General features: G+C 46.5%; 1 protein-coding gene across 1 annotated transcript; it reads left to right on the top strand.

Moving 5' to 3' along the window:
• The first annotated feature begins 100,685 nt into the window (after nucleotides 1-100,685).
• Nucleotides 100,686-143,365, top strand: SYT13 (synaptotagmin 13). The gene is made up of 6 exons (XM_036859271.1): nucleotides 100,686-100,916; nucleotides 128,742-128,967; nucleotides 131,610-131,744; nucleotides 133,214-133,515; nucleotides 137,731-137,860; nucleotides 139,696-143,365. Exons 1-6 carry the CDS (start codon nucleotides 100,737-100,739, stop codon nucleotides 139,998-140,000), a joined length of 1,278 nt encoding a protein of 425 aa, XP_036715166.1. The 5' UTR covers nucleotides 100,686-100,736; the 3' UTR covers nucleotides 140,001-143,365.
• Nucleotides 143,366-144,179: the final 814 nt, after the last annotated feature.

Genomic DNA, 144,179 nt, shown 5'->3' with positions numbered 1-144,179 from the left:
AACATACAACTCAATAGAAAAATGGGTAATAGACCAGAACTGTGCTTTACAGAAAGGAAACCTGGATGGCCAATAAATATACAAAAAGTGCTCACTCTTACTGATCATTGAAGAAATACAAATTAAATAACATTACCAATACACACACACACACACACACACACACACACACACACACACACACCAGATTGGCAAAAATCAAAATGCCTGACGATAAGGACAACAGTGAGATGTGGAGGAAACGGAACTCTCATCCACTGCTGAGGGGAATGTAAATTGGAAAAACACTCTGGAAAAGAATCTGGCACAGTCTGCTAAAGCTGAATGTGCATACACCCCATGACCCAACAATCCCTTCCCAGTTACTTTCCTTACACAAACTCCTGCATGCGTGTAAGACAATGTCCACAGAACATTATTCATAAAAGTCAAATCCTGGAACTCTCCCTCTTTTCCAGAAACCAGTGAGCTGTGGCTGAGTTACGCAATGCAAGACAACAGAGCAAGGGAGCAAACGTCCAGGTTCACACACGACCTCAAGGATCGCAAAAACAATGTCATGTGGCCCTCGGGATGCAAGTCCGAATATTCACCTTCAAAGTTCAAAGACAGGCAAGACCGAACAAGATGTTGTTTAGGAATAGGTTCATAGGTGGGAAAACTATAGAGAAAGCCAGGGAATGATAATTTTTTTAAAAAATCAGGAGAGTCGTTACCTCTTGGGGGAGGAAGGTGGTAGAGTTAAAGCAGGGCTCACTGGGGCGTCTAGGATACTGACAGTGTTTCTGAAAAGAGAGAATTGGTACACAACAGTTGTTCCATTGTTCTTTCCATTATAGAGTACACTTTGTATATTCCTCTTTGTGTATATTTCATCACCAAATAAACATAAAAATCAATCTTCCTTCTTTCTGCCATTTTAAAAAAAAGATCTGATGAAATGTAGGGATCCTTTTTCCAGAACTATGAAAAACCATCCAAGTGTTCCATCTCAGTGCAGAGGGCTCAGAGAGCCCTTCGAGGTCCTCTGTAGGAAGAGCTCACATATGCTGCTACAGCTGATTCACACAACCGTCATCCCGGGAGGTGGGTAGCCATCCTTATTCCACCAGCGCAGTGATGCAGCTCAGGCTGTAGCATGGAAGGGAATGTTCCAGTGCTGGCAGAGCCAAGCCGGCACCCCTAAAGAGGAACTCTCCACATCTGCACGGCCTCCCACCACCAGCCTCAGGACCCTTCCCTCCCTTCCTGGAGCATTTCCAGCTCCCAGATCCTAGCAACCCCGTTGCCCCCTCAGGGCAGCAGCTTCGGCCGGCATCCCTACTTGCTGGGTCTTCTGCAACCCCCCAAATCTCAATCCTTTGGGGGAGAGAGAAGTATGGAAACACCAGAAGGTAGCTAATTGCTCGTGTTACAAAGAGTAATCTTGCTTTTTAAACCTTAGGAGGATAGTGATCTGTTTTTGGTGTATTAAAGTTTAATTGTTTAAGTGGGGGAATAAAAATCAACTTCTAAACAGGGGAGCCTAGAAGGAGAACAGACTTCCTAGAGAAGCAACACTGCGAGGCAGAGGAAGAAGACTCGCCATGTGGCTTGGGGAAGCCACTTATTGTCTGTGGGCCTCAGTTGCTCACCTGTTCAGTGGAGAAGTTGGGCTTCTAGAAGATGCCTGAGAAATTTCCAGCCCTGACATCCCAGGGTTCTAACCACCGGCTTCATCTGCTCCCTTCTGGAATTATATGAGACAAGAACGGTCTTCCTCATCACAGCCCGGTGCCTGGCACGTGGTAGATGCCGACTAATAAAGTTGTTGACCTGTACTCTACGTGCTCCCTATTCCTCGCAGGGCTTATCACAGACACAGGCCTTCAGCCGGCCCTTGACGTTGCTTTCCTCATCTATAAAATGGAGAGAATATCTATAAAATGGGGATAGGGCCCATGTGAGTTATAAAGAATGTGAAAGCCCTTCCCCAGTGCCTAGGACATATTACGTTCCGTCTGGTTCGTTCCTATCTTTCCTTGTCCTTCTTCCTTGGCCTCCTGAAATAGTGCCTCTGTTCTGGCTGAGCTCACATTCCCCCAGCACACACAGAGAAGCTGCTCCATCCCTGAGTCCCACCACCATCCCACTGGATGGCCCAGGCCGTGGGGAGGCAGGTCCCCATGCTGTACTACAGGTATGAATGGAATGCTAAGCCTCTCCACCCCCAAGAGGTCCTAGGAGCCTCTGTTTGTTAGACATGGTTCCCAGAGCTTGTGGGGCCCCAGTACAGTACCAACTGCACACCTCCCTCCCTTGGGGCCAAAGCCCACAGATGCTGAGTTAAAAGTGCAGGCAAGGGACTTCCCTGGTGGCTCAGTGGTTAAGAATCTGCCTGCCAATGCAGGGGACACAGGTTCGATCCCTGGTCCGGGAAGACCCCACATGTCACAGAGCAATTAAGCCCGTGCGCCACAGCTACTGAGCCTGCGCTCTACAGCCTGCGAGCCACAACTACTGAGCCCACGTGACACAACTACTGAAGCCTGCACGCCTAGAGCCCGTGCTCCGCAACAAGAGAAGCCACTGCGATGAGAAGCCCATGCACCACAACAAAGAGTAGCCCCTGCTCGCCGCAACTAGAGAAAGCCCACGCGCAGCAACGAAGACCCAATGCAGCCAAAAATAAATAAATGAATTTATTAAAAAAAAAAAAAGCAAGGGCAATAAATCCATCTAGTAAATGAAACACTCTGTAATACATCTATCAAGTTCCTTGAAATGTAAAGAAAAATGAAATAATGAAACAAAGAAACGAACAAAAAAGCAAGAGCAATTCTGACTGGAGAGTGGTTCTTTTAAGGTGTTGGCTATTAGGGGAGGTCAAAAGAGGAGGTCTGGGGGAGAAGGGCAGAGAGAGGAGAGAGCAGGACAAAAGAGGAGGAAGAAGAAGGGCGGGAGGCAAAAAGGTGGAGGGAAGAAAAGGGGGTAGAGGGAGACAGAACGTAGGAAGAGAAAAGGTAATTTCGGGTCCTGATGCTAAGAGCTTTGAATAAATTGGATTTGGCATCAGCAGCTTGCCTTGGCTTCTCTGTCTGATTTGGTCTGGGTGAGGAGGCAGGGGTCAAGACTGTGAATCCACACTGACCTTCAGATAAGCTGATTGTTGGCTAGAGCTGCCCACCGCGTCACTCACACTCAAGAGGAGACACACACGCAATCTCTTGGGGGCGCAGACTGCCGAATGGGGAAGGGGGGTGCGGCTGCATTCCTAGACTGAAGGTCACAGCTCCTGCCAGGTGGTCCTCCCCACACAGACCTGGGGGTGGTAACCGGAACCACTGTCACCCAGGGCACTGAACTGTCCCTTGAGATTTCCCTGCATCCCACCCAGATCTTCGTGAACAGTCCCTTTATTAAAGTCTCCTCCAGTTACCCAATTTGAGTGAGAGCCCTGTCTCCTGCTGGGACCCACCTGAAATAAGCACACAGTTAGTGATCCTCAAGTCAGCCCTGCCTCCAGGTTTTCCCATTTCCAGATAAGGAAACTGAGCCCAGAAGCTCAGAGAGGGGAAGTGACTCATCTGGGGTTGCAGAGCTGCTAACGGAGAAGCTGGAGTTGGAACCTGCATCTACTGGTCCCCAACCTGGCATCTTTATATAATTCTGGTTTCCTAACCAGAGACAGACACAGACACAGAGACAGAGGTTCAGCGATGGAGGACCAGGCCAGAGGTCAGGAAGCTCAAAAGCTAACACTGTCACCACCCACCTGGGTCCTCTCTAAGCTGGAACCTCAGAGGCAGCTGGAAACCTACCTTCCTCACCTCCCAAAGTCCTGTCAATTCATTCCATCAATATGTCTCTGTGAAATCTTCCATCTCCACTGCCAGTGTCCTATTAGCCTCTTCCTCATTCCCTCCTGCTTGGACACAGCCAAAGCCTCCTGCCACCATCAGCCTCACTACAGTGGGACAGATCTTTCTAGAATGCCTACCTCACTTTGACATTTCTTCCTAGAATCTGTCTCTGCTTCTTCACTGCCTATGGGATAAAGTCCAGACTCCTTGGAATCAAAACCCTTCCCAGCCTGGCCTCTGCCGACCTCCCCCAGCGGCTCCTGACTACCCCACAGGGCAGTCACCAGAACATCTGCAGTTATGCACGTGCCCTGCTTTCCCACCTCCGGGCCTGTGCACAGACTGTCTCCTCTACCGGGAGCGCCCTTCCAAGTTCTCTGTTCCGGGTAAACTCCCATTTCTCTTTCAAGATCAAGCTGAAGCATGATTAAGAGGAGGGTCTCCTTAGTTCCCGCTCCACCACCACTTCCCTCGCCTCACCCTAACAGCCCCACCCACCAGACCATCTCCCCCACTATTGTCCCCAGAATCTTTCTTCCTGCCTCTGATACCGCATTTTTTTCTGCTATGTCAAAAATCCCTCCGGGAGTGAACCCTGGCAATAAATCTAAAATTAACCATGGATTTCTTTATGCCACATAATAATTGCTATTGTGCCTTTCCCCCTTGCTGTTCCATGAACTTCTGAGGGCAGGGATGTATCTCTATGTCCTCAGATCAAGGCCTGAACCCTAGCAGTGCTCAGTACATCTTGCTGACTAAGCCACTAAGATGAATGATCCCCGACTGTATGAATAAGGAGTCTTTGGACCTGAGGCTGCTGTGTGGCCTGGGGCAAGTCCCTGAACCTCTCTGCTCCCATTTCCTCTTCCGGAAGTCTGAGTAGTAAGACCTGCCACTTGCTCATAAACATATAACTACCCTTTTCCTCCCCTTCCTCAGAGCTCAAGCCTTCTCCCAAGTGCTACAGCACTTTATGTTTTATGTTTATCCAGAGCCTTCTTTTAAATTCTCCTCTTTGAGTTTCCCTAAGTCCTCCTGCAGTTGATTTATTTATGCTCAGAGGAGAGCTTGTTGGATCACAGAGGTGCCGCTGGCAGAGCCTGGGAGCCCCCATGCATGCCCATAAGAGTTCTCTCATCCATAAAGGATTCTGGCTCCTAAGCAAGCATGATGGGCCATGAGAACACACAGGCCTTCTTGGTACCCACAGGCATATGACGGCATCCCGGACTAAGACCCCGAGCTCTGTGGAAACCCAGCCCGGGGGGGATCCTGGACAGCACCCCACCTCTTCATAGAATCATCAGGCAGCGTTTGGGGTGACAAACATCATTCTCCTCTTGTGATACACTTTTCCCTGTTTCCACCCCTGCCCCCCACCTCCCCCAGTCTTCCAATAAAGGTGCTGCCCCTCCCTGAGGCAGAAGTCATCCAGAAGCAAGGCTGTGTGAAATATCAGGCTGGTGGCGGACACCCCCTGGGAAGACCTGTCCTCCCCTGCTGCCTCATTATAGCAAGCTTTCTCACACACTGCCTCCGATTCACAGATCCCAGGAAGCCATCCACTTACAGTAACGTGACTTATGATTTATGGTTATGATTATGATTCCCTTCTCCCCCCTCCCTTTTTTTTTGGCAAAACATCTGATTTAATGGGGAAAACGCTATTCAGAGGAGCTGTGGGCTGTAAAAATGCAATAGCAGGGAAAAAATGCTGCTAATGGTCTCTCCTACTAACAGCTACAGAGATCAGCTCTCAGGGCTGAAACAGAGGCTTCTCAGGAACTGGCCTGTGACATTCCTGCCAGTGGCTGAGAGAGACCCAGGCTCAGCCCCAGCCTGGTATGGTGGCCCAGGAGTTTGGGACTCCCGCTAAGGCCTGTCTCTGCCTCCTAGCCAGCCCATGTCTTTCATCACCTCCTGGCCCCCACTGTCAGTGATGGGAGGGGGCAGGGACCCTAGACTCTGGGGCCAATAGCCTCTTGCCAGGGTCCTTGGCTAAAGGAGACAGCCAGCAACTGCTGCCAGGGCTTTCAAGCCTACCTCTTTCCTCCAATTACAAGATGAACAATCCTGACCTAGAGGTGCTTTTACCTACTTTAACTCCTCTGAGCAGCCTGGGGTGATGGGAGCCCTGCTGGGTAGCACCCAGGATGCCTGGGTTCTGGGACTTGCTATATGACCCTGGGCAAGTCCCTTCCCCTTCTGGGTTTGCTTCTCTGTAACATGAGGCAGCTGGACAAGATCTCAGGTGCTTCTGGGTAAGCGGGATAAGCAGTATGATGCCTATGCTCTCTTCATTGGAATATGAGCTCCACGAGGGCAGGATTCTCTTACCTGCTGTGTGTCCAGCACATAAAGTATAACACCTGTCACCTGGAAGTCATTCAAAAAATATTTGATGTATGAATTCTGCAGAGCAGCAAACTGACGGCCTGAAGGCTCAGGGGCAGAGGTTTCGGAAGGAACTCAGAGCAACTCAGAGGCCTCAGCTGAGGTAAGAGCTTTTCCAGGGTTCCCCGGCTCCCCGGCCTACCCCCTCCTCGCCCATAGGAATCTCCTTTATTTTGCTTGAAAGAAAGTCACATTCCTGGGGCTGATGCTCCCAGCCTCAGGTCCGCCAGTGGGGTTGAGTCCCCATGATTCCTGCTTCCCACATCCTATCGAGAGGCAGGCCTGGCGCGTGGGCCAGTGGCTCACGTTCCGGGGGCTGCTGCGTCCCTTCTAAGAGGCTCAGTCCTGACTTCAGGAGTCAGTTGCTCCGAGCCCATGTCTGGATGGGCCTCTTGAAGCTCTGGCTGCCTCGGCAAGCAGAGAGCAAATGGGCAGTTTCCAAAATCCAAATCTTTGGCCTTTGATGGTTGAAGGTCAGGATGGATAAATGGACTAAGGAGACCTCAGGACAAGGGAGGTTATGAGGCCAGGGGCCTTGACTGGATGGGCCTTCAGTGTCCTGCTGCCCCTTGTGTGCCAGCTCGAGGGAGCTGCAGTGACCTGAAGGGCCTAAAGGAGAGCGCAGAGGACCTAACAGCCTTCTCCAGACCCAGCTAGTCTTCTCCCCTCCCCACGCTTACAAGCTCCACCCCCCAGTGCCCAGGCATCACTTGGCAGAGGCGGGTCAGGCTCTCCCTTCATCCAGGCCTCTCCCCTGAGCTCTGGTAATTGGAGACTTGCCTCTTCTGCTCCTCCCTGTAATGTGTCAGAAATCAAACTCAACATCTCCCCCAAACCTGGTCCTCCAGGGGCTCAAGACGAGGCTGTGGGGGATCTTCATAGGCTCCTCCCTCACCTTCATTTCCTGCCTCCAATGCCCCGTGAAGCCCTGTGGATTCTGTCTCTTATTCACTCTCAGTGTGCCCCTCCTCTCCATCACACTGCTATTGCGCCTCTGCTGGCTCTATCCCCCCTCCTGCCTCCATCCCTCCTCTCCTGGTTCCGTCCCCCCTCTCCTGGTTCCGTCCCCCCTCTCCTGGTTCCGTCACCCCTCTCCTGGTTCCATCCCCCCTCTCTTGGTTCCATCACCCCTCTCCTGGTTCCATCCCCCCTCTCTTGGTTCCATCACCCCTCTGCTGGTTCCATCCCCCTTCTGCTGGTTCCGTCCCCCCTCTGCTGGTTCCGTCACCCCTCTCCTGGTTCCATCGCCCCTCTCCTGGTTCCATCACCCTTCTCCTGGTTCCGTCTCCCCTCTGCTGGTTCCATCACCCCTCTCCTGGTTCCATCCCCCCTCTCTTGGTTCCATCACCCCTCTGCTGGTTCCGTCCCCCCTCTCCTGGTTCCATCACCCCTCTCCTGGTTCCATCACCCTTCTCCTGGTTCCGTTCCCCCTCTGCTGGTTCCATCCCCCCTCTCCTGGTTCCATCCCCCCTCTCTTGGTTCCATCACCCCTCTCCTGGTTCCATCCCCCCTCTCTTGGTTCCATCCCCCCTCTCCTGGTTCCATCCCCCCTCTTTTGGTTCCATCCCCCCTCTCCTGGTTCCATCCCCCCTCTCCTGGTTCCATCCCCCCTCTCCTGGTTCCATCCCCCCTCTCTTGGTTCCATCCCCCCTCTCTTGGTTCCATCCCCCCTCTCTTGGTTCCATCCCCCCTCTCCTGGTTCCATCCCCCCTCTCCTGGTTCCATCCCCCCTCTCCTGGTTCCATCCCCCCTCTCTTGGTTCCATCCCCCCTCTCTTGGTTCCATCACCCCTCTCTTGGTTCCATCCCCCCTCTCCTGGTTCCATCCCCCCTCTCCTGGTTCCATCCCCCCTCTCTTGGTTCCATCCCCCCTCTCTTGGTTCCATCCCCCCTCTCCTGGTTCCATCCCCCCTCTCCTGGTTCCATCCCCCCTCTCTTGGTTCCATCCCCCCTCTCTTGGTTCCATCCCCCCTCTCTTGGTTCCATCCCCCCTCTCCTGGTTCCATCCCCCCTCTCCTGGTTCCATCCCCCCTTTCCTGGTTCCATCCCCCCTCTCCTGGTTCCATCCCCCCTCTCTTGGTTCCATCCCCCCTCTCTTGGTTCCATCCCCCCTCTCTTGGTTCCATCCCCCCTCTCTTGGTTCCATCCCCCCTCTCTTGGTTCCATCCCCCCTTCTCTTGGTTCCATCCCCCCTCTCCTGGTTCCATCCCCCCTCTGCTGGTTCCATCACCCCTCTCTTGGTTCCATCACCCCTCTCCTGGTTCCATCCCCCCTCTGCTGGTTCCGTCCCCCCTCTCTTGGTTCCATCACCCCTCTCTTGGTTCCATCACCCCTCTCCTGGTTCCGTCCCCCCTCTGCTGGTTCCGTCACCCCTCTCTTGGTTCCATCCCCCCTCTCTTGGTTCCATCCCCCCTCTCTTGGTTCCATCCCCCCTCTCTTGGTTCCATCCCCCCTCTCTTGGTTCCATCCCCCCTCTCCTGGTTCCATCACCCCTCTCTTGGTTCCATCACCCCTCTCCTGGTTCCATCCCCCCTCTCTTGGTTCCATCCCCCCTCTCTTGGTTCCATCCCCCCTCTCCTGGTTCCATCACCCCTCTCTTGGTTCCATCCCCCCTCTCCTGGTTCCATCCCCCCTCTCTTGGTTCCATCCCCCCTCTCCTGGTTCCATCCCCCCTCTCCTGGTTCCATCACCCCTCTCTTGGTTCCATCACCCCTCTCCTGGTTCCATCCCCCCTCTCTTGGTTCCATCCCCCTCTCTTGGTTCCATCCCCCCTCTCCTGGTTCCATCCCCCCTCTCTTGGTTCCATCCCCCCTCTCCTGGTTCCATCCCCCCTCTCTTGGTTCCATCCCCCCTCTCCTGGTTCCATCCCCCCTCTCCTGGTTCCATCCCCCCTCTCCTGGTTCCATCACCCCTCTGCTAGATAACTTCCTGTCAAGCCCTTCCCAGTGGCCTCTGCCGCTCCAGTCTGGCTCTTTCACCAATGAGGGGCCTGAGGGCAGTCCTCCAGCTGAGATCCTTTTCTGAGGGGGATGAGAGTGTGGGTGGGGAGGCTGCTGAGGCAGGGACAGTACTCAGAGGCGGGTGTGAGGCACGAAGGTCGTCTTGTTCTCCACAGCCAAGGTAGGAGTGGATTGGAGAGAAGGGAGGAAATGGAGGATGAGGGAGGGACCTCAGAGGCCCGCCCTAGACCACCTGGCCAGCCCAGCTTGAGAGGATCTGCACCTTCCTCTGCCCTCACACAGGGAGCTCCAGGGGCCCTGTGAGGCCTGGGCGCCAGTTTGCAAAGCCCAGAGGGAGAAAGGTTGCTGCCTCATCCCTGCATTCGGAGAAACAATCGGGTCTTTGTAGCAATCACTTGTTCACGACTGTCTCAAATTCTACTGGTGGAAACACCGTAATTGAACGGGCTGCAACAGGAGAATGCTTATGACAGGACAGCGAGGGAAGAGAACAGATGGCAAAGTGGCACATTCATTCCTGCTATAGCCACTTAATAGGCTCCCCCAGCCCCGCTCCCCCAGCCCCACCCGTGGAAGGGGTTTGGCCAACAAACATGCTGTTTCTGGGCAGCCTTTTCCTGCAGGGTTCTTTAATATTCTTGCTGCACTGTGCTTTTGTTTTTGTTTTTAAATGGTGTTTGGACCTTCCTGAAGCCGTGACAACCTTCCAGCCTCTTTTGCAAACTCTAAAAGTGACTTTGGGGGAAGAAGAGGTGGAAAGAGGGCAGAGTTGGGTTTCAGTAGAGAAGCGGCTGCGGCCCAGAGTGAGTAAATACATGAGTTGGTGAGAGCTCCTCCACCTCCTGTTTGCACCGGGGTGCAAGTTGGCGCTGAGTTAGGATTCCCGAAGGGGAGAGTTGGGGAGATGGTGGTTACATCCTTAACCTAACTCCAGGGGCCTCATGGTGCCGGGCTGCCAGGGCAGGGGCCTCCTCGGGGACAGCCTCGTGACAGATGATCGCTTTCTTATGTCAGGGGTGACAGCCAGTGGGAAGGGAGGACCCTGCCTAATTGCTTTTAATTTTAAAATCCTGATTTTACTAAAGGAATCTCCCGCCATAGTTCCCTAACTATCCCAGGGGCTCAGGGAGAGGAAGAGACGCCTTCCCCTCCAGGAATAAAATCATATTCCCACAGAGGTGCCGTCAGGACTCTGAAGGGAAGGGTGTAGCCGCTCACCCAGGGATCCCAGAGCTCTGACTAGCATCTCCGAGAATGAGACTTGCCCCTGGGGGACACGTGGAGCCACCCAGGACAGGAGGCAGGTCCCCTCTGTGACCAGATAACCTGGGGCCAAATCCTGGCTCCTGGAAGCCAGGGAACCTCTCTGAGCAAAGTGTCCTCATCTGTAAAATGGGGCTGCTAGTTCCTGGCCTGACCACCTTCCAGGAGCCTTGTGAGGCTATCGAATATGAGCATGGATGTGACAGTGCTTTGGCGGTGGTTAAAACTTGTGTGCTGTCAGCAGCGTTTGTTCCTCTGCAACTGGCAGGCTCTGCTTGCCAAAAATTGCAGTGTTTGTGAAATTTGCACCAGTCAGGTGCACGTGGCCTCAGATTCTAGTTTGTTTCCCTCTGCCGGGGTAGGGGTAGGGGACGTGGGGGTGTCCTGGCAAAGGCTGCAGACAATCTGGGCTTTGGGGGGGGGAGGATTGATCACCAACCACCACAAATAAACGACAAAAAATGTCATTTTGATCATTTCTTCTGTGCCATGCACTTTACATCCAATATCTTTTCTAATCCTCACCACAACCCTATGGCAAAGAAACTATGCTTTTTCAAATGGGGACATTGAGTCACAGAGTGACTCAGTAACTACCTGCAGGTCACACAGCTGGGATGGGATCCCAGGACTGTCTGAGTTTGGAGGTCACACCCTCCACCACTAGGCAAACTGCCTCTCTGATTGGACAGTGGCCCTGGTGACCCACAGGGAAGAGGACACCAGGTGCTGCTCTATCTCTTCAAGGAGAGTGCAAAGATCAAAGAGGCTGTGCGGCAGATATAATCACTGTATCAGTTAGCTGCTGCCGCGTAACAAACCATCCCCCAAATTAGTGGCTTAAAGCAATAGCCATTTGTTACTGCTCACAATCTACAGTTTGGCTGGGCGACTCTTCTGTTCTCTGTGGTGAGGCACAGGTTGGGAGAGGACCCTGCTGTCCTTGGCTGTAGGTTGATCTGGGATGCCTTGATGCTTCTCCACAGGTCTCTCAAATCCTTCCAGCAAGCTAGCCGAGCACATTCTTATGACAAAGGCAGAGGAGCAAGAGGGACATGGAAATACAAGTGCTTTTTCAAACCCTGCTTGCGTCAGGGTTGCTGCTGTTTCATTGGCCAAAACAAGTCACAGCCATGCCAGAGTCAGTGTGGGAGGACGCTACCCAAGGGCAAATGAAGAAACCAAGGCCAGGGGAGGCCAAGGCCACCCACTCGTAAATATCAGAGCTGTCAGGATTCTGAGGCCAGGATCCTTAACTTGGGGTCTGTGAACTTGGGTGGGAAAGAAATACAACTTTATGTTCACTCACCTCTAACTGAAATTTAGCATTTCCTTCAAGTGTGAATGTTAAGTAACATACCAGTTATATTAACAGCACCTTTGACTTTGTCACCAGTCAAAATCACAGATATTTTCATGTCACGCTACACTTGTGGCAGGTATCCTGAAATATCGTCCGTGCTCATTACTGCTTTGAAAGTACAGTGGTTATGACACCTGATGTTAGGTCTCGTCATGTAATGCGTTAATAAAGAAGCACATACATTGCTATCGCCCAATTTAAAATTGTTTGATAACTTCTTTTTTTTAAACGAATAAAATTGGCTTGTTTTGTAATCGTGAATATTTTATGCATTTAAAAACACTGATCTGAGACAGAGCCCATAGCCCTGACCAAACAGTCACAGGGATTATGGCACAGAAAAGGGTAAGACACCCTGCACCCAGCCTGGGCTCCTTAACCCCTGGCTCATCCTTCCTTTTCCTCCTGAGCTCAGCAGAGTGAGAAGCTTGGACTAGCCTGGAGGCTTGGCACACTCGGGCGAGGCCTGCCTCTCTCTTTCTCTTCCTGTCCAACTGTCCCCCACCCTTTCCCATCCCTCGGCCATGCAGGAGTTAAACGGCCAGTTCTCTGGAGAACCCACTCTTCCCTTTTACAACCAAGTCAGGTTTGTGCCGATTTCCAGGCACCAATTATGGGCCAGCTCTCTCAGACCAATTAAAATGTGCAGGTGCAATAATGTCGACATCAACAGTCTGAGGTTATCTCAGCAGATATTTTTCATGAAAGATTTATAAGAGACTCTGGGGATGTTAACCCCTTCCGTGGCCATGCCTCCCCTCTCAGGCAGGGCCCTCACCAGTGGAGTGAGAGCCTGTGGAGAATGAGGGCAGAGAGGTGCCCAGACTCCTGCAGTGATGGGGGGAGCGGGCGCTGAGAATGCCCGGGAGGGTGGGCGGGGAAAAAGACTTCTCTGAAGGTCTTTAAAAGAAACAGAATCTGTAGAATTAGACTAATCAAGTGGCTGGTGTTCTGGAGAGCGCCCATGTGGGTTCCAGAAGACCCAGGTTTTAGTCCGGACTCTGCCATGCACTTGCTGTGTGACCCCAGGCAAGCAAGTCACTTGGCCTCTCTGGGCCTCCGTGTCGTCATCTGTAAATGGAAGGAAACAGCCCCACCCGGTACACCTCACATAGCCGCGGTGGAAAGTACACAGCAGAGCAAATGGGAGAGGCTTTGGAAAGAGTTCCTGCCTGCAGGAGCTTCTCTCAAGGGGCTCCGGCTCCCGAAGCAGGTGACCTGGGCTCTTCAGCTACCAGGAGTGGGACGTCGATGGCACCAAGTGAGCGTTGATGAAATGTTTGTGGAATGAATGCGTGACCAGACTTGACCACTTTCTAGCTCAGTGACTGGCTGTTAAGGCCTGTCAGCTTCAGTCCCCTTGCCTGTAGTAGGGGCTCCTGGTCCCAATCCCTCAGGGTCGTCCTGGGGACGAGTAAAGACACTGGCTCTTTGTGAAGCGGAAAGACTTCCCCCCGCTTATAAGGGTATTGTCCGTGAGACTGGACAAGCTTCCTCAGGACCCTCCAAGGAGGGTCTCATGATCCAGCAGAGACAGAGCTGCCAGATGGGGATGACGGTAACACTGGCCCCGTTTTGCCTGCCTCCCTGTCTCCTTGAAGGAAATGCTAAATTTCAGTTAGAGGTGAGTGAACATAAAGTTGTATTTCTTTCCCACCCAAGTTCACAGACCCCAAGTTAGGGATCCTGGCTTCAGAGCCTGACAGCTCTGATATTTACTAGTTGGTGGCCTTGGCCTCCCCTGGCCTTGGTTTCTTCACTTGTAAAGTGGGTTTGGGAGGTGGGCTGAGCGGGCTTTAAAAACTGCTCTGCCACTTGGGTGTGCCCTGGGGAAGTGGCCGGGCCTCACTAAGCCTCACTGGCTGCAGAGTGGGGCTCCTGGCAGTACTGTCCTCAGGCTGCTCTGGGGCTGGCCGAGATAGTGCAGGCAAAGTGCCCTGCAGAGGAGCTCAGTACGTGGTAACAACCCCAGGGTGAACCTGGTGCTTTGACGTTCAACCCAGGCTGCCCAGAGGCAGATGGGAAGCCCGTGTCTCCCCCACCAGACCTCGAATGCTCAATATGCTCAATCTACTGTCCCGTGTGCATCTACTGTCCTGGCCTCTGTTGCTTCCTGCCATCGCCCAAAGAGGGTCCTGAACTCTGGAACACATCATCTCCAGAGTAGGGCTGCTCTGGGACATTTTCAAGTCAGTACCCACCAGGCAGCTGTGATGGAGAAGCCGGACAGGCCCGTGTGGTGACTGGCACGTCCCTGCCTTGGGTGGAAGTGCCACCTTTAGGATTGTAAATAAGTCCCCAGCTCTCCCACGGCATGTGCAGTGATGTCACCTCCCCTCTCGCTCCCCGTGCCTGCTGTGGGGCCTCCTGTTCGAGCAGCAGGCCTCACCCCGACTCTGTGCTAGTAATGGGGAGGCCGGACCGTCCTCCAAACAGACAACCCCTTTAGGTCAGTAAGGTGGGAGCAGTGGCTGACCTCGGCCCCCTGGCCCTCTCTGGGCCTCTGCCTAGACACAGAAGGTAGAGGGGCATCTCCTGTTTTGGAGTGTCAGGGAAGGTTGCCATGGCTACCTGCCTGTTCTGAATCCCATCCAGCCCAAGCCCCACCCCCTTCCTTGACTGGCAGCTGCAGAGCTGAACAACAGCCCCTCCGCGTCCTCCTCTGCTCTTAGGTGCAAAGGCGTCCAGAGCCCTCTGGAAGGGAACCCCCCCATCCCCGATCCTGGGGGAACCCTCCATTCCCCAGGAGACCCCTCTTCCTCTGGGACTTGCTGTGGGCCCTGCGGCGGAAGCCATCCTCTCATTTTGGAGGCACGTAGGGCCTATTAGTGCCAAAGTGAGCAGAAAGAGGGTGCCTTGGGGGAGCTGTGGTTGTGGGGCTGAGATGGGGGGGTGGAAACATCCGTGGGGAGTGCATCCTGCAGGTCCAGGCTGGGTAACCGTGGGGGGACAGGAGGGAACGGATGGGCAGGGGGCAGAGGGCCAATGGCCCCTCTTCTGCCTGACCGAGTGGCCCTGCCCCAGCCCCAGGCCCCTGCTCCCCGGCTCCCCTCAGTCCCTCTGGAAGAAGTTAAAGGGGAGCCAGCGGGCCTGAACGCCTGCTCTGTGCCAGTTACTGTGCCTTGCTTTATGGACACAGCCCCATGCCATGTCACAGTGACTCTCTGAGGTGGCAGGAGTGCTGTCTGAGCCCCATTTTACAAACAGGAAACTGAGGCTCAGAGAGGTTAAGTGATTTGCTTAAGGTCACGGAGCTAGGAAGTGGCAGCAGCAGAATTCAAACCCAGGCCTCCCTGATATATGAGGCCTCCGTGAACTTCCCACTCCGAACCTGACCCTCAGAAGCCTGCCTACCAGTAACTGAGATGTGTCTGTGTGCCAGGCAGCGTTCCGGGCTCCGCAGGCCTCACAACTCCTTAGATCCCCATGGATGCTCTACTTTAGAGCCCAGCGTCACACAGCCTGGAGTGGGAATTGAACCTGATTTGTCCACCTCCAAAAACAATGATCTTAGTTCAATTCAACCAATGCTAATTAAGCATCTACTATGTGCCCAGCCTAGACCTAGTGGGGCTATGGCAGTAAACAAAAACAAGACACCCCAGCCCACCCCACCCTCGCCCTGGGGAGCTTACTTTCTAAGTGGGAGAACAGACAAAAACAATAGAAAAAGGTAAATCACCTAATATATTAGAAGGTGGTAAGTGCTGGGGAGAAAGTCGAGCAGAGTAACGGCGGGTGGGTGAGCCCGGAGTGGGGTAGGAGGGGGACAGTATTAAAGACAGCAGACAGAGGAGACCCCAGTGAGAAGGTGACATGTTAGCAAAGGCTTGAAAGAGTTGAGGAAGTGAGCCAGGTGTATAGCAGCACCTGGTACATAATAGGTGCTTAGTAAATATTTGCTGAAAGAAGGAACAAATCCCAGGATCCACAGGTGGAGGGGTAGTTGCAAGCTATTCATAAATAGTAACAGTTACGACACATCAGCTAACATGCTGCTCCCCTCGGCATTCTGCAGACTTTATTTATGGCGTGTGTGGACGCGGCATGGCATTCTATGCTCACTAACTGTTTGTGGACTTAAAGATGAAAGGCGTGCAGGCCCGGAGGGAATACCTAGTGCATCGCCTGGGACCAGCTCTGGTGTGAGCTCCTCCCCCAAGACGGCTCAATCCTGCGCTCTCTGCGACTCCTGACTTCTCTGTAAGGGGGAAAACTGCCAACCACAGACATACGTGCTGGGCAGAGACCTGTGGGCAGGCCAGACAGGCTGGGGTGGCGGAGTAGGTGATTGTGGCTTTGTGGTTGGGAGCTGATCAAGGGGCCAGGCCCCTGGCTCTGAAATGGGACCCGGGTTCCTCTCAAGCCTGCTCAGGACATTTCAGCACCGCGTGGCTCACTGTTTGCTGAGAGGCGAGCCGAGATGGTATTTCTGAGGCTAATGCCCAGCGAGATGTGGGCAGCGGCATGGGGGTTGGAACATTATCTGCAGACTCGGCTCGCAGGGGAAACCTGATAGTGCTGCAAAAGTAAACTCTGCTTTCCTATAATTAGATACATATTTATTTTAAAAGGTTATAATTTCCTACCGGTTTGCTGCTTGGTAAATACAGAGTTTATTTTATTTTTTCCTTAACTGCAGCTCAGGAAAAACAAATCCAGGTTTGGACTTGAATAGGGATGTCATGATGATCCTGGGCAGCAGTTTTCTTCCAAACCCCAGCAAAGCCAAGAGCGAGATGGGATGGAGCTGGAGTTAGTTTGGGGTAAACAAGATGTGGGGGGCAGGCAGAAGGGTCAGAAAGAGGCCTGGGTGTAACTGGAGTGACATCATTACTGCCCTGCAATTCCCTCCTCTGTGCTTTCACTCCTGCATCCCCCTCTGCCTGGAATGCCTTTCTTTCTCCATAGCTGCATGTCTAAATCCTACCGATCAGGACTTCCCTGGTGGCGCAGTGGTTAAGAATCTGCCTGCCAATGCAGGGGACACGGGTTCCAGCCCTGGTTGGGGAAGATCCCACATGCCGCGGAGCAACTAAGCCCGTGCGCCACAACCACTGAGCCTGAGCTCTAGAGCCCACAAGCCACAACTACTGAGCTCACGTGCCACAACTACTGAAGCCCGCATGCCCTAGAGCCCGTGCGCCACAACAAGAGAAGCCACCGCAATGAGAAGCCCGCGCACCGCAACAAAGAATAGCCCCCGCTCGCCACAACTAGAGAATGCCCGCACGCAGCAACGAAGACCCAATGAAGACAAAAAAAAAAAAATTCCTACCTATCAATACATGGATGAAAGGCTGCCTCCTCTGGGAAGCCATCCTTGATTCCCCTGCTTGCTGAGAGCTGTCTTTAGCCTGATTTCCCACAGCCCGTCCTCAACTCATCTAAGGCAGCTGTCACAGTACATTGTGGTTACTTGGTGCTGTGGGTTGAACTGTGTCCCCTCTCAAAAAGATGCATATTGAAGTCCTAACCCCTGGTTCCTGTAAATGTGACCTTATTTGGAAATTGGGTCTTGGCAGATGGAGCTAGTTAAGAAGAGGTCATATTCAGTTTGGGGGGAGGGCCTAATCTAGTATGACTGGCATCTTTATAAGAAAAAGAGGAGAGACACAGAGACAGACTCACACGGAGAGCACCATGTGACAACAGACGCAGAGACTGGACCGATGCAGCTGCAAGCCAAGGATTTCACAGCCTCCACCGGAAGCTGGGAAGAGGCAGGGTAGGATTCTACCCAGAGTCTCGGAGGGATCATGGCTCTGCTGACACCTTGATTTGATTTGATTTGATTTTATATTATTTTTAATTGAATTATGGTTGATTTACAAGGACTCCAGTGTACACGTTGATTTTAGATTTCCAGCCTCGTGCACAGTGAGAGGATAAATTTATGTTGTTTTAATCCATTCAGTTCATGTTACTTTCTTATAGTAGTCCTAGAAAACTAATACCCTGGGGTACAGGCCTTTTCTTTCTCCTGGAAAGTTCCCTACTGTAACACAGCGTGGCACAGTATTCGTGCTCAATTAACACTGACTGATGAGTGAATGGTTGGATGGATGTCTCTCTGGAGAGGAGGATCCACATCTGGCTGGTCTTTGTGTTCCCAAATGCCTCGTATGGACCAAGGTACTGGCCTACTTCATGTCCCCGTGGCCTCCAGTCTGGGTCACCACAGTAGACTCCCAACTGGCCTCCCTGCCTCCACTCTTGTCATCCAGCCACTTCCTCCAGCTTTGCTGAACTCTTAGGTCATTCCAAACTGATTGGTCTTTCCAGTCTCTGGGCCTTTGCCCATGCCGTGCCCTTGGCCTAGAGTGGCTGCCCCCTCCCCCCACAACCCGCCATCCACCAGGAAAAGCCCCACCCGTCTTTCAAGCTCCCCTGCACTTTCTGTGTGTTCTGTCTCTAGGATAGCTCCTTTCAACCTGGGTTACAGTTACCTGTTTCCTTGTCTGTCCATCCTGCTGGCCTGTTAGTATTTTGAGGTGAAAGATCCTTTATTTCCCATCTCTGTGTCCCTGTGCCTTCCCACAGGGGATGGGCTGGTGGGTGCCTGAGGGCTCAATGAGGGTATGAATCTGGGCTGAGTGGCAAGAGGAATGGTCCTCCCTTGTCTTAGGGAGCTTGTGAGATGATTTTCACATCTGCCCCACTCCCTTCCAGGGCTTGGGGTCCTAAAGGACTGGGAGGCTTGTGGGGAGACCTGATGGGCAGAGCTGGAAGGAGCTCTAGAGCGGCCTCCTGGTCACCCTTCTCAGGTCTGAGATGAGGGAGCGAGATGAGAGGAAAGGAGGAGGCTTGTCCCTGCCCATGGGGCCATGTGCCCAAAGCCCCAAGATTTGCCTGGAGCCTCTGATGTGCTTACTTAATAAGACTCTTCAGCATTAGGGGCTAGAACTGGGGGATCTGATGGGGAAAAGAAGGAAGGAGAAGAGAACTTAAGTCCTTCAAGAGGAGATGAGAACTCAGACTTACAACACCTACACGTGCCAGGCCCTGGGTGAGCTGCTTTGACACTTTATCTGGAATTCTCAGCACAGCCCTAAGAGGCAGGTACTATTTGCAGATGAAGGAACTGAGGCTCAGTTGCCCCAAGTCCCACAGCTGGTAGAGCTGGGATTTGAACCTAAGCCCACCTGGCCCAAAGCTATGAGCTTCCTACTACACTGTGTTGTCTCCTCTATGAAGGGCACTAGAATTGGCCTCAGAGGTGGCCAGTCCAAAGGGGCAGCAAACCCTATGTTCTCAGATGCCTGGAGAACATCTTGTAATTTGGGTTTTTCAAAATGGAAGAGAAGGTTCTGGGGTCCTCAGGCCCTTGAGGAAGCTCTTTTTTCCACTGGGGCAGTTAAGTCAAGTGGAGGAGGGTAAGGATACAGGCTAGGGGCACGAACTTGGAGGATTCCATCCACAGCATGATGGGGCCAACACGAGAGGCTAACACAGAGGTCACATTAATGGGGGTGCAGTGTCCAGAAGGAGGGAGGTGATTATTCTGCTAGGCCTTGCAGGGGCCAAACAATGGTCTGAGCAGGGTCCACTCCTGGGACCTCACACTGAGAGAGACACTGCCTGGTGAGGGAGCTGGGTATTTTTCACCCAGAGAAGACACAGCAGGAAATGAGAACTGTCATCAATACCTCAAGGGCTCTCCAGTGGATGAGCAATTAGATTCCTTCTCATTCTAAGAGCTGGAGCGAGGACCAGCAGCTGGAAGGTATGGGAAGCCAGACTTCACGTGTTTCCTATTAAAACACAAGGGGCTCCCTTGATGGGAATAAGATCTCTATCACAGGAGTCATTCAAGTGAGATGGCAAAAAGTTGAGTCAGCATGAAATTATGAGTTGGACCAGGTGCCTCACCACAGATGATGAGAATGTCTGGCCTCAGGAGATGCTCATAACTTTACTCTCATTATGATATTTTCTATGGCAATACATTAAGTACTTGCTAAAAAGTCAGAGGCCCTGGTCTTTTGAATCAGGCATTTCCCTTGATAGTGAGGTCTGGGAATCTGCATTTTAAGGTGATTCTGATATGCAACCAGGTGTGAAGGTCACTTCTATGAGGTCATGGGGGCAGCAACATCCCTCAACCCCTTCCCCCAATTCACATTATAGAGATGCTCAGTGTCTTCCACTCAGCCCCTCAGCCCCTCAGGTCTTCAGCCCCAGGCCTGATCTGCTGCAGGCCAAGGGGCGTTGACTGGCTGAGGCAGAGTTTACACCTGGTTGCTGGTCCCTTTCCATCATGATCCTCTAGGGAAGCAGGAACCTGGTCTGTAATATATACAGGGTGGGGAGAGGCATCCCTGAGGCCTGGACTATTTCTCTGGTACGTTTGCCAATAACAGGGGGTGGTGGTTAATTATATGTGTCAACTTGGCTGGGCCATGGTGCCCAGATATGGGATCCAACATCATTCTGGATGTTTCTGTGAAGGTATTTTCAGATGATATTCATGTTTTTTAAGTTGGTGGATTTTGAGCAGATTGCCCTCCATAATGTGGGTGGGCCTCATCCAATCAGGTGAAGACCTGAATAGAACAAAAGACTGACCTCCCCCAAGCCAGAGGGAATTCTGTAGCAGATAGCCTTCCAACTTGAATCACATCATTGGCTCTTCTCTTGGTCTCTAGCCTATTGACCCATCCTGTAGGTTTTGGACTTGCCAGCCTTCATAATCATGTGAGCCAATTCCTTTAAATAAATCTAGTATATGTACGTATGTATATGTGTATACACACACACACACACACACACACCCCACACCCCAACCATGATACCTGGTGGTGTAATATATATATACACACATACACACATTCACACACACCCTGTTGGCACTATTTCTCTGGAGAATCATGACTGAAACACAGGGCGACAGACCAAGGCAATCAACAGAGGCATCCCACAGAGCCGAGCTCCCTGGGCACCAGGAACTGCCAGGCATAGAGGCGGCACAGAGAATGTGAAAGCTCATTCTGCCAAAACCATTTCCCTCTGCTCTGAAGTCGGTTTCAGAAACGCAGAGCGCTGGCAGGCAGGGAGATTATATGAAGTTCCTCAGAACATTCTCGGGAAATGCAGAGTGAAGCCAAGCCAGAAACCCAGTAATTGGGGAGCCGGCAGGTGGGCTGGGACAGCTGATTGAGAGCGCATGCCTTAACCTGTCCAGACACAGGAGGGGATGCAAGAAGTGGGGGATGGGGGAGGGAGCCTCCAGAGAACTTGGAAAAACTAGATAGAGACAGAGACCCACAGAGGCCAGCTCCCAAATCACCCCGAGAATCGAGGTGAGGAAAGTTCACAGAGAATGTTCCCAAGTCTTTGAGATCCCAGACTCCCAAATGAAAAAGACCTAGGGGGTCATCCAGTCCAGCCCTCTGTCTCCAGACTGGAGAGCTGGCAGCCCAGGCCAGTGGGACCCCTATATTGGGAGTATTTGCAAAGAAGATCAGGGAGGAAGAGAGGAAAGAGGGGAATCGTGATGACATGGTGACCATGACCTTAGCAGGTTTTGAGCACCCAGTGGGTCCCAGGCACTGAGCTCAGAGCTCTCCAAGCACCATCTTGTTGAATATGGACAGTAATAATACACAGTATGTACTATTCCTGTGCCCATTTTACAGATGAGGATACTAAGGCCCTGGTAAAGTAACACCAAGGTAGAAAGTGAAAGAACTGAAATTCACACCCAGATCAGCCTGATTCCAAAGCCCTTGTTCTTAACCACCAAGGAAGGAAGAAGAAAAATGGGTGGAGGGGAAGAAAAAGAGCGGAATTCTGACACTTTATGAATAAGGGCGCAGGCCCAGAAAGGACAAAGAACCTTCCTGGGGTCTCGAAGCTGGTGGTGCAGGCTTGATGTGAAGGTTGCAGAGCTGGACAAGGGGCCAAATAGGAAAAGATGCAGGAAGGAGGGCCCCAGGCCTGGCTGGTCCACCAAGCCCAGCAAGTGTGTTCTCAGACCCCAGAGAAGGACTCCTGCTAAATCTCCCTCCTGACAACCCTGGCATTCTACCTTTTGTGTCCTTCTTCTCCTGGATTTCTTTTTGAAGTATTGATACAAACACCCTAGAGAGGCATGGCACTTTGGGGTAGAGCTCAAACACTTTCAGCAGGGGTGCATCTATCTGGTAACTTTTTACAAATGTCTCTGGCACCCGGAGGTGAAAAAAATTAGCCCAACTTCAGGCTACCCCTTGAACGTAAGTGTAGGCAGTAAGTCAGAGGCAGATCCACAGAGAGGGCAGCCTGGGGAGAAGGGGAAGTAGCAGGAAGGGGCTGTTACAGGAGCCTGGTGGTATCCCCTGGCTCCTCAGATCTGCATTCCCTAAACTAAATGCCATCCTTCCTCCCCAGACCTCATCTTCTACCTGGCCGACGGCACTGAGATTCTGGGAGTCATCCCCGATTTGCTTCTCTCCCTCCCCCATCCCGTCAACAACTGTGTCCTGCCGATTCTACCTCCTAGACTGACCTAGAATCCTACTTCTCATCCCTCCACTGCTACCACCTAGTCTAAGCCATCACTTCTTACCTGGACTAATGCTACCACCTTCTACCTGGTCTCCCTGCTTCACCTGTTGCCTTGCACCCGTCCATTTTCACTCAATAGCCCAAGTGGTCTTTTTAAAACACTAAAACCCTTTCCATGGTGCTCCGCTATCTGCAGGACAAAGCCCAGACTGCTGAGCAGCGCTTACTAGGTCCTCTGTTATCTGACAGCTACCCACTTGCCTGATCCCACCTCCTGCCACTGCCCAGGACACTCTCCACTCCAGCCATCTAAGCTCACTGGGGTTCCCTCACCTGCTCTCCTGCACCTCCCTGCTTTTGCATGTGCTGTTCCACCCCCTAGGTTTCTCCCTCTTCCCCATCCCCTTGCCCTTTTGTGGAGCCCACCGTTTAAGAGGTAAGCCAGGCATCATCGCTTCTGGGAAGTCTTCCGGGATCCCCCCCGCCCCCGCCCCTACAGCAGGCAGATGGCCTGGCCTCTCGGCATTCAAGGCAGTCTGCACATGCCTCCACACTGTTTTTAATTATGCGTTGACTTGTCTGTCTCAGCTAGACTGTGAGCATGTGAGCTCTTTAAGTAATACAGGGATTGTATCTTTCTCATCACCAGTGACTAGCTCTGGTTCTGCCATGTAATTAGAGTTCGATGAGCATCTCCGAAATGAAGGCAGGTGTATAAGACGCCATAGTGCCAGGTAGAAGGTGGTCAGGGATGAGGTTATGATGAGAGGTACAAGGGAGAAAAAGGGGTTGATTCTAAGGCTTTCTGGAAGTGCTGGCATTGGAGAGGGGTCCCAAAGCACAGGCAGGGTTTCAACAAGCAGAGATGGGAAGACAAGAGGGAACTGGGGGCTCTGCTAACCGTTTGTATAAACACGAATGTCGATGCTGGCATTGCAGGCTCAGAGGCAGGTCCGAGACCCAACCTTAGCATCCAGTCCACTGGAGTCTCTGACCTCGCCCTTCCAGCCGTGACAGTAGGGGATCCGGATCCCCAAGGCGGACTGCTTTTCCTTTGGGCCACTGGAAAAAGCAATACATTTGGGCCTTTAAACAGCTTGGCCAGATTCTCCATTGTCCTGATTTGCCTTTATTCACAATGCAGCTTGGTCTCACTCGGCACTCTTTTCTATTTCCTTGTTATATCCTCTATGGGCCCATGGCCTGCAAGTGGCTGGAAGGGAACCAGAGCCTCAGGGCAGTCGGGGTTCAGGAAGACTCAGTGGCTGAGCCTTTCCTGTCGCTTGGGACCCTCTGCTCTTTGGGGCTATGTGGATACGGGTGGTAAGACAAGTTTCTGTGCTAAGAAGAGTATTTGGACATCTTGACAAGGTCTCTATATTAACCAGGAACTTGAACGAGTGTCGCCAGAAACCCACAAACAAGAAGGCGTATTTTTTCCCCAATTGGTTGTTCGTATTCAGGAAGCTGGCTGTGGGCTGGGAGTTAGCACACATGCGTGCAAGTCGAAGCCAGGCAATCATGCCCCTTGGCTGACTGGCACTGGGAGCTTAGCTGAGCAGAGGCTCACCTGGTGCCCAGGAGCACAGGATCAAGAGATTTGCTTTGCTGGCAGTTCAGCTGTGCTTTTGATTAAGCAACAAAAAAAATGTAAAAAGCAAAACCAACAACAAAACAGAGAAGAAAAGTTATTCAAGGTGAAATGGTTAAGTTGGGGGGACTTCCGATGTCTGAGAAACCAGAGCATGCTGCTTTTGGAACCCACCCACTCTTGGGAACAAGAAGGGGGTGGGTGAAGAGGAAGGGAAAAGAGAGGGAGGGAGGGATGGACTTTTCTGGAGACCTACATGCTAAGCACCGGGCTTTGCCTAAATTGAGAGGCCAAGGGGCAGAGTGGTTAAGATACTGGGATGCCAGAGCCAGTCCATCTGGGCTCAAAATCTGGCTCTGTCCTGTCCAACTGTGTGTCTGTCCTTGGACTCTGCTTAACCATTCTGAGTCTTTTTCCTCAGTAGTGAAATACAGGTTGTTATGAAGATTAAATGAGCAAATACATATAAAGAGTTTAGAACTCAACCTGGCACATAGTACGTGTTCCCTAACTGTAGGCTATTATTATTATATTAACTTGTTTAATCTTAACCGTAACCTATGAGGTATATGCTTTTATTCTCCTTGGTTCTCAGATCAGGACAGGCTCAGAGAGAGAAATTCCCTGCCCAGGTCACACAGCTGGTAAGAGGCAGAGATGGAACCAACTCCAAGTTGGACAACCTCCTTACACCTGTGGTAGGAGCCTGCTCCACTGCTGACTCTGGTTGATGACAGGACTGGTCCCGGCTCCCGAGATCTCAGTCCCATAACGGAGGCCCCATTCACCCCCAACACATGACCCCACATGATGGGGTTCGTGGAACACAGTGGGTCTTCCTTGGTGAACCCCTCCCTCTATTCTCCTCACAGATGTAGGAATCATGGACCAGAAGGGATCAAGAGAGCATCCTGCGGACCTTCCTTCTCACCTGGGATGACAGAGCAGTGGGCTGAGAGTCAACAGATTTGGGTTCCAGCCCCAGCTCTGCCACTAACCCAATGGGTGACCTTGGGTAAGTCACTTTCCCCCTCCCTAAAATGAAGGAGTTGGATTCAACCATCCTGAGCTCTCTGAGACTCTATGTTTACACTTTTGAGGATCAGTGTCACATCTCACATAATAAGATGAAAAAGTGAGTGCTTCAGACAGTTGACCACAATCAGATAACCCATCTGTTAAGTGCCCCTTGGAAGCACATCCATTTAGGACATACCATCAATTCAATGGGCTTTGGGAAGAGTTAGGAGAGCAGGGAGAGAACCACTGCTTACTTTGTACACCCCGGATTTGATGCTTCCCCACTCGAGAGCTCATGTAATCCCCCCACTGCAGCCCGGAGACACAGGCACTGTTGGTGATGTCGTTTTACAAAGGAGGCAACTGAGACTCAGAGAAGTCAGGTCAAACCAGTAGAGATGACCTTTGAACCCACAGATTTCTGACTCTAGATCCATGTTCCTTACAAGATTCCAAGCAAACCAAAACTTGCAAGCAAACACATGACTTCACTTTTTTGTTCTTTTTTAAGCATCTTGCTATTCTTCCACAATCTCCCCTCCACCTGCAAAGCAGGAACCGAGATCCAGTTCATATTTTACCGCCCCCAATCCTGGCTGCCCTGGAACAAAACAGTCTGATCAGGGCCTGGAAAGCTTGAGTCTGAATGTCTAGCACATGGCCGGTTGGTGTCTTCTGAAGTCAGCCAAGCTGGAGCATGCCTGGGGGCTGAACGATCATGTCCCTGGTGTCGCAGAACCCACCCCCCATGTGTTTCCCATCTTCCACGGTCCTCCTGTCTTATCTGGGTTCCTTCTTTGCAGGCAGTTTACCAGATATCCGCATCAACCGCGTCCGGTGTATCTGGCCTGGTCCTCCGTCCACCGGTGGGGGTGGGGGGGAGCCACTGCCCCTTCCTGCCCCTCCTTGGGCAGCAGAGCACCCAGTGTCTTCCAGGCAGAGTTGGGGGCTTTGGAGTCACGCATGCCTGGGCCCACAGCCTGGCTGTCTGCCTTTTATTGATCATGGGATTCTGGCAAATCACCTCACTCTTCTGGGCCGCAGCTTTTACGTTTGAAAAATGAGGGGACTATTGCCTCTTAAGAGTGATATACAGATTAAGGTGCACAGTGCTTTAGATCCAGCTTTGGTGGAAGCACCAGAGGGGCTGCTGGGAGGGAGGAAGGGAGAGGATACGGGGGTGAGGGGCAGGGCCCATTGGCGCCCCACCCGTCCCACCGGAGCAGCTCCCCTGGTGTGTCTGGTTTAAGTGGCAGGTTTGGCTCGTGAATTTGGTTGGAGGAAAGGGTGATGCAGCTGAAAGTATAAAGTTCGCGGCTGTAGTTATTTCGTGGAGGTGCTGGGCACCCAGCGAGCACTTTATAAATGTTAGCGCTTTCCTCTTTCCTTCCTCTTGCCCCCATCATTTTCTCCCGCTGGATTCGTTATTCAGTGGCTCAGCTAAAAAGCGAACCCAAATGAATGGAGAGAAGGCAGCAGCGGGAAGAGTACGGAGTGCTTTCAAAATATCATCACCCCGGGGGGAAGTCCACTGTCGGGGGTCGGGATGCGGGTCAAGGAGGCTGTGACCCAAACACAACAAATCATGTCACAGACCCCACAGCAGCTCCACACCAAGGGCCTCCTGCCTGCGATGAGCACCAGAAAAACACCGGCGCAGACCCCTGCTCCGCCCCCAAGCCATTCACAATAGGCTTTCCTCCTCCTCTCCTGAAGGGAGGACCCACAGCGAAACAGAGAGATTTGAAGATGTGTGAAGGGGCCCAGGAGGTGGGGAGGCCCGAGTGAGCTGGCCTGGCTGCGTCTTTCAAATGCGCAGGGTATACTGGACCGTAAGGGCTCCATGAAAGAAGAGAACCTGCCATCAACCGGGCATAGTTGCACAGATGCTCTGAAAACACAGACCCGCTCCAGAGAGCAGCTCCGCAACTGGAGACACAGCGCCACCTTCAGGCATACATCCACCTTGCATTTTCCCTGCAAAACCACTTCTGGGCTGCAGGGAATATGCTGGGGGCTCAAATCCAATACACTAATCCTGCAAGATGTTGTGTTGCTGATATGCTGAGACAGATGAGCTTGGAGTGGGAAGAAAGGTCATTGCTAACAAGTATATTGATGCCAGGGTGTCGGGGCCGTGCTCCAGGCAGAAACTGGCGAAACTGGAAGCCAACCTTCCATCTTAGAGACAGGGAAACTGAGGCTCAGAGACCTGCCCTCAGTTACCTGGTGAGTTGCAGGCAGAGCTAGGACCTGAACACAGGCTCTTAAGCATCCCATGCCTCTCAACTCGGATGGCTGTTTACCTGTTAATTCCACAACAACTTCGCCGTGTAAGAGATAGCTGCCATGAGCCTGCAACACACACTACAGAGCGGTTTCTTCTCACTCTGAAGGACCAGAAGACGAGGCTGAGGATGCAGCTTCAGATAAGCATCAGAATGTGGGCTCCATGGAGCCCGAAGAGAGGCCTCTGCTCTCATAATGGATGTGAAGGGGTTTCATTCATAGGAGTCACCTACCTTCCTACACACCCTCACACGCAGCCTCTCCATCTGGCAAACTCCTACTTCCTTTCATGACCTACTCACAAACTGCTGTCTTGTGAGGCCTTCTCTGACCCATTCTCCATGCCAGTGGAAGCCATCATTCCTGCCTTGTGCCACCCCTGTACCTACCTGAGACATTGCTCATTGGAGGGATCCCCCTATATTAGGACGATTTGTGTGTCTATTTATCTAGATGGGGAATTCTGGCCAGGAGCCAGATCTTATTCTTCCCTGTGTCTCCAAAGCCCAGCCAGAGCCAGGCACAGAACAGGCAGGTACTAAAAAAGTGATGGATGATGGATGGATGAATGGATGGATGGAGGATGGATGGATGGATGGATGGATGGAGGATGGGTGGATGGACTGGAAATGGGGTAAGTCTAATGGATGGGGTATCGCTCTTTAATATCCTAGAACAGTAATGGCATCTGTTCTAAGGAGACACACATCTAAGAGCTTCTGTTTCTACGCCAACGCCAAAAAAGCATAACTGCAGATGTACATGTGAAGAGGAGTGGTGTGTTGACATCACCTGTTAGCCCCTCCTTCTAACTACCTCTTTCTCCTGGTTCCCCAGGGAACCTGGTGGAATTCAGACAGAGATTATGGAGGTATAGTTCCTGGGATGCCTGTACCAGAATCACCTGGAGAGGTCATTAAAATGCAGGTTCCTGGGCCCTGCCCTCAGGGATTCTGACTCAGTAAGTCTGGGGCAGGGCCTGGGTATCTGAATGTTTAATTAGCCTCACCCAGGTGATTCTGATGCATAGGTAAGTTTGGCCACCACTCACTAAAGAGGAACAGCATACAGGGACATGCCAGGAATTGCCTTTGCTGACTGGCCCATCCAGAGGGGTTGAAAAATTGACCTGAAGTCCCACAGGTATTAAATGGCAGGAAGTGCCTGGAGAGTCCTCTGACACCTAGAGGCCAAGAGGGAAGGAAGGGTCTCTAACTCCTCCCACCCCCACCCCTAAACCTGGCCCCAGCCTGAGGAGGCTGGCACACTCGCTGAAAAGATGGCCTTCCCCTACCCCATAGGCCGCCGTGAGTAGGGCCTGCCTTGTGTTCCGTCCCCTCGCAAAGCCCAGAGTGGCAGGGTTTACTCCATGTTTACCAAGGCAGAGAAGCCAGCAGCTGTTTTCAGTGTCTGTTTCTACCTAAACAGAGCTGTCGCTCCCAAACATGGGCTCTGCCAGCAAACATGCCCAGACCTGGAACGCTAGCCCCAGTTGTGTTCAGGCTGGAAAGAGCTTAAGGATGATGACAGAACCAGAAGATCGTTCTGGACCTGGGAATGGCCAAACATCCTGGCAACTCTAAGTGGGCAAGCAGCCCTCCCAGGCCAGCTGGGGAGCTCCCAGAAGGAGGGGAAAGGGCCCATTGGAAGGCAAAAGAAAACATGCAGCATCACCCAAACCCCTGCTTGTCCCTGTGTTCCAACAGGACCTACCCTCCGGCCATACTGGGCCTTTTGTTGAGCACCTACTATGTGCCAGGCCCTATATTTGGTGCCTTACTGTTTTGGTTCATCTTCACAATAACTCTCAGGAAACAGATAATATCGTTATGCCAGTTTCACATATAAGGAAACTAAGATCCAGAAAGATAAAGTGACTTGCTCAGATCCTGAGCTGGTCAGACTAGTTGCAGAGTCAGAACTTCAATTCAGGTTCCTCTGCTTTCTTCCAGGTTCCCTTGCTGCCAGCTGTGTTACTCCCCACGTACAGCCCAGGCTGTCTGGCCTCCCTGCCTCTGTCCATGCTGCCCCCCCAATCCAGAACACACCTTGCCCCCGACAGCCACTGACCATCACCCTCCTCCTTCTTCAGACCCAAGTCACAGGCCGCTTCTTCCCCAAAGCCCTCCTGGATCCCATCTCCCATCAGAGTAGAGAAGTTAATCGCTACCTTCCCATAGCACATTGCCAGACTAGTATACAGCTGCATTTTCATCTGCCTTATAATCGCTGATTTCCATGACAATCTCCCTAAATCTCAGTCTCCAACCCCGTCCCCCCCACCCCCCAGATCCTGCCCACCACAGCCCTGCCCCAGGGCCGAACTCAGTCTTTTTCCCTCATCAGGCTGTCCCTTTGGTGAATCACAAGTTCCACCGCCCACGTGTAGACTGAGTTCAGGTGCCCCCGCCACCACCCTGGCCAGTGGCTGCCGTCACCATTGAGGGCAATGCAGTCCATTGGTCTAATGGAGGAGCACTGAATTCTAAGCTAGAAGACCTAGGTGTGAGACTTGGCTCTGAAACTGATTCACCATGCGGCTTTGGCTGAGCCACTGGGCCTCAAGCTGCATCTGTAGAACGCGTGGGTGGATGGAAGAGATGATCTCTCTGTTCCATGGCTCTGTCAAGCACTGACTGTGCATTGAATGGAGCATCCCCTCTGGGGCATCTGCATCCTTATCAAGGATGTAATCCATTGAGCCCTCAGAGAGGCCGTGGGGTGCCTACCTGATGGAGACAAGGCAGGCTCAGCCGGAGCAGGGGGTTCTCACTGCGAGTGAGAAGAGACAAATTCGGGTGCGCCAGCTGAAGGGTCTTGCATCCCAGGAAAGGAAGGTGGAACTGATGCTGTGGGTGCTGGCCCCTCGCAGGCAAGGACAGGGAAGTGGAGGTTGGGACCACTCACCTGGCACTGGTGTGGGGGGTGATGGGAAGGGAGCTTCGCCCTCCCTTAGACACCACTCAAGAGGCTGCTCGCTGTAGGAAGCCTGGTTGTCAAGAGACCAGGTGCTGGGCCAGCATAAGTGGCAGCAGGATTGAGTAGGGAGAAGTTCTGGAAACATCTCAAGAATCTCGAGGACCCAGTGACACCAGCATGCAGCAGGGAGGAAAAAAGGAAGCAAAAAGATGGCCCAGAGGTTTGATCCTGGGGTGGTGAGGTCTGGAGAGTGATGGGCAGACAAACTTGTCGAGGAACAGGATGAGGGCCTGGGAGGCTGGTGCTGAGGGGAGAGGGAGGGGCCCAGGACAGAAGACCCGGCTTCCAGTCTCCTCTACTGCTCTTTACCTTGAGCAGGTCACTGTTCCAGTCTGAGCCTGTTTTGTCATCAGAGAAATGGGGGGAAGAATCCTGCTTACCTGACAAGGACGATGTGAGGCTTTCAGGCACCAAGGTATGTATGGTGCCTTGCATGATAAGGCACTCGTAAACAGTGATGAGTTCGCCACCCATTTGTATTCCACAGTGTAATAATAATAGCTGGCATTTATTGATCACCTACCATATGTGCCAGGCGATGTGATAAGTAATCTGTTTATCATGATCTGAACGCTTCTTCCCCCAAACTCTGCAAGACCCCTTGCATTTTGTGGATGGTATACTGAAGATCAGAGAAATTAGACAACTTTCCCCAAATCCCACAGCTGGAAAGGGGCAGTCACCGTCACCAAGCTTTAGTCAGCACCTAACAGGTCCAGCTGGAGCACAAAGGGTGTAAAACCTGGCTTAGGTCTTCAAGGTACCTCATGGCAGCTACCAGCCTACAGAGGAACAGAGCTTTAAATATTTGTTCTGGAATTCTATTCTCTCTGCTGTGAATGTTGCTAGACAGGGGACAAATATCTCCTGGCTTGACTCTCTGCGAGCCGGGCACTGGAAAAGGATGTCAAGCCCTGAGACCATTGTTCACGATCGGCGGCTGCACCCGCCTGCCCGCCTTTCATCCAACTTCTCTGGGTGCTATTATTCAGCCCTCACCAGGAGCTGCAAAGCAGTTAATTACAGAAGTATAATCCCCTTCGTCACAAAGAGCTGATCTTCTAGGGTTGCGAGAAGATAAGATTTATGCCTCTTTCAATTCCTTTATTCTCTCATCAACATAGATTCATATTTCAGTTTCCCGCATCGGAAACAAAAAGGAAACCTGCTCAGCCCACTGCTGCTGGAGAGAGATAAACTAGGCTACACAAAGAGCCAGTCCTGTAAACTCAATCTCTTTCCCCTCCTTTCATGTTGGTGATTATAAACAGAGTCAAGGGCAGTTGAAATATATTCCTCTGCCTGCCTGCCTGCCTCGTCCTACTCAAAGAGAGGAGACAAGCGCGGCGATAACAATCCGATGGTACCAGGGAAAGAGGGGTGCAGGCTCCCGCACGATCTGACGCCGGCCTGGTGAGCAGATCGGAGAGAAAGACCTTTGTTTCCTGCCACTCCCTGGTCACAAAATTGTTTCAAAAGGCCACAGAGAGAAGCTGGACGCTGGGCCACTGTGAATGCTTTCATTTTCTTGATGGCAACATGTGCGATGCTATTTGCTCAAAAGAAAGGGCCTTGCGATTTGGCGGCCCACGTGGCGGGACGGTGCCAGGGCCCCCGGCCAGTTTTAGTAATGTAGACACAGGTCGGCCAGCGGATCAGACCGCAGAACAAGGCCAGTTTTAGCAGCCCTGAGGAACAGATGCCAGGCTCTTCAGAGAAGAAAAAGCCCACTTACTGAGAGCAGTCCCCAGCGAAATGATATTATCCTTCTACAGAGCAATCGGGGTGGGTTATTTTGATCACTGGCATTGCCTTTGCACTGCTTGAGTTGCGTTTTTGGGCTTCGCTGGAGTTACTAACTGTCGAGGGCTCCGCTGGCACGGGAGGAACAGGGGGACCACAGAAATGAACTGATTTGCCCAAGGAAACGGAGCAAGTTGGTGGCAGAACTGGGGATGACAGAGGTTCTGATGGTAACAATTGACCAGGCACTTACTGCAGGGTGCCAGGCACTTGCCAACTCCCAGAGTCCCCGCGCCAGACTGCCACTCGATGCCGCCTCGATGTGCTCCTTTCAGGCGTCCTGACTCTCCTCAGAGGCTTTTCAAAAAGTTTCTGATTGGGGGAAGGGAAAATCTAATTTTTGAAAGATCAGAAAGGGAGAAAGGGAAGAAAAGAAACTGAAAAACAACAGCCAAGTTGGTCTCTGCAATAAATGTCATCCCACAAGATGCAAGACAAGAGTCTTTAATAGACTTGGAGATTCAATTATCCCTTTATATTTCCAGCAGGCTGGTCGTCGTCTCAATCATTCTTTCACTGTAAACACACCCTAATTCACAAATAGAATATAAAACAAATCATGTTTGAAAGCTGTGTCGCTTCTGAGCCACACACACCTCGTCCCCGGCTCCCGAGGGAGGAAGGTTAATAAAAGGCTTGGGCACTGTCTCCAGTTCAAAGCCTGGGGCCCGTCTCACAGATGGCTAGGAAGTGCGCTAGGAGGCTGAGGCTGAATCAGTCTTTTCCATTCTGGGGCTTTCAATGGCTGTTTGCCTCTCTGCTCCCAGATACCCTCCCTCAAGCCTCCAGAGGAAGGATAGCAACTCCTGCCTCTGTCTGGATCATTCCGATTATTTTTTCCAGAAGCCTTTCCAAGTGTGACATCGCAGGTGAATGCCAACACCGTCGATTCTCTAACAGCTGCCAGGGGAAGGACACAGCTCACCCAGCCCCAGTTTTCTGGGAAGCCTGGCCTTTCTGGGGCTGCACCTGCCTCGCCAAGAGGGGGGTCCCAACCCTGCACAGCGCCTACCTGTCAACTAGCTCCTGAATGAACTTCCCTTCTCATTCCATTCCTCTCCAGTGTTTTTTTTTCTTTCGTTAGCTTTCATCATTTTTTTTAAGTTATAAAAGTAATACCTGCTCTTTGTAATACATTATTCAGTTGAGTTGTGTAAAGCAGAGGTTTCCTCATTCTTCTATGACCCAGTTCCACGTTCCTGAGTAGCCAGTTACCAACAGACTTATGTGTGTCCCTCCACATATTTCTTTTCGTTCATGTAGATGTTAAAGATTACCCTGAACCCAATTTTTGCCTTTTTTGCAAATATGGGATCAAACCATATATATTTCTCTACAACTTACTATTTAGAATTAACAAAAGAGACTGGACATCTTTTCAGGTCAATACAGAGATGCTGGGTTCATTCTGTTTAATAAGGTTGCATGCATGAGATTACGTAGATGGCTGTACCATAACTTTCCAAGCCATCCTAGAACCCTTGGCTCTTCCAGATATTATGTCTCCTGGATATCGTGATACTATATCATGCCTACCCATCCTATCTATGAAAGCCATGGCTTCCCTCCATCTATAAACTGTCCATCTTTGGCAAGGCCCTTTCCAGGCTGGCCCAGCCTTAGGGAGAGAACTCCTTACTCATATGATGTTACCAAAAGCAGTCCCTGCCAAGGGAGTCCTGGCCTTTCAGGCTGGACTCAGACAGACTTATAAAAGCGGGTTTCACTGCCATGAAATCTGGACTTCCTTTCGTCAATGAAGAAAACATAAAAGTATAACTAAACCTTTAAGACGTCACGAGCAGGCATGCAAAAATACTACATGTAGTCCTAGACATGACTACAATACCCACCAGAAAGACTTCAGAAAACAATCCTTGAGAACACAAAAAGAGGCTGTTTACCAAAGAACGATTTTTATAATGCTCTTGCTGCATTTTATTAGAGCGGGAAGAGTCCTGCAGTGGAGAAGGCTACAGAAGATTTCTGTGCTCATTGAAACTGAATGCTAAAGCAGCCTGGGTCTGAAACGCTTCAAAACTGGAAGTAAGTTCTCAGAGGCAAACTGCTTTTCTGGAGCTCTTTTATGGAAGTCACATTCAAACAGTTTTAGAAATCAAAATGAAATCTCACAAAATGTCTTAAGAGTCTGTATCCTTAGAACTAGTGATTTTTTTTTTTTTCTGGGACTCTATCCCAAAGAAATAATCAGCAATGCCAGCAAAGATACAAGTCAAAGGATGTTTATCTCAGCATTACTTATAATGAAAAAATAGGAAACAAGCAAAATGGTCTACAACAGGGAAACATAATACTGCACAGCTATTTAAAAAGATGTGTACAAAAGGTTGAATATTACGAATAAATGCTTATGTTATGATGTTAAGTAAAAAAGACAGATAAACTGTATATTAAAACTGTGCAAAAATATACATAGAAAACACTGGAAGGAAATACATCCACCTATTAACACTGGTTATCCCTCGGTGATAGAACGATGTGTTATTTTTCTCCCTCTTCTCTTTTACTTTTATAAAAAATTTATAAACTTTTCTAAAATGAGCCTGCATTATTTTTAAAATGGACTAAATTAAATAGTCTTAAACTACACACAAAAGATAGAACTGACTCTACTATTTTGGGGATCACGGGGTGGTATGTATGAGAAGAGATGGGTGTAGCTAAAGTTAAGGGTTTTCTGGGATGGGGGGCAGTGATGAAGAAAGTCCCCCCACTTTCTGGCATCTTTAAGAGTGTGGGTCTTAAAATGAAATATTTTCTGCAGAACAAGCAGCAGAAATGTCAAAGGGATGATACTGTCAATTCACTCAACACGTAGTGTGCATCTACTACATGCCAGGAACTTGGGGAAATGACCAACTTTGCATTCTAGTTTATTAAAGAACAAGACTACACTTTGTCCCCATCACCATACATGTAGCACACTGATTATCTTGATTTTCTCTCTATTGTTCTCAGAGAAGCAAACAAAAAGAAAAATGAACAAGTTGTGATTTGCAATGGATTCAAGAAAGAACATATTGGAAGTAGCCCCAGGACCTTCAACTGACTCTGCTAAGAGTGTGTGTTTTTCATTAGAGACAGCTCAGGGAAAAGATGCAGGCAGGCAGTTATCAAACTAAGGTTTGCAATTTCTGCTGTCTGTTCTGGAAGTTCTTGACTGATTTCAGCAGGACCATTAAACAGTTATTAATCCATTCATTCAGCAAATATTTATCGAATACCTACTATGTGCTGGTGCTACTCCAGGAGCTGGGGGTAGTGCAACAAATCAGAGTCCGCCCCACTGATAGCACTTATATTCTAATTCAGGAATAGGTAATAAATAAAAACATAAACTACAATCAGCCAGGTCATGATCACTGCTATGGAAAAAAATAAATAAAACCAGGTTATGAGAATAGAGTGAGAAAAGTCTATTTTCTAGATAGGGTATTTTAAAAAGTGCTCCCTACAAAGGTGACATTTGAGCAACTATCTGAATAAACTGATTGAGCGACATGAACATACAGAGTAGTTTGCTATGTTGAAAGAACAAGTGCAAAGGCCCTGAGGTAGGAACGCAGTCGGAAAACCAATCTGGCTGGAGCACTGTGAGTGAGGAGGAGAGTGGATAGAAACTGAAGTCAGGGATATAGCCAGGAGCCAGATCATGTAGAACATGGTAAGGACTTCAGATTTTATTCTAAGAGTAAAAAGGGCCCCTGCATGGTTTTGCGATGGGGAGTAAAGTGATCTAAGTTTAAAAAGATTATTCTGGCTACCACATGGGGGATGAGAATATAAATAAAAATTCAGACTAGAAAGCTATAGCAGAAATCTAGTGAAAGATGATGATGGAGATGGTGAGAAGTAGTAGGATTCAGATATATTTTGAAAATGGAATTCACAGGATTTGGGGATAGACTGAATGTGCGGCAAGAACAAACACACAAAACAAAACAAAACCAAAAAACATATCAAGGAAAATTGTAAGGTCTTTAGCATGAGAAGCTGAGTAAATGGCGGTACGTTTAATGATATGGGAACCCTGGGGGAGGACTGGATGTTTTGTTTTGTTCTACGGGAACATAGTGGATGTTGTTGGTACCCAGCCCACATCCGTAAGCCTTTCCACCTCAGTGCACACTGGTGGACTTCCGACTGCCAGCATTTGCATCTCTTTGCCTGAGAGCTTTCTCCCAAGCTGAAGAATCCACTCTGTGTGCCCAGCACACTTTATGGGAGCAGCCCTCAATCACTGACACTCAGAAGGTCGTGCATAAATATCCCCACTTCCTCCCCTGGTGGGATGGGGGAACGGTGGATAAATCTGACACATGTGCTCTACACCACTATTTCTCAGGGTTCACCAGTGGGATTAAGCTCCAGTCACCACAGTATCAGCTTGCTTGATAACACATCCCTTTATTGGCCTTTTCCCCTTTCCAGCTCATTCTCCCCAATTCCCTACCGATGGTCCCTGCAGCTTCCAAATAAATTACCTACACTTGAATCCTTGACTCTGGGTCTGGTCTGGCGATTCCAAACTAAGATGGGGAAAACAAGAGCATCTTCTAATTCCTTACACCCTGTATTTTTTCACAGCCACTGACCATCTCATCTTTTGGTTATTCTTTCTCATCATCTCTACTAGAACAGTAGTAGCAGAGTCAAGATAATCAGTGAACCATACGTGGTAGAGATAAAATGAAGTAATTTTAATAAGTCAGCTCGCCAACTGATCTCCCCAGCCTGATCCCTGGCCTTTTCTTCTCCAGCCACTAAGTTCAGCTACTCCACCTTGCTTTTGCATTTTCAAAACCAATAAAAAATAGAAAGCACAACGCTTTAAGACCATTTAGGGAGATGTCAAAATGGAAGAGGCAGGAGAATGACAGACCTTTTCTGTCCCCTCCTTCACTGGACAGTTCAGCAAATGCCCTGTGACATGAAGACCACAAACTATTAGCAGCAGCAGCAAATGCTATTTATTGAGCATTGACTCTAGGAGGAACTAAAGTCTCTCATCAAAAGCCAGGGAGCAGGGAGACCTGACTTGCCGTATGCCATACCTCCTGGGGAAGCATGCTTGTTTGTAAAGTTGCATTTTATATGTCACAAATGATTCAGAATCATCACTTTCCCTTTCCCTTCTGTTGACATGGATCGACTGTGGGAGGAGGTGGTTTAAAAAAGCAAAAGCTGCACAAAGATCTTTTGGTTTGAGCAAAAACGCTTGTTACAAATGCACTGCTGTCAGTGACCATCAGGCATGATGTGATCACGAGCATCCTTTCTACAAAGGAGAAGTCAACAGACACACAGTTCCACTGGCGGTGAGGATGCTGAAATCCAGCCCCCCTGGCGGATCAAGGGGTCCTGAAGACCTTGGAATCCATCGGATCTGGGATCACGCTTCAGTTTAGCCACTTACTAGCTGGTGACTTTCGGTATGTTATTTAGCCCCTTTGAGCCTTGGTTTCCTCATGAGCTAAGTGGAGAAAATATACCCACTTCACAGGGTGGCTGAGATAAATCATGGCCCGCAACAAGGAGAGCAAGCACGCCATCGATCTCAGCTCCCTTCTCTAGGTAACTATTTGTGCTGAAGGCAGCCTGGCAAATCTACTGTGACTCAGTGAAGACCTGAGAAAACCAGCTCAGCGATTCTCACAAAAAAAGGACTATACCCACCAGTAATGGTTCTTCCCCAGGCCTTCTGTGCTTCTTCCGAAGGCCTCCTCTGCTGGAGTACGAGCTCTTCCTGAACACGTGTCTTAACGCTTCAGTATCCTCAGTGCTGATTAAAGTGCTTGGCCCATAGGAGGGGAGCAAGCTTGGTGTCGTGGAAATAGCACACTTTTGAGTTAGACAGGTCTGGGCTCGAGTCACAGTTCTGCCACATGCCTTTGAGCAACTTGCTTCCTTAAACCTCAGGATCCTTATCTGTAACATGGGTGATAATAGCTACTTTAAAGTGTTGTATGAACTGAGATAACAGAGGTAGAGCCTAATACCAGTGCCTGGAAATTTGTAGATACTAGAAAAAGAGTTAGCCTTTATTAACAGACATTTGCTGAATGAACTCATGGATAAAAAGAACTGAACTCCATTCAGTTAACAATGTACACACTCCCCACCCCAGACATAGTAGGAACATGCCATATCACATTTTCCTTTATGTCTCTCAAGATGTAGCCACAGGTCTTTCTTACAGTAACAAAGATTTCTGCAAAACACACCACCTGCCCCGCCTCCATCCCAATGTGCACATAGAAGGAAAATCTGGTTACAGATAATGCTGAGGGAGTCTCACAACCTCTCCCCCCTCCAAATACATTAATTACAAATGGAATTCTCCGCTTTACAGTGAAAGACCTGACAGACACCACCTAAACCAAGTGATCAAGGTTATCACCAGTAAAGAAACATACTGGCGGCATGGAGCCCAATATGGTACACTGAGAAGGACACAGCATTTCTATGAAGGTTTCTTGCAGAAACTTCAAAGCCCCAGTCTAATCATGAGAAAACATCAGGCAAGTCCAAATTGAGGGACAGTCTACAAAATAATGGACAAGAACTCTTCAAAAGTGTCAAGGTCATGAAAGACAACGAAACAAAGAGGAATTGGCACAGGTTGGAAAATAGGAGACATGGAAAATGAAATGCAATGTAGGGCCCTGGATTGGATCTGAATAAAGTTTGCAGTTCAGTTTTTTGTTTGTTTGTTTGTTTTTAATGTTGAGGGCAGCCTTGAAGGAGAAAAGGACTGACAAAAGGTTCAACCCAGGGGTGAATGGAAGAGAGAAGGCTAATCCCAGGAATTTGGTGACCAGCTGGGGGTGAGAAAGTTTTATCAAAGGATTAAAGTCTAAGCTCCATTTTTCCCTCATTTTTTTACACCTGAGCGCCAATGATAGTCACTTTCTCTCCTTCATCCCTAGCCCCTCCCATCCACCTGAGTCAGAGAATAAATCTGAGCCACTTCCACATAGTTTCATAGCAGCATAATTTGCTCCTGACATTTTCATCAGTTCTCGATATAAATATTAGATGGCATAATGTGGTAAAGTGCTTCTTAGACAAAATATGTCATTTAGGTGGAATCACCAAATTAGGATGTAGCCTTCAGTTCGAGGTTTTCTAAAAAGTAGCCCCCTTTGCTCCTCAGGGAGGAGGGGACCCCACATACTTAATTTCAGTTAAGTCTGAGTTGTAAAGTTACACAGGAGTCCAACTAAGGCTTTCATTTTATATTTGAGGAAAACTGGGGTCCATGGAGGGAAAGTTGCTCAGGTTCACCTGACGGGGTGGTTTAATAGAACCACTGCAGGATGGCACGCTGCCTTCTCCAAGCTGCTAGCATTTACTGCAGCTTTATTGTCCTAAGAAGGAGACCAGCTTACAAGCATTACACAGCAGCAGACATGTGGGCCCCACCCAGACCTCTGATTCAGACTCTTTTGACACTGTAGCCAAAGCATCTCTAGCAGGAAAATGTTCTGGAAGATACAGGTACAACATAGCAGATGCTGAGAGCCGCTGTTCTTCAAGCTGGACCATGTGTGGGTATGTGTGTAGGCACACGCACATTTTAGGATTTCTAGGCTATATCTGAAGAGCTGCACTGTATCATTTCCATGTTCCTTCACTGATCCCCTGCCTCCCCACCTCGGACAACATTCCTCTTGCCTCTCTCCAGTCTGTGTCCTTGCCCGTCTCGTGTCTTAAGGTCTACTCTAAGTGGTATTTGGTCCCCTGACCTTTCCCAGCCTTCCTATGATGAGATGGTAACAGCTTGGTGCCAACAGAATCCATTCATTCACATATTCTTTCATTCATGTATTGGAGACTATTTGGGGCCCTGGAGACAGAGTAACACACAAGAAAGACCAGATCTTTACTTCCATTAAGTTTACATATTAGTAGCAGGAGTTAGTCAATTAACAAAGGATGAAAGATACAAGAATAGCTATCATGAGGAGTGTTAGGATGAAAGTGAATCAGGATGATGTGATAGGAAGTAATAGGAGACTAGTTTGGGTGGTGAAGGAAGGCCTATTTGAGGAGGCAGCATTTAAGCTGAGAGATTCAGCTCTGCAAATACCTGGGGTTCCAGGCAAAGGGAATAACTAGTGCAAGGGCCCTAAGGCAGGTCCAAACTTGGCAGACTGAAGAAAGACAGACAGTGTGGTGAATCACAGTGAGCGGAGAGGTGGAGAATGGTCACAGATGAATCCAGATCAGGTAGGGTCTTATAGGGCTCAGCAATTAGTGTGGGAAGACAATAATGGTGGTTCTAGGTAGAGAAGTTACAGAATCTAATATATGTTTTAAACAAACATTTTGGCTGTTATGTGGAGAATGGACTGGGGAGGGGGGAGCGTTGGAGGAAATGAGTCATGAGATTAGAAACAGGGAGACCAGATTAAGGGGGCTTGCAGTTTACCAGGTAAAGGATGATGGTGCCTGGGTTAGAAGGTAGAGATGTGAACAGCAGATGGTTTTTGGATCTGTTTTGGAAGAAAAGCTGATTGAACTTGTTGATGGACAAGCTGTGGAATGAGAGGAAGAGGGATTCAAGATTACTCTTGGGTTTTTGCCTTGAGTACATTGATGTGCGGTGTTACCACTGGTTAAAATAAGGAACTCTGGGAGGGGAAGAGGGTGGAAAATGGAAATGGAGAGTTTTATTTTAGACACATTAAGTTTTTGATATTAATGAACTAACTGAAGCTTCCATCTCATACTTTCTATGTATTACCAGACACAGGACTATGAGATCCCAGACGTTGCCTTCCTTTTCAATTCCTTGTTAAGCAGGAATAAAGTGAAAGATAACTGAATAAAATATTCAGTCTTTTGTAAAACACTTTTATGTTCAGAGATTTGGTAGTAGAGCCACATCCTTCCTGGGCAGGCATAAGTAGCCAATCAATCATGGTGTCACAGCAAGCATTTGTTCAGGGGGCAAACTAATTAAAAATTGAATCCCATGATTTTCATCTTAATCTCTTTTTCCCATAGCTTTGATCAATGCCCACAAATACAATTTAGCAGCACTTTTCATTTAGATAAATAACTGAGTGGGGTACCTAATTAGTCTGTTTGTTATGAACCAATTGATAACTAAAATTACAGGCTAATTACTAAAAATTGCACACTAATTTTTAAAGCACTTTATTAGCGCAAAAGCTATTTTCCTGCTATCAAACGAAATGTCCTTTCTATGTTACATTCATCAATTGTTCAAACCTATTTCTCTTGACTTTCTAAAATCAAGTCACAGCGTGCTGTGTACGTAAACAGTGCGCTTGAGAAATGTCTGCTCACCCTTACCCCACACTATAACACAAGCAATAGCGAAAGTTGTACCAATAGGAAGATTCCATGAACTTCTCAGCTACTTGGGAGCTTCTGCTGTACCCTGACAAAACAAACAAACAAACAAACAATCAGGCCATAACCACATAAAACAACTAAGCAAAACTGAATGTGGGGATGTGATGAGTAGTTGAGAAAGGGTGGATTTTGCAGCCCGTTCCAATGTCAAGGTCATCGCTGAGGACGATGGACCATGGCTCTGCTCACTAGATCTGCAAGTCGGGGGATATTCATTTGGTGACCATCTTTCTTATCATCTATAGCAAAATGTCTACTGCTTTCAAGTCCCACAGCATCTCTCAGGAGCCAAAATCCTTACGTTTCTTCAAGTAAAAGAGATCATTTTAAAAATAAAAGTCAGTGGCTCTGGTCTCCTGCAGTCTTTTCAGCCCCCTTTACAGTGCTTTCTCCCCTTGGGTTTTCACTGCCATTTCAACAAAGGGTGAGAAAAGTGAAGAATGGTGCCGGTCACTAATGAAAACCAAGACAGACCCCTTCTTTTGCTGGACATGACCCCAGAAACACGAGGAAAGTTTACCAGCAGGTGTGAGTGGTGGCTGGCCCATTTCATGAACAAATCTTAAAGGAGAAGAAAATGGTTTTCAGGCTGCTAAGGCCTGTGTACACACACATTTTATGGAGATAAGTCCTGGTTACTAAGCATCACTATCTCTGCCCGCATATTGCATCTGCCACTTCCAACAGCCCGATAATAACCTGTGCCGGGGTCAGTTTTCAACTTACTCTCACTTGTCTCCCGGCCACCTCGCCCCGCCTCCGTCCCTCCCCTCTCCTCCCTCCCCTCGGCCCCTCCTCTCACCGACAGGCCGCTGGCCGCTGGGTCAGGCAGAGCTGGAGCTTAGGCAACAATAGAAGCGAAAAGGAACGGAGACTCCTCGCATTGTTAGCTTCCGAGGGTCTCCCGGGCAACCGGAGAGGCAGTGGTACCGGCTCAGCACCGGAAACGGAAGTCGGGCGTGGGGCTCGGTCGCCGCCTCGTTGCGTGTGGCGGATGGGATTGCCGCGAGGTACTGAGCTCCTGCTGCGGGGCAGGGGAGGCAGCGCCGCCTCTCACGCTCATTCTCTCGTTCTGTCCTTCTAACGAGTGTTAACTGACCTCACTGGGTGCAGGGCAGTGTGCTGTGCTCCAGAACCCAGTGAACAGGACCCACAGGGTGCTTTCCTTCCTGACAAAACTCCTAAGACAGACACGGAAGGATTACCCACGTGGTGCCGGCGGAGGTTTTGAAGCACGAGGCCCCAGTTGGTCTAGGGGCATCTTTGGAGGCTCTTTGGACTTTGGTTACTTGGGCTAGGGCCACAAGGTAGAGAATAGAGGGAGGGAGGTTTGGAGAGGTAGTTGGGATGTATGCCATGGCAGTGGTGGATTGGATGTGTGGAATGTGGAGAGTTGGGTGACTGCCAGGCTTCTGGGCTGATAGCTGGGTGAATATTGGAGTTACACACACAGGAAGGGAACACAGGAGGAGAAGCAGATTTGTGGGAATAGTTTGGTTTTAGATGTGTTGAGCCTGTGGGACCCACCAGTGCAGAAGCTCAGCAGCCATGGGGTGTGCCCGTTTGCATCTTCTAGACAAGAGACCTGAGCTGGAAGTCTGTGTCTTAGGTTGTACATGGGGGTAGGGATGGAGCAGGAGCATGGAAGAGATTGCCTGGTGGAGAAAATACTATTTGGGAAAGAGGCCCAGCCTTCCCCTGCAAGAGCTTCTCTACTTAAAGGAGAAGAAGAGGAGGATCAGGTAGCCTTAGGAGAAACACCCAGGGAATATGACATTGCAGAAGCAAGAGAAGAGCGCTTCAAAGAAGTGTAGTAGACTGGGCCATTTTTCTCGAGAAGTTAGTGAGATGAAGATTGAGAGATGCTATGACTAAATAGGCATTGCCATTAGCTAGAGCAGGTTCATTGGAATGGTGGGAGGAGACCAGTTTAGAGTGAGTTGAGGGGTGAGGGTGATGGTGAGCAAATGGAGACAAACAGCACAGACAGGCCTTCCAAGAAGTTGCCTTTGAAGAAATGAGAAGGATACTGGAGGAAAGATGTTAATGTTTTTCTTTTCTTCTCTCTCTCTCTCTTTCTCTTAAGATTGGAGAGACATAACCTTGTTTAAATTTTGATGATGATGAAATAAAATTCATATTTTAAGGCAAGGTAAGAAAAATTTTAATGACATTTTTTTCTCCCCACTTGGGCCTTCTTCCTCCCAGCTAGTGTGCATTGTGCATCTGCGTTATGCATTAAGCACACCTCCCTGATGGCAGAAATAGCTGCTCAACCATAACATTCAGTTTTTCTTCTTCTGGCACCAGCTATGTAACTCTTCAGAAGATAACATTACTTACCTATGACCTTATTAATATTATTAGGTATATTACTTGTATTCTGCCTATTTTACAAGATTATTGTTTCATGCATTACCAAATACATGACTGAACCTTTGATAAAAATAATAAGACTAGGCAACTTGAAACAATTGGCCAAATATGTAGTCCTATAAGGTCAGTGATCGTAATGTGTAACTCTAGATATGGGAAGAAGCAAGAAGAGGGAACCATTCCTGAACCATGACAGACTAGTAAGGCAGGTGATCTAGAGGCTTTTGGCTACTGTCAGTAGGGCCTAGTCCAGTAATAGCCCATTGAGTGGCCTATCAATGAAATCCTTGCCTGACCTGGGTGTGAGCATTCCTAGCTCTGTGGGACAAACTGGTCACAAAATGCCTCCCAAACCTTGGTCGAAATTAAGACTAAAAGGGAGGGGATTGTAAAAGAGTGTTTCCCACCATCAAGTTCTACAAGAATCAAGTTATAGCCACTGCAGTCACTGACCTACAATACACCCTGAAAGGAATTCAGGGCAAAGGTCAGGATGAAGCATTTTGTGCTCTGGGAAAACTGGAGGAATTGGCCCTCAGATAGTTAGATATTTTCATGAGAAAATTTTATGAACACAGTTTCTTGCATCTTCCCATACTTAGAAAAGCACTAAAACCATTAACTGTGATATCTGTTCTTCACAACCAGCAGTAACCTTCTACCAAGATGTGTGCTTGATTGCATGTATCCCTTCACCAAAATCACATATATACTGGCCTCCCCACTTACCTGTTTGGAACAGCCCTCAGAGCTTTCTCAAAGACTGTCTCCCGGGCTGTAATCCTCAGGTTGGCTCTAATAAATGTTTCCATTTCTTTCTAAGGTTGACAATTGATTAATTTTTTTGCTGACAATGAGAAGGAGCCAAGAACTTTTGGTGGTGGTGATCACGTGGCCAAACTGACCCATTCCCAAGAGTAGTTTACGAGGAAGAGCCTTAATAAGGCAGGATGAGAGGAGAAGGGGGTATGCAGAGCACGAGTGGAGGGGCTGATCTCAAGCAGTAACCGGGAAAGGAAGATGGAAGGCGGCAGGCACATGGAGATTTGTAGGATTTGTGCTGTTGAGCAAGCTACGCATTTCATAAATCCAGAAGGTACTACTGACTGCAAGGTCATCCTAATTTTGAATGGTAACTATGACTATTAAGGAAAGAGTGCTTCTTTCTAATTCACACAAAGTGGCCATAGCAGCCATGGGTAGTGGGAGTTTAGTACTGAAAGTTGAGGTACGTCTGGTCTCAGGGTGTGTGTTCACCTGGGAAAAGGAGGTGAGATCACTGAAGGAAGAGAATGGAATCTCTGAGAGGTTTGGGGACAGTGGAGAAGGTGTGGCTAGTTGCTGGAGTCAGGGGAAGGCAGATTATAGCCATGCAGATCCCAGACAAGTGACGTCTGTATGGGCAATGGATGAAATCACCAATGTTCACATTATCTCATTTTCTTGAGGCACTTCTAGCAAAGAGAGTTAGCTTTTTGCCAGTGGTGTAACGTCTTGGCAGGCGGATTGGGATGGTCTAAACCTTGCTAATCATCTTGTCTCCTACGGCAAGCTTGTTTTCCATTTCTTTTGAAGGACACTGGGATACTGCCCCTATTTCACAGGGAAATGTTTTTGTGAAAGTGGAACCATAGACCAGCTTTTTAAAAATGCATCAGGACTTCTGCTTCAAGAAAGATGGAGTAGATGTACTTTCCCCTCTTTCTCCCACAAAGTACAACTAGGAACCCTGGACATTATATAGAAAACAAGTCTAAGAAGACTCTGAAATGTGGAAAGAAGACACAATGCCTAGGAACCATGAGACCCAAGAAGCAACATGGGGACAAGGTACCTGGGTTTTTTTGTTTCGTTTTGTTTTCCCTCCATATCCTAGAATTGGAGCTGAAGAAACCAGTGGCCCAGAAGTGCTAAGGGATTCAGACCAAGAATAAAGCTCCAACAAAAACCTGCTCTCTCTAACTAAAGGACCAGGAAAGGGACAGCCTGGCAAGACAGAAAAACTTTTGACAGTAACTGCTGTACTCCAGCCAAACACCATACATGAAACAAACAAACACCAACACCATGAAACAAACAAAAAACAGTGCCCTCTCACCCAGGCCTGCTCACCCAGGCATACCTCGGCGATACTGCAGGTTTGGTTCCAGACTATTGCAATAAAGTTTGTATTGCAATAAAATGAGTCACAAATTTTTTGGCTTCCCAGTGCATATAAAAGTTATGTTTACACTATACTGTGATCTGTTAAGTGTGCAATAGCATTATGTCTTAAAAAAAGGTGTACATACCTTAATTAAAAAATACTTTATTGCTGGTCTTTCCCCTTCTCAGAAGAATGTGGACAGTAATAGCTCTAAGAATCCCAAAGAAGGAGAAAACAGGAATACCACAAGGAACAACATTTAAGAGAAGTGGATATTTAGGTGCTGACCTTACTTCTTATCTCCTCTGCATGTGGGTCTGGATGATGTAAGGGGGAAAATTAATTGGCAAAATATATTGAGTTTGAACTGGAAAAAAAACCTTTATTGCTAAAAAATGCTAACCATGATCTGACAACACAGGGTTGCCAGAAACCTTCAATTTTAAAAAAATGCAGTATCTGAAGTGCAATAAAACAAGGCATGCCTATGTCTAAATGTATGTGGAGGAAATGTTTAAGACAATTATAAACGAGAGAGGGTAAAGGAAATCAGAGGATGATAAGTTTATTCCACTTAAACAGATAAAACTATAACACCAGTTGAATCTAATATTATGTAAATATAAAGTTTAATACCTAAAGCAACCACAAAAAGAGCTATACAGAGAGACATCAAAAATACTATAGAAAAATCAAAATGGAATTATTCTTAAAAGTTCAGGTAACTTCAGGAAAGTTCAGGAAAAAGTTCAGGAAAAAGAAACAGAAATTAAAAACAAAGAACAAACAAAAACTGGCAAATGAAACGATATGTTAAGCCCTAACATATAATGATTACATTGAATGTAAATGGTCTAAATTTACATTTAAATCTACCAACTAAAACATAGATTGCAGCATGGGTTAAAAAACATGACCTAACTATATGCTGTCTGTAAGAAACTCACTTCAAATATAACAATACAGGCAGATTGAAAGTAAAATGATGGAAAAATATATATCATGCAAACAATCAAAAGGAAGCAGGAGTGGCTATATTAACATCAGATGAAGTAGATTTCAGAGCAAAGAAAATGACCAGAGATAGAGCAGAATATGGCAAAAGGTCAATCCACCAAGAAGACATTGCAATCCTAAATGTGCATGCATCAAACAATAGAGCTACAAAATATATTAAACAAGAGCTGAAATGAGAAATAGACAAATGCCAAAAAAGAAATAGACAAATACACAATTAAAGACTTCTCTGTCAACAATCAATAGGACAACTAGAATCTAATCAGCATTTATAGAACACTCCAGCCAACAACAGCAGAATGTACATTTTTTTCAAATGCCCATGGGAAATATATCGAAATAGACCATATCCTGGCTGTAAAACACACTCCAACCAATTTTTAAACATTAAAAATCATTCAGAGTGTGTTCTCTGACCACAAAAGAATCAAACTAGAGGTCAGTAACTGAAAGATGACAGCAAAATCTCCAAACACTTAAAAGTAAGCAACACACTTCTAAATAACATGAGTCAAAGAGGAAGTCTCAAGGGAAACAAAAGAATGCATTGAACTAAAGGAAAATGAAAGTACACATATCAAAATATGTGGGACAGAGTTAAACAGTGTTGAAAGAAATTTATACTTCTAAATGCAAACATTAGAAAAGAGGAAAACTCCCCAATTAATAACCTAAGCTCTCACCTCAAGAACCTAGAAAAGGAAGAGAAAAATAAGCCCATCACAAGCAGAAGGAAGGAAATAATAAAGAGCAAAAATCAGTAAAATAGAAAACAGAAAAACAATAGAGGAAAGCAACTAAAGAAAGAACCAGTTCTTTGAGAAGATTTTTTAAAATGAACAAACCTCTAGCAAGACTTACAGAGAGAGAGGGAGAGGAGATACAAATTACCAATATAGGAATGAAACAGAATATTACTACAGCTTCTGCAGACATAAAAAAGATAATAAGGGAACACTACAAACAACTTTACACACATAAATTTGATAACTTAAGTGAAATGGACCAATTCCTCAAAAAATGCAAACTACCACAACTCACGCAATATAAAATAGATCATTTGAATGCTCTATAACTATTAAAGAAGTTGAATTTGCAATTTTAAATCTCCCAACAATGAAATCTCCAGGCCCAAATGATTTCACTGGAGAATTCTATTAAGTATTTAAAGAATAATTCACACCAATACTATAGAATCTTTTCTAGAAAATAGAAGAGGAGAGAATACTTCTCTATTCTTCTTATGAATCGAACATTGCTCTAATACAAAAACCATACAAATAAAAAAGAGCACCACAGACCAACATCCCTCATGAATACACACACACACAAATCCTTCACAAAATATTAGGAAATAAAATTCAGCAATATGTAAGGAGAATTATGTACCATGAACAAGAGGGGTTTATTCTAAGGATGTAAGACTGGTTCAATATTGTAAAATCAATGTAATTCAACATATTGCCATGCTAAAAAAGAAAAATCACATGATCACACCAATTAATGCAGGAAAAGCATTTGAAAAAAATTCAACAACCATTCATGGAAAAAAGCTTCAGAAAAATAGAAATGGAGGGAAACTTCAACTTGATAAGGAGCATCGACAAAACCCAATAGCTAGCATCATATTTAATGGTGAAACGCTGAATGCTTTCCTTCTGAGGTCAGAATAAGGCAAGGATGTCCACTCTTACCCTTCTTATTCAACATAATGCTGGAAGTTCTAACCAGTGTAATAAGGCACAAAAAGAAAATAAAAGGTGCACAGATCAGAAAGGAAGAAATAAAACTCACTATTTGCAGATGAAATGATTGTCTACATAGAAAATCCCAAGGAATCTACAAAGAAAAGAACCCCAAAATTTCATAGAACTAATAAGTGAGGTTCTGCAAAGTCAAATGAAACATACAAAAATCAATTATACTTCTATATACTAGCAATGACCACTTGGACATTAAAATTAAAAATACAATACCACTTATAAGCACTCAAAAATATGAAATAGGTATAAATCTAATAAAACTTGGAGGATTTCTAAGCTAAAAATTACAGAATGTTGATGAAAGAAATCAAAGATCTAAATAAGTGGAAAGACATAGCATGTTCATGGATTGGAAGAGTCAACATACCTAAGACATCAGTTCTCCCCTAAATTGTTATACAACTTTAACAGTTCTTACCAAAATCTCAGACAGGTTTTTTGTACATATGAACAAGATTATTCTAAAAATTATATGGAAGAACAAACTAGAATAGCTAAAACAATTTTGGAAAAAGATGAATAAAGTGGGGAAAATCAGTCTACTTGATTTCAAGACCACACTATCAAAGCAAAGTGGTATTGGCAGCAGGAAAGACACAGAGATCAATGGAACAGAATAAAAAACCCAGAAATAGACCCACACAAATATGCTCAACTGATTTTGGAGAAAGGTACAAAAGTAAATCAATGGAAGGATAGCCTTTTCAATGAATAGTGCTGGAGTAATTGGTCATCCACAGGAAACAAACAAATGAATAAAAACAAAACAAGACCCCTAAACCCTCAATTTAAGTCTTACACACAAAAAATTCACTCAAAATGGATTACATACCTAAATGTAAAACATAAAACTATGAAACATTTAGGGAAAAATAAACAGGAGAAAATCTTCAGGATCTAGGGCTAAGCAAAGAGTTCTTAGACTTGATACCAAAAGCATGATCTATGAAAGGATAAATTGAACTTCATCAAAATTAAAAACTTTTGCTCTGCAAAAGACCTTGTGAAGTGGATAAAAAGACAAGCTACAGATGGGAAGAAAATATCTTCAAACTATATATGTGATAAAGAACTAGTATCTAGAATAAAGAGCTCTCAGAACTGAACATTAAAAAAAAAAAAAAAAAATTCAACTAGAAAATGGGCAAAAGACATGAGACATTTCACCAAAGAGGATATACTGATGGCAGATGAAAAAAATTCAACATCGTTAACTATTAGGGACATGCAAATTAAAACCACAGTGAGATAGTGCTACACCACAATCAAGATTTTTTATTATGAAAATCTCAGTCTAATGAGTTTAGCACTATTTATCAGAGGAAAATATTTGAAAATTAAAGAATTTTTGAATTATATAGTTCTTTGCAGGTTCAGGTTTGAATTTCTTGTTTGAGATGCTGAATTGGATGTGGAAGCTTTCAAGAGGCACTTTATAGGATCCCTTAACCAAATTCATTTCACCATCTGCCTAAATGTTTACAAAGATTTCAAGTGTCCTCTAATTATAATCACTGAAGGCAAGAGAACACTGCTTTCTTTGTTCAACATGTTTATTAATAAATTAACAAAATGTTGGGGCAAGTATTATTATTACCATTTTACAGGTGGAGAAACTGAGGTTTACCACGATTCAACCAGAGTTGACCTAAGTCAAAGTTGGAGCTTCAGAAAGTGACCACAGGGCCCCTTAAAGGGCAGGGAGATTTCCCTCTGGGCTGCCTTAGTTGTGCTTCCTTGTGCTGCCAGGAGCGGCCCTCTTCCAGGTTATTTGCTCTTCGGGACCTCTCTGGTTTGCCTGGCTCTCTCAGATTGGGTCATGCTTCTCCTTGCGATATCCATCTTTGTCTGTGCCAGAGCCAAAGCCCAGCCCCTGCACCCTGCCTTGCTCCTTTGACTTGGTTCTCCCTGTCCTAATCAATCTCGCCTCTTCTTGTCCTGATAGGGGTTCTTGACCTCTTTTGTGCCAGGGACCCCTTTGTCCATCCGGCAAAGCTCATTGGCACTTCAGAATCATACTTTTAAATGCTTTTGATACCTAAGATTACAGTTATACTGAAATACTATTATCAAAATCTTCTTTAAAATTGTGATAGAATAGTATGTATGCTTCTCTATTAATATCTTAAATAACAAGTTTTAGCAGTGGGTTTTGTTTTTGTTTTTGTTTTTAACATCTTTATTGGAGTATAATTGCTTTCCAATGGTGTGTTAGTTTCTGCTTTATAACAAAGTGAATCAGCTATACATATACATATATCCCCATATCTCCTCCCTCTTGCATCTCCCTCCCACCCTCCCTAACCCACCCCTCTAGGTGGTCACAAAGCACCGAGCAGATCTCCCTGTGCTATGCAGCTGCTTCCCACTAGCTATCTATTTTACACTTGGTAGTGTATATATGTCCATGCCACTCTCTCACTTTGTCCCAGCTTACCCTTCCCCCTCCCCATGTCCTCAAGTCCATTCTCTACGTCTGCGTCTTTATTCCTGTCCTAGCAGTGGGTTTTCTAACCAGTTTTGAAGGGCAGATGAGCAGAAACTTAATTTCAAGCTATCTGCAACAACTATAATACGATAGGAAAATATCTGTGATTTCTATGGAAGACAGTAGAGACTGATAATATTACTATGCTTTGTCACCTACTTTGCAAAAGTGCCAAATTTCAGTTAGAAGTTAGTGAACATCAATATATCTTCCCCCATCCACGTTCACAGACCCCTTGTAACCCCTTCACGACCATGTTAGGGGCCTGTGGACCCCAGAATAAGAGGCCCTGAGAGCAGAACCGTGGAGCAGAGGAGCTTGGAAGCAGCAGGTTTTGCAGGCAAAGAGAAAGCTGATCCCAGAGCCCCAGTTTTAAGTTCATGACAATCATCTCTCCATTTCCCTGATCAAGAGCTACAGCGGGGCTTCACGCACTGCTTAACATTCCGAGGAACTTCAAAATCAGCTGCCTGGCAAGAATAACTTTTAACTCTTAGATTCAGGGTAGAGTGTGATATCAAAGGCCTGAGCAAAAGCTTTGCAAATTTCCAATTTTCAGTGATCTGGTCTAATTCCGTGGGGCATTTATTACAGACATATTTTTTTTCCAAAGAAAATTATTTTATGGCTTAATGGGAAAGTAACCACCCAGCCTACTCCCTGCTGCTTCCACCAAAGCCCCTGTCAGAGCCCCTCTGGTTCCTGGCCTCAAAGAATGCCCTGCAGTTTGCGGGGAGCACACAGGCTCTACTTTAAACAGATCAGGCCCTGTGTTTTGTCATTTGTGAAACTCTCCGTCTCCCTGTGGCTCAATTAACTGCTGACAATTCCTTCCAGCGCGCCAGGGCCCAAGGCCCTCTTCTCTCTGCCTCATTATTTTATATATTTTGAAAAGCTGGCTTTTTAAGTTAAAGATCAATTTTACGGCCTTTTTGGTGGGGACGAGGGAAGAATACTTGCTCTTGGTAGGAAAATTGGAAAACACAGATAAGAAAAAGAAATCCTCCAACATGGTTCTATCCATTTATATCCCATCAGCAGTATGTGAGAATTTTAGTTCCACCTTTTTGTCAGAATTTGGTGTCTTCTGTCACTTTCATTTTAGCCATTATGTTGACATTTGCATTTCGTGTGTTTATTGGTCATTTGGCATCCTCTTTTTTTAAGTACCTATTCAAATCTCTAACACATTTTTCTGTTGCTTTGTATTCCTTTCTCTTGTTGATTTGCAGGAATTTTGTATAAATCCTGGATAGATAACAATACAATAATATTCCATTGTCAGGTATATGAATTGCAAGTATCTTGCAAATATATTGTTTGCCTTCTCACTCCCTTAACAGTGTCTTTTAATGAACAAAAGCTCTTAATTGAAAAAAATTCAGTTTTTTTTTTTTTTCCTTTGTGATTGTTGCTGCTGTTAGGAATTTTTAAGAATGCATTTGGGTAGCCTCACTGAAATTAAGATGTGTTGATGCAGGGTTTGGTCTGCTTAGCCTGTCCTATGTAGGACTTAGGCACCCAGGAGAGGCCTGTGTGTTGCTAGGAAAGCATGGTCTTTAGAGCAGTATTACCCAAGAAAAATATAATGCAAGCCACATGGGTCATTTAAATTTTTCTAGTAGCCACACTTAAGGAAAGTAAAAAAGCAAACAAAATTAACTTTGTGTTGGTGGAATATTTTATTTAAGCCAGCATATTCTGGAACCCAGGTCACTTTCATATTTGAAAAATTTCCCTGCTTTAGTGTTTCAATTTAAATTTTAGTCACACCAGCCACATGACAAGTGCTTGGTAGCCATATCTGTCTGGTGGCTATCACAGCAGATCGCACAGGTTGAGAGGTTGACAAGGAGCTCTGGACGCAAATGACCTAGGTTCCAATATGGCTCTGTCACTTAACAACAACAGCTGACTTCTATGAACTGCTTCCTCCATGCCCGATTCTGTCCATAAGAACTAAAGATCCTGAGTACTTAAGGCATAGCAGTACTGTACATGCATTATCTCATTTAACCCTGCCCAAACCTGATGAGGGGGTAATATTCTTACCACCTGTGATGGTTAATTTTATGTGTGAGCTTAGCTGGACTCCAATGCCCAACTGCTTGGTCCAACACCAGTCTAGATGTTGCTGTGAAGGTATTGTTTAGCTATGATTAATATTGAAGTCAGTAGACTGATTAAAGCAGATTACGCTCCACAATGTGGGCGGTCTTCATGTAATGAGATGAACGCCTTAAGAAAGAAGACTGAGGTCCCCCAAAGCGGAAGGAATTCTGCCTCCAGAGTGCCTTTTGACTTAGATGGAAACATCAACTCCTGCTGGAAGGTCCAGCCTGCCAGCCAGCCCCGCAAATTTTGCATTTTTCAGCCCTACATTCGCATGAGCAAATTCCTGAAAATAAAATCTCTCTCTCTCTCCATATATACACACCCATACACACGTGTGTATGCACATATATGTATATGTATATATACACACACATATACTATGTATTTAAAATATATATCCTATGGGTTCTGTTTCTCTGGAGAACCCTTACAAATACCCCCACCTCTTCTCTTTTCCTTTTATTAACATGTGCATTTTTTTAAAAATTAATTTATTAATTTATTAATTTTTTTGGCTGCATTGGGTCTTCGTTGCTGCGCGCGGGCTTTCTCTAGTTGCATCGAGCAGGGGCTACTCTTCGTTGTGGTGTGCGGGCTTCTCATCGCGGTGGCTTCTCTTGTTGCGGAGCACGGGCTCTAGGCGTGCAGGCTTCAGTAGTTGCGGCCCACGGGCTCTAGAGCACAGTCTCAGTACCTGTGGCACACGGGCTTAGTTGCTCCAGCGGCATGTGGTATCTTCCCGGACCAGGGCTCGAACCCGTGTGCCCTGCATTGGCAGGCGGATTCTTAACCGCTGCGCCACCAGGGAAGCCCCCACCTCTTCGAATTGCCCTCACTGGGGGAACGGGAGCAGCCTGGCTTCAGATCCCATACTCTTAACCTCTCTGCCTCTTCCAGTCATTAGGAAAACTGCGAAACTTCTATAGATCTCAATTTTTTCCATTGGCAAACTAAGATGAATAATAGTACCTACGCTGTAGGGTTGTTATGAACATTATTCAGGAAAATCTAAAGCACCTGGCATGTGGTACGTATTCAATAAAAATTACTCTTATTTGTTGACGTCTTCCATCTTCAAACACTCTGAGCAGAATTTACCCCTGGTTGCACTGTAGACATCAAAGACTTTAAAGGAATTTTAGAAAAGTATATTAAATTAGACTTATTGATGATCTTTATTACAGGCACTTTGAGAATAAATTTTTGCAACGCTCATGTCAATAAAAATCACTGGTTTTCAGCGAGTCCCCACCATGTGCCCAGCACTTGCATTCCGTCATCTATTGAAATCCTCACATGAACCCTACTGGGAAGAGGCAGTGTCATTTCCCAGTTTACAGATGAGAAACGGAGGCTCCAAGTGACTGAGAAACTCACCAAGCTTCTAAGTGACAATCCCTCAGGGAAATCACTTCCCTCTCCCTTCATATCATCAAACCATCAGGTTATTTGTTTTCTTTAATAATCCTTTACAAAATGGCACATGAGTGAATTGAAACTAACATCAAGTCCTTGTGGGGAAATTGAAAACTTAATCATTCCCTCCTTCTCCCTCATTTTTATCTGCTGCTAGGTGCACACGTCAGTCATTCAGCTTTGAAACTGTCATATGATCTTATAATTCTTTTCTTTGCAATTTTGTGCAGATAATCCTAAAGAGGATTTTTCATATTATTGTGTATGATCGAAATTGAATGTAGCTTTAAAAAAAAGTGAATGGTTAATAACTGAGACAGCCCTGTGTTCTTTGGAAACATTTGTTGCTAAATGAAAAGAGACTTCAGAATATCAATACATTTCATTTTGTTTGTTTTCCTCCCTCTGTTCATTCTCATATTCTTCCCAAATTGCTGTAATCCACAGATTAATTTTAAGGTATTTCTCTGAGCTATGTTCATAAATGTCAGGTTTTATAGAAAGATTATTCTTGCATGTTTTAATACAGTTTTCTCCTTCATTCTCCTCTCTTTGATGTCAGGGTTTGTATAAATCCAGTTTAACATGATTTTCATTTGTGAGGCTTAACATAGAAACCGTTGTAATGCTGAACCAAACCTCCTTCTGTTTTTCAATGATTATCTTTTTCTGTCAAAACAAACCAAGCCCTCCAGTCTGAGGATTTGTAAAAAAAAATGAGTCTAAAAAATAGAAATCAAAGCTTAGAGGGTGAGCTCAGATTATATCTAAGTGCTCCTTTATTTTTGCACCCACACTTCTGTGAAGTGCTTTCCGTAGGCTGGTTGTGTTGGCTATTGAAGGGAGAGTGTATTCTTGAGTGGAAATTCTATGTTGTTTGTTCCGAGGTTGGATATTGCAGTAGTTCTTTAGTGCATGGTCTTTAACCTCTGAGTCTGTTACTTTTACGTGCATGATTTTTTCCTGGCATAGTTACATTAGGCTGTTTTAAATAATTTAGACTCTAATTTCTGTTGGGACAGATACGTTCATAACTGGACCACTAACACCTGTATTTCAATGAAAGTGCTGTGTAATGACCAAGGGCATCACTCCCCCGTGATACTGTCCCTCTTCCTCTTCATGACCTCTTCCCTTTCTCTCATTTTTATGAGCAAATCTTTGTTCTATCTCTGGGAGCTAACAGAATATAGCAGCAGAACTGCAGAGAGGGTGCTTGGGAGAGTCTGAATTGATTATGCTCAAATTACAATCCATGCATATTTATTAAGCTCCTGCTACATGCAAAGCTTTGTTCTGAATCCTGAGTACGAAGATCAGCATGGTCCCCTAAAATATTCCTCCCTGAGGTATAATTTACTACTACTTTTCTTGTGGTTAATTAAGCAATGTACATCAAAGCCTTAAAAATATGCATATCCTTTGATTGGGTAACTCCGTCTTTAGAAGTGTAACTTAGGCAAGTAAATGAAGATGCAGGTTAATACTTAACCAAAAGGATGTTCATCACAGTTGTTTAAAATAATGAAAAGTGGGAAATAGCCTAAATATTCAATAGTAAGGGATTGATAATTAAGGTAACTGTATGCTCTGTTCAAAGAAAACACACACAGAGACCAGACTTGAAAATTCCCTAAGCAGACAAAACCAGTTTAGTCATACAAGCAAAGCTTAATTTAGCTTATTTTGCAAGACAAAAGAGGCTAACTTGACCTGGATCACTTCTTGCTTCTGCCTCTGAAAATCATAATTGAAACTTAAATTTTTCCCCCAAATTGAAAAGAGGTAACCACTAACCAATTCCCTTTCCTTTAGGAAAACTCTAATCTTGTAACCAATCACTGTGAAGAATAAACATTCACTGCCTCCACACTATATAAGCTGCTTTATTTTTATTTTATTTATTTTTATTTTTTGGATACACTGCTTGGTATGTGGGATCTTAGTTCCCTGACCAGTGATCGAACCCGTGCCCCCTGCATGGGAAGCGCAGAGTCCTAACCACTGGACCACCAGGGAAGTCCCTATATAAGCTGCTTTATAACAAGATAACTTTGAGCCTCATTCCACGTTTTGGCTTGAGTGCTCCCACTTTGCAAACTGTCTGTTTGGTGTATGCACAATAAACTTTTACTAATTACTACTTCAGTGATTCATTTGTTTTGCTTCTATTCTTTCTGAACTTTTGACAGCCCATACAGCGGAATATTATATAGCCACTAAGAATGAGACTATAGATTGTTGACACGAAAGGACGTTGATTATACACTGCCACATGAGGAAAAAAAGGTTACAGTGGAGATGCAGTGTGTGATTCCATTTTTGTAAACGAACATATGAATATATTGTGCTCATAGGGAAAAGGCCAGGACACTAAGCAAATGTAAAGAGTGGTTATTGTTGAGCGGTAGGATCATAGGTGCATTTTTATTTTCTTGCTTTTACTTTGCTTACCAGCATTTTCTAACTTTTCTCCAGAGATTAGGTATTACTTTTGAAATCAGAAAATCCTATAAAAGTTATTTTTAATGCAAAATCAATTAAAGAATCCATCTGTGGGCCATTATAGGGCAGCAGTCTATGCAGGAAGGAAGGATGGACTCTGGTGGACACTCAGGTGTCCTGTCTGTGCTTTGCTGTCACCTCTGTCCTCCCTCATCTGACCCTTCCTGCCCTGCCTAGGGCTTTATTTCTTGGCTGCAGAAAACCACACCCTCCTTCTTGCTCAGTGCAAATTACAGAACAGCCAGCTCAGTCCTGGCCCAGACAGATCTGAGTTTGGTTTTCCTCCTGCAACAAGAAGTCTAGCACCTTGGTGTCTGGCCTCTTGGACTTGGTCTTAGGAAACCTCTTCTAAGCAGAATTCAAGATAAAAGGCAATCTCTGAACCTGAGGAACTCCAGGCCTGCAGGGACACAGGCAGCATCAACTCTGGAATATGGATCATGGATTTCTGTCACCTACGGGGAAACATGACTTTGGGCCTGGCCACAGGGCTTGCTCTGGTCAATGGACATGACATGACACTATTAGTGGATGTGACATGATCACACCCTTGAACTGGGCTTGACATGATCACACCCTTGAACTGGGCTTGTGCACTGCGCATGTCTTCTTATGCTCCACTGTTTGCCACAAGACAACATGCCCCCAGTAGCCACGGCCCCTTCCCTTGGGCACCAAGGTGAGACACGGAGAGCAGACCACCCACACCAAGTAGCCACTGGGCCAAGGAAGATGAAAGAGAGACAGTGCAGATCTGAACTCACACTGCAACCTGGAGAAACGGGAGCCTGGAGTCAGGGGTCCCGCCCAGCCCAGCCAAGTTGCAGCTGACCTGCTGATCATGAGTATGAGAATAAAGGATTTTAGTTTTAAGCCACTGAGTATGGGGGTGGTTGTTATGCAGCACTGTTGAAGAAATAGCTGACTTATACAGTTTCCTCTCCTTTCCTTCCAAAAATATTTGACTATGTGCCAGGACTGGGCTAGGGGCTGGATACACTATAACAGTGTATAGACCATTTGATTTGCACAACACACCTGTGTAAAAGATCTGACCACTGTCATCTGTGTTCTACAGATGTGCAAACACTGCACAGAGAAGTTGAGTCATCAGTGTGAGGCCACAGAGCCAGCAAGTGGCAGGGCTGGAATTGAAACCCAGGCCACCGGCTCAGGAATCCCTGCTCAAGCTCCTTCTACTCCCAGCTTCCCATGGTCACTCTGAGACAGAAAAACCCTCACGTGTGGGGGTGACTCCAGCCTGTAGGCTGGCTGTGACTGTGGCAGGAATAACATGCATGAAGTGTGTTGTCAGGAAGCAGCTCCTTCCCTTGCCCTCTGTCCCCCCTCCTAGCCTCGAGCTCTCAGAGGAGACTCACCTTTATAAAGACGATTTCACAGGGATAGGGGTTGGCAAAATACCTCCTGCGGGCCAAATGCACCCACTGCCTATTTTTGTATGATCCTATTTTTGTATGAACAAGCTAAAAATGCTTTTTACATTTTTAAATGGTTCCAGAACTATCAAAAAAGAACATGTTGACACATGAAAATGTATGAAATCTAAATTATTTTTCTTTTTTTAAATATACTTTTTTTTTGGACTAGTTTTAAGTTTATGGAAAAATTGAGCATAAAGTACAGTTTCCACATACCCCCTTACCACCAGTAAGGAACCTTACCAGTTTCTTCTATTATCATCTTGCGTTAGTGGGGTACATTTTTTACAATGGATGAGTCAATATTGATACATTATAATTAGCTAAAGTCCATTGTTTACATTAGTGTTCACTCCTGGTGATGTATATTGTATGGATTTTGACAAATATATAATGACATGTATCCACCATTAAAGTATCATACAGCATAGTTTCATTGCTGTAAAAGTCATCTGCACGTGTACATAGCCTTCACTTATTCATCCTTCCTCCTTCCCCCCAAATCCCTGGCATCCACTGGTCTTTTTACTGTCTGCATAGTTTTGCCTTTTCTGGAAAGTCATGTAGTTGGGATTATGCAGTCTGTAGCCTTTTCAGATTGGCTCCTTTCACTTGGTAATATGCATTTGAGTTTCCTTTGTGTATATTCATGGCTTGTTAGCTCATCTCTTTTTATTGCTCATTGACATCCCATGTCTGGATGGACCACAGCTTGCTTATCCATTCACCTACTGAAGGACATCTTGGTCATTTCCAAGTTTTGGCAAATAAGAATAAGTTTGTTATAAACATTTTCATGCAGGTTTTGTGTGGACATAAATTTTCAACTCATCTGGGTAAATACCAAGGAGTGTGATTGTTGGATTGTGTGGTAAAAGTATGTTTGGTTTTGTTAGAAACTGCCAAACAGTCTTCCAAAGTAGCTGTACCATTTTGCATTTCCACCAGCAATGTATGAGAGTTCCTGTGGCTCCACATCCTTGTCAGCATTTGGTGTTAGTGTCTTGGATTTTAGCCTCTCTAGTAGATATGTGATGGTACCTCATTGTTGCAGTTCCCTAACGACTTATGATGTTGAGCATCTTTTCATATGCTTACCTGCCTTCTGTATATCTTCTTTGTTGAGGCGTCTGTCCAGATCCTTTGCTTATTTTCTAACTGGGTTGTTTAATCTTCTTATTGTTGAGTTTTAAGAGTTCTTTGTATGTTTTGGATATCAGTTTTTCCATCAGACTTATTTGGCAAATATTTTCTCCCAGTCTGTGGCGTGTCTTTTCATTCTCTTAACATGAAATTCAAATTTTAATGTTCATAAATAAATTTATCGGAACACAGACATGGTCATTCGTTTACTCATTGTCTATGGCTAATCTCATGCTATATCAGCACTGTTGCGACAGAGCCCAACAGCCCGCAAAGCCTAAAATATTTACTAACTGTCCCTTGACAGAAAACTTTGTTGACCTCTGATTTATGGCATCATTTCCATTTCCTCCTTTATGAGCCTGTCATTCCCAGAAAAGCAGTTCTCATGAGCAAACATTACTGACCACAGACTCCCTTCTGGAATGGCTTTCTTGAAGTGTGTGGCTCCCTTCTGCCCAACTGGCCACTTTCTTTTTCTTTTGTACAGCTACTCTTTCATGGTTTGGTTTTGACTACAGAAGGCCTTGCTGAAGTCCGTTCTGAATGGAGAGAGCACTGCTGGGGCAGCCAGGGCTGTCCTGCCTTTGGGGTTCCAAATCTGTTCTCTCCCCTCCGTGTGGGTCCAACAAGTGCCTCTCACTTTCCCACGGCCGGCCCTGGGGCCACGTCTTTACAGTACAGAAAGTCCATGGCCCCCTGGAGGTGAATCCTTATTACTACAGGGACATCAGCCCTAGAGGCAGGAGCTCTTGCCAGCTCACCTCCTAAACGGATTCCCACATTCTCCACTTCCCAACCCACCCCTCAGGCTCACTTTTGTGTCTGGGATTGAATTTCCTTCCAAAGTTTTGAGGATCTCGCTTGCAGAGTTTTCTCATCCGATTTTTTTCCCTCCCAACAGCAGGAATCAATTCCAACACGGGGGTGTCAGATAATTGAAACAAGCTCCATGTCATTTGCATTTTTCAATTTCCACATAGCTGCCAGTCTGATTTTTTTCCCTCCATATTTCTTGCCTTTTGAATTTTTTTTTCATGCCTTTAACATTTGGTCCTATTTTTTTCATTTTCCAATAAGCAAAAAGAATGTAAATCTAGAAAAATGTGGGCAGACGTATGCTCTTTTTCTTGCTAAGTTTCCACTCTTCAACTATAATAGTGTGACAACAAATAAAGAAAAACAGAGAGAACTTACACATTCTGTCTGCTCTCTCCTCTCCTGCCAGTTATTTTTGAAGATTTGGCATCTGATGTAAATCAGTATTTTCCCCCTAACTTGCATCTTCTGTCTCCTACAGAACATGGGAGCTCAGGAGGGCCATAGCCTGCCTGGTTCCTGGGTGTTAATAAAAATAACAGCAATTATCATAGTTTATTGAGCACTTACTATGTGCCAGCACTTTGCCAAGTGCCTTTACTTTTAGAGATGCTGAAAGGAAGATAAACTACTCAGCCCTCTACGCTGCTTTCCCTTACCATGGCTGGAAAGGATGGTTGATAACCCTAGACTCTGAAATCCGATGGCCCGAGTTCAAGTCTTGGCTTTGCCACCCACCAGCTATTTCACCTTGGGCATGTCACCTCACTTTTCTGAACCCCAAATTTCCCCATCTATAAAATGAGGATTGATAATGGCACTTATCTCATAGGGCTGTTCCGAGGATGACATCTTTTAATATTGGTAGCGCTTTGCACTGTGCGTGGCATGTGGTGAGCACACTGTGAGACCAGGTAGGAATAAGTAGCTGCAATGGGCAAGCCTGTGCCAACCTCCTAATGGTGAGTACTACTCCACCCCTCTGCTTCCTGCCCAACCTGCTGGGCACAGGAGCATCCTAGTGAGAGAGGAGGAGGTCTGCCAGCTAAAGCCAACACACAGACACACAGACACACACAGACACACAGACACACACACACACACACACACACACGCACTCAGAGCTCTTATACAAAAAGTGCATTTGGATTAATTCCTAAGTATTACCTTTTCTGTAAAACTTGTCCAATCATCCCAGGAGCTCCCCAAGGGTTTAAGCCAAATATGTGGGTAACACCCTTGGTCCCCCCTTTCTCTGCCTCCCACCCCCACCCAATCAGCCCAGAAGCAATTCCCCAAAAATGTATCCAGAATCTGTCCACATCTCGCCATCTTCATCCTCTGAATTCAAGCCACCCCTTCCCCCCATCACTCACTGAGGTTCTTGCAGTTACTGCCTCTCTGTTCTCCCGTGCTCTTGCCCTCTTATAATCAAATGGTAGGGCCTCTGGGAAATATGTTCTTCTCAGATAAAAGTGACATGGCAGGAGAAAATCCTTTCCCTCTGCTTCTTACTTCCTGTCTTGAATGTAGATTGTGATTCATGGAACCGAGGTTCCCACTTTGTGACCAGGAGGAAAGGCCAAGAGAATTGTGGGAGTGTAGACCCAGAGTGCTGTCAATTTCAACTACTTATGTGAGATAATTAAATAGGTTTATTGGTTAAGTTGGAGGTTGGCTAACTTTTTCTGTAAATGGCCAGATATTTTCAGCTTTCCAAGCCAACTCCTTATTTCTGCTGTTGTAGCAGGAAAGGAACCATAGATGACACATAAAGGAATGAGCATGGCTGGAGTCCAACAGAACTTGATTTACAGACACGGATATTTGAATTTCATATATTTTTCACATGTCACGAACTGTTCCTTCTTTTGACTTTTTTTCGAGCCATTTAAACTGTAAAAATCATTCTTAGCTCATGGGCTGCATGAAAACAAATGGTAAGACAGATTTGGCCACTGGATTAAGTCACTGTCTGTGGGTTTTCAGTTACTGGAAGCTGAGTGCCTTCTAGATGATTCTGTTATTCAACTTTCCATTTCACAGATGACAAAGCATCCAGAGAAGTGACACAGAGCAGGTGTGTGTCAGGGCTAATAAATCTAGGTTGCAAAGCTCTTGACAAGTCCAGGATTTTCCCCAGGATACAGTCCTGCTTCCTGCTCATTCACACACTATTTATGGCTCTCTTTCTTCTAGACTGTGACATTTTCCTTTATGTAGGTGATTGCATTTCACTCACACAAAATATATCGAGTATTCACCTTCATTGAGGACCTACCACATGCCAGGCACTTTACATTATTTAATCTTACAAGCGTGAGGCAGATATTATTCCCATTTCACAGACGAGGAATTGGAGGCTCTGAGAGGGCTGCACCATGCCCAGGTTCACCCAGGAGTAGAAGGGGGGCACCAGTCCCACCCAGCCCTTCCTGCCACAACTCACCTCCTCTCATGCTTCAAGGCTCAGCGCTGGTGTGCCCTAATGAAGTAGACGTGACCCCTCTTCTTCAGCCACTGAATATGTGCAAAGGAACCCTGACAGAGCACAGAGAGACATTTCTTTTCTGAAGTTTTGTTCTGCTAAAGTGGGCTGTGTTTTTTTTACCTCTTCTAGGTGGAGCTAGCAACAAGACCAAGAGAAATGATGCCATGACATTCATTACCTTGGCCACTAGAGGGCAGCAAGAGGCCATGTGCCGAAGCAGCTTGTAGCCTTTTCTCTTTGGTTCCATTGAATTCATTCATACAAGTTTATGGGAAACTTGGGGGAGGAATATGTCTCAGCCTTTTATTCCAACATCCTCATTTTTCTGATGGAAAAAATGGAATCCCACAGGGATCAGGTTGTGACTTTGGGCACATCATTGTCTGATTTTCACCTTGGTGCTGTCTTTTCCCACCTTCGGGACCCTGGACAAGTTATCTGAGCTCTGTGCCTGACCTTCCTCATCTCCAAAATGGGAGATAATAACAATGCCCGTTTCCCAGACTTGTTGAAGAAATCATTAATTTCCTAGGGCTGCCATAACAAATTGCCATAAGCTGGGTGGCTTACAACAGAAATTTATTCTCTCACAGTTCTGGAGACCAGAAGTCCAAAATCAAGGTATGAGCACGGCTGCGCTCCTTCTGAAGGCTCTAGGGGAACATCCTTCCTTGTCTCTTCCAGCTCCTGGTGGGTCTGGGTGTTCCTTGGCTTGTGACTGCCTCACTCCAATTTCTGCCCCTCTCTTCTCAATGGGCTTCCTCACCTGTCTATGTGTCTTTTATATGAATTCTTGGAATTGGATATAGGGCCCACCTGGATAATCAGGAATGATCTTGAGATCCTTAACTTCATTATGTCTGCCAAGGCCCCTTTTCCAAATACGGTCATATTCACAGGTTCTGGAGGTTAGGATGTGAACACATCTTTTAGGAGCCACCATTCACCCCACTACAACCAAAAAATGAATGCATGTCACATGCTCAACACAGAGCCAGGGACATTGTAAGCACTCAGTTGATAGGAGCTGTTACTGCTGTGCATCTAGAGGTTGTGTCTGAGGTTAAACTGTGGAAACGTATCCAACACAAGAACAGAAACCCCAGTGTAGAAAAATCAGTCACCCTTTCCCTCAGGCCTCTAGGGCTGGCGGCCCAACTTGCCACGCTGCATTCTCCAACTTGACCAAACTTGTTTCTGCTTTCAGATTCCCCCAATTCTCTCTGTTATAAACAGGCTTTTGGCAGAAACCACCAATTATCGCAAAGTCCGCATTTTGCTTCACTAAAATCAGGCTTGAGGTGATCACTGGTCAGAGCTGAGGAGTGCAAGTTACACAACAGCCCACATGCAGGAGGGGAAGAAACAGCCAGCAAAGCAGTCAGGATGTAGCATCATCTTGTTTGGTTTCAGGCCCAAGCCAGCTTGTCCTCATTGGGTAATGTCAGGCATCAGGTTGAAAGGTCAAGGTAGTTTTTCACTGAAAAGAAAGGAGATTGGTTTCACCCTCAGAGTCAGTTCCATGGCTGAGCCAGGTGGGGTGTGTACAAGTGTCAGGGGTACATCTGGTTGAAGAAGAATAGAGAAAAAAGAATGGGTCCAGGGCTGAGGAGGGTGGGGAGGTCCATAGAGGTGGAAAAACAAAGGACAGCTACACTGGTTTCAACCCTGATGGGCCATGTGACTGCTCAGAGCCTCAGTGTTCACATCTGACAAATGGGGTCATAGCAGGAAATACCCCTTAGGGACTCAGTGATGTGTGGACACGCTGGTGGTACTAAATGGTGCTGATTGTTTTTTCCACCACTACCAGAACAAAGAATAATGGGTGACAAGACACTTTTGGGGTACTGGGAAGACCCAGGACAGGACAAGGACCTGAGCTCTGAGCTAGACCTGTGTCTGGGCTGGAAATGATGCAGAAGGGGGGCCCTCACAGTATTCAGAAAGCACAGGGGGAGCCCTCTGAGCCAGCTGAGAGGGTTAGTTCTTGAGCCCATAAGACACCTTCTGAAGGTAACATCAGAATAATAATATTTCATGTCTGCTGTGTGACCTTATTTTCACCCCTAGAGACCCCAACCCCACCCCGCCAATAACTAGTGTTTGAGGTCCTTGCCAGAAGTGCTGTTCGTGTAACGATGATGTCAGTATGGTGTCATTGTCCCCAGGCTGATGGAGCACGTTTACCTAGTGTCCCCAGCCCTGCACAAAACTGCACTACAGAGAGCAAAAGTCCACAACCCCCTCTCCTTATCACACCAGCTTCTGGGACCCTCGCCCGCCAGAGGCCCACCTCAGCTGATCTGGGCTTTATTTTAGAAGCTGTTTGCTCACCTGGCTGAAGGGAGAATCTTGAGTTAAGAGGCAAGTATAATTTTAGCAAGTGTTCCTTGTGTTGCATGGGTTCAGAATGACTGTGATCTTTCTCTTTTCTGGAAAATTGCCCACTTTCCCCAGTGTAATTATTTTCTTTTAAAGCTGAGAAGCACAGATCACCCTCACAGCCACCCCTTAGATCTACGGCAGTGAATCTGCAGAACACTAAACACAGAGAGAGTATCTTAAAACAACAAGGGAGAAAAAATTGTTATACAGGAAAGACAATTATAGAGACATCGGACCTCACTAAAACCCTAATGGAAGTCAGAAGATAGTAGAATATTGTCTTAAAAGTGCTGAGAGAAACTGTCAACCTAGAACTGTACAACTAATGAAATGATCTTTCAACCACAAAAGCAAAATATAAAACAGAGCACTTGCTACTAACAGACCTCCCCCAAAAGAATACAAATACTTTTACTTCTCCCTTTCCAATTTGGGCGCCTTTTATTTATTTTTCTTGCTTAATTGCTCTGGTTAGAATTTCCAGTACAATATTCAATAACAGTGATGAAAGCGGGCATCCTTGTCTTATACCTGATCTTAGAGGGAAAACTTTCAGTCTTTCACTATTGAGGATGACGTTAGCTGTGGGGTTCTTTTTTAGCAGGTTGAGGAGTTCCATTTCTGGTTGTTGGGTGTTTTTATTACGAAAGTTGTGTTGGGTTTTATCAAATGCTTTTTGTCATTAATTCATGTGTTTTTTTCCTTCATTCTATTAATGTGGTGTATTATATTGATTTTAATATGTTAAATCATCCTTGAATTGCTGGGATAAATCTCATTTGGTCATGGTGTATAGTCCTTTTAATATGCTATTGGATTCAGTTTACTATTTTGTTGAGAATTTTGCATCTGTATTTGTAAGGGATATTGATCTGTAGTTTTTTTCCTTGTGATGCCTTTGACTGGATTTGATATCAGGATAATGTTGGCCTCATGTAATTAGTTAAAAAGGTTCCCATCTCTTCTATTTTTGGGAAGACTTGTACACCCAAAATGAAAAAGATTGCTGAAAGATATTAAAGGAAATCTAAAAAAATGGAAAAATAGCCTGTGTTTATGGATTGGAAGAATTAATATCATTAAGATGGCAATAATCCCACATGATCTACAGATTCAATGAAATCCCTTTCAAAATCCCAGGTGCATTTTTGGCAGAAATGGAAAAGCTTATCCTAAAATTCATATGGAATTGGGCCCCCAAATAGTCAAAAAAATTTTTTAAAAGAACAAAGTTGGAGGACTCTACTTTCCTGATTTCAAAAGTTACTACAGAGCTTCAATAATAAAAGCAGTGTGGTACTTACATAAGGATGACATATAGATTAATGGGATAGAATTGAAAGTCTAGAAATAAACTAATACATATATGGTAAATTGATTTTCCACAAGAGTTCTAAGACTATTCAATGGAGGAAAGAATAGCCTCTTCAACACAGGTGTTCAAACAAAACCTGTATACAAAATTCATAGCAGCACTATTCACAATAGCGAATAGGTGGAAACAACCCCAATATCCATTAACTGATGAATGAATAAAAATGTAGGCTATCCAAACAATGGAAAATTGTTCACCCATAAAAAGGAATGAAGCACTGATACAGGGTACAACATGGATAACATTGAAAGCATCATGCTAAGTGAAAGAAGCCAAACACAAAAGGTCACATAATTTATAATTTCATTTATATGAAATATCCAGAATAGGAAAATCCACAGAGACAGAAAACAGAGTAGTAGGTGTCAGATGCTGGGTCTCGGGAATGGGAGGAATGAGGAATCACTGATTAATGGGTGTGAGGTTTCCTTTTAGGGAAAATAAAATGTTCGGGAACTAGATCGTGGTGAAGGCTGCACAACATTGTGAATGTACTCAATGCCACTGAACTGTATACTTTTTAAATGGTTAAAAATTTTGTTATATTTATTTTACCACCAAAAAAAGTTTTCCAATAATTAAAACTAGTACTTAAAAGAACTTTCCTTTGTTATATGCATCCATGTTGACACAACTGGTTCACATCTTTCAGAGGAATGATATGGCTTCAAAACAAAAGCATATCGGTTTCAAAACTATGGCCAAGTTAAGTAAATTTGCTAACTCTTGTGTCAACTGGATATTATTAACATTGAATTCCAAGAAGTATTGCATACTCTAAATTTCTCACTATCAACAAAGTGTTCTTCATATTTTTCTTGTGCAACCCTACCCACCGGTACAGCTGTACAAAGTTTTGGAGAGGACGGACTGGGTAAGCCAGTCTTGGGGTTGGGTCTACTGGATGCTCTCACTTTGACAGCCCATGAATGTTTTATGCTAGTTTTCTCTTTTGTCTTTTTTTCAATGACTGTATTATGAGAAAGTATTGTGTTTTAAAAATAGGACATTTGAGCAGGTGCAAATGAAGGACCTCGGTCTCTCACAGGCGAGTCATTTGCTGTGTCTAAGAATTGGCCACCCTTAGGAGGGGTAAACTCTCCCAGGCCAGCAAGGACACAGATACATCAAGACTAGAGAAAATAAGAAAATTAATAACAGTAGACGTGAGTGGTCCCTGCCTGGGATTGTTGGGACAGAGAAGATGGGACCAGGTCAGCCTGAATGACTCAAAGTGGGGTCTGGCAGTGGGGAGAGGGTTGGTGGTGGGTGATGACAGGCAAACCAATCAGTCAGATCCACGGCGAGGCTCCTTACGGTGAAAGGTTGAGACCCTGACAGAGGGTGGGGTCAGCTGAGGAGGCGGAGCCCAGAGATGGGTGGGGTCTGGGCGGGGTTTAGGCTCTAGGAGCTGAGTGCGTGCTGGGGTCGGTGAAGAGGAAAGTCAAGGCGTGGAGGTGAAGAATGTGAGGTCCGGAGGCAGATGCGCGCTGGTGGAAGAGAGGCCCCGCTTGCTGACTGAGAACCAAAGCTCCGTGAAGGGCTGCTCAGGCCCTGGGAGAAGGTGGAGGCTGGAGGTGAAGTGGCCTGTGGTGGCGAAGGCTCAGGCCGAGGAGCCGGGATGCCGACAGGGGCACAGCGGGATCAGCTCCATCACGAGCCCCCCAAAGGACAGCCGGTCCCTCTGTCGCACGCCTCACAGCAGGGATCTTGCCACGACTGTTGCAGAAAGCTGCCCTCACATGGGGCCTTGCTCCCCATGTGTGTGTCTGCGGGATACACAGCTGTGGCCAGAATCAGGACGGGAACAGGAGGGCCTGGTCGAGGTCACATACCCCACACCCGTGACTTCCCAGGACCCTTCTATACCTCATCCTAAGGTTTCCTTTCACATCCCCTTCTCTAGAGGCTCCCCTTCCGTGTCACCTGCTAGGAGGACGGATCAGGGAAGAAGGGGGAGCAATGACCCACCTTTTCCTACGAGAAAGGGGGTCCCGCACCACCTCAGCTTCCTCCGGGCAAGCTGATGAAGGCAGGAGCAAAGGGGTCTTATAGGAGTCCTAGAAGAATGTTCCTTTCAGATTAGACCCCGAGAGCCCCAGGAATTCGCATACGGGATAAAATGATCAATGACCACTGGTGAGAGTGAGGCTCTCGCGTACAATGCGGAGTCGTTTGCACTGTGGTCTCTCCTGTGAGCCTCACAACGGCAGATGAGGGATGCAGACCAGATGCCATCTCCGAGCGGGGAGCCTGAGACTTGTCCTCCAGAATCAACCTCTGCAGCTCACAGCGCCACCCAGTGGCGAGACCCATTGCCCAGCTCCACCCTTCCTTCAGTCCCCTGCTTGGGCAGAGCGGGTAATCGCCAGATTCTCCTCCCGTGAGCCTCTCCTCCAGGGGCTTTGCTAGAATATCTGATTAGAGACTTTCCGAGGCTCAGGGCTGCTCTCTAGATCAGCCCTAATGCAAAGGAAAAGCTGTATTCAGAGATACCCAAGACAAAAGTCAATCAATGCCCAAGGTTCATTGATGTCCAGGAGACTCTGTTCCAAACTCTCTTAAGAATCCAGTCCATGGACTGGATTTTCTGAATCCAATCAGAAATCAGAATCCAATCAGATCGGATTTACTGAATCACCCTATTTGGGTTTTTCCCCTGAGGCTCCGTGCCACACTCCGTGTGTGAGCCCTGAATGGAAACCCTAGTCCCTCCTCTAACCCCTGCTCTGCCCAGTCTGTTCCCTGGAAGTGTGGATGCTGGTCTCATCTTTCCAATCCCAGGTATCCCTCTACACCAAATAATTTGACCTTAGAAAGTCAGGGAGAAAACAGACTCAGTCTTTGCTGGAACGGGCTGCCTAGGCTTCCTTACCCGATCTGTGTCTCCATTGTTCTTCAATATTAGTCAAAATGGGTGTCCTTTGTAGGAAGCAAGAAATAGACGGAGGAGCCCTGCCACACAGGAAGTAGAAGACAGAATCTATTCTCCCAGAAGTCGGGCTTGAAATCAGCCATGGGGCACCCGCCCCCTCAGAAAAGAGTCTTTGCCAGCCTCAGGCAGCTGGGCCCTGGGAATGTACACTGGTGAGCTGAGTTCTAGGCCCGCATCGCAGAGCTGTGGCACCATCATAAAGCGTTCTTGACGGAGGGGGCGGGACGCAGAGAGGAGGTGACCCCACTGCCCCAAGCCCACCATCCAACCTAGCAGATCCCGCTATTCTTCTCTGGACTACTCTCTTTTGTAAAGCCATCATGGTTTTCTATTTAGTTCACATAAAATCTAGATGTCAACTGTGTCCACCATTCAGCTCACTCTGGCTAAGAAAGGATGGTCAATTTCATCGAGAGAGCTCCAGATTCAGGGTCAGCATTCCAGAATTGGCCACCCGTGAACGAGGAACCTTGAGCAAATCATTCCCTGCTCTGAGGCTCAGATCTTACAGCTGTGAAAAGGATTGGACTGGACCAGAGTTTCCTGTGGAACACTCTATCCCAAGAAGACAGTGAAACTTAGGGGAAAATAAGTTCCAAGGTCAAATAAGTAATTTTGACTGTAACCCCCTCTTTGCAATTCCAATGCACATGAGGATGTTAAGAGACCTAAAAATGCCCTACAGTAAAGAAACCAATTTTCTTCAATCTGACATCTTCAAACTTTACTGACCACAGAGTGTTCCCCTCCTTTTATGTGGAAAATCAATTAAGATCTTAAAGAATATAATTTGCAATGGATTAATTTGGGAAATTATGAATGAGCTGATTGCTAAATTTGCTTTAAGCTTTAAACTCACCATACTTTTGAAAAATAGGAGTCCTAAGTTAGGAGATACTGTCTCAGTATAAAAATGAACTCATTATAAGACAAGTGGGCAGTTGATAAACCAGAAGAAACTCTGTTTGCTGACCCCAAAACAGAGCCATCCAGCAGGTGGAAGAGGAAACCCAGCCTGGCTGGGGGAGGGCAAGAACCAGCCCACATGTCCCAGCTCCTTTCCTGGGCCCCTGGCCCAACGCAATGCCCTCTTCTCAGGCAGGAATCCGGACAAGGTAATGAGAGAGAGAAAGGGCTGCCTTTGTTTCTGCCCAGAGACCATCACCTCCTTTCATCTTCATGAGAACATTGTTATAAAAGACCCCTCCTTTATTTCAAAGATGATTTTACAGAACTGATCTCAGTTGGATGTGTTCCTGATTGGGCTTCTTTTTCCAATTGAGAGAATTGTTTTACATTGATGTAAAATAGACCCCTTTCATCCCCTTTGTCCCTTAGTCTCCTGTGTTGTAGATTTGGTTCATTCCTTCATTCTCCAAGATGTTATACCTGCCCTGCATTGGACATGAGGACTCACCAGGAACCCCAGCAGCTAGTCCCGTGTTGGCTGTTTTAGTCTGTACTTTACTCTTTACCTGTCTATGCACATTTGTAAGTCCTCAGATATATTATAAGTCACTGGGCAAAGCCTTGTTCTTCTTTGATCTCCGACAGTGCCGGTAACAGTGACATATAAAGAACATGTGACAGTGCCCACAACGGTGACATATGCATTATCGGCACTTGTGTGCACTAGGCATCTTCCCCCAATAACTGCTGAGTAATGGAGAGAAAGAAAGAATGAATGCCTAGACCCAGCAGACAGTTGGTCTAGGCTATAAGATGAAATCAGTGTCCCAAGAGGTGGCAGAGTTAGATCTTTTGGTCTATACAAAGTGGATTTTTGACTGTTTCTCATTTAATAGCCAAGAGCACTCAAACAAGAAGATGTGGGCCTGAGAATGGATCCCAAACCACTGGAATGATTCTCAGATGCCCATGTCACCTTGGGCATGTCACATAGAATACGGAGCTAGACCCTTGCCCACTCTAACTAGTCATCTTGGGCACATTACTCCCTTTCTCTATCCTTCTCTTTTTTACCCTAACATGAGGATATCAATAATCCCTTCACAGAGATCGTGGTGATGAGAATTAAATGGAATGAGGTACAGAAGAGTCGGCATATTACATGTAAAGAAGCAAATTAATTCTGCCAATTTCAACTCTATGTGTATAGCAGAAAAAAAATATTTTTTAAATGAAGGGCATGGAAAGAAAAAATCTTCTCAAATTAATATAAAATACAATGAAAAATATAATAATATAATTCTCTGGAACAGGAAAAATAATTTAAAAGTTTAGATGGAAGAATAAATATTCAAGAATTACCAAGAAAATTTTTGGAAAGTCATAGTGAGGAGGAACTTGCCCTAGGAAATATTAAGACTTAGACCTAAGGGCACTACAATGAAAATAAGTCTGATTTTGCCACCAAAAGAAAGGTAACATTTCAATTCAACGGGTTGAATAGTTTATTTACTAAATGGTGCCAGCATAATTGGCAGTACACCTGGATTGAATAAAGTTAAGTCCTTTCTGTACACTGTCTACAATAATAAATTTCAGATGAATTAAAAACTTAATGTAACAACTTAAACTTAGAAAATTAAAATAAATTGTAGGAGTGGGAGGTACTTAATGGATAAGGTATGACACCCAGAAACCATAAAGAAAAAGAGGGACAGATTTAATTTTATTAGTGTTTGATTTTTCTCTATAAAAAATGATGCTACTAACAAATTTGAAAGATGAATACTATACTGGGAGGATGTATTTCTAACACATATGCTAAATAAAGTGTACTTGTAAAGATCTCCTACATATTGGAAAGAAAATGACAAACAACCCAGTTAGAGAATAGATGAAGAAGAGACTTCCATTTTCAGAAATATTTTGGAACAAGTATTCAGAGGAACCCTTCTCAGTATGTACAGATCTAAAAATGCGTGAGAGAGTATAAGTAAATTTTTTTTCTTTTTAATTTAACATCTTTATTGGAGTATAATTGCTTTACAGTGTTGTGTTAGTTGCTGCTGTGTAACAAAGTGAATCAGCTATACATATACGTATATCCCCATGTCCCCTCCCTCTTGCATCTCCCTCCCACCCTCCTTATCCCACCCCTCTAGGTGGTGGCAAAGCACAGAGCTGATCTCCCTGTGCGATGCAGCTGCTTCCCACTAGCTATCTATTTTACATTTGGTAGTGTATATATGTGAGGACACGGGGAGGGGGAAGGGTAAGCTGGGACGAAGTGAGAGAGTAGCATTGACATATATACACTACCAAATGTAAGCAAAATATTTTTAAAAGCATGACTGAGCTGGCAGTAAAGTCAGGGAAGCAATGAGAGGGCAGAAGCTATAAGAAAATGCTGACCAGAGGGTAAGCAAGTGCTGGAGTCAGTGTTTACTCAAAGATTTCTTTAAAAATGAAAACTAGAACTACTCTATGACCCAGCAATCTCGTATCTGGGTATAAATCCACAAGAATTGAAGTCAGGATCTCAAAGAGATGCCTGCACTCCATGTTCATTGCAGCATTGTTCACAGTCGGCAAGGCATGGAAGCAACCTAAATCCATCAACACAGAAAGGGATAAAGAAAATGCGGTATATACATACAATGGAATATTATTCAGTCTTTAAAAAGCGGGAAATTCTGCCACTTATGACAACATGGCATAAACCTGGAGGATATTATGCTAAGTGAAATAAGACACAGAAGGACAAAAACTATATGATACCACTTACATGGAAAATCGAAAATAGTCAAACTCATAGAAGCAGAGAATAGAATAGTGGTTGCCAGGGGCTGGGGGTTGTCGGGGGGAAGGTGTTAGTCAAAGGGTATAAAGTTTCAGTTATATACAATGAATAATCCCTAGAGCTCTATTATACCACATAATGTCTGTAGTTAACAATAGTGTACTGTATAGTTAAAAGTTTGGCACATCTACTGTTGTGTTCTTCTCACAAAGAAATAATAATAATAATATAGAGGGTGGAAGAAAACTTTTGGAGGTGATGGATATGTTTACGAATAGATGTGGCAATGGTTTCACAGATGTATACTTATTTCCAAACTCATCAAGTTGTATACGTTAAATATGTGCAGCTTTTTAAATGTCACTATACCTCAATAAAGTGATCTAAAAATAAAATAATTTTTTAAAAACATCTTTTTATTCCTGGTGGTTAAAGCCTGAGTTTTAACAGTCCAGGAGGTGCGAAGACGGACACAGAGCCTGGGACAAAGGGGTAGGGAAGTCACATTAGAGACCCACACTGAAGTCAAATTCCACAAGAGAGTGTGTGAACTAGAATATACCTTAAACATAAAGATACAGAACGTTTAAATGAAAAGAGTGGAAAATGATACAGTATGCAAATTTGAACCAGATAAAGACTGATGTGACTATACCTCAAAGACTATAGGTCAAAGAAAGTATACTTTACAACAAGAAGCATTTCCAGATAGAGGGACATTATGTAAGGATGAAGGGGTAAATATACGAGAAAGGTATTACAGCCCTAGATCTATGTGTCCTCAATGTCTTAACTTTAAAATGTAGAAAACACAAATTGATAGAACTTCAAAAAATAATAGGAGAAACAAACTCACAATCATAGCAAGAGACTTTAATATACTTTGCTCAGTTCCTGATAAAACAACCAGACCAAAAAAAAAAATTAAGAATATAAAAGATCTGAGAAATACACTTAACAAATGACCCAATTAATCTATTTAGAGCACTGCAACTGACAGTGACCAAATCCGCAGATTGTTCAAGTGCATGTGATACATTTGCCAAAATTTACCCTATGCTGGTTCATTAAAAAAAGCCTCAGATTTTTTCAAAAGATTGAAAGCATTTAAGGTACAGGAATATTTGCTGATTACTATAGAATTAAGCTAGCAATCAATAACAAAAAGATAACTGGAAGATTACCAACTGCCTGGTAATCAAACAATATATTTTTATAATCCATAAGTCAAAAAGGAAATAGCAACAGAAATTAGAAAATATTTTGAAATAAATTGTATGATGGTTAACCTTATCTGTCAACTTGACTGGGCCATGGTGCCCAGATAGTTGGTCAAACATTATTCTGAATGTTTCTGCAAAGGGTCTTTTTGGATGAGATTTCCATTCAACTTGGTAGACTTTGAGTAAAGCAGATTACCCTCCATAATGTGGGTAGACTTCAACCATTTAGTTAAAGGCCTGAATAGAACAAAGACTAACCTCCCCCAAGCAAGAGGGAATTCTGCTAGCAAACAGCCTTTGGACTTGAACTGCAGCACCAGTTCTTCCCTAGGTCTTCATGATCACCTGAGGCAATTCCTTAAAATAAATCTCTCTTTATAAACATACACATATCCAGTTGGTTCTGTTTCTCTGGGGAACCCTGACTAAAACAATGACAATAAAGATAATGCATTTGGTAGAACTACTTTGGAAAACTCTTTGGCAAGTATTTACTGAAGTTGGACATGCACCCATCCAATGACCCCCAATCCCTTCCTGGGTAGATGCACATGTTCACCAAGAGACATGTGCAAGCATATTATTAACAACACTATTAATAAGAACAAAATACCAGAAACTACCCAAATGCCCACCATTTAAATAGGTAAATAAATTGTGGAGCATTCACCCGCTGTGGAATATCACACAGCAATAAGAATAAATGAGGGCTTCCCCGGTGGCGCAGTGGTTGAGAATCTGCCTGCCAATGCAGGGGACATGGGTTCGAGCCCTGGTCTGGGAAGATCCCACATGCCGCAGAGCAGCTGGGCCCGTGAGCCACAATTACTGAGCCTGCGCGTCTGGAGCCTGTGCTCCGCAACAAGAGAGGCCGCGATAGTGAGAGGGCCGCGCACCGCGATGAAGAGTGGCCCCTGCTCGCCGCAACTAGAGAAAGCCCTCGCACAGAAACGAAGACCCAACACAGCCATAAATAAATAAATAAATAAATAAATTAAAAAAAAAAAAAAAAAAGATAAAAAAAAAAAAGAATAAATGAGCTCTAGCTACCTGCAATAGCTTGGATGAAGTTTGCAGCATGATGAACGTTGAAACAAGTCAAATCAGAACTGGGAGAGATAGGAAAACAGCTCTAGATTCGGGGAGACTAGAGAGACATAATGGGTAAATGCAGTGGGTAAAATCCGATTGAATTTCAGATTTTTTAAAAAGCTATAAAATACATTTTGAGGATAATTGGAGAAGTTTTTGGATGGACTGTATGTTGGATGAAGTTATTGATATAATACTCATGTTCTTAGGTGTGGTAAAAGTGATGAGGCTGAATAGGAAGATTCTTGGGAGATGCAGGCTGAGGTGTTTAGAGGTGAATACCATGATGTTTGCAACTCACTTTTAAATGGTTTGGTAAAAGGGAAATGTGTGTGTGTCTGTGTGTGTGTGTGTGTGTGTGCGTGTGCGTGTGTATTTATATATGGAGAGATGGCATCAGTGTGGCAAAATGTTAACAGCTGGTGAATCTAGGTGAGAAGGTACATGGGTACTCATTGAATTATTCTTTTAACTTTTCTAGGAGCTTGAATTTTTTTCAAAAGATAGTTAAAGGAAAGACAAATGCAATGCCTACCAATTATAGAAAATGTGTAAAATAAAACATAAAGAAAGAAAAAAAGAACAGAAAATCCAAATCGACTTTTTATGGTTATAACCTGAAAATAAATTGTATCAGTAGAGCAGAATATCTGCTATCCTTGTCTTTATTTAATATTGAATTGGAGGCTCTAGTCACTCAGTAATAAAAGAAAAAAAGAAATGAAATAATGACTGAACAGGAAGAAACAAAATTATCTACACAGAAAACCCGAGACTCTACAGACAAATTATTAGAACTAAGAGAGTTTGCCCATGATTGCTGCATATAAGATCAATCAGCAAAAATAAAATGCGTTTCTATAGCCTAGCACTATAGAGCTAGAAAAAGTAATTTTAAAAAGATTCCATTTATAATAGCAACAAAAATAAGTAAGCAAAAAATAAATCTAGCAGAAGATTTACAAGTTGCTTTATGTAGCAACCAGTGAGACTTTATTAAAAAAAAAAAATTAAAGAGGGAGGGCCACAGTAACAGAGAGATAAGCTTTTTTCAGAGCTGGTAAGATTCAGCATCATAAATATGTCAATTTCCTCCAAATTAGTTTCTAAATTTGATTCAATTCCAATCAAAATCTCCAAAAGGTTTTTCATTGTACTTGGCAAATGGATTCTAAAAATACATATAGGAGAGCGAGAATAGCCAAGACAATTTCGAAGTTAGTGGCGTTTGTCCTGGCAGGTGTTAAGACTTAATATAAGGCCAGCATAATTAAGATAGTGCAGTGTGTTAGGTGCAAGAACAGAAATGAGAACCAGTGGAACAGAATAGAGATCCCAGAAACACATATGGAAACTTTATATTCCCATTTGAATATGGGAACTTTACACTTGACAGAGGTGGCATGGCAAATCAATATGAAAAGGACAGGCTAGTCAATTAATCAATTATCTTGATGGAAAAGATAAAATCAGGTCCCACCTCCAATCAAGCACATCAGTAAACCCTGGTGAACTCATGACTTAAATGTGGGGGAAAATGTTTAAAACTTCTGGAATAAAATATATATAAATATATATAAATTATATATTAAAAATATAAAAATATGGTAATGTATTCATTACTTTAGAATAGGGAAGGTTTTCTTAAGCAATTCACAAAAAGTACAAGCCATGAAAGAAAAAACTTGACCATCTTAACATTAAAAATGTTTGTGTGCCAAAAGTCACCACAGACAAAGTGAAAAGATGATCTCCAATTGGGGGAGGGAATCTGTCACACAGATGACGGACACAGAATGAGGGTCAGTGACACATGAACAACTTCTGTGAAGCAGCAGGAAAAAGACAAGCAACCATCAAATGGGCAAAATCCACGAAAAGACATTTCTCAGAAGCATGAAAATCACCGATAAAAAGATGATCATCTCATTGGTCATTAGGGAAATACAAATTAAATCGCATTATGAGTTTCCATTTTCCTCTCATTATTAGTAAAACTGTAGAGTCAGATCACACTCCGTGATGGCAAAGATGAAGAGCCATGGAAAATCTCATTTGCCACCACGGGTACAACCTTGTCAGACAGCATTTCTCAATAATTTAAGGGGTGCATATCTTACAACGTTGCCATCCACTCTCGGGTACATTCTAGAGAAACGTGTGCAGAAGGAAGACATACAAGAATGTTTAAGTCAGCATTATTTATTAGAGCAAAAACTGGAAACAAGTTCACTCTTCATCAGCGGGAGAACAAATAACTACTTTTGGTACACTGGAAAAATAAACGATTACACACCAATAAAAATAAATGAACCAAGGCTATAAATACAGCATGAATAAATCTCACAAACATAAAATTGGGAAGAAGCCAGAGTTAATAAAAAATGCATACAATCTAATAATATTTATATGGAGTTTTAAAATTTGAAAAACACTATAAATGGTTTATGGATACTCACATATATAGGAAAAATACAACAACACACATGAAAATAATAACCATCAAATCCCAGACTTTCCAGATTCCCTTTAGAGAGAAGATAAGGATTGGCGGGAACAGAGGGCTTTATTTGTGTCAGTAATGGTTTCTCTCTTATCCTGGCGGGTGGGAACACAGAAGCATATTATATTCTTCTCTGTACTATTTTTGCTATGTCAAAATATTTCATAATAAAAAAATAAAGAACATAAAATAAAACACAAAACCTGATAGAAAATGAACAAAGCTACTTGTAAATGCCAGAGACTGGCTCCACCCTGAAGGACATGGAGAGGACGCTGCAAGATGACTGGTCCCACCTTGGGCAGGATGGGGGTGGGAAGGAGAATGAAGAATACAGTCTTCATCTGGCTTAGGTGTCTGATGCACAGGATAGTGGTGAGCCCTGGGATAGTGGGAAACTTCTGTTACATCACAAAGCTCAGACACCTGCCAGAAGTCATGAACTGTTTGAAGTCCTTTCCAGGCCCATCCTGGCTACAGGGAATCTTACCAGTCATTTATTCACAATTATGACAAATATTTATTGACTAGTCACTATGGGACCAAGAAAGTGGAGAAACAATAGAAAGGGAAATGGACACAGTTCCTGCCATTGAGATGACAGGCTAGAGGCCGAGATGGGCCTTAATCTAATGGTCACAGAAATAAATATGTGTTTCCAGATTGTGATAAGTGCTATGATGGAGAAATCACAGGGTGCTATGAGAAAGCCCACAAAGTCACCCACATATAGTTTGGGGGTCAGAAAAGTTAGCTGAGGGAGGGACATTGGAGCTGGGGTGTGAAGGATGAGAAGGCATTAACCCAACAAAGAACAGGGTAAAGGGTTCCAGGCAGGAAGAAGCACCTGGAGATAGATGCTGGGGGAAGGGCAGCGGGCCTGGAGCACAGGCCATGGAGGGGCGAGGCCAGAGGAAGCAGGAGAGGGGACAGAGCAAGGTCAGGCAAGGTCTCCTAGGACATGTAAAGATCTTTAGCCTAAAAGCAATAAAACGACATTAAATTATTCTGACATAATCAGACTTGCATCTTGAGACGTTCACTCTGCTGACAATACCAAGTGCTGGCCAGGATACTGAGCACCCAGAACCTTCCTCCATTGATGGTGGGAGTGCAAAATGGTACAGCCGCTCTGGAAAACAGCCTGGCTGTTCAACATATATTTAGCGTATGACCTAAGAGGAATGAAAGCTTATGTTCACACAAAAACCTGTACATGGATGTTTTGTTTATCATGGCTAAGAACTGGAAACAACCCAAATGTCCTTCATCCGGGGAAAGGATAAACAATCAAACCATCTGTGGAATACAGGTACAATAAATAAATCAAAGGAACAAACTACTGCTATACGCGACAACGTGGATACATCTCAAATGTATTTTGCTAAGTGAAAGAAGCCAGACACAAAGAGCTCCATTCTGTATGATTCTATTCATATGGCATCCTGGGAAAGGCAAAACTATAGGACAGAAAATAGACCAGTGGTTGCCACGTGTTGGGGTTAGGGGGATGTTGTTGATTACAAAGGGGCACAGGGTGAGGAACATTTTGGGGTGATGGAGATGTTCTCTATCTTGATTGTGAGAGGGTCTACACAATTATATGCTTTTATCAAAACATAGGACTGCACACTAAAAGGGGGCGGATTCTACTGCAGTTAAATTATGCTTTCGTAAAAAGAAAGGAAGAAAGGAAGGAGGGGGGGAAGGAAGGAAGAAGGAAAAACCCCACCCACCTTGCTCATGGGGAAGCGATTAGAGAGGCTTCTGGTCCATATGGCGGTCTGAACTTCCATTGGAGCTCCCCTCCCCCTCAACACACAGAGTGCTGGATACCTACCTCCACTGGACTGCAGGGCTGACCTTGAGAGCAAAGAAAGGGAAAGTGCCAGGTGCCAAAGTCAAAGGAGGTCCCAGAAGTCTGGGAGGTTAACTGGAGCTGACTTCACTGCCTGCTCCCGGCCCTGCAGGAGCTCTTGGTGCCACCTGAAGCCATTGGAGAGCATATATTTAGAATGGTCCTAGCACTCTGGGACTTATACTTGGAGAAAGAAGGTGTGTACAAAGAAAGCCTGCCCAAGCTGTTCGCTATCCTGTTGGGAGAAAGCTGTACCAACTCCTTGGTGAGGTGCCATGAGGTACCCTCCGTGCATCCAGCTAGCAGGGGCAGTCATGTATCAGACCCCAGGGCTCACAAATGCAGCTTAAAGGTTTGGGTGTATGACATGACCTTTTTGATGAAGACAGGGTAATGTGTCCTGGGATGACCCCCTGCCTGTCTGTATATGTTAATTACCCATCTATCTACCCACCTCAGTCTCGTAAAAAGCTCATCCATTTGCCAGCATGAGGGATGGCGAGCCAGAGAAAGAGTTCATTTAATTTGTCACCGTTGGCTTTAGAGCATAAGGAGGCCCTACAGGACCCCCACAGGAGTCACCTTGAGTGTCCTTGAGAATGAAACCAAAAGGCCAGGGCTCTACTGAGCAGGGCCGATGCGGAGAGCAGCATGGGCTCTGACCGTGACGCACAGCTCCAGGGCACATTCATACCTGTACTCCAAGGTGAAGGCGGTGTCCGGGAGCTGTGCGGGGAGGTGATCTTGCATCCACAGGCATCTCTGCTTTTGCAGAATGGATGACCGAGTCCGAGCTCACAGCTCCCTGGGACTGGGTGTGTGACTGCAGCCAGGACAGACTAACCTCTGAGGACTTCTCCAGACTGGTTGCTGTGAAAACTCCGAGGTTCCCACCGTGGAGAGCACTCTGGTCATCTATCCACAGGCACCACCCCCCACCCCCATACTGCCTCTGCAGTCTCTGGAGTGACAGCAAGGAGGACAGCGTGCTCATCCGCAGAGCATGAAATGTGATGTCCAGAGAGCAGCTGAAAGGGGTTTACAGCATGTCTATGCCAACTGCCCCCTGGTAGAAATTCCCTCACAGCTTCCAGAGGTACTTGGAGCACTTGCCTAGTGCTTGCATCCCCTCTTGTCTGGTAAAGGCATGCAGCCGTTCCTTTGATCTCGGGTCTGCCACCTCTCCACATGTTTCTCATGAAGAGACCGACCCTCACACAGTCCTTCCCTCAGGCCCTGTGATTGGTCCAAGGGGCCGGTGCACCACCCAAGCTGGGCCAATCAGGCACCTTCCCTAGGATTTTGCACATGGGTGTCGGCAAAGAGAAAACAGTTCTTTCCTGTTAAACCAGGAACTTCAGGATTGGCCCCCAGACCTGTCAGAGGATTCTGAAGGAAGGGGAGGTCAAGATGAAATGTGGAGAGACGAAAACAAAGGATCTTGATCCTGCTTGCATCCCTGGATCCCAGAGACCCTCAGGATAATTCTGCCCCTGCCTTTTGTTGGGTAGGGTGGGTGAGTTAACAGTTTTCCTGTTTTGCTTAAACTAGGCTCAGATGGGTTTCTGTCCCTTGTCTCTTAAAATTACAGAGGACTCACTGCCCACAAGGCAGACTGTCCTGTTGGCGGGTGCTCAGATGTGGGAAGTTTCTCCTCAGGCTGGAATGAGCCAGAATCAGCCTCCCCCATCACTTCTCCCAATGTCTTTGGAGGGAATTGGACCAAATATCCTCACTCTCAGGAGAGTCCTACAGACATCTGTAGGGAGCCATCCTGGTGGATGGTGCCCTGGAAGGTCCCTCTGGCTCTAACTGTCTGGACCTCTAGCTCACCCCAGACACCTCTTCTTGCCTTACATGCCGAGTCCTCAATACCCGTCACAGACTGTGGCTTCTTCATCACTGTCGGGACACTGCCTGGTGTCACATGTGCAAAAAGACATTGGTGGCAGGTCTCTGAGGGTCTGTAAGAAGTCCGAGAATTTTGCTCACCTTAGCTGCCCCCTATAAGAGGATCCACAGGATAATCACACATCTCCTGCCCCATTCCCATGCCACCACTGTCACCACCGGTTACCGCCACTACTAGTATTGCTCGCTACCATTTTTTGCTTGCTAACCAGGTGCCAGGCCATGTGCTAAGAACATTTCATATATTGCCTCCTTTGATCCTGACAACAATTATGCGGTAAGTATTATTAATCCATTCTACAGATAAGGAAACTGAGGCTCTGAGACAAGCTTCTTGCCAGGGGTCCTGTAGTTAGTAAGGGGTGGAGCTGGATTTGCCCCAGGTCTGCTTGACTCCGAGCCTGTGCTCCAAACTGCCCCCCTGGGCTGTGGTCAGTGATGCGGTAGGAGGCTGCCTATACACCGCCTTTCCAGGCCTGGGTGTCTCCAATCAGTGAAATGGAGCTGATGGCAAATGCACGCACAAATACCCGCCTTGGCCAGATAACGGAGCTCATGGAACTTGAGCTGCTGAAAATAAAGATGCTTCATAAATGATTATTAGTTCGAAACATGAACAAATAAAGATTAGCCTCATTGGCCACCTTTTATTCATTCTCAGAGTGTCAGGCAAAGAAGACTCAAGAGAGAAATGCCAACTTCTTCCTTGACGGGCAGGGAAACTGAGGCCCTAAAAAGAGGGTGGCTTGCCAGAGGTCACCCAGAGACTCCTGGCTCGCTGTTTAGTGTGCCCTCAACTGTACACCAAACTTTCTCTTAATCGTATCCCCCAGAGAAATATATTCCAGGAACTAAACAATATTCAAGACACCATAGAATAGCCAGTGGGTCTGTCTTAGAAACCCAGTGGCTTCTATCTGGCTCAGGATCTTCCTTGCTTCTACTCTACCTTTATCTTTTTCCTTTTCTCCATCTCTATCTCCCTCAGAAAGTCATCGAGTACCTGAACCGAAGCCCGACACTGGCGGCTCGGGGATAAATAAGACAAGCTGGATGCCCTTAAGGTGCCCTCAACCCGGCAGAGGAAGGCAGGTCCCACACGGGCGCCTAGGCCTGTCCTCTTGTTTCAGGTGGGCGGTTAGCACCCCACCTGGTGGGAAAGCACAAAACAGGATGGACTCCAGTGGAGGCTGTAGAAGCTGCAGGGTAGAGGGGTGTGTGCAGAGGGGCGGCCAGAGACAGGGGCCCTTAGAGAGAAGGTGAAGGTGTGGGCCAGGCTTCTGAGACCTTGCACCCCAGTGGGGCTTCCTAACGTGAGGCCAAGGGGTGCGACCTGAGCAAAGCGTCATCAAGGCTGAGGCGTTACTGGGGTCAGCGGCTCCTGCTGTCCCTCCACCCTGAGATGGGCCCACTCGAGCGCCGTGTGGCGAGCGGAGGGGGTTGATGCTACGTGTTCGGGGTCAGACACACCGGGCCCTGGAGACCACCGCTCCCAACACACAGTCCCGCCCGTCCTGGGGGGCAAGGCTGCTGCTCGAGACGCGGGTCAGTGGCAGAACCAGGCCTGTCGAGTCCACAGCTGGGGAGCAAGTCAGAGGAGCCTGCAAGGCCGAACAGAGGGGCGGGAGGTGCCGTCAGCAGGCCTTTGCGGGATGTTTGTTAACGAGCCCCGTGGCACCGGGAGTGCGGCCCGCTGACCGTGGGGTGTTTACAGGCTGCAGCAAATAGTTATTTTATGGCTGGGGGGGGTGCAGGCAGGAAATTGAGTTTTATGGCTCACTAAACATCAATAACAAACCCAGTTAGAGACTCCATGGCCCTTCAGAGGCCCAGAGCACTGAACAAATATTAAGTAAGAAACCCATCCCTCCAGCTCCCTCCTGGAGAAGCGCATCTGCCTAATACTCCAGCCCAAGCCTTCTTCCTTCCAGTGGGAGCTGGAAGGCCAAGTCCTCTTCGTTTGGTTTAGCTAGTTTTAGTTTTCCATAGAAACAAAGATTTAGCGATGCTTTTGGCTGGAAAAAAAAAAGAAAAACCTACTCCACCAAAGGGGTGAAATCAAAGGACAAATCACTGCAGTGTCAATTGCTTGCATTTTAGAGCATTTTACAGTTTTTAAAGGGTGATCACGCTCGGCCTCTCACTCGGCCCTCATTGCAGTCCTCGAGGGAGGCAGGGATACTCACCCTCATTTTGCAGATGAGGAAACTGAGTTTTGAAAGGAGGAAGGACTTGCCAAAGGTCAGTAGGTAACTGGTTAGTTACGTTATTTGGGACTCTGTTGGTTGCACGTCATAGAATTTCTTTTTCACACTGGATAAGACAAGGAAAAAAAAAATTCAGCGACTCATGTAACCAAAGGTTGGGCTGATTTCAGGCATAACTGAATCCAGGAATTGGCATTTCCTCTCACCTCTGGATTCTGCTTTCCTTTGTGGGCTTGTGTCTCAAACAGACCCCCTCTACAAGGTGGCATCTGGCGAGTACTGATTTGCATTTTTCTAAACAGTCATAAATCCCAGTAGAAAGAGCTGCTTTCTCCTTTGGTCTCAGTAGAATTCCTAGAGTTGAGTCTCATTGGACCAAGCGCCTACTTTGAAGCAATCACTGTGGCTATGGGGATGGAATATGCTGGCTGCCCAGGCCTGTGCTGTGGCCACTCATGAAGTCCGTGGGCTCTGCAACCTGTCATTTCAGAGCCTCCTGGTGGAGAAAACTAGCTCCTTTGCCCTTTGACAGCGAGACCAGGTTCACCAGTCAATGAGTTAGGTACATAGCTCTCCATCACCTTTTTATTGCTTCATCCTAAAAAACAAGTGAGCCCCCAGGGAGAAAAGAGAGAAAAACTTGCAACATGGAAGAGAAAGTGTTGGAGGACAGAGAGAAGGAAAATTGCTCACCGAACTGAGAAAGCATACTGAGACCGAAAAATCAGGCAGGCAGCTCCATAAAGTCAGTGGATCAGTTTACTGTAGGGTAACTTACAGGCTGGGATCTGGATTAGGCAGACAGTGACCCAGAAGCATTCCCAGCTGCACTCCGCACTGCCAAGGGGCCACTGGGACAATTTTCTGGTTAACCTAGGGTATGGGGGTAGGTGCTTGGAAACAGGACATGCATTCCTAAGTCAAGATTTACAAATGGGTAACTAGTCTCGTGGGTGCCAGGAATATGTCAGGGAAGGTTTTCTTCATTGTTTGGGGACTAACAGAGCGTAGAGGCCACCTGGTCCTAATGATTATTAAACAAAATCTATTAACTAGAAAGCTGTTGATGACAGAGAAGTGATTTACTGCACAGTACAGTCCTGGGTAGGGTCAGTGAAAGGACAGGAGAAACAGTAAGGGCCCAAGATGGCATCAGTTATGCTACCAGCCATACAGAAAGCATGTGGTAAATAAATGGTAAAGTTGACTCTAAAGGAAATGGAGCTGGTGCAGGTAATAGACAGTAGTTTTCAGAATTTCTGCAGAAAGCTTTGAGAAGATGTTGCAACCAAACAAAGCAAAGTTGCTATAATAAAGAGCTCTTGAAAAGTGAAAAGATGACTGCCAAAATTAAAAGTTAATTAAAAAGTTTATTGATAAAGTCAAGGGAATCCCTAGAAGGTAGAACAAATAGACAAAAGGATAGAAAATATGAGGAAAAATAAGTGACAGGAAAGACTCATTCAGAAAACACAACATCTGACTAATTGGAGTTCCAGAAAAAGACTTGGGAAAATGAAAAGAACAAAAGTATTCCCCAGGACAACAGACCAGGTATTTAGACTGAAGGGCCCACAGAATGCCCAGCACAATGAATGGAAAGGGACCCACATACACTGTAGTGAAACTTCCAAACCCCAAGTGTAAAGAGTAGATCTTGTAAAGAGTAGAACTTCTAAAGAGAAACAAACAAACAAAAAGATTGCTCTCAAAGGAATTAAACTCAGATTGGCATCGGAAACTGGACAGCAGAAAAGAAAATGGAGCATACCTTTAAAATTGTGAGAGAGAACAATTTCCAATCTAGAATTCTGTGTTCAAGTGGTCAGTAGCACTTATTAGAGTCTTAAGTTAAGAAAAAAGACATTTTCAGATTTACCAGGACCCAGAACATTTGTCTCTCACAGTCATTTTTCTGAGGAAGTTACTTGAGGATGTGCTCCAGCAAATGAAGTCTTCTTCCTTGGACTAAAGAAAGAGAAAAATGTGGCACACAACCTAGGAGGTTGATTGAAGGAAGTTTCAGAATTCCAGCTAAAAGAGTTGGCCTGGAGAGCAATTAATCCAGTTGGAAAGAAAGAGCAGGACGATTCTAAGAGGAAGATACCCAGAAAAATAGGGAGTTGAGATTTTATATATTCATAGAATTTGGTACCACATAAAAGGGTATTACAAGCAATTACAAAGAAAAAAAAAAGTAAGACAATGAACCAAACAAGAAGTTAAGGAATACAACTCCCTGAAAGGTTTAATACAGAGGGGAAGACAATGAACTCAGAGCCAGACTGCCTGAACTGGTGAAATCCAGCTCTGGAACTTATCAGCTGTGTTATGTTACATAACCTCTCTGTGCCTCAGTTTACTCATCTGTATAATGGGGATGGCATTCATACAAAATAGGACTGTTGAAAAAATCACATGAATTAATACATGGAAGTAATTAGCACAGTGTCTGTCACATAGTAAGAGCTCAGGACATTCTAGCCATTATTATTATGGGTTTTCCTGAAAGAATCTATTGGTTGGTGAATAAAACCAGCCAATCAAAATAAAACACTCAGAACTAGAAAAACTGTAGTGATTATTGTGTCCATTTAATTGTAGAACAAGAGTGCTGGTTAAGGTCATGTAAATTATCTTAACAAACACACCCAAAATATATATGGGCTCAAACATGATAGAAGTTTCTGTCTGGATCACATACATTCCAAAAGAGTTGTTTCCTCCTCGACAGCAGCTCTTCCTTAATTGGTGATTCAGGGCTCCAGGTGTCTGCCCCATGGTAGTCAGCATGGGCGTCCAGGTGCCCTGGGTTTTCATACATGGGATGGGAAGGAGCATGGAGGATCACCCACTGCCATTTTCACGGGCCAGGGAGTTGGCACACGGCACTCCTGCTCACAGGCCATCATCTAAAGCGCAGGTGCATCTGATCGCAAAGGACACTGGGGAGTGTGGTCCAGTTGTGAGGGAAGAAAGAAAGGGTGAAGGATTTGGTGGACAACATCTGTCACAAAAGGCTTGTGGTGTCAGACAGAATGTCGATGCTATGAACTTGAACAAAGTGAATAATAATAGTATTCAGAGGTGGGGAAGGAAAGTGTGAACATTAAGGGTGTTAATTTCCTCCTTTTTCTTAGCAGGGTATCAATCTCTTCTGCTACAAAATAAAACATGGAGTTTTTAAAAAACACTATAATGACTGTAATCTCCTAATTTTTCCATGCTCTGTTTTATCACCTTAAAAGAATCTCTTCAATTAATATCTTGTAGAGAAGAGCAATTTATCTGAAGCTCAGCAATTCATTTAGCATAACCTCAATTTCCTTTTCTTCTGTTAAATTCAAGTAAAATTAAATTCAATTCTTGAAAATTTTTTTGATGCATACACATCTTGATCTCAAAGCTTACTTCGCACTTCTCAAAGCCTGAAAGTAAATCAGTTCAGACCTGCACCCCTGGAAAAGCTCAAGCAGGCAAGTGGGATCCCACTACAAGCATGAAAAGCCCTCAGTCACTGCTTGGCTGAACGATGCTCTGGGTCCACTTCCAAGGCCTCTCTGTCAGCCGATGTCATGTGATCTTGAGAGGAGGCTCGTGAAGGTGCGGTTTCTAAGGACGGCACCCCTAGTCTCTGCCTTGCACCTTCACGGTGCACTGGGTTTCACGGCTCTGCGGGAAGGACCAGAGGAAATGGAAGGGAGAGGTTGGGGCTGGGAGGACCCAGGCCTCTGCCTGCTGGTTTCCATGAAAAGGATTCTGGGCCAGAGTTTAGGGGGTTGCTGGAACTCGCTGATGTGGATTCTCTTCTCAAATTTGCAGAAATGCTGGCAGGTAGCACTTTCCAGGGCAGGAAGTGATCACTAAAGAAAAACAAAACAAAACAAAACAGGGAGATTGCTGGAATCAGCAGATTCTAGAGGATTTGTCCTAAGTGCTTTGCAAGCAACCCTAGCACCCCCTCCAGCCCCCATCGAAACCACTCAACATTGCTGATGGAAAAATAACCCAACTGATGTCTCCCAGGGGCCTGCACACCAGAGACGTGGAGGTGACTCTCCGCTCTTGACGGCTGCTGTGTGAGAGTTTTCTGACTGGTGTCCTGGAATTGTATGCTTGGTGTAGACTGCATGAACCCTCGATCCACCAGCCAGCCCCCTGAGAGGCCTGCGTCCCGGGGCTCACCCTAGCCCAGCCCTCTACCCCGACTCAGGCTTGGGACCCTTTGTCCCAGGATTGATGAATCCTCCAGCAGGGGAACAGGTCTGCAGTCAAACCGTGTGCTGCTCACCCAGCCCCACAGAGGTCTCTACCCCCGAGAACCTTGACTGTCATTCATTCATGTCGATCAATCATCCATTCAGCAGGGATTTATTGAGGACCAAGCACTTTGCTACAGTCTGGGGATACATCGGTGGACAGAGAAGCAGCCTCTGTCCTCGTGGCGCTTATATTCTAATCAGAACGGGGATTTTCAACCTCAGCACTATTGACATTTTAGACTGGATATGTTTTTGTTGGAGTGTAGGGGCGGTCCTGCGCCTTGTAGGATGTTTAGTAGCATCTCCACCCTTTACCCAGTAGCCGCTCCCCCTCTCCAATAGTGACCACCAAAAATGTCTCCAGACATTGCCAAATGTGCCCTGGAAGGCAAAATTGCCCCCAACTGGGAACCACTGAATTGGAGAGACACACATACACATACACTCACGTGTGCATGCGCACACACACACACCCTTGACAATACATCTAACACAAGGCTCACCATAGAGAGGGTCTTAGACAAATGCTGGGTCCCAGGGTTTGCCATCAGGACCCTTACTAACCAGAGCTAACACTATTTTGTTGCCAGGCACTGTGCATAGATTACCTGATTTATTCCTTACAACGTGACAACCCCAGTATTAACCATCCTCACCCCATATGGCAGATGAGGAAACTGAGGCTTAAAAGAAGTTAAGCAACTCACCACAGCTAGTAAGTAGAGTAGCTGAGATTTGAACCCAGGCAGTCTGACTCCGGACCTGGCCCTGTTAACCACACACACTCTGTAAACAGCAGCAGATTTGTCTAAACTGCACCCTCAGGATGTCAAGAAGTTGCGATGAGATTGTGACGGGAAAGCACAGGGCAAACTAGTGAGAGAGGTGAGCAATTTAAAGGTGAGCGTTTCCAGTTTGGGTGCTGGGCTGGCAATGACAGAAGCCATAGAAGAAACCTGGGACCAGTTTTTGTTTCTCCTCCTAGTCTAATTTAAAACACGTTATTTCAGGGCCAATAAAAATCTATGGTGGATGAAAGTGCAAAATCACATTACTTCTTTAGGATAAAACTATGGGGACTTCCAAGAAAGTGTACGTTTACTGCCATCCTTAGAGAAACTCTGATTAATGCTAACGACAACAATAATAGTAAGAACTAGTATTCGTGAGCCCCTTCACATGCAATGATTGCTGTCCAAGCCCTTTGCTTGTGTTAACTCATTTAATCCTTACAAAAGCCCATTAAATATGTGCAGTTTTTAAATATCAATTATACCCTAAAATCTATTTTGAAAAAAAAGAAATAAAATGAGGATTAAGAAATTGGGCAGTGTGAACAGATGCACATTTCTCATTAGTGAGTAATCCTAGTTATTTAACTATAAAATAAATATTATTTTTCTTTTTTAAAAAAGCCCTATGAGGTTGATTAAGGCAATCAGGGGCTGGGAGAGGGAAATGACTTTGCTATCATTTCCTGCAGTGAGATCCACAGAGAGGGTGCAAGCTCAGGCCCACACTGGGTATCTCTTAGCCTCTGAGGTCAGCGGACGGAGCTCCCAAGAATCAGGTGGCTATGGATGGAGGGCACAGTGAGATGCCCAGAACTGAGGCAAAGGCAATAGCAGCAGCAGGCAGTGGGGGAGGGTGAAGCTTTCTGGACAGAGTGTGGGGTGGGGGTCCCAGGATAGCAGAGAGGATCTGGTCCTTGATTCTATCCTGAATCCAGGTGACTTTCCTTCGGGGCAGCTAGAAAAAGCCTGGAGACAGACACAGGCAGGGATACAGGTGGTGTGCAAAGATGGTGCTAGAAAGTTGGTGGGGTGTAGGGAGACAATGATAAGAAAGAACCCAGGGCTCTACTCTGCCCCCCTCCCCAGGTACAGCCAACGTACTGAAGTTTCTCAAATTATGGTCCATGGACCACCCACACCAGCACCACCTGAGGAGTTCACTGGAAAACATATATTTCCCATGTGAATTTAAATGACAAAAGACTTATTAAAATAAGAAATCTTACAGAGTCATGGGCTTGTATGTTTGTCCCATTATGTAAGTGGGAGAAGAAAGTCCAGCAGTCCTGTCCTGATCTGACAGAGCATCTTACAAGCATTTATGCTCTTTACGAATACAGAGATGCCCATTACAGCATTGTCATCAAGGAAATGGCTGGTCCAAATTGCAGGTTTCTCTTTAAAGATTATTTTCACAGGACGTGGCAAAAAAATCTCCGAAGTCTCAGGAGTTTTACAAAATCCTTTTGTTCAAATTATATTTCTGCTCAAGTTATATTTCTGCAGAAAGATTTATATCAACAGGAAACAGAATACACGCTGTATTGACATGCTCTGGTTATCTATTGTGATGTAACAAATAGCCCCAGATCTCAGTGGCTTAAAACAATACTTTGCAATTATCTCTCATGTCTCTGTGTTGATTGGACTCAGGTCTCACTTGGACTCTCTCAGACAGCTGCATATACATAGCGGCTGGGGCTGCTGTCATCTGAAGTCTCGACTGAGCTGGACATCCCACATGGCTCACTCACAAAGCAGCCTACATGGGCTGTCGGCTGGGTGCTCGGCTGGGCTGTTGACTGGAGCTTCTATACAAGGCTTCTCCATGTACTTGGCTTTCCCAGAATTTGGAAGCTGGGCTCCTAGAGGGAGTAGCCCCAGTGAACATTCCAAGAGGCCCAGGCAGAAGCTGGGAGGTTTCCTATGATTTAGTCTTGGAAGTCTCAGAACATCACTACCGTGCATTCTGTTGTCCAGCAAATCACCAAGGCCAGCCCACATCAAAGGTGAGGGAAACAGACTCCACCTCTTGATGTGGGGCAGCTAGCAACGGTGGGGAGGGAAGGAATTGATGGTCATCTTTGGAGATTATCAGTCACATCCACCAGTCCCCACAATGCATGGAACCAAGATTGGTATCTTCATAAATGATCTCAGTTTTACATCGTATCAAATGAGATTATTTACAAAAGAAAGACCTCACTCTTGCTATAATTATAGAAAAGAGGGGACGTCACCTTCATTCATTTCTGAGATACTTTTGTTAATTATGAACACTTCAAATTTTGAAGGTAAGACCTAGAATGTAATTAGTGTTACAAGCGATCAATAAATAACTCTCAATTCTCTGACAGAACCAGAGCAAAAGATGGTAATGAATTTTCCTTATGAGCAACAAAGTAAGGGAGAGATCTCATTCATCTTTAACACTGGGTGCACCAGTGACCCCAAAGCAGCCTCCTTAGTAGAGATGGGGCCCAGAAATTGGCATTTTGTCATTTTTATTCACGGTTTTTATTCATAGCATTAATTCTCCTAATTAGAATCCCTTCCAGGCCTGTTGATTAATATAAAGTGTCAAGATGATATTGATGACAATAAGCGTCTTGTTATTTATTTAGCACTTAGCTACCTTCAAAGTACTTTTCACTGATTATTCAATTTTGTTTCACAATAATTCCCCAAACCTCCTCTGGTGTCTTTGCTCTGTGACATCAGATTGACCCTGGCTTTGTCTACAGAGCTCCTCAAATTCACCAACTTGACTTTGCCTCTGAGATTTCTTCTCCAACATGGCATTAAGTCTCCTCCAAAACACCTCCCCACTTCCTCCGGCTCCACCTCCACCTGGAAGCTCATGGTGATTTGAATGAGGGGAAAGGATATTATTCTTCATGAGGACCCCTTAGGCCCTTCACTAAACAGCCAAAAAATAAACTTGTGAAAGGTTTGGGGGGCAGCAGAGAGAGCCTGGGGGGAACCCTGGATGTGAAAACACAAGGTCTGGAAGCTCGGCCCAGCTCAGCTACAACGTCCTGTGACCCGGACAAGGCCCTTCTCCTCTCTGGACCTTGGTGTCCCCAACTGTGAAATGAGGGTATCAACCACCATCAGTGGCTTCATGGGTGCTTAAGAGCAGCTTTGAAGCTCCTCGGAGGTCCTGCTGTGTAATGTAGGGCCCCACGTGATTCTTCTCCCCGCTCCCCCTTCTACCAGAGCAACTTGTCTTTCGTTTACAAGTTGAATTTCCACGTAAAACTGTGTGTGGGGAAATGTTTTTCAATAACAACAATAAACAATGCTTCTCTTGGACCATATGAGCTCTAGTTTTCCTTTCAGCCCTAGCATTTCAATATAAAGGTAATAATTTCTAACGGTCCAGGGCTAACCACGGGGCCAAACACTTCCCATCCGTTATATTACTTAATTCTCTCCGTTTACAGGTGTCAAAAACTGAGCCGCATTAAGATAAAGTGCTTTGCCAGGGGCCACCCAGCTGGTTCCCTAATGGGACCTGGATTCCCTCTTGGGTAGCTGGTGCCACCCTCTGGCTTGAACACTCATGGTTCTACTTTCCAGCCTGACCACTGGCCCAGACTGCCGCAGACCAGGTGTCCAGGGGTTCCGGCCACGGCTCCGCCCACTCTCCTTGGCCCTGTGGAGCAGTTTAAACAGTGCCAGGGGTTCCAGGCCCTCCCAAGGGTGGGAATAGGGCCGGGGGTGGAGGGAGTAGAGTGGTGAAGGGAACTTGCATAGGGCTGTGCACGAGGGCGCAGCAAAGCCTCAGGGCTTTTGGGTCAAGGCCCACGGGCAGGGCTGTGGGGCAGATCAGGGTCCTCTTTGCCCACTCGCCAGATTTACTGAGGTGCTATTATGTGCCAGGTACTGTTACAGGGCTGGGATACATCAGCAGATAACACAGACCCATAGCCCTACCTTCCTAAGGCCTATATTCCAAAGTGGAGACTCAGGCCATCAAGACAGATAAGAAAGGTAAGGAAAATTATGTGGACTATTAAATAATGTTAAAAGTAAGGCAGGAAAGGGGAGCAGGGAGTGATGGGGCAAAGGGCAGAGGGCTGGTCATTTTAGAACAGAGAGGCCTCAGAGAGAAAGGGTGATGCAGGGAGTGAAGCCCTGGAAGGGAGAGTCCATTCCCCCTGTGTCCTCCAGGTGGCAGCATGCTCCCATCCGTGGACAGCACGGGCGGGTCCTCTTCACAGCCCCAGCTTACTATCCTGGGGAAGCTTGTTTAAGTCTGACACTTCGGGACCCAGGGCTGCTGCGCCCATCTAAAAATGCTGGTTAAAATGGGGAATCCTAGAAAACAATGCACAAAGAACTCCTGGGGTGTGAATCTTCTTCTGTGCTTTGATCTGGGTGCTGGATAGAACGGGTGTGCTCATTTTGTAAAATGAGCTAAGTTATACTTATGATCTGTGCCCTTATTACCCATGGGTCATACTTCAATAAAAAGTTAAAAATGACACACACAACTTAAGGATTCTATTTTAATGTAAATCATAGTTTTTATTATTTATCCCATCTCTTGTTAATTAGAGCTCCGTGCCATCTTTCTTAAAGTTTCTGAAACGTATTAGTACAGATAAAATGCTCAGAGCCCTGCATGACATGTAGGAAGCACTTCATAAATGTTAACACCGTTTCCTTTTGTACACACCATGATGGGTCACCTGTGATGTCCAGTCTCACTTTCTTTACAGTGGAGGAAGAGCTTAGATACACTTGCCTAACAATTTGACGGCAGAATCCTAGAATTTTACAATTCCCCCCAACCGTTTGCAGATAACTTGCTGGTACTTACTTTAATAGAAGTTCCGAAGGCAACTTACTTTTATAGGTCTTTCCAAAGTATTTCTCTTCACGCTTCTATCTCATTAGTTGACATATAAAGTAATTAAAGTATATAATTCAATAATGAGATCAACTGGCATAAAAAGATTTGGAGATGAACACAACTGGACTGGAGAGCTTGGACTAATCTGGAAAGTTGGTTCCGTGGAGGTTGGATCAGAGAGCTATTACTTACCATTTTAAGCGTTAGGGTCCCCAGGATTGATTCTTACACGATTATTAATGGACTAGTGCACCCATCAGGCATTGCTGAAAGTGCTTGGCGAGATTGCCTTTGGGAGCCAGGAATAATGATCAAAGTCATTCATTACACCACTTCTGTGCACCAGGCCCTGTGCTAGGTGTCTTCCACACCCTCCCAGTAATTCTGTGAGGGCTAAAATACCATCTACCACTTGAAGTTCTTGATGTGGAATAAACACTCCAAAAGTCAGTGGCTTAAAATGACTCATAATCTTCAGTTAGCTCCTAATTCTGTGGACTGGCACAGTTGGCTGGGCTCAGCTGGGTGGTTCTTCTGGTGTTGGCTGGGCTCAGTCCTGTGTCTGTGGCAAGTTGCCAGGCAGCTGCTCATCTCTGCTTCTGTGTGGCCTGGGGTCATGCAGACAACTGGGCCACTTAATCGTTCATCCTCCAAAAGGCCAGCCTGGGCTTCTTCACATGCTGGCTGGACAGGATTCCATGACAGAGAGTGGAAGCATCCAATGTCTCCTTAGGCTTAGGCTTAGAACTGGCACAATGTCATTTCCACCAGTCTATCAGCCAAATTAAGTCACAAGGCCAGCCCAGATGAAGGCGTGAAGCAAGAGACCCTCACTTTTTTGGAAAGTCATAATATTGCAAAGAATTATGGGCATAGGAAGGGGAATAATTGCAGCCACCTCTGCAAATATACTACACTAATTTTATAAATGAAAAAACTAAAGCTCAAGCAGGTTAAGCTGACTAATCTATCCAGGGTCTCTCAGCTCATAAGCAACCAAGATAGAATAATACATACCTGTGGGACTTCAATAACTACGCTTTCCACTAAGCTAAGCTGTTTTATTGAGAAATTAAAGGGTCTGGAGCAAATGGGATCATTTTAATATTCATTGAGTATCCTCTATTATTTACACAGGTTTAGATCATCCTCACAACATCTTCATGAAGTGAAGATGATTGTCCCCATTTTACCGATAAGGAAATCAAGGCTCAGAAAACTTAAGCTTATCTGCCAATGGATCATATAGTCTAGTGAACACAAAGACAAGGGAATTGAATCTATTTCTTCTGATTTCAAGTCCACTATTCTTTCAATCATGCCAAAGATTTTTCTGGGGTTCTGGGGTCCATGAACTTCTAGAAGGTGTCACATGGTCCTTGAACAATTTAGAGTTACATACAAAGTTTCATATATATTGCATACAAACACTTTTCTGAAGAAGGAAATAGCTTTTGTTCAATTCTTCCTCCCAGCCAGGCAGGAAAAACCCTCCAGACAAAGCCTCGTCCTCTTCATATATTCCAGAGATCTAGAGAGAAAGGGAGCCTTTAGGTCAGCTCCATGAGATATTGGATGTAGTTGAGGAGCTCTATCCCTGAGAATAGGAATATGTTGCTTCCTCTTGTGCTGATATGGAATCGGGGGTTTGAAAGAACACTGGGTTGTTGAAGGTGACCTGCCAGGGCACGTGGCATCAGCAGTGGTCAATAAGCGAGGCTGTGATTTGCTCAACTCCAGAATATTTTTCTACCTTTCGCCGACTTGGATTTCTGTATCAGGGGCCCACAGATCCAACCCCTTCCTCCTTTCTGCCTTACGATGTGGCCCCAGAATTGCTCGAAGCTGGCGGCAGTTGTCATGGGAGTGGGCCTCACTCCTGGACCTCGATGGAGCTCCTCACCTCCTTGCCCCTCTGCCAGTGTCTAGCCCTCCGGGGGCTGCATCACTCAGCTGGGGGCCCGGGAGACCCACCCCCTTTATCCCAGGCAGCTTCCTACTGCACATCTTGCCTTTAGCGGGGCCCAGGGCTTGGGGAACCTCCAGTTAGCAGCGGCCCAGCTTGGAGAACCACAAGGTCACCAAACAAGCGAGCTAACAATGCAGAGCTGGAAAGTGGGGTCCGGCAGAGAGGGAAAGTGATTGGCCCCCCACACCTCCCTCTCCTCATGCCACAGACAGTGCCGGCCCGTCACACGGCTCTACGTGTCGTGAAGGAAGCTTGGCAGCCCTCTCCTGGATGCCCGCTGTGGCCTCCTCTCCAGTGCACCAGCGTCCACATTGTCCCTCTTGCATCTGTTCTCAACACTGCAGCCAGAGGAGTCTTTTCAAAACACGAATCTGATCACATCATGCTCCCCTGCCTGAAAACGCTGAGTGCCCCTCCCTCATGGCCCACAGGCCCTGTTGTCCGGCCCGCACCTCTCCCTTCAGGCTCATCTCACACGGAGCTTCTGCCACTTGTGTGCTGGAGCCGCTCCTATTGGTGAATACTCAGGAATTTTTTGGCAGCTGGAAATTGACCATGGTGGAAGTATTTACACCAGAGAAATCAACAAATGCTAAAAATCAATCCCTGCCCCCCCAGCTGGTTGGCCAGCACACTGCTGCCCCCTGCCCTCTGTGCAGTTCCATCACAGGGTCCCTGCATGTACTGTTTCTCTGCCTAGAACACTCTTCCTTCTTAGCTGCATTAACTTAACTCTTTTAGACAGAAGTCCAAGTGCTACTTCCTCCGGGAAGCCTTCATTGGTGTCTCAAAGTCAAATCTCAACCTTGAACCTCTCCTTCTTAGCTTGTATCACAGTTGTCATTTCACATGTACTTGTGTGATGAATGATTATTGTCTGTCTTTCCCGTGGGAATGTAAACTCCATGGCGAGAGAGACCATGTTTGGTTTTGCCCCCTAGCTTTGTTCTATCACTGAGCGTGGTGCCTGGTACATGGTAGAAACTCAAAAAAGTTGTTGAGTGAATGAATGAGTTAGAGAAATATGCACTGGACAGGAAGTCCTAAGCTCTGGCTTCTGTGAAAGACAACTTTTGCTTGTTTCTCCTCTGTATTTCCCAGTCGCCTCTGTTATGTTATGGGATGTCATGTTATCAAATTCTGACTGATCAATGGGGTGAAAGCCATGTACTGTTTCCAGCCATGGCCTCTTAAATGTCACAAGTGGTCTTCAATTCCTTCTCTTTTCTCTGTCTGCATGGCTGGAAGCAAAGGAGTCACAAGACAGAAAAAGCCCAAATTCCTGAGTCACTGATTAGAGATAAACTGCTCACACAGGTCCCCTGACCCTCCTTAAACTGTGATAGGAGCAAGATATACTTTTATTGAATTAATCCCTGAGGTTTGAAGTTATTTTTTATTGTGGCACAACCTAATCTACCCTAACCTAAAACACCTTCCCAGCTCTGCCATTAACTCCTCCTACCCTGCGGCCAGCCACAGTCTCTCTGGGCCCCAGGTTTCCTCTTGGTAAAATGAAAGGATTCCACACAGTGATCTCTGAAATCCTTCCGATGTTAAAATTCAGTTGTTCTGCTTGTATATTTCCTCCCTCTTGCCTAACACTATAGGCAGACACCATAAATGTTTGCTAAATAAGAGTACCTCTTACATTTGAAATCCTTCCCCACAGATAAAAGCCTTTTAATATCTTAGAAATTCAAAGCAGTTGCTCAGAATATTTAAACAACAACATCCAGCATCCAGCAAGTAAAATATCCATCAAAATCACAATGGTGGTATCCTCATCAAGAGGCTGGGGAACTGTCAGAGATCTACTCTTCAGCCTTCCAGAAGCCCCCCCAAGCATCCTGCTCTGTCTTTCCTTGGCAGTCTGGTGGCCCCAGCGTTCCAATTATTTGCAAGCCTCATCCTCAGACTCTGTGTTTAGCCAACTCTCTCAACAGCCTTTCTCAATAGAGACGATCTCATTTTTCAAAGGATCCCACTAATGCCTTTTCTTAGAGAGTTGTCATTAAGGGCTGCTGCCTGGATATCAGGAACCAAGAAGCAAAAGTCACATCTTTGATGAGATGTAGCCAAGGTGACCCAGAGTCCTAATGACTTAACCGTGTTTCAAATCTCCTGAGGTCTAGCCTAGCTCTGCCATGGGTTCACTGTGTGTGAAAGAGGCAAAAGCCCAGCTGTTCTACTTGGGCTGGGGTCCCTCTTCCTGTTAAAAATGAAGGTCACTGCAGCTGCTAACATCTCAGTAACCATAGTAACAGAGGACCACATGACAGATGTCTGATCTCCATCAGAAAATGTCTGGTATTAAGTGTTCTTCATCCTTTCCCTCACCCCCACCCCAGACCTTGTTAGGTGGCATTGAAGTTCTCCCAGGGGACCAGCTCAGGCATGCGAAATCCGGACTGAGAGCATTAATTAAACCTCTTATTTCCCCAGAACATTTTGCATTGCCAGGCCTGGGAGCCAAGAAAACCTCCCAGGGAAGCTCTTATGAGAGAGAATGCTAACTCTACCACCAGGGAAAGAGTCACTTCAGCTCCACAGCTGGCAGCAAATGAAGCTTAGTAGGAAAATATGCCTGGCATACAGCAGGCACAGAATAAATACTTGCAAAAGAGTCAGTTGAATCAAATGGAGCTCATTTAGCAAATGGGATTCCTCTTGAGCCACTGGAAGTCCTGCATGAGATCATGTGAACCATTCAGCCTTTTCAACAGTTCCTGAGTGCCTGCTGCATGCACCCATGGGTGATAGTATGGAGGCTCTAAAGGTATTCATTTGCTGAATGAATCCCATGTCCCCCGGACTGTCTGGGGCTCGAGGGCAGGTTGGGAAGTATGCAGAGGGCAGGGATCACATCACAAAGGGCTCTGGATTCAACTGGAGTCTCTCGGGTTTATTGCTGCAGAAACTTTGAAAGCTTTTATGCATGTGAGTGACAGGATCAGCTCTGCATTTCAGAAACATCCTTTTTGATGCCCTGTAGGGAAAGGATTAGAGGGAGACTATTGTTTTGACCAAAGAAACAATGTTCTAGGACTGCTGAACCCAGACCTTAAGAGAACTGGCAGCTTCTGCTTCCTTCCTCTTCGAACCTGGCTGCCATGCTGTGAGAAGCTCCAGCCACGCGGAGGAGAACCCAAGTGCTCAATACACAGCCCAGCTGTGCTCTGGGCAGCAGGCAGCACCTACTGCTTGCCATGAGGTATGCCATCTTGGATGTCCCAGAAGATATCAAGTTGGTAGGAAAACTGACCAGCTGAGCCCAGTCAACATGAGAAGTCACAAAAGAATTGTTCTTGGGTTTATTTACTACGTCGTGGGTTTATCCTGCATAAGTAAATAACAAACACTGGGAGGTACCAGATGGTGGTCATGTCTCGGGCTCAGCAGAAAAGGTTTGGTTGGAATGATCATAGATTTGGGAGTCATCAGCTGCACGGGAAGTTGAGAGCCCTGTTTCAGATGAAATCACCTCCACTCCTCCTCACACATGTCCAGCATGCTTAGAGCACAGCCGACTCACAGCAAACGCTTGCTGAATTAAATGAAACACTGCATAATGAAAAACACTGGAAATCCTCGTTTTGTGATTTAAGACAGTCCTCCTCATGCCTGGAATTCTAATTTCCCCTCACTCTAAGCACACTTATTTTCCCCCCCTCTCTGAATCAAAGTGTGTACTCCTAGCTGCTGCATGCGATACTCTTTATCATTCTAAGAGAAGTCCTTTCCTTGAGGGTGGCATGAGGACTTGGAATCTGCATACCTGAGTTTGGGTTCAGGATGACTGGATTTTTCTAGCTGCCCCACCTCCCCTCTGAGCCTCCGGCTTCCTCATCTGTAAATGGAGATGAGAATATCTGCAAATCTGATTCGGTAATAATGGTAGATTACCCGGTCACGGCTAAAGGAAGCGCAGATGTGAAAAGAATCATTGCAATCATCTCCACCAGGACGCGGTACAGCCCCTCTCCCTGGTGGTAAACACACAGCAAGTTCGGGAGATAGGAAATCTCCAGCTTTGTGTGTTTGAAAAAGCTCCTGTTGATTTTCCAGCCTCCTCGGCCAGAGAGGGTGAACAAAGAAAGGGTTAGCAGTCTGGTAAAACGACCCCCTACTCGGACGGAGTCTCAGGCCTGGGTTTGAGCCCCGGTTTCCCTGCTAACCTAATGCACAATGTGACCTTGGCCAGCTCCTGCCCTTCTGGGACCCAAGTGTCCTTCTACGTAAAGCGTGAAGGATGGCCCGAGATGACCCTCACGTTCCTTGCACCTGAACGGCTCAGGCTCCGGTTAGGGTCGGGGGTCCGGTCATATGCTGGAGGCGAGGGATGCTGGCTGACGCGGAGCTGAGTGCGGGCGCACCAGCTCGCTCCGGGTCCAGCCTCCTGCTCTGACGTCCTCGAGCCCCCCTCCCTCCCCGTCCCTCCGGCGGCTGGAGAGCGGCTGGCGCGCCCGGATCCCAGGCCCGGGAGGTGCGCGGCGGCGGGACCCAGCCCCGCGCGGGGAGCGGGCACCATGGTGCTGTCGGTGCCCGTGATCGCGCTGGGCGCCACGCTGGGCACGGCCACCAGCATCCTCGCGCTGTGCGGGGTCACCTGCCTGTGCCGGCACATGCACCCCAAGAAGGGGGTGCTGCAGCGGGACCTGGACCCCGATCCGGAGAAGGCGAAGCCCGGCGTGCTCCGGTCCCAGCAGGTGAGCGGGGGCGGCGCCTTGGTCTCCCCGGGCCGGGTGGGGTCTCCCGGGCAGCGGCGGGGGAGTGGGTGGCAGGCAATGGTCGGCGTTCTTCTTTGCGCGATAGAGCATGGCGGGGTGTGGGGACCGCGGACGTGCTCGGGGACCCTCGGGGGGGTGTGGGGGGGCTCCTGAAGGCCTGGGGGTGGAGGAGGGGTCGGGGAGGATAATGAAGGGTATGGGGGGCTTGCGGGGACAGGAGAGGAACCGGGACAGCGAGCGCTAAAGGGGCGGGCATGGGAGGGAATGGGAAAGGGAGCTTGGATGGGAATGGGGCTGGGAGGGGATTTGGGGGCTGGGAGGCGAGCGTGGGGAACTTGGAGGAGTAATAAGACCGGGACGCTGTGAGGGGGCTGGGGGAGCGGGCTGTGAGGGTTAGGGGAGACTGAGAAGGGAATGGTGCAGAATGAGAAGCTCGAATTGGGGGGTAGAAGAAGGGGGGCTGTGAGAGCGAGGAGGGGGGCCAGTTGTGGGCTGGCACAGGGAGAGCACTGACAGAGTCGAGAAGGGGGAAATCCACCAAAATCCAGAGAGCAGGTGGCCGCTGTCGCTGCAGTGGGAGCTGGGGAGGGGCAGCTGGGCTGGGTGTGCCTGGGGTCTGGAGAGGCAGAAGAATATGGAGGGGCCTGGAGGACCCTCACCCTGTCCTAGCAGCTCTCAGCTCCAGCCAGACTGAGCGAGTAGCTGAGACCTCCCCGAAGGTGTGTCTGGAGATGCCCCTGGAGACAGGAGGGCTTTTATCCCATGCATCAGCTTGTCCCCAGAGCCTCTATGGGCAGGAAATGGGTGGTGTCCCCATTGTACAGAGCAGCAGAAGGGGTCTGGGAGAGGTTTGGAAGGACTGCGCTACATGGGCTGTGATCTCCAGGACACATTTCCAAGGTGGCGAGTGCAAAATGTCCTCTGGAGACCCGGGAGGAAGTCTGGCTGGAAGGACTGGAGGAAGGCAGGCCCTGGGGCAGGGGGTGACTTAATGACTTCCCAAGGCCCTCTAGGTTCCTTCCAGAGCTTAGAGTTCCAGGGGAGGCACTATAAAGCTGTGATTCCACCTTCCTTTTGTCAATTAATTATTCAAAACTCAGACCCAGTTGCTCGGGGCCTGTGTCAGTCACTGAGAGTGGAACGAAATGGCTGCTGCCCTTGACGCACTTACAATCCGAGAAAAGTGACATTGACACCGGCAAGAACAGGAGCCAACCGGGCAGTGGGATGTGGGACCCAGAACCATCTGAAATGGGAGTAGTGGGCTACCCGCTCCAGGCGGGCACAGGGCGGGGGAGGGGGTGTTGGATGAGCCCTTCTCCAGACGTTGGGTCCTTAACCTCCTATCCCATCCGGCACGCTTCAGGGACAGCCATTCTTCTGCCTTTCACAGTGGTGGCCCTTCAGGCACTGTCTCCTCCCCTTCCCAGAGAGAACCGCTGGGGACAGTGTTGGTGTAAGTGACCTCCGGGGTCCTTTCCAACTCTTTGTCTTACTGAGGACCAGTAGCCCACGCAATGGTCAATGATCTGTTAAAGACAAACCAGATCATGCGTCTCCCTGGCTTAAAATCCTCCACAACTTCTCACTGAGCTTGGAACAAACACAGCAAACTGGAGCCTGGCACGTACTCTGTGCCAGGCTCCGTTCTAAGTGCTTTACACTTAATGCATTTAGCAACTCAATGAAGGACGTATATGATGAGCCCAACTTAAAGCTGAAAGAGCTAAAGAGAGGGTGAGTGACTTGCCCAAGGCCACACAGTTCGAGAAGTTTTAGAGCCGGATTCTAGCCAAGCTGGTCTGGTTCTAGAGTCTGTGCTGTTAGCCACTCCACTCCACTTCCTCACCTGCTTGATGTGGCAGGTGTTTACCTCTCCAGCCAAGCTCATGCCAGTTGCCCGCTTCATGGGCCATCTCAGCTTCCCTGGATTTTTTGATCCTTCTTGAAGACATCAACCCTTCCCATTTTCCTCTGGCTTTTCACACAGATGGCTCCTTCTCATCCTTTAGGTCTCTTTCTGTTTGAATTTTACCTCCTCAGGGAGGATTTTGTCTACGGCCACGTGTAACAAAGCCCTCTCTTCCCCATTACGTTCTCCATACCATTCCTTCCCAATTCTTTTGTAGCACTTGGGACAGTTAGATGTGATTTTTCATATCTACTCACTTGTACAATATTTATTCCCAGCACCTACTCAGTGTCTGGAACCTAGTAGGTGCCCAATAAGAAATTGTTGACAAATAAAGGCATCCCAGTGCCCAGCCATTGTGGGTGATTGTCTGAGTTATTTCTTCAAATGTGGATGCATTTTGCAACCACTGTGCAACCCAGGGCTAGCTCATAGGGACACAATAAACATTTGTTGATATGTGAGACCCATCCATTCACATCCCTCACTTGGCTCCCTCAGTGACAAGGATTTGGGCCCCTGGGGCTGAATCTGTAGGTGTGAATGTGATGAAATTGAGATCTCACAATGTCGGTTTGGCTGCCATTGTGCTCAGACTGATTCAGCTGCTGACCCAGATAAAGTACACAGAGAAAAGACACTATGTTGACATTTCAAAAAAAGTAAAGGAGGTGGTATTAGGGGTGGCAGATGGCAGCAGGGTGATGGGCGTGGCACATGTTGACAAAGAGGAGGAGAGTCAGGTAAGGAAGCCTCTCTGAAGATGTTCCTTAAACAAAGAGGGCATGGGGGCTGGGGAAGAGGGTTCTAGATTCCTGTAGCCACTGACAACTGGGATGTCTCTGGGATATAGAGTGACCGCCCATGTCTCTATAAGTCGCTGATTGTGGTTGCTGGAAAAATTCCTTGGATTTGTTGGCCATGCCTGGGAATCCAATTTCTGGTCATGAATTGCAGTGATTTTGAAAAGCACTTTGAAGCTTTCCCTGAGGGTTCTTAACCTGAGGTCCACAGACCCCAACAAGGGGTCTATAGCTAAACTGTAAAGGGTTCTTGGTCTTGGAGAGGAAAAAATTGTATCTTTCTTTTCATTAACCTCTACATGAAGCTTAGCATTTTCTGTAAGTGGGAGTATAAACAACACACCACAGGAATATTAGCAATATCTGTGACTTGGTCCTCAAGGGAAATCACAGAGAGTTTCAGAGCACAGCACAGCTGTTGCAGATGCTTTATGATAACATTTATGCTCATCTCTAATTCTAAATTATGCACTTATTAAATCCCCCGCTAGATCCTATTATTTAATGAAAGAATAAAGAGGCACACATATAACCATTTCCCCGATTGATTTTATTAGATGTACTGTTGTAGTCCTATGTCTTTTATTTGCTGCTTTTCAGACATTCTTCTCCAGACAGCTGAAGGAATCCATCCAGCATCTCCACCATGTGGGAGGTGGCGGAGGGTGCAAACCCTCAGTCACCGCTGTTCATGCCTCCAGCCAGCTTCAATTCATAATTTGTCTTGGCTTTTCTGAAATATACATTGTGAACCCTTTATCCTGCCTTCTTACACAATCCCTCACCCTCACCTGCGTGCAGCCTTTCCAGGGAGGAGAGGGATTCAGTTTCACTACACTGTCCTTGTGATCTGGCAGCATCCCCTGGGACCTCCCTCCCTGTGGTCAGCCCAGCTTTCAAAGCTCGGTTATTATGCAGTGATTACTGGATGCTTGAGCCAGGAGGCAGAGCAGAGAGGCAGACACGGTGTGTGTGTGTGTGTGTGTGTGTGTGTGTGTGTGTGTGTGTGTGTGTGTGATCATCTTCGCTTCACCGCTGCTGCCGCATCTCTTAGGAAGAGGCAGCCAGACCCATTGGTTCCTTCGCCCAGAATTTCCTTTTCACGCTTGTCTGCACAGGCTGTCACTCACAGCATTTCTGGGTCCTTGCAGAGGAAGCCCTCCTTTTGGTGAACCTAAATAACTACAGAGTAAGTAAGGGGAACTGTCAGTGCCCTGACACGTTAGCACGAGTTGCAATCCTGTTCTCAGAAAGCTTTCATTTCAGGTCTGATTTTTCTTCCCATCTGGTGCTTACCTTGCGTACATGAATCTTCTCAAATGAGTCTCAGAGTTCCCAGGGTAACCCTGCTGCTGTCCCCTTGAAGCTATGTGGTCAAAAGCTCCTAGCTCCCAATGCTTCTTACTACCAAACTATAAAATCCTACCCTCCTTCCAGCAGAGTTGAGACGGGATGTGGCTTTTGATGGAACATAGTGTTAGTTCATTCAGGCTGTTATAAGAAAATACCACAGAGTGGGTAGCTTATAAACAAAATTTATTTCTCATAGAGCTAGAAGCTGGGAAGTCCAAGATCAAAGTTCTGGCCAATCCAGTGTCTGATGAGGACCAGCTTCCTAGACCCTTGGATGTTACCTCACCTGATGGAAGGGGCAAGGGAGCTCTCTCCTGCCACTTTTATAAGGGCACTAATCGTATTTATGAAGGCTCCACCCTCATGGCCTACTCACTCCCAAAAGCCCCACCTAATCTATGACAAAGGAGGTAGGGATATACAATGGAGAAAAGACAGTCTCTTCAATAAGTGGTGCTGGGAAAACTGGACAGCTACATGTAAAAGAATGAAATTAGAACACTCCCTAACACCAAACGTGAAAATAAACTCAAAATGGATTAAAGCCTCACCTCCTAACATTTTCACAGTATTGATTCTTCCAATCCAAGAACATGGTACATCTCTCCATCTGTTTGCGTCATCTTTGATTTAAGGGGACACGAACATTCAGACTACAGCAAACACTAATAGATTCAAAGTTTTTAAGAAATAATTTAAACACATGCTGTATTTTTATCAAACAACATATGTATAGTGGAGTCTTCCCCCCCACCCCCAAGATCAAGGAGTGTATTTCATTTCCCTTGTATCCCTGACAATATCCGGTGTGATAACGGGCACATGATAACCCTTCAATGTATATTTTGAGTTAAATCATCATATCGTGACATAACACTGAATAAGAGAGTGAAGATGCAAAAGAATGCACGTGGTTAAGCTTCCATTTCCACAAGATTTGAATTCAAGCCCGTTTATGTCTGGGGTTTCCGCTGGGGGCAGGTAATGACTGGGGCAGAGTCGGGAGCTTCCCAGCTTTTGTTTATAAGCTCTGCCTCTTGACGTGGTGCTGGTTACACAGCTGTGTCCACTTTATGAAAGAAAATTTATCCAGCTCTACATTTATGATTTGTGTACTTTTCTGTATGTAGTTATAACTCAGTAAAGTTTTTATTATTTGTCAAGTTGTGTTGTAATGTTTGTGAACACTGATTTAGTATCAAGCCACTATTTATTTTTTTAACATCTTTATTGGGGTATAATTGCTTTACAATGTTGTGTTAGTTTCTGCTCTATAACAAAGTGAATCAGCTGTATGTATACATACATCCCTATATCCCCTCCCTCTTGAACCTCCCTCCCACCCTCCCTATCCCACCCCTCTAGGTGGTCACAAAGCACCAAGCTGATCTCCCTATGCTATGCAGCTGCTTCCCACTAGCTATCTATTTTACATTTGGTAGTGTATATATGTCCATGCCACTCTCTCACTTCATCCCAGCTTACCCTTCCCCCTCCCCGTCAAGCCAGTATTTTTAATACCAGGATGATTTGGGGACTATAATCAAGAGACGTGGCCCTCCTTTTTGTGGTCCATTATGCATCACCTCCCTGGCCCTGTCTGCCTTCTTCTGCTTTGCCTGTGGCCACCTCCTCCTTCGGACTAGGGACTGGAGAACATCAACGTGGCCTGATTAACTCTCCCACCTGTTTTCCTCTTCCTTAGACCACTGGAGCAACATCCTCTCAGATCACTTGTCTGAATGCAGACTTGTCAGAGTGAGGATGGATCAGAGCCCTGATCTGCATTTCATCAGCTAATAAGCTCATTTACTAAAGTTTAATGAACACATGCTAGGCACTGGGATGCAACAATAAAAAGACAGGTGTATGCTGTTCCTTGCAAGTGGGGAGGTAGACAGTGAAGCCAGCAGTTGCCGTGAAGCGTGTTACAATGCTACCATGACAGGCGAGGTATGGGGGACCATGGGAAACCCTTAGGGTGGGAATCCCCACCTTCGGCCCAAAGTAGAACTTTCTCCAGTTCTCGTTGGCTACTCTGATGAGGTCTCCCCTCTACATCAGTGATCGCAGGAGGCCAACATGAATTGCTAACCCCGCTCCTGGAACTGATTTGACTCTGGACTGCCATAAGGTCTGACCTCTTTGGATTCTCAGTCCTTTTAAAGAATTGATTTCTCAGCTGATCTCCTGGCTGGTGAACTTTCCTGTTCATATAAACAAACAAAGAAACAAAAAATAGATCCGTTTCCACAGACTAATAAAGAATAGTGATAGCATAGCTAACATTTATTGAGTTCTTTATGTGTGCCAGGCTCTGTTCTAAGCTCTTTAACCATATTAATTTTATCCTCACAATAGCCCTATGAAATATGCATAATTATTACTTACATTTTACACATGGGAAAAGTAAAACACAGAGTGCTTAAGTAACTTACTCAGTGGCAGAGCTGGGAATCAAATTTAGGAATTCTGGTTCCAGAGCCCACACGTTTGACCACTAGGCTGAAGATTAGCAGAAAAAACTAGTCAAAATTTTACTTGAGCCACTGCGTTTCCCCAGATATGGCATAAAAGTGTCTACAATATATGAATCTTTGCAGGTCAAAGATTTGCAGAAACCTTTCCCAAAGCTTTGGATGTCTTTGCTGCCTCTTGCTTCCACCATGCTTCAAGCACTGGGTGCAGCCCTGGGCCCTCCAGAGAAATTTACACAGTAAACATGTTTGGGCTGGTCGCTTAGCAACAGGGAAGACAGTATGAATTTTGCATCAAGAAATTAGCATAGATTATTTCAAGGAGATGAGTGCACACCCACTGGAAACCCTTGGCCCTTTGAAACATAATGTGGACTTTTGGTCTGTGTCCATCAATCCCTTCCTGGTGGCAGGTCCCAGACCCGTCACATCTTTTTCCCTTTCTAGTTTCTCCTCTGGTTCAGCATGTAGATAATTCATGTTCATGGCTCTTCTCTTCATGTGATTGACGGTTCACTAGCACCTTTTGTTAATTCCAGCAGAAAGTACTGCTGCATCTTTTGACATTTTTAGACTTTCAGATACTAGCCCAGATTATCTGGGGTACAAGAAGAGGAATAGAGAGTCCATCAGAGCACAATGGAAGAAACACCTGGACGAGAAATCAGAGGGGCTTAAGCTGAAGGCAGAAGGAAGGGGAGAGACTGGCAGGATACGGAAGCAGCAGACCCAGAAGACAAAGAAGAGGAGACAAGTTAAAGAGTGACTGGGGCTTCCCTGGTGGCGCAGTGGTTAAGAATCCGCCTGCCAATGCAGGGGAAACGGGTTCGAGCCCTGGTCCGGGAGGATCCCACATGCCGCGGAGCAACTGAGCCTGTGCGCCACAGCTACTGAGCCTGTGCTCTGGAGCCCGTGAGCCACAACTGCTGAGCCCGCGTGCCACAACTACTGAAGCCCATGCGCTTAGGGCCTGTGCTCTGCAACAAGAGAAGCCATGGCAATGAGAAGCCCATGCACTGCAGCGAAGAGTGGCCCCCGCTCGCCACAGCTAGAGAAAGGACCTCGCGCAGCAATGAAGACCTAACGCAGCCAAAAATAAATAAATAAAAAAAATTAAAAAAAAAAAAAAAGAGTGACTGACTGTCCCAGAGTCAGAGACCAGAGGGAGAAATGAGAATATGCGTGGTAGATCCCTGCGCTGCCCACGCTATTGACCTACAACTTCCCCAAAACCAGTAACAGCTTATCTCCGACTTGTTCCTTGGTGTTACTGCATTCACTACGTCCGGAGCTCATTTCTGCTAACAAACATTGGGAAACCCTGCTTTGAGGATGAAGGAAAAGAGCTTCACAGAAACAGGTTTTAAGAACTAAGGGATTCTTGGACTTCCCTGGTGGCACAGTAGTTAAGAATCCACCTGCCAATGCAGGGGACATGGGTTCAAGCCCTGGTCAAGGAAGATCCCACATGCTGCAGAGCAACTAAGCCCGTGCGCCACAACTACAGAGCCTGCTCTCTAGAGGCCGTGAGGCAAAACTACTGGGCCAGCAAACCACAACTACTAAGGCCTGTGTGCCTAGAACCCGTGCTCCGCAACAAGAGAAGCCACAGCTATGAGAAGTCTGTGCACTGCAACGAAGAGTAGCCCCCGCTCGCCGCAGCTAAAGAAAGCCCGCATGCAGCAACGAAGACCCAACACAGCCAAAAATAAATAAAATAAAATAAATTAATTTTTTAAAAAAAGCTTTAATAAAAAAAAGAGAACTGAGGGATTCTGAATGTACGTGTCTGAATCAACACACACGTCATACGAAGGGCCCCCTATAACCAATTTGTTAAGAAATAATGAGTTAGGATGTTTCTAAAGGAAAACAGATGAAAAAGCTAGATCTATTCCTTCCTCCCGTCTCTCTCAATTATGTTTATTGAGCGCAGACCTGTGCCAGGTACTGTGCTGGGGCTGGGGATGCAGGAACCGCCCCCTCCTCAATGACACAGTGACCTTTCTCAGCCTTCATGAAACTTAACATTGTAATGGGGGAAACCAGAGTTAGTAGAAGAAGAGCACAGATCAATGAAAATGTGTGATGGTGGCAAGTGACCTAAAGAGAAAGTTCTGGTGCTATGAGAGGGTAAGGTGGAACTGATCCAGGCGAACAGGTCAGGGGAGGCTTTCCTGGAGGGAGTGATGGCCAAGCTGGGAGCTGGCGTAGGAGGGGAAGTTAACCAGGGCAATGGGGAGGGGGGCTGTGAGGGGTTTCAGATAGGAATGAGGCTGTGCAAAGGTCCTGGGACAGGAGGCAGCCTAGCACTTAGGAGGGCCCAGGGGAAAGTGAGTGTGCCTGGAGAACAGAGAGAAAGGATGCCTAGTGTATATGATGAGGCTGGGGAAGGGGACAGGAGCCTGGGCAAGCAGGGTATTGCAGACCATGGGCAGGTTCCTCCATTCCTTTATTCATTTATGTATCAAACATTTATTAAGGCCTACGTGAGGGACACTGACCTGTGTACTGACAGTGCGAAGGCTACAGTTATTTTCAAAGCTTTTTAAAGTTAAGGTGAAATTCACATAAAGTTAACCATTTTAAAGTATATGAATCAGTAGCATCTAGTACATTCACAATGTTGGACGATCACTACCTCCAGCTAGTTCTAAGACATTTTTATTCCCCCTGAAGAAAACTCCATCCCCATTAAGCAGACACTATTCCTCTCTCTCTCTGCCTTCAGTCTCTGGAAACCACCAATCTGTTTTCTGTCTTTATGGATTTGCCTCTTCTGGACGTTTCATATATTTGGAATTTTAAAATCGGTGACTTTTGGTGCCTGCCTTCTTTCACTTATCATAGTGTTTTCAAGATTCACCCATGTTGTAGCGTGTATGAGGAGTTTATTTCTCTTTATGGCTGAATAATATCCCATTATATGTACATGCCTCACTTTGTTTATCCGTTCATTTGTTGATGAACATTTGGGTTGATTCTACCTTTTTGGTTATTGGAATAGGGCTGCTATGTACATTCCTGTACAAGTATTTATTTGTGTACCTGTTTTCAATGCTTTCAAGTATATACTTAGGAGTGGTATTGCTGGGTCCTATGATAATTCTATGTTTAACTTTTTGAGGAACCTCCAATTGCTTTCCGCAGCAACTGCACCTTTTACATTCCCACCAGCAAGGCATGAGAGTTCCAGTTTCTTCACATCTTTGCCAACACATTATTTTCCCATTTTTTGTTGTTATCCTAGTGGGTGTGAAGTACTTTCTAGACTTTTAATTTTTTAAAAAAATCCAAACTCTTATTTTTAAAATCTTCATCAGTATCTTGCACGTTTTCAATGAGCATTTCTGCTCTGTATTGAATGTCAATTACAGAGAATCCACACGGGCACAACCGTAAAAGCATGTCATGGCCCCTGAGTCTCACAAGAGGAGTGGAGTGGGCAGCGGTGCTGGCTCCCCTGCTCTCCCAGCAAATTTGCACCTGCTACTCCATCCTTTAAATACGGTGCATGTTATCACTGTCACCTTCCTCATTCTTTGCCCCAAGCTTTAGTCCCTCGTGGGTCCCAATCTGCTTCACCTAGGTTCCTGGGGGCCCTACAAACCCAGGTCCAATTGAGGTGCTATTTACTACCTTTCAACATCGTTTCCTCACGTTGGCATCATCAGGGCAGTGTGATGCCAGGAGGAGGAGCCTGGATCCCCTACCGTATCCATTCACTGCACACACACAAACTTTCCCACCAAGGAGTTCCCTAAGTGCTAATTAAACAAAGGGTGTTTTAATTGATTCATATTATAGACCATTCCTGGGAGAGTTTTACATGGTGTTTAAGAGCATTACAGCAATACACAGTGATATTTGGGGAAGCTGATTGAGGTTTTGGGTGGACTTGGAATGCATTATAATTTTCCCTATTTAAAATAGTGGAATACAAGCGACTGCTCTCTGAAATTCACTAGCCAGCGTGTTTCCATGAACAGATTAGAGTCAAATAATGAGGGGTGGTTGCATGTATGAATATGTGCACATGAATATGTAAATGTGAATATGCACATATGCATATATGAATGAGAGAAAGGGGAGGAGCAGCGCATGGAAAATCTGTGAAACTGAGCCTTAGTCTTAGTCCGTCTGGCAGAGACCCTAGGGTACCTTGATGTACTTCATTGACTCCCTCCACCCTCCACTCATTAAATCCAAGACATACTTTTCCTTCATAGAAAAACTGAGCAGGCTTTGCAGAGAGCAAGAGAAGTGAGGAGAAATGTTGAATGACTGCGTGAGTCATTGGACGGATGGATAGATGAATGGGGAGGAGATTCATGGGGCCACTGCCTCTGCTTGCAACCAGAATAAAAATCACAAGCACAGAAATGCAGGGGAAGGTGCTGAGCTTGTGGAAGAATCTCTGTGCTCAGCTTCAGTGACACCGCGTGGGATCAAGACAGGCCTGGAGGGCGTGGTGGCTTCACTTTGTATTGGTTTCCCTACCTTCAAGCCTCTGTTCACGCAGCTGACATTGGAGACAGTTTAAAAAATCTCCCGTTGCAAAGACCAATGAGATAACACCCTGGGGGGACCATGTTTTACTTGGAAAATCATCATAAACCACGTCGTTTTGGGCTTGCTGTTAAGAGTGGCCTGATGAGAGGGATGTAAGTTACTGAGGCAGGAGAGTGAAGACTTTGCTTTTCAAACAGAATTAAGAATGATGTTTTGGTGAGTTCCCTGGTGGTCTAGTGGTTAGGATTCAGCAATTTCACCACCATGCACGGGTTCAATCCCTGGTCGGGGAACTGAGATCCCATGCAGTGCGGCCAAAAAAAGAAAAAATGATGATGTTTTGGAGAGGAATGCATTTGAAGATGAAGAGAAGGTTGGGGAAGAGCAGTTTGGTTGGGCAACTAGAAAACTTGCTGGAAACAGCTGCAGAATGAAGCTTAGAATAACTTCAGAGAGCTCTAAGCTCATTCCGTGTTTCAGATCCCGCCTCCCCTCCACCCTTTCTCACAGTGCACTCCCCAAGCATCTTAGAATGTGTTTTTATTTCCAGCACAGTCTGTTCACAAAGAAAGGGCAAGGATACCAGAGAGACGTACATACAGTGAAGGCAGTGATGGTACGTCAAGAGACGAAACTCCATAGGAAAATGTCAATGTGGTCTCAGGGCATTTTGGCACATTCCCTGCAAATGCATCATCTAATAAGCCCATCTCTTACCTTGCAAGTGGGACGGATCCTTTAAGTAGCAACAGGACTGTCGCCCTTTGTGTGACAGCCTCATTACAGCCCTTTGTGTGACAGCCTCATTACAAAACTTGCAGAGACAAAGGACCAAAGGACGGAAAGGAATGAATAGGAGCATAAGTATCCCGTTGGTAACCACTACATGGTAGACTTGTGTTTGTTTTTGGATACCCACCAGTATTAGTTTTAGGTAAGAACAATCTAGCTTTTTGAGATGACTCAAAAGAGGAAATTACCTCTTAGAATGAAAATGTTCATTTCAGGATCAAGCCACTGAGATATAACAGGAAGCAAATTAGACTTAGACCCCAAACCTGAATTTGAATTCTACCTCCAGCATTCTCCAGCTAAATGACCTTGACCATTCCAAATCCCACTTTCCTCATCGACAAAACAGAGGTGATAACAATAAGGTTCTCTACGGTAATATTAAAGACTAATTGAGATAACGCTTTTGAAAGCACCCAATACTGTCAACACCAGTCACTTCTCAGAGTATATTTTAGGTATCTCTGAATCCTTTTCTTATTTATCCTTTACCAAAGCAATGACTTGTCTGTATGTTCATTACATAGGAAAGAGAGAGTTCATAAAAAGTATTCCAGGGGGCTTCCCTGGTGGTGCAGTGGTTGAGAATCTGCCTGCCAATGCAGGGGACACGGGTTCGAGCCCTGGTCTGGGAGGATCCCACATGCCGCAGAGCAGCTAGGTCCGTGAGCCACAACTACTGAGCCTGCGCGTCTGGAGCCTGTGCTCCGCAATAAGAGAGGCCGTGATAGTGAGAGGCCCGCGCACCGCCATGAGGAGTGGCCCCCGCTTGCCACAACTAGAGAAAGCCCTCGCACAGAAACAAAGACCCAACACAGCCAAAAATAAATAAATAAATAAATTAAAAAAAAAAAAGTATTCCAGATGTGAAAAATGAAAACCCTCTGTTAGGATGGGAAGGGTGGGCATGAACATTACACTTCTAGGATATTCATTCATTCAAAAAATATTTCTTGATGACCTATCATGTGCAAGACACTGAGTTAGCAGTAGGGACACCGCCGTGACTGGGCAGACAACATCCCTGACCTCCTGGAGCTCATGTTCTACAGGTAGGGATCTTCATTACACCGTCGTACAAATGAATATAAATCTAACTGTATTAGGTGTGGTAAGGAAAGCAAGAGTTCTCTCAAGAAGTGGTAGCTCATTAGTGCTCCAATCTTAACATATTTGGAGACTCCCTTCAGTAAAAACATTTTGAGCTTGTACCCCTTACACATGTATATTTAATTCTTTGTGAAGCATATGTAGGCTTCATATTATGTATACATATTGCTCTACTAATATATTGTGTCCATAATAAAACATGCACAAACATGGACCTTTTAAAACAATAATGCAAAAATAAATTATAAAATGAGATTCTGTAATTTTCTTCCATACACCAAATGGACTGTCTTGCACACCCCTGTAGCATACAGTTAGTGCCATTTACTAGGTAAAGGTATTGGGGATGAGTGTTTGAAGTCTTCTAGGCATAGGGCATGTGCAAAGGCCCTGTGGAAAGAAGAAATATCACTTAGGAGGGACTGAAAGAAGGTCAAAGTGGGTAGAGCACAGAGGGCACAGGAGGGAGTGACTGCAAGCAAGCGAGGTGGGTCAGGCCAGATAGCACCACACAGGGCCTTCTGGGCCACCATTAGTATTTGGATATTTATCCCAAGAGCAATGGAAGCTACTGAAAGGTCTTAAGTGAGATGTGACGTGGTCAGATTTAGGCCGTGAAAACATCCTTTTGGGTGGGGAAAGAGTAGAAACGGGGATACCAGGGAAACCCTGGAAAGAGACCGTGATGGCTTGAGCCACTATGATGGTGGCAGTAGTTTGGAGAGATGTTTAGAAAATAAATTGACTGGCTTTGCCTGTGGGTTGGGTGTGGGCTTCAGGAAGAGAGAGGAGTTAGGGACAACACTGTTTCACTTAGGATGGTGGTTGCAATTAATGAAACAAGGAAGAGGCCATGGATTTTGAGTCATGAGTTCACCTTTGTGCAGGGCAAGTGTGAGGAGCCTTTGAGCTATCTCCATGAAGATGTCAATTGTGCTGGTGGTTCCACAGGTTTGGAACTCACAGTCTGGCTGTGATATATATTGGGGAATAGCAACCACAGCCATGAGCATGGCTGAGACCGCCTGGGAAGAGTGCAGAATGAGAGGGAAGAGGGCCTAAGAACAAGTACCAAGGACACCAACATTTCATGAGACAAGGAGGGGTGGCCAGAGAGGAAGGAGAAAAACCTGGAGAATGTGATATCAAAATAATAACAATAACAAGAGAAAAACTTTTGAAGAAGAAGGGAATCATTGAGAAGTCAAGTAAGGTAAGACTGAAAAAACCCATAGGAATGAGACAGTGAAGGTTACCAGTGACCTTGGAGACCAACAGTGACCTCCAGTGGGCTGATGGGGCCTCTGGGAAAGTGTTGTAGAGTGGCTGGAAAGTGAGGAATGAGAACAGCATTGAGTATAGGCAGTTCTTTTGAGATGCATGACTGCAAAGGGGTGGAGAGGGCTAGGGCTGGGGCTGAGCAGGGGAAAAGAGGTCAAAGGAATATTGAGCACAGTTGAAAGCTGTTGGGAAGGAGCCAGTTGAAAGAGAAGGATGAACGTTCAGGAGAGAGGGAGAGAGAGATTAAAAAAAAAAAAAAACAGCTAGTGTAAGGCTCCCACATGGGCAGATGGGGCGCAAGGCTCGGATGGAAGGACTGGTCCTGGAGGGAGGGAGAGTGGGAGACACCTCCTGCAGTGTCACAGGACAGGGACGGGCACAGCATCTGTCTGGAGAAGAAGGGCATGTTGCTGTGTCTGTTAACAGGACGCTAAGGGGCTTCCGTTCTCTTGGTTTCCTTTTTCTCTATGAAGGAAGTCAGAGGAGAGAGAGAAATTCCAAAATGTGGGCTTGAGGGAGGAGTTAGGGAAACAGGATTTCTGGGGAGGACTGAGTTTAAGGTTGGAGATCATGAATTTATCATGGAACCATCCACCCTGTCTAGGTGACTCTCTTGCGGCACAGGGCTATTTGATGCAGCATCATGGTTTAGCGGGGCTCATCCACCACTGGAGTTTCACCACGTGGCATCAGGGAAAGGATGGGAAGGCAAGGGAGGGTATTGTTGACATCATGGCCCATTTTCTCATTTGATCCAGCATCTAGTATGGTGCTTTGCACCTCTCAAAATTTTTAATACGTGCTTGCCAAACAGACACACCTGTGGGTTGGAAGCTTCAGGGCTTGAAGCTTGAAATGAGCTGAGGAAAAACATTTGACCTTTATAGTAAATTGGAGCCAAATATTCTGATATTATTGACCTTCCATGATCTAATCGTATTTTGTGACAACACTGTGTAGACTGCTCGAATGTTGGCCCTTGTCATGCAGAAGGGAAATCCAATAGATTTGGATCCCATTTAAGAGAAGGAACAGCTACATCTAGGGATGATACTCACCAGGTTTGAGTCAGCCAAAGTGGCAGCTGGGAAGAGAATATTAGAAGAAGCCCCCTAGTGGCTGTCCCTTCCTTGAAATCTCCTTGCTACCGTCCCTTGAAATCTCCAAGAAAGTCCCATGGTAAAGAATTAAAAAAAAAAAAAAAAAAAAAAGTATATATATAACTGAATCATGTTGCTTTACAGCAGAAATTAACACAACATTGTAAATCAACTCTATTTCAATAAAAAAAAAAAAAGAAAGTCACATGGAAGAACCAATCTGTTGCCCAAATATTGCTGTGACTGTAGATATCCAATGACACTCAGGGATTGTTTTCTTGGAAAAAGAAAGAGACCCGAGAGGTAATAATGGAGGTACTTTTCCTTGATGCAGCTCTCTTGGATTCTTCCTTCTCCCTACACATCGCTCCACCCCTAAGCATTGTCAACTCTACTACCTGGGAGAAGTCTTCAGCATTGGAGGCCCTTCACAGCCTGGTCTCACCATTCCTTTGCAAATCCATCCCTCAGCCCCAGCCTTTCTCTTCAGCTGGTTTGCCAGACTCACCACACCCTGAGCATGCTCCCCTCTGTACCCAGGCTGCTGCCTTTCTCTCCATTTGAGATACCTCTGCCTCTCATCTCCACAGTTATCCTTGAATGTTGGGCTGAAGCTCCTTCTCCAGGAAGTCTTCTCTGATCTCAGGGACTTTGAGGAACTCCTCTTTAGGTCTTCTGTAGCACAGAGTCCAGACCTTTGGCCTTTTAATTCTACCTTCTTTACTTATTTCCCTTTTGTAAAGTATGCATCAGGAGGAGCAAATAGCTTTCATCTTGCATATCAATTCTTATTAATTGGTAGTGACTTCCTGGATCCCTGAGCTGAACAGGCTGTGTCTGATCACAGCAGGAAAGAACACTTTGATCGATTAGTCATGTCTGCCACGGGCAGAGGGTAGAAGAGTTGTAGCATCAGAGCCTCGTATTTCCATTTATGGAATATCTCACCTCCACCATTGGATGGTAAACTTCCCAAGGGCAGAGAATTATTCCGTGGTACGTAGGATGGTTGACTACATAGTTAGCAGGCAACAAGTGTGTGCTGATTTCTGTTTGGGCAGAAATCTGAAGGTTGATTAGTTGGAGGGTTTTGGCTTAAAACCAAAATATAAGGAGAATCTAGTTAAACAATCACTGTCCTGTTTTGAAGCCTTGTTTTACAACTTGGCAGTTTTTTATACCACTGGGTTAGAAATTGATGTGCTTTCCAAATGTCTACACATGAGTGGAAGGAAGTCTTCAATTAGTGGTTTTCTGCACATTTTTTCTGAGCTGCATCACCTTTGATGGGTGCTATTCACATACTTGACGGGTTCTGCAGAATTCATCTCCTTTCTCTCCCACTCAGAAAAGCGTATTAGAACACAAATGTGTGAAAGGTATTGTTATAGGAAAAACCCTGAATGTGCTCTAATCAATTTTTTAAATGAGTCAAAAACTATCAAATTTCAGTACTTCAGCCATCATATGTAGTATACTGGCATAATAACAAGGTTGGAAATTGTTGCTTTTGTCAATGGTTTCATCAGTTATCCAAGCATCATAGAATCAAGAAATCCTGTAACTATTCTGGAACAAGATCCTGAATTCAATGTCAAGAGGGTATATAACCACATTTTCCAACCTTTAATACCAAACTGCCTGTCTTACATTAAAAACATGGCTCCCATAAATCAGAAACTGAGAAAAAAATCTAAAGTATCCAAACGGACACTGTTGCTTAAGACCACCGAGACCAATACCAAGTAAGCATGTGTGTTCCCATCTTATCCAAACTGATGATGAAACAGGGCTGAGATTCCCCTCCTACACATGGACTCAGTTTAAAGAAAGACTTTTTAAAAGTCTCTAGTGAACCAACACAGTGGAGGGGACAGTGGAATTTTAAAAGTTAAAGGCTGGTTGAGGGACTTGGCTCAGAGATGAAACCCATTGTCAACTATGATAACCCATAGCCGTGCTATGATAGCTGGAGATGGGAGGATAAGGATGGATAGATGGGGAGGGAAGGCTGGGTTTGAGCCCCAGTTTACTGACCAGGAGAGTTTTCTGTGCCCTTTTCAAATAACCTAGCTTTGAAACAATGTTTCTGACGAGTGTTGATGAGGTTATAGCATAGTCTTGACCTTGTCGTGGCTCAGGTCACAAGTGAAACACATTTTCTGCAAAAGGAATGTCAAACCCAGATTCAGAACTGAGAGCAGGAACAAGGTTGAGGCCCGAACACCCAGGCGGGTCATTACAACAGCAACCAGGTGGGGAGGGGCATGGGGTCATCAATCTAATGATGTGAGATGTGACAGCACATCAAATGCAATGATCTGGACGTTTCCATTTTTACCAGTTTATGGTTGGTATCCAGAGACATAGTCCACAGGGAACCATGTTGCGAAATGTCATTTAGCAGCACTGGCTTCGTGGTGGACTCGTGGTCCAAGCCTAGAGCTGTCATACATTAGCTGTGGGATCCTGGACAAGTTTCAATGTCTCTGAATCTCAACTTCCTCCTCTGTAGAGAAAGGAATTAAGTTATTTTTATTTATTAACACTAGGGTATAGAAAAGAGAAAACAGTAGGCACTTATCTCTAGGGTTGTGTGAGGGTCAAATGCAGTAAAGTCTGTTGCGCTTTGCAGAGCGTCTGGTGCAGAGGAAGTGGTAGAGAGATGGTGGCCATATTGCCCTTTCAGGCTTTGTGATGTAACTGATGGAGTCAATGCAGCACCACTTACAAGATTCTCTGGGTGGAATCTTGACATTGTGTGGTTTCCAGCCCTGTGGAATTATTGTTTTTGAAATCTGCGTTTGAATTCTGTGTCCTCCAGAAGAATGGGGATAATGGCAACACTCATTGCCCCTCCTTTTCTCGTAGGGCTTTAAGCTTTGTTGGTACCCACTGTTCTCTGAACACACTGCAGACTTTCATGCTGCTGCCTTGACCCAGAAAGCCCTTCCCCCACTTCTGCACTTGTCAAACTGCTGCCCGGGCTTCGGGGCGGGGCTGGGGGGGCAGCAACCAAAAGTCAGAGTCTCTGAATCGTTATGAAATTCTCCTCCCATTATACACCCCACCCCACCCTGTCCCTTCCCCGGGCAAAGTTTGATGTGCTTCTACGCACTCTGTCTCGTGTTTCGCTGGTCTCCATCATAGTGATTATTATTATACTAATCCCCCCACCACCCACCCTCCTTCACCAGCCATCCAAGCATTGATTCCATCAATCATCACTGAACTGTTTGTGGGGAGCCAAGAGGACGTGACAGAGGGAGGTCGTGCCTGTGAGCAGCTCACCACACAAGAGGACGTTTCTCCATCTACCCTGCCTGGCGTTCTAGGACCTCCCCCAAACCAGGGCGTTCCCACGTGAGCCTCAGGGACCACCTGTGTCACAGTCACCCTAGGGAGCTTCTTAGACACACAGATTCTTTAGGATCCACCTAAGACCTCTGAGTCAAGGCAAGGGAGGCACTTGGGAATCTGATTTTTACATTCTCCCAGATGAAATTTCTACACATCAAAGTGTGGAACCAGCACTTCAACTCTGTTCCTCTGACTAAAGGGCATGCAGGGGCAGAGTAAGGGGTGGCCCAAGCAACAGTCTAAGGGGCACAAAGCATGGGTGAACAGTAAAGGATGACTACAAATATGAGGAGGTGGGAAAGGGCTGGAAGCAAGACAGAGCATGTAAACAGAGGACTCTGGAGAGAGCCAGCCTGGGTTTGAAGCTTTCCTCTACTACTCACTAGCTGGCTGTGCATCCTGACCTGTAAAATGGGATTGATCATAGCAGCACTTCCTGATAGGGTTATTATGAGGATTCAGTGAGCTCATATTGGAACAGTACAGGGCACAGGTGGGCAGAACCACAAGATGGGAGAGGCTGGGAGGACTCTGAGTTTGGAGAACAGCCAGCAGACCCTTTAAAACTGAGAGAATTCAGCTTTTATTGTGTTCAGCCACTGAGGTTGGGGATTGTTTGTTACATAGCAGGTGGTCTTCCCTGACTAATACAAGGTCATGAACAAGCGTCCTGCTAGCCAAGAAGGTTCAATCAGTTGTAGGCGCGTGCAAGGATGCTCCACGGAGGGAATGGGCAGAGAGGATCAAGGCTTTGGGTTGTTAAGAGCTTCTATAGCTGCACCTCAAATTCTCTTCAGAGGAGTTATCTATACAGTTGGAATGAAAATTTGGACAGATGGTTGTTCACACAGACTCTGGGAGTTGGTCCTTCCCTGGAAGCAAAATGACTGTTTCTCTCAGTTAACTTCTAGCTTGATTTATTGTATGTTGTCCAACATAGGAAGAAAGAGCCCTGCTTCTCCACTAGGGCACGCATGTGTGTGTGTGTGTGTGTGTGTGTGTGTTGGGGAGCAGAGGGAATGTGGTACTAGCCACTGTCCTGCAAAATATCCCAAGTCACAAAATAAATAAGCGAAACTTTTGTGTACTGATGGTAATCTAAAATACCTTAATACTAAAACAATCATATGGAGTCAAATACAAAAAGTCACATGAACTTGATGATAGAACTGGAGATTTCAAGAAAGAATCCCAATTACTCCACAAGACTTCCCATTCTCTGGAGTATGCGTTACCTTCGTCTGCCTCTGGTGCTGCTTTGGAAGGAAAGTTTGAGAAACACTGACCCAGAGACCAGTGGATCCTAACTGCAGGTCCACAGGCAGGTTCTGGGCTGGCCATGTGTAGGAATCACTTGGGACACTCACTCAACATTCAGATTCTTATGCCAACCCCAGAAAGCCTAATTCAGCAGGTGGGCAAGAGGCGTGTGTTTGTGTGTGTGTGTGTGTATCTCTATCTAAATTTTATTGAGGTACTGTTGTCATATAGTGAAATGCACACATCCCAAGTCACTAGTTTGATCAATTTTGACAAATCTATCCTCTAGGCTGTAACCCACACTTCTACCATGCCTCTTACCACTCAGTTCTCCCCAGTAGCAATCAGAACCACTGTTCTGATTTCTATCACCATTCATTAGTTTCACCTGTCCTAGAACTTCATCTACATCAGTGTTTCTCAATCATGGCGCTATTTACATTGGGGTGAGATAATGCTTTGCTGTGGGGAGCTGTCCTGTGCATTGCAGGGTGATGGCTAGCAGCATCTGGCCTCTACCTCATAGCAACCTCCACCCCCAGCTGTGACAAGCAAGAATGTCTCCAGACATTGCAAGTGTCCCGAGTTGAGAACCACTGATATAAATGGAATCACACAGTATAGATGCTTATGTACTATGCCTTCTTTTGTTTACCATGTTTTTGCAATTTTTCCCCATTGTTGAGTATATTCACAATTCCTTTCTTTACTGTTAAGGAGTATACCATTGTAAGAATATGCCACAATGTACCTACCCATTCCCCTGTTGATGGACACTTGGGCTGTTTTCTGGTTTTGGCTAGTATGACTAAAGTTACTATCAGTATTAGTGTATAAGTCTTTTTGTCAACATATATTTTCATCTTCTTTGGAAAAATACCTAGGAGTGGAATTGTTGGGTCATAGGGTAGATATATGTTTAACTTTTAAGAAGCTACCAGTTGTTATTTACAATGGCTAAGACATGGAAGCAACCTAAATGTCCATCAACAGATGAATGGATAAAGAAGATGTGGTGCATATATACAATGGAATACTACTCAGCCATAAAAAAGAATGAAATCATGCCATTTGCAGCAACATGGATGGACCTAGAGATTATCATACTAAGTGAAGTTAAGTCAGAAAGAGAAAGACAAATACCATATGATATCCCTTATATGTGGAATCTAAAATAGGATACAAATGAACTTTTTTACAAAACAGAAACAGACTCACAGACATAGAAAGCAAATTTATGGTTACCAAAGGGGAAAGGGGGTTGGGGGAGAGATAAATTGGGAGTTGGGAATTAGCAGATACAAACTACAATATATGAAATAGATAAACAACACGGTTCTACTGTATAGCACAGGGAACTATATTCAATATCTTATAATAAACCATAATGGGAAAAATATGAAAAAGAATATATATATTCTTTTGTGCTAAAAAATATGAAAAAGAAAATAGACACTGGCTCCAATGCATAAATCAAAAACTTTACATAGACTCCAGGGTCAAATAAGTATTTCCAACATTTGCCAAGGGCTTGCCATGCCAGCCTCTGTGCTAAGAGCTTACACCCAGTTGTCTTTTCTACTCCTCAATCCAACCTCAGGAGATAGATACTATTATTAACACCCTCTTTTATAGATGAAGACACCAGGGGCACAGAGAGGTTAATTAATCAGACCCAAGATCACACAGTGAGTAGCTGGCGGAGCCTGGACTCCACCCAAGCTGTCTTGTTTTAGAGCGTGAAGTCTGACCACAAGGCTGTATTGCAAACTCTTGTACTCATGTTAGAGTGCATAATTACCAGTGCCAGAGCCCAGAGTGACAGAGGCTGGCAGGTCCCTGTCCTCTGACCCAGCTCCCCTCTGAGGGGGACTTTGCCGTGCTGAGCTTCAGACCCCGGCCACAATGGCCCGTGTTTGGCCTCATCTGAAAACTCTATGTTCAACTCTCTCTTACTCTGCCATCTCTTTTTTTAAAGTTCAAGTAAAAAGGGCAAAGCCATCCGTTTCCATTTCCAGTTGGGACTGTTTCCCCCACCCGTAACTTCCTGGATGCTGTGATGCTTTAAGATGTATGCCCCAGAGTGAAAACCTGAATTAATAAACAGTCTTTAGGTGAAAAAATTAATCATGTCACAAAAGGGGTCACCTAACATCTTTAGTAAGGTTAAACGTTTGTTTACAGGTCATTAACTACATAATTAATTTCCTTTTTATCAACATAAGCCCCATAAAAAAGGACAGCATCTGTCTTGTTCACTTCGATGTTCCTAACACTTAGCGTAGGACCTGGCCTGTCGTAGGGCATCAATAAATACCTGTTCATTAAATGAAGGTTTGTCCCTCCCCACCCATACCATCTGTCTTAGCCTGGATGACAGGAAAGCTGAGCCTGCCAGAGGCCTCCGGGCTTTTCTTCATCAGCAAGTGCCATCCAGGGATGCAGGAGGGAGGAGAGGAGGAGGGGGCACGCACAGGGAGCGTTACTGAGCCGGCTACCAGCTGGTGTCAAGGGCGACTGCTGGATCTCGAGGTGTCATCTTCTGAAATGTCACTGAACTGTTTGGGAGGAGTAGCGAGGAAGAAGGGAGGAGCCCACAGTGGTCGAACTCCCCCCACGGAGTTTTAACTCTTGACACATCCGGGTTGCCCTTGGGTGGACCCAGAGTGTCCTTGGGTGTCTCACACCTCAGCAGCCACAGAGAAGCCCAGGGCAGGTGCAAGAGGAGTGTGGCACGGGTGAGACATAAGACACTTTGGGGCTGTGCCTATGTGAAGCCGGTCGGTGTCCACGCAGAGCTGGCCACGTGGGGAGGAGCAAGTGGCTCATGGCCCCAGAGACAGGTGAGGAGGGAGAAGCCAAGGATACAAATCAGAAGGGGCTGATGCTCCAATGAGGGTGTCTCTCCCATCTCTGTACCTGCAGTGCCGAGCACAGCTGGGCATTCCCTAGTCGTTGAACGCTTGCCTCCCCTGGAAACCTTCCCTGATTCATCCTGCATCTCTATTTCCAGACCTTCTTTTCTGGGTTCAAGGGGCATTTAGAAAGAGAATCCCACTTTGAAATCTTGCCCCTCCTACATCGGCGGTGTAAGGCTTGAACTCAGGTCCTCCCATGGGGTTTGCCCTGCTGAGCACCTCCTTCCTCCCAGGCATTCATCCGCTCCACCTATAATCCCTTCCCAGGCTCCCTCCCTCAAGTCCCAAACCTCTTTTCTGCTTCTTGGGCATTGAAGTTTAAGCTATTTACGTGGAAACATAGATGCACTTGAAAGACGTGGTGGAACCAGGGTTTTGAAACGCAACAAATAAGATTGTACAAGGGAACGAGATAGGTAATCAGCTGCTGCTTTCACTACTTGGAGAGGCTCATGTAGTGGTCAGCAGACTCTGCTTCTCGCCTGGTCAAGGGCTATAAATCATTCTCCACTAAAGGCAGCCATTGCCGTACAGGATCTTACCAAGGCAGGACAAAGATAAACAGTAAAAGAGGATGCCTTTGGCTGGATGCAGAGGGGCTCAGGGAGATGTTTGAGCCTTACGGTAGAGTTTCTCTACACCAAGGTCATGATCTCCTGTGATGCTCGATAAAATATGCATTGCATCAGTTCAGTATGCTTTTGGCTGCAATTCACAAAGACCCCAATCCAAACGGGCTTCAACAATAAGAACAACATTATTCATGTAACCAGAAGTACAAAGGTAGGACAGCTTTCAGGCTCAGTTGAGTCGGTGGTTTAATGACACTGTCATCAAAGACATAGCTTCCTTCTGCCTCTCTACTCTGTGGTCCACCTTGTCAGCTCTGTTCTAAGACTGGCTCACCTTGCTGTCACGAGGCAGGGCCACATACCTCCTATTCAGCAGGGGAGAGAACCTCTTCTAGTGCCGCGGAAAGCAAGTCCTTTCATTCTGTCTGGGGTGGCTTCCCCAGGGCAGAAACAGTTCCCAAGATGATGCCAAGAATGAATAGAATCAGACCAAAGAGAACCCCCCTCCCCACCCTTGCCCCAGAGCTGGGGTGGGACCCAGAAAGCCTGGAGGGAAGGTAGAGGGAGCAGGGAATGGATATTGACGGACACCCAAGAAAAGCCTAGCCCGTTGCAGGCTCCTGAGGTTCTCAGGGGCACACAAAGTGAGACCCACTGTGTAGGGAGGAATTCGAACTCAGGCTCTGCAGAGACTTGAGGTGACACAGACTGGACCGCACTCAAAACTGAGCCCAGTGATTATTTCCCTATTAAAAATGAAAAGTCAGCCAAATTTGATCAAACTGGGAATTAATCAACATAGCCCTTTTCTAAAATGATTGAACTGAGATGAAACCAAGTGTAAATGTAAAAGTGTTCCCTAGACCAGCCCAAGAGCCTCAGTTCTGGCCACAAGTGACAGAACAGGGTGACTCTGAGAAGAGGATGTGGTCCAGTGGCCTGTGGGAAGCTTCCGCAAAGGAGGGAGTCTTAGCAGCCCGAACCCCGCGATGCTGCAGTTGCCACTTAGAATCCAGCATCCAAAACAAACAAGGACTTATTTTTTTGAAAAACAGCTGCAAGGCAGTGGAAATGACACAAATTGGAAGTGAAAAATATCTGGAGGCTTGATTATATACTGTTCATCAGTTGTATGACCTTGAACTTCCTCCATTCTCTGCTTCTTTATTGTGAAATAGCATAATTAGCATAACTCAGATGAAATATTAGAGGCAAGCACCACTTTGTGGAGGACAAGAAGACATGGGGACATCGGTCATTGCTCTGTGTGTCTCCTCCCGGGGCCCAGCCTTCCTCCCCAGCCCTCCCTCTGCCTTCCAGACCCCCTCTCCTTCAAGGTCTATCTCACGCCCTGGCTCCTCCTTGACCTCCAGGACTCCTCTGCCTGCCCCCTGCAGGTGTCGTCTGCTCTCTCCCACCTGTTTTTTTTTTTTTTTTTTAAACCCTAAATCACAAAACAATTTATTAGTTTTCCTTTCCTGGGAGCATTAAATACATTTGAATTCAAATGTTAAATTATTTTAATTTGATTTATAAAATAATTTTAGAACATTTTAATTTTTGGTCAAAAGTCCTTAGATTTTTTTTTTTTAACATCTTTATTGAAGTATAATTGCTTTACAATGGTGTGTTAGTTTCTGCTTTATAACAAAGTGAATCAGTTTTACATATACATATGTTCCCATATCTCTTCCCTCTTGCGTCTCCCTCCCTCCCACCCTCCCTATCCCACCCTTCTAGGTGGTCACAAAGCACCCAGCTGATCTCCCTGTGCTATGCGGCTGCTTCCCACTAGCTATCTATTTTACATTTGGTAGTGTATATATGTCCATGCCACTCTCTCACCCTGTCACATCTCACCTGTCCCCCTCCCCATATCCTCAAGTGCATTCTCTAGTAGGTCTGTGTCTTTATTCCCGTCTTGCCACTAGGTTCTTCATGGCCTTTTATTTACACAGGCTGTCTGCTGCCTGCTTCTGTATGGCAGTCCCAAACTGTCAAATATACTCTTATTTACTCTCCTGTTTGTGATTGTCTCCCCAAATCACCTGTACCGGCAAATAAAGAACAGCGTCTCCCACCTCTGTAGCTCGGCTTGTGGGAGTGAAACAAGCCTTGAAATCACCTGTCTCTTGAGTGATAACTCAGAGGTGAAATGACCTGCCAAAAGTCACTCAAGCTCAGACGGTTGGGTCAGTACCAGAAGCCAGGCCCCTGGATGCCCAGTGACACTCTCAATGTGGTGGAGGTGCAAAGGGGGCCTGACTTTGCAAATCATACGTCTCCTCCCAGGGTGCCTAGTCGAAATGTGTAATAATGACAAGCGTCTCTGAAGGGTGGGTGCTGCCTGGCAAAGGCTTGAAGGCAGAAGAAAGGTTGGGAGCCACTGGGGCAGTGGGCTTGGGGGCCAGGCTGGTCTAGGCTTGATCTTGTCACTGCCCGCACTGACTGGTCCAGGGCAACCTTGGTCCATTGAAGTCGGAAGTGCTTTTCGAGCTCATGCGTGCCAGGTGCACTCAGCAGAGATCAGGATAGAGGTGTCCTAGCTTGGGCTGCATTATAGCCTACTGGGCAGTGTTTCCAAGCGAAGAATGAAGTGTTTTATCCTCCCTAAGCCCCTTAGGGAGTTCTGAAGGGTACTTGAGGCAATGCAGGGGCTGCAGCCCTCAGGGTACCCGCAGGAAGTGGGTGTTCAGAAGAGGCTGGCTCTTGCTTCGCACCCCTTTCGCACCTTCTCATGGACTCTCCATCCATTGTCCAGTCAATGAGGATAGTTAGGAATGCTCCTGTCATCAAGTTCCAGCCTCCTTCAGGAACGGCTGGGGACAGAGTCTCAACCAGGGCAGAATGTCCAGGAGTTGTCCTGGGGTGGTGAAATGTACAGAGTGCAAACACACTAAACCTGAACTTTGAAACAGTGTAACCACCACCCCCCTCCAGGACTGCACACACTTCCCAGCCTCTCAGTCACTCCTGCCACTGGGTAGAGCAGCCTTCATGCCTGGCCAGTCCCTCCAACAGCCGCAGAGAGCGGAGGGGCAGGAGGACAGCGTGGAGGGCAGGCAGCTCCTTGGGGGCTCTGCTGTGGGTTGTTACCTGCCTCAAACTGAGGGCTGTTATGTGGGCTGCCCACCCAGTGTGCCAGCATCTCAAGCTCTAGATCTGGTTGTCCACCCCCAATTTCCTGGGGACTGGGCAGGTCCCCAGTATTGCTGCCTGTTAAATAACTTTGAATCCCTCAAGTAGGAGAATTCTCAGTCCCCAGTGGAGACAAAGATAGAAGATTCCACTCCTGTACGAGGCAGTCTTGCTTACTTAAGACTTGACAAGCAGGTGGGTCTTTGTGTAAAGAAAAGACGCGCTTTCCTCCAGGTGGACTCAGCCCTACCCCAGGGCACATAGCTGGGCAAGGGGTGCACAAATTGCATTTCAGCCCCCACTTGCTCCTCCTCCAGACATCTTTGTGCAGTGCACAAAACACACAACTGAACATGGCAGCCCTAGCCACAAGTATGTATTGTGTGCTCCCTGTGAACAGACACTGCAGGAGCAAGACAAGACATAATCCCTGTGCTTATGGAGCTCACATACTAGTGGGAGAGACTGACCACAAACAGGTCAGGCTATGGTGAAAACAATACAGGGTGAGAGAGACGCTGTAAAGCAAAGCGCTGGATGTGGTGATAAGGAGGGACAGGCTTGGAGGAGGGACTTAATTTAGAGCTGGTGGAGGTGGGGGTGAGTGGTTTGCGGGGAGGAATTGGGGGCCAGAAGCCAGACCCAGAAAGAGTTCAGCCTGTTTGAGAAGCAGGTCGCTCAGTGGCTGGAAAGGGGTTTGGGGGCAGTGCCAGAAAGATGAGCACGGCCAGGCTGGCCGAGCACTTACAGGTCACTGCAAGGAGCTTGGATGCCTTGCAAATGTCTGTGGGACCACAGACTTTTCTGAGCCATTGGGTGGAGAAGGGGTGGGGGAGGAGGAATAAGAGAGAAAGACTAGGAGGAGAGAAAACAGAGAGGCAGGGTGCACAGATGAGAGCAGTGGAGGGAAGACCACCGTGATAGGCCTGGGGAACACCTGCGGGCACAGCTGTAGGGTACACAGGGGATGGATGCACGGGGGATGGACGAACAGGGCTGACATCTCAGCGGGCCCTGGCGTGAGTCATGATGTTGGGGATTCTGCTGTGCTTGGAGATGACGTTTTGCCTTCCCAAGTCATGGTCCTCAGAGCAGAAAGCAACCACAGCCCTCCCTCTGCCTCCCCTGAAAGCTCAGGTCATCTACTGTCATTTCTGTGGGTGGGAACAGGCAGGAGATCCTCTCGTGGACTAATCAGAGTGATTTGTGTGTGCAGTTCAACGTCAAAAAGTCCACAGAGCCCGTTCAGCCCCGGGCCCTCCTCAAGTTCCCAGACATCTATGGCCCCAGGCCGGCTGTGACGGCCCCCGAGGTCATCAACTACGCTGACTACACGCTGGGGACCACAGAGGAGCCCGCTGCACCTGCCAGCCCCCAGGTCCCGAATGACAGCCGCCTGAAGAGGCAGGTCACAGAAGAGCTGTTGGTCCTTCCTCAGAATGGTAGGGATCTCTACCCCCCACTCTTCCGTGGGCAGTACTGAGCGAGGGGTGAAAACATCTCTGTAGATGGTGGGCATGGCCAGCCCCAGTGTCCGTGGCATTGGACACTGGGCAAGCAGTGGGCACAGCACCTTGGAATGACAGCCCTTTAGCCCTTTATTCCCTGCATGTTCCCACATTGCGTCTCCCCAAGGCCTCCAACTTTCCACTGGGAAATGGAGAGTCCCTTTCAAGACGTGGGCACCACTATAGAGAGGGGCTAAAGAGCTGCGGTCAAACTACGGGCTTCAGAGTCATGGGTTTAATTTCTCCCCTTTTATATACCCATTGTGTGACCCTGGTCACGTTGCTAATCTTTTGGGGGCCTCAATTTCCTCGTATATAAAATGGGATCATACTATCACCTGCCCAGTAGGGTTGTTGTAAAGTGTAAACATAATAATGCATAGAAAGTGTTTAACTCAGAGCCTGGCCCAAGGATGTAATCAAAACATCATCATTATTATCATCTCTATTCTCCTTCTCATCAGCATCAACATCAAGAATGTAACACCTTTCTGTGTACAGCGCTATGCTGGACGCTGGGGCAGATATGGAAACAGAGACAGTGCCTAACCCAAGGGAGCATGCAGACTTTTATAAGGAGACAAAAAATCCAGCCAGGAGAACGGATTGTTACATGGTTTGGGGTTTTGTTTTGTGTGGTTGGAGAGGGAGATGGTGCAAACAGAAGCAGCGTAACTGGCTCCTAAGGCATCTTCTGGTCTGGGTCCAGCACCACGCTGACCAGTGAACAGGTGCCCCCTACCAACCCAGCCCAGAACCACGGTGATTCTGCTGGCGTTTCTTCGAGAACAAATACGGGTAGTGCTGGTGGCAGGAACAAATCCTGGTTGGCTTTTAGCCTCCAGGTTTGCCAGCTCACATTTTAAAATAAACCCATTGAGGCGTTGAGAGCTTAAGCTTGGAGGGTGGGGAACAATTTGCATGAGGACCCTTGGGAGTGGTAATCAGAATCAGAAACAGAATCACAGGGGGGCTCCTCTTTCTTGGGAGCCCCAGATTTCTCAAGGCTGGGATGAAGCCAGGCTTGGACACTCTCCACCAAGGACAGCAGCAGAGTACTTCAGAGTCTGAAACTTTGAAGAATTCAGAACACATCCATTTGTTTTCTCTTTCTGGTTCCTCATTCCTTTCCCCACCACGGAAGGCAACAACCACGTTCTGATTCCACTGAAATCTAAGAGCTGATTGGTTCAGCAAATACTGACCAGAGGCCACGGTGTGCAGAGAGAGAGGACGCCAGATTAGACACTGTCCCCATGACGTGCGCAACTCAGTCTACTCCCACCATCGATGATCCGCATCAGCCCCTTTTAGAGCTCAGGGTCCCGATTCTTTTTTTTTTTTAATTTTTATTGAAGTATAGTTGATTTACAACGTTGTGTTATTTCCTGCTGTACAGCACAGTGAATCAGTTATACATATACGGGGTCCTGATTTTTGAAGCTGAATCTGCTTCTGCATTTCCCAGGGGTGCTGGGTTGGGTTTGGTCTCGGTTTGGTTTTGATTCTGAAGGCTGAAGCAGTCTGAGACCCGAGAGCTCTGGGTGCCAGGCAAGCCCCCTCTGACACTGTCCATGTGCTGCCCTTGGAAGCCACCCGGGTCCTGGGTGTGTGTGTGTTTGGCTTCACACATTGCTGCTCACATCCTGGTCAACCCATTCCTTGCTTAGACGCACCAGGGAGATTCTTCACTACTTGCAGGAACCCAATAATGAACCGTTTTGGAAATTAAATACTCCTTTATATTTCTGCCCTTTAAATTAGTCCTGAAAATCAAAAAAAATGTTAAATTCCAATTTGCTACAAGTGGAGTCTCCTTAGCTGCTGAGTCCTTTCATTCTCATTAGCTGCTTGACCAATGAGAACCTTCCAGATGTTTGGCTCCTGTCCAAGTGAGGGGCTGAGTGAGCAATATTTGTAGTTTTCAGAACTTCTGAATTAAATTCATTCATTCAGCAAGTATTTACTGAACATGCACTAAAGTCAAATCCACTATCTCCAACCTTGCCCTCCAGTATCTACTCCTGCCTGACTGATTCTCTGACATTTATTTCCAGCCATGAGCTCCTGGGGAGCAGGGATTGGACTCTGTGAGAGAGATGGAGCTGGAGATGGGCTGGGGAATGATTTGCTTGAAACAGGATGATCAGGACCACACGGTCTGTGACAGTTTCGCCTACTGAAAGCTCACCAGGGGCCAGGCCCTGGGCTAAGTACTTTTCTCAGTTTATTTCACTTAATGCTCACAGGAACTCCAGGAAGAAGGAACCGCTATCATGCCCATTGTAAAGATGAGGAAACTGAGGTTCAAAGAAGTCAAGTAACTTGTCCAGGGTCCCATAACTATTATGTAACAGCTCACGTCTGATGCCAAAGCCCGTGTCTTGCCCACTGGGCTGTGATGGTCCCTTGAAAGGTAATGCCCGGGACCACAGGTGGTCCCCTGGTGCAGCCACCATGGTTTTGCAACTAGTTAGGAAGCTTTGGGTTTGGATTTGTGGCAGAGATGGAAAAGGCATGATCCGGAAAACAGGACCCCAGCGTGGGTGGGAGTAATGGCTTGACCTTCTTAACAGGTGTGGTGCAGGATGTCTGTGTCATGGAGACTTGGAACCCAGAGAAGGCTGCCAGGTGGAACCAAGCTCCCAAACTTCACTACCGTCTAGACTACGACAGGCAGAAGGCTGAACTACTTGTGACGCGCCTGGAAGGTATGTTCTTAGCTGACTTTCACGGCCTTCTATGTGCTCGTCTCCCCAGAGCATCTGTGGCTGGAGGTAGCACTGGGTACTAGATTAGCACTCTGTAACAAACAAGACCCTGACATGTGTGATGCTGAGACACACAGGGGTTTTTCCTCTCTCTCGTATACCGGTCCAAAGTGGAGATTCCTGGTTTGTGGACATCTTTCCTCCAAATAGTGATTCAGGGACCGGGCTCCTTCCACTGAGGCCTCCTTGTCATCTGTATCAAGCAGGTGGAAGGATGGGGAGAACAGGGAGAGGGCACAACTGTTCCTTAAAAGCTGTATCCTACGTAAGGTATGCATCACGCCTGCTCACTTCCCATTGGCTGGAACTTGGTCACATGACCACTGACTGCAAAGGAGGCTGGGAAATGTGTCCTAGCTGGTGCCCAGTTAAAAGAAGGAATGGGTTTTGGTGAACAGCTAGTCATCTCTGCCATAGATGCCTTTGACATTGGACAGGGCCTGTGCTAGACACAGAGGGTATTCTGAATGGTCAGCAAGGCTTTTGTAGTCCTTGAACCAGGTAGTCTTTCCTACAGGGTCAGGATGTCCCTGGTCTCCCTACCCTGACAATTCACTTTACCATCAGCAAACAAAGCTAAGACTTTGCAAAGGAATCGGGGCTAAAAAATGCACTACTCTGTGGCTCCTGGAAGCTAGAAGCTGGGGACAGGATAAATTGGACTTTTGTACTTAATTTTATTTTTTTGAGGGAGTGTTTTTCGTTTTTACTTCTTTTAAGATTTTTTTTAGTGTTTCATATACTTTCTTACATTTGGGCTTCACAGTAGTCCCATTTTACAGTTTGGAAACTGAAGTCTAGCAACATCAGGTGACCTGTCTAAGATCACTCCAACGAACTGGTGCCAGAGCCAGAACTAAGCCCAGTTCCCTTGAAGCTCAGTGCAGGGCTCTTTCTGTTAGGACACACGGCCTCAGTTCTTCATCTTCTCTGCCTGGGTAATGCCAGCTACCACTTCTCAAATTATCATTGAGGAACCAGTCATAAAAGCTCCACAGGTGCAAATTTCCACACGGGGAAGCCTTAAAAACACCAAAGTTCAGAATGTAAAACAGCAGTCATGCGGTAGCGGCCAAGTGATTTATATCACAGGTAGTTGTGTGGTAAATATTTAATGTAGAGAGCAAATGAATTATGGAATCAGCAGCAAGACTGATGAAAATCATCAGCAGTTTGTGGGCCCTGGCGCCTTGGGGAAATCTCAGAGTCATGAGGAGGATCTCCGATTTCTAAATGTCTTACTGAAAGGCAATTGCACGAAGCCAGTGTCGTCAGCCCCGGCGGGGTCTTTCAGACACCCAAGGTCATGACAACTAAGCCGGATTCTGCAGCTCACAGCAGGGCCCTACTTCTCCCTTCCCCTGGTCCTCAACAAGCCCTACATCTGGCTGCTTTCTCCCCGGCTGCAGCTGTGACCAGTGACCATGACGGAGGCTGTGACTGCTATATCCAGGGCAGCGTGGCCAACAGGATGGGCTCCGTGGAGGCCCAGACGGCCCTGAAGAAGCGGCAGCTGCACACCACGTGGGAGGAAGGCCTCGCGCTCCCCCTGGCAGAGGGGGAGCTCCCCACAGCGACCCTGACACTGACCCTGAGGACCTGCGACCGCTTCTCTCGCCACAGTGTGGCTGGGGAGCTGTGCCTGGGCCTGGATGGGGTGTCGGTGCCTCTGGGGGCCGCCCAGTGGGGCGAGCTGAAGACTTCAGTTAAGGTAGGGCTGCCTCTCCCCGGGAAAGGTAAAACCTGTTAGTGGCGCGTGGGATGCAGGACTGGGCCAGTGCTCATGGAACAAACTTCAGAGAACTTCCCAGGCTAGGGGCGGGGGTCTGGAGAGGGAGGCGGGGTATCAAAGTAAGGTGGAGTCTTGAATAGGGTGGAGGGCTGGAGCAGACTGATAGCTCAGCACTAGGGATTCCTGGTGTCTAGTTTTGCTTCTAGCTTGCCATGCACACGCCCACCCCTGGCCTCGCCATCATGGAAGACATCGCATTGTGAGTGAATTGGCTCTGGTGCTAACAATATTATCCCCATTTAAAACCATTCATACTCCCCATGCACCTAGTGTGGGCCAGGCGGTGCAGGGGAGAGGAGCGCTGGGCAGAGCCCCTCGACTCGCAGAAAGTACAGGCCAGAGGGAGAAGTTGGAACAGATAATGATGACAGTGATGTTGGCTATGACGATGATGATATCTGACATAAGACATCTAAGAGGGGCCTAACTGAAGCGCTCTGACGGGGAGTCCTAAAAGGCCTGGTGTGCAGTGGTGCTTGTGCTGGGCTTTGAAGGAGTGACCGGGGCTAGGGGGTGTTGGTTGTAGCCTGGGATGGTTCTCCCCACCCCTCTGCTGCTGCAGAAGCCGTGAGTGGGAAACAAGCGTCTGCTGCGATGCCTCGCTGTTCAGAGAGAGGTTCCTTGGAGAGCAAATCATCATTCCCCGCAGGCCAGGACAGTGAGGGGGGTCAAGGAAGGTCAGGGCTGCAGGACAGTGTGTGGCTATTTAAGCCCCCAGGTCCAGGCCTCATCCAAGGGTCTGCCATGATGGTGCCTAGAGGGAACCTTCTGGATGACCAGTCTCTCAACCAGCTGGTCAGTGCCTTATCTGGAGACTGTATAACCTACAAAGCCTAAAATAGTTACTATCTGGTCAGGAAAAGTTTGCTGACTCCCAGACTGGAGTAATAAAAATACTAACAAAGACACTAATTTTTGAGCTTTTACCATCTATCAGTTGCTATGCTTCGAACTTTACCTAAGTTCTGTCCTTAATCAACCAGGCGGAAGTGACACCAGGACTATGGTATTTACAGGCAAGAGAACTGAGGCTTAGAGTAGCTCAGTGACCCGCGTGGGGTCGCCCAGCTGGGACCTGGCAAGCTCGGCCTTGAGACCAGGTCAGTCTGGTTGTAAATCCCGGGTTGTCCTCCTGCCGCCATGGGATGTAAGTGCGCGACAGTGTACGAGACGCAGTCAGCAGGCGCCTTTCCTGATGAGCTCCGAGGGAGGGGAGAGTACGCTTTCACTCCCACCTGCTCCACTTTTTGCTGTGATATCTTCTTCGCCTTATCTTCCTCTCTTTCCCAGCCTCAGAAAATTGATAAACACTGACAGGCGCTCTCAGCTGGACCCAGGCTGTTCCCAAGCACACTCTCTAATTAGTGTGTGATTTGGGACTTGCGTGGAATCACAGCCTGGGCCCCCCGGAAAGAGGAACCCGACACTTTGGTTTATTCAGCTGGTAAACCAGCTTCCTCAGGAGATGGAGGGGCTCCACCCCAGGGCTTTGGAGAGTTTGGTGCTGCTCCAAAATGGTAGAAATGCAGCCTATCTGCGCAGAAATCCCAGGCACCTAACCTGTTTCCACCCTTTCCTCTAGAAGAACAAAAGTTATTCATTCATTCCACAAATACCTTGCCCAGTTCCCACCATGTGCCAGGCACAGTGCCAGGAGCTGGGGACACAGCAGTGATGAAGACAAAAGACCTGCCCTCACGGCTCATCCATCCTAATAATCATCACACTCATGGTAGCTGTCACTGTTCCGCAAATGTACTCCCACATCCACTTGGACCGCTGGCCTGCTTGCCACGAATGTGAACAATCTCAGAGGGCAGCGTGGAGTCAGAAGTCTGAGATGGGGCTCTCGGTGTATGAGAGAGCCCCAAGGCCAGGCTAGGGAGCCCCTTTCCCCCACTAGCTGGAGGATGCCGGCTGATTTGAACAAAGTGGGTGGAGCCATCAGTTGCTGCAGCCCACATGTTTTTCTTCTCTTGGTCAGAATGGGTTAAAGGAGGTGCCAGCGGTGCCCCAGTTCTCACCAGAAGACACTCAGCCAAAAGTGGCATGTGCGTCACCAGGGACCACAGAGTGACCCACTCCAAGGGCAGCTGGAATGATTCATTGAGAGCCCAAGAGAAAGATGCAGGGGTGGTGGGTGTGGGAAAAAACAGAGGAAAGATGGAGGAAGAAAGAGGGTTATTTTTGTCAGCAGGTACTTCAAACAGCAGAGCCGAGAGGGCAGATGCTGTTAAAATTCTCCAGCTGTGGCACGGCCAGCTGGGCTCATCTGGGGCTGTTGGCTCCCTACACAGAGGTGATGAGCCCTTCACGGGCTGATGGGTCCAGGACTCTCTCACTTGGTCACCCTGTGGCCACAGCCCAGGCCAACAACTGTGGACCTCCAATAAGTGATCTTGAAACAGAAGGCTGGTGCCCATCCCAGCTCAGCTGCCACCCCTCAGTACACATGCCTGAACTCAGTTCCTTTAGTGTGAAATGAGAGGTCTGTCTACCGGGGATGCTGGAGGACCACAGGTTTAGGACTGGGGCTTTGCTATCAGACCAGACCCCCATTCAAGGCTCAGTTTTGCCACTTACAGGCTACATGACCTCAGGCAGTGAAGTGCCCTCTCTGAGCATCAGGGTCTTATGCTTAAAATGGGAACCAGGTCAGTATCCCTCTTACTCCTGTTGTCAAGATTAAATGGGATGTCTCACCCTTCCTTCTCACAAATAGGTATTGTGTGTCAGCTGAGTGCTAGGTGCTGGGGATGGCTTTGTGGGGGTGAAGGCTCGGGGCATAGATACTGTAATTGCACCCAGCACAGAGTGTGTAATGTTAGCTGCTACCCTTAATGCCATTACCAAATTCCTGGCATCTCCCAGAATCATTCCATCACATGACTAGCCACTTAGGGCTAGTTGAATTGTTGCGGTCCTATTGAAGACATGTTTCCTGGATGAAAGGGGTGACCCCGGCAGAGGGCGGGCCAGCTACTCCATCCAGCTTCACTCCCTAAACCGAGACCGGCTCCCATTCACCCAGAAACAATGTTCCCACTTAATCATCTCAAGAAGTAGTGATTGTCCTTCCTTGATAACTAATGGTAATCGTCAAAGCAAGGGGACAGACGCTGTCATGTGTGCCAGGCACTGTTCTAAGCCGTTAAATAATTACTCATTTAATTTTCACAACCCCATTGGGTGGAGATATTATTGTTCCCATTTTACAGATGAGGAAATGGAAGTTTTGGAAAGAGAAATAACTTGCCTAAGGTCACACAGCTAGTAAATGGTAAGATTGGAACTGAAACCAGACAATCAATTCTATACTCTTAGCACTACCGTTGGGCTGTGACCTGCCTCCTGTGGTGTCTCTTTCACTCGTTTTTGTCCCTCAATGGATTTGTTGAAATTCCAAGCAAACTCTTGTAGGAATTTCAGTGGAGACACTCTGTAAAGCTGCAGATGGGGGATGGACACGCTGGATGCTTCCCGGAGGCATCAGCACCTCCTGCAAATCACAGTTACTGCCAGTGTCTCTGGTGTGGTACCTCCCCTCGTATGCCCGGCCTTTTGTTGACACGGTTGGCCATTCTGTTGACCAAGCCAGGCCCTGCTCAGCATTAGTACATCGCATTATTGACTCTCTCAGCCCTGCAGGGCCTGGAAGGGATTATTTTTTCAAGCAGAGTAATGTCTTACATCAGCCCGCTGCCCCAGGGACCTGATGAGTCAATGCAGTGGTTCTCAAACTCTGCTCCCTAGAACCCTAGGGCTCTATACAGTCGCCCCAGGAGCCGGGGGCGGGGGTGATGAAGGTGAGAGGGGGTCCAGGCCCTCTGGCCCTGCCACATCCTGAATGGCATCTCTTTGATCTGTTTTATATGTTGGATTTGAATATAAACTATTTGGAAAATCACGTTTTGTGGCAAATGAAAAAAACTTGTATTGAAACACATGCTACACAGAATTCCTCTGTGCCTTCCTCCCTTCTGCGAGGGTGGAGAAAGCAGTACTGATGGGTAAATAGTTTCTAGGATGCCCGTTGGATACGAGGCTAGTGTGATCCCAGCCTCAGCGATGGTGAGGGGGTCAGAAGGCATCCCTAAATGAGACTCACCTCCTCCATCCCCTCTTCTGTTTCAGGAGGCGTCTGCAGGAACGGGAGAGGTCCTTCTCTCCATCAGCTACCTCCCGGCTGCCAACCGCCTCCTAGTGGTGCTGATTAAGGCCAAGAACCTCCACGCTAATCAGTCCAAGGAGCTCCTGGGGAAGGGTGAGTGAGGTGTGAGAGGGGAGCTAGGGCCCCTCCCACTGCGAGGAATAGGTGCGGGGGGTGGGGGTGGCACCTGGGAGGCAGTGGGCACAGGTGAGCAGGGATGTGGAACGTCAGTACGTTTGTGGAGTCAGCCTCAGCCGTGTCCTCCACCCCAAACGTACACACCAATTTGGAAGGACACACTCACTTCTCTAAATTCACATCCATTCACTCCTGGGCCGATCCCACCCACTGGGGCCCAGGAATGAGCTAGCTGGGGCTCCCTACGTTGCAGATCCATGACGAGAAGAATCAGCCTTACTCATGGGTCATAGGAAGCCAAGGGTCAGACTGTAGCCAGGGAGTGGAGTGTCTGGGCTGTAGGGAAAATTTAGCCCAGCCCTCGTCAACCAGACCTGGCTGGACCCACCTTCCGGGCAGGTGTCGGGAAGCCAGGGTTCTCCTTCTCCAGTTTCAGCTAGCCGCCACTCTACTCCCCACACCCACCCTAGGCTCCTCTCTCTTCCCAGCCTTTGCCAACCTGCCATCCCCACACCGGCTGAGTGTGGGCGACAGCAGAAAGCGTGTGGGTGCACAGGCTAAGGCGGCGTCTGTGCATATACCCAAATAAACATCTCCTCAACACTCTGGGAGCCTTGGCTTTTCCTTCTGGATACCGCAGCACAGGCCCCAAGTCTTGAGGACCAAACAGCCTCTCCTGTCAGAGCAGAAAAGCAGCATTGGTCAGTCCTATGATACTTGGACCCGGAGCCAAGGGCTCAGAGCAGGATATAAATAAATAGATATTTATAGCAGCAAACAAATAAAGAATTGCCTCTGCATTCAGAACCTTTGAGCAAGAGATTTTTGGCGAATGAAATCAGAAGAGTTGGTCTGGCTGACAGATGCCTGAGCCAAAAGTCAGAATTCAATGCTTTTTCCTCATCCCCTCCTGACAATACTGTGTCTCCTGCTCTTTTTTTTTTAATCTTTATAGCTCCTGTCAGGACAATTACAGCTGAGCACTTTATCTCTCAAATATCTCTGCTGAAATAACAAACTAACCACCTGGGGGTGATAATTAGAGCAATAAATACAGAGTAACAATTATTCTCACATTTGCTTCGGAAACCCTGACTAATGAAAACACAATCTGAGTCCTGAGCCTCATGATGTTACCAGAAAGCTTGTCTAGTGACCTGTTGGCCAGTCTCCTGGGGTGGAGAGTTCTACTGGGGGTCAAGGCAGGCTGCCCTTACCCTCCGCATGAGGTCGGGATCCTCAAGTAAAACCTGCAAAAGAACAGATGAGAAGAACTCAACCAACCAGTAGGAGACCTACTATCTTAGGAACAGACAAAAATGCTTGGACGGAGAACCAAGGGGGTGAAGACGTAGGGATGGCTTAGTGTTTCTGGTCTGAGTTTAAAATCAAGCTGCAGGACGTCTGAGCCATCATCCTGGGCCTGGTTTGATGTGGGACATGAAGGCACTCGGAAGGGCTCACGACAAGCTTTCCTGGCTATACCTTAGCGTGACCCTGTCATGGGCCACCTGATGACCAGCCATATATATTGTGCTATGGTCTGTTCTCCACACTTGAGGCACGAGCTTTTGCCGTACCCCCATGTCTAGATCAGTGTCTGCCATATGGTGGGCATTTAATAGCTGTTGAATGAATACATGGCCCATGGGGTGGGGGGAGGGGTGGTAGAGAGGGTGCCTCAGTGCAGATCTTGAGCCAGAGACCCTGTCTCTCCATCCCCAAGAGGGAATATCGTCCCAGGCCCCACCACGCCCCAGAAGCTCACTCTCGGCCCTTCTCTCTGTCTCTGTCCCCCTGTTTCTCCCCAGATGTCTCTGTCAAGGTGACCTTGAAGCACCAGGCTCGGAAGCTGAAGAAGAAGCAGACAAAACGCGCCAAGCACAAGATCAACCCCGTGTGGAACGAGATGATCATGTTTGAGCTGCCGGATGACCTGCTGAGGGCCTCCAGTGTGGAGCTGGACGTGCTGGGCCAGGGTGCCGAGGGGCAGAGCTGCCCGCTTGGGCGCTGCAGCCTGGGCCTGCACGCCTCGGGCTCCGAACGCAGCCACTGGGAGGAGATGCTGAAGAATCCGCGCCGGCAGATCGCCATGTGGCACCAGCTGCACCTGTAGGCGGCCGCCCAGGCCGCCACCCTCCTCGGGCACAGCCCGCTCCCAGCCCCACTGTCCTCTGCGACCTCCTCTTGTGCCCCATTCGCATTCTGACACCAGAAGACAGATGTGTGTGCGAAGACCAGGACCCTCTTCCTCTCCCATCACACTCCTGTTTCTTAAAAACGAGCAAGGCAGGGCAGGGCGGAGACGGGACATTTGGGTCAGGAGGAATGCGTTTTGCTTACCTGTGTTATTGAAGAGACACTTATCATATACGGTCTGTGTGCAGGTTTTGCAGTGGGGGTCAGGCCAGATGCAGAGAAAGCTTAATCTGGGGAATAATGGATGCAAGGAATGTGGCTTTTTAAAAATAAGTGTGTCAAAACGGATGACAGAAATGATGTATCCTGGATCATCTCATAAGAATTAGAGATTGTCAGGGTGGATGGAATCTTAGCCAGCATGAAATCGTGCTACTGACCCAAGGCACTAACTAACCCAGCAGTTCTCAAACCTTAGTGTGTGAAGAATCACCAGCAGATTCCCAGGCCCTGTTTTAGACATTCCGAATCCGTAATCCTGGCTGAACCCCAGGAGGCTGCATTTTTAACAAACACAGAGTAGTTTGCATGCCAAGGTTGGAGCACCGCACTTGGAGAGATCCCTTTTACAACATCCCAGACAGGGTTTCACAGTCCTCGTCAGGCCCCCAACACCCTGGGGCTGCCGGTGCCAATGGTGGACATCTCAATTGTTGATATAAAATTTAGGAGCCTCCGTTTTTAATGTCATCATTTGAATTCTTAATGTTTTCATCTGTGCTTTTCAGATCCTGCTCTTGGACTGAATTTTGTGCTTTCTATTGAATAATTGTATTGTTTCATCTCGAAATCAGTTTATGTTATACTTGGGGAGACCTTCCCTGACCAGGAATAGGTGGGATCCCCCGTTAGTTATTGGATGCTGGTTGTCACGTCCACCAGCATCACCAAAGTGACCCTCTGAGTCAAACGCATCCCTTCTCAGCATACCAGCCACTTGAGGAGGAATTCAGTTTGGGGCACATAGTAATTTAGTCTGGCTCTGTGGAGGTAGAGAAGGAAATGAGGTCTTTTGCAAATGTGCCCCTGTCCCTCTGTTTTTAGGACCTATCACTTTCATTAGTAAATAATGAGCAGCTAGGTTTCAAATCAATAGCTAATTATTCCAAATAGCTGTCCACATCATTAATAACATTATGAGCCTTGCTGAGTGGTTATAATCTTTGCCTGGGAACCAGGATTCCTGGGTTCTGTTGTTGACCGTCCATAAAATAGGACTAGTGACACGGCAGCTCTGTCTCTGTGAATGATGTGATAGATGAAATTGTACTTGAGAGCTATAGGCATCCCTGGCTAGAGACAAACTCCAAGGCCACCAGCAGATCATCTTTAAGCTTCATGTTGGGAACTGACCATGCCCGGAAAGTGCCAGAATCATCCCAGGCATTTCCAGAACCATGGATTCTACATTTGGACTCTTTAATACTGACATCTAAACTCTGGGCCTTCAGATGTCACCCAGGCCCCTGACCTAAAAATGAATTCCTTTCCTTCAGTCCTTTAACAAGTCAAATCATTCTTGGTCTCTCCCTGAGAATCTGGTAGAGACATATCAACTTTGTGTCGTTATTTTCCCTTTCTGGACAGAAGTAGAAAAACATTTAGAAATAATTTCGACCTGTCCCCTGAAGAAACAGAAAAATATCTAATCCCTCTCAAATGGGAAATTCTTTCACGTAACTGGAAATCTCTCCCATTAAGGCTGGCCACCGTCTGCCAAGTTTTTTTAGGCAAGGCATTTGTTAGTGGTTTCCTACGACCTGTTTTTGAGATCCCTCTCACCATTCTGGTCTCCCTTTTTTGGTTGGCATGCTGAAACAGAACAAAACATTCCCTATGTAAGCTGACCAGTACTCTCTTCTTGGTAACATCTTCTACTCCAATCTAAAAAAGTCTGAATTCTAGACTTAAAATCAGGAGACGTGGGTTCTACTTCCTTATAAGTCCATTCACCTGCCTTACAGGCACACCAAAGGATGTTTGAGGTGAGTTAATGGGGCCCCTGATCCCAGAATATCAACTCCACCCACAGTCATTCTATCATGAGGCATTCATTTCTTTGGATCTCAAAGGTTTAGTTTTCCAGAATCCAAACTAAAAGTTGCCTCTGATGGGAGTCAAATGTCACTGCTTAACATGTTAGGTGTCAGCCATCACCTCACTTAACAAGGTTGTATAGAAATGAGACAGATTTTGCAGGGGTTTTTGCCTGTTGTGTTCACTGGTATATTCCAAATGCCTAGAATAGAACTGGCTCATGCACCCTCAATAAATATTTGTTGAATGAATTAATGAATGAAGACTGGATAGGGGAGTAGGCAGGAAAAGACACATTTTTATGTAAATGGCATAAAATCAGAGTCCTAGCTGAGTTCTCAATGGTAAAGTCATCAGGCACCTCAGCAGTTGGCCTAGAAATTCATGACACTGAGTATTACCATTCACCTAATAACAATTTATAGCTCACTATGTAAATGTAATTAATGATAGACGAGATTATAAAAGCTGTGCTTTTCCACCAAAACTCCATCTCAGTGAATTTTAAATTACCCAGAGATATCAGACTGCCAGATGAAAAAACTTCACTAATCTTTGCATCAGCTTACCTTGTACCAGATACACTTGCAATTTACTACCAAATTAGTGTAATTGAGTCTGTGTGAACGTATCTGATGTTTTTTTTTGAAAGGAACACCTTGTCCTTTGCCAGGGAGCATTTTCTAAGAAGTGCATGAATCAGAGGTGAAAATAAAGTGAGAAACCATCTCTGACTGGGCTGTCGCCCACAAGGTGATCTGGCTGTGTCATAGATACATGGCGATGGGGTAGAGAATTGGGAGTCTAATCTCATTAATCTGTAACTCACTCCTTGCCTCAAATCAGTATATATTTGTTGAGTGCCTATTGATCAAGACCTTGCACGCATCTGTCCATTTCAATCTGAGATGTGACTCTTGGTGTGGATTCAGTGGCAAATCACCACAAACAAAACTATGTAGAGAGAACAATTTGGGAGAGCAGTTCTTCAGGGGCAATTCCTTTGGGATGTAAAGGAGTCCTGGGCAGTTTAAGCCAAATGGAGGTGAGGACCACCAAAAGAGAGACCTAGTCCTTGTGATTTGTTTTTGCTGCCTGTGTTCCTGTTGTCAATTCTAAGTGTGTGTCTGTTTTGCAATCATGAACCGAAGCACAAAACGACGCATGAGATATTGTAGTCACATGTCTGGTGTCACACTTTGGAGCAAAAATCTTGCAGTGGTAAATAAATAATTTCCGACAGGGTCAGCTGCCTGGTGTTTTTTATTCCCTTTTACTTAATATTTTAGACATATAAAATGTAGAAAAAATAATTTGATAAACACACATGAACCCCTGCCAAGTTTTATAAAACTTGACAAATACAGTTGAAATCCCCTCAGCCTTTCACTCAGGAGACCACCATCCTGAATTTAGGGTTACTCACCTCAAGCCTTTCTTTATCTTTTTACTACCTGTACATGTAAACCCTGAGCACTATAGAATATTTCGTGTTTTTAATTTGAAATTGCATCACATTATTTTTGCTCTACATTAAAATTTTGAGCTTTATCCATGCAGATTTATTTAGCTCTAGTTCCTTTATTTTTTTTGCTGCTGTATTATTTTCCATTGCATGAATATACCACAGTCCCATTCTCCTGTTGACGTATGTTTAGATATTTCTTTTCCTTTTTTTTTTCCGTTAGAGGAAATGCTGCTGTGAACGTTCTTGGGCAAGGTCTCTTGGGGATTTAACTTTATTCTTGAGAAGAAAAATCAGGTGGAAACTAGAGACTTTCTCTAATGTCCCCCAAAGTAGTACTCCCATCACTGGAAGAGTCAGGGCAGTGGCTTGGGGTTCACCTGTGCTCCAGGTGGTGGGCAGGGACAAGGGAACTTCCAGAATCCTGTCATCTTAGGCCCTCCTGGTGGCTGATGGAGCCCTGGCTTCCGGAAGGGGCTCAGGCATTAAGCCAGGGGAAGGGCCTGAATTTTCAAGTCAGTAGGCAGTCAGCCAGGTCACGTGGAATTAAAACCAAAGGCTCTTAAAAAGGATAAATGAACCATAAAGAAAAGC

The sequence above is a fragment of the Balaenoptera musculus genome, chromosome 8 (assembly GCF_009873245.2).
Source record: "Balaenoptera musculus isolate JJ_BM4_2016_0621 chromosome 8, mBalMus1.pri.v3, whole genome shotgun sequence".
NCBI classification, from domain to species: Eukaryota; Metazoa; Chordata; class Mammalia; order Artiodactyla; family Balaenopteridae; genus Balaenoptera; species Balaenoptera musculus.
This window is presented reverse-complemented; position numbering and strand designations above follow the sequence as displayed.

Bases quoted from the DNA above. Each gene is read 5' to 3' on its own strand.
- SYT13 (XM_036859271.1), top strand. From the start codon at position 100,737: ATGGTGCTGTCGGTGCCCGTGATCGCGCTGGGCGCCACGCTGGGCACG. The intron at 100,917-128,741 runs GTGAGCGGGGGC...TTGTGTGTGCAG, and splicing joins GCGTGCTCCGGTCCCAGCAG to TTCAACGTCAAAAAGTCCAC. The intron at 131,745-133,213 runs GTATGTTCTTAG...CCCCGGCTGCAG, and splicing joins ACTTGTGACGCGCCTGGAAG to CTGTGACCAGTGACCATGAC.